The sequence below is a fragment of the Amblyomma mixtum genome, chromosome 1, assembly GCF_055824585.1.
Source record: "Amblyomma mixtum isolate Tamu chromosome 1, ASM5582458v1, whole genome shotgun sequence".
In the NCBI taxonomy this organism is placed as follows: Eukaryota; Metazoa; Arthropoda; class Arachnida; order Ixodida; family Ixodidae; genus Amblyomma; species Amblyomma mixtum.
Window position 1 is genome coordinate 67,304,464 of NC_143012.1, and position 119,075 is coordinate 67,423,538.

A 119,075-nucleotide genomic window follows, 5' to 3' on the forward strand; every position below is an offset into this window, starting at 1 on the left:
TCTCCATTTGGACCCGATGCGGAAAATGAGGGATGCATTTCCTGCTGAGAGCTTATGTGTATAGGCTGAAAGAGAGAGAGAGAGAGAAACTCTTTAATGAAGAGCAGAGAATTTAGCCGGCGTTAAAAAATCGCAGGCATGCTACTCTGCGTAGGGAGGGGAATTTGGGAGATAAAGACAGAAGGAGAGCAGTTTGAAAAAGGTAAAAAAAACGAAGATAAAATGCAGCCATGAAATGGGTATCAAGGATGCAACGGCGAGTATTGATGTAACCTATGGAATAATGCAGTGCATAGCCCGACGAATGGTCTGACGAAGTTCACTGCATGAAGAATGCATGAAGGTAACGTGCAAGCGAATTTAGAGCTTATCGAGATGTCCAATGTCTTTTAAATATGTAAAAAGAAAGTTCATTGCAAGTCTCTGTTGCCTAAGGCAGGCTAAGGGACCTAAAACTTTGTCCATTGTTAGGGGCACTGGGCAGAGCTTCTGCATGCAATGTTCATAGTACGCACGCTCGTTAGCACACGCAGGGCACTCAAACAGGATATGTTCCACAGTTTCTATCGAGGCACAGTTGTCACAGTGCGGACTGTTCATTTGTCCAAAACCATATGCACCAGTCAGACGAAGTCGGTGATAAAGTGTTTCCAGATGGCGAGGAATTCTGGGTGAGAGTCTTGATCTAAGATGTGGGTCGAGTGAGTGAAGAAATTGGTACTGATGTGTCGGCAAACTCCAAAGCCGATACGTGTGTATAGGCTGAAAACGCTCGTTGGTATCGACCAGTGCCTGCATGCTTCAAGCCGCTTTGAACGCCGTTTTTACTCTGGTCATGTGCGTTCTTCTTTTCAGATGGTTTTTAAATGCAAAGGGACCGACAGGACAACCCAGCATTCTAGAAAAGTAGAAATGCTTACAGAATGAATATATTCTTGAAAGAAAGCATTCTGCGGTAATACGGAAAGATGCACGGTTGTCAACCAACTTAGCTGTAAGCGATCAAAATTTTGGTAGGGGCTAGTTGGTGGCTCATCTGTTTGCGTCTTATCTGCTGTCCGTTTCTTGCGCTTTATGTAATTTTCTTGAGATTAGCTGCAAGGGTTGTTCTCGTGCGCAATAGGGTGCGTAGAAAAGCAAACCCAACTGGTCACTGCTGTAGAGGGTAGGCTGTTCTGTCTTTCAAGGAGATAAAGTCGATGGCTGACGCATATCTTGGTACAGTTATCACCCCTGCACGCCTCGTCAACAGCAGCGTCCACAACCCCCTCCCCGACCTCGCCTGTCCCCTCGCATCGGCGGGTTAACGTTCTTTCCTCGACGCTGACGGAAGGCCAAGTTCACTGAAGAGACGAAGGCGCGGTCTTATCGAAGCTCGGCGCGCGGGCGTGTGCGGAGGCACGCCCGCAGCACAGAGATCTTTCTTCTATCTCATCTGGGGTTCCTTTTTTGCTCATACTTGCTGTGTTTTCATCACGTCATTCACTGTGAAAGCGAGCTTTGCATGGCGATAGCAAGACAGGCACGGAGTGAGGGAACGAACGTGTGCGTGTGTAGCGGACCACCGGCATTCAGGAAGTGGCCGCTCGTTTTGCAGACAGCCTGGAATCCGAAGGAGTTACTGCCAAGACGTGCGCAACGACTACTAGACTATAGGATGAAAAAAAAAACAAGCTGTTTGTAAAATTAAGCGCATTTTTTTTTATTGGTGCCAACTGCGAGATTGCCGAGAGGTTGCTTACACACACACACACACACACACACACACACACACACACACACACACACACACACACACACACACACACACACACACACACACACACACACACACACACACACACACACACACACACACACACACACACACACACACACACACACACACACACACACACACACACACACACACACACACACACACACACACACACACACACACACACACACACACACACACACACACACACACACACACACACACACACACACACACACACACACACACACACACACACACACACACACACACACACACACACACACACACACACACACACACACACACACACACACACACACACACACACACACACACACACACACACACACACACACACACACACACACACACACACACACACACACACACACACACACACACACACACACACACACACACACACACACACACACACACACACACACACACACACACACACACACACACACACACACACACACACACACACACACACACACACACACACACACACACACACACACACACACACACACACACACACACACACACACACACACACACACACACACACACACACACACACACACACACACACACACACACACACACACACACACACACACACACACACACACACACACACACACACACACACACACACACACACACACACACACACACACACACACACACACACACACACACACACACACACACACACACACACACACACACACACACACACACACACACACACACACACACACACACACACACACACACACACACACACACACACACGAACATTCAAACATACTCCTCCCGTACAATGGAGGCTTAAGGGTCGTCGCTTAACTTTAAAAGAGAGGAACGAATTATTCAAAAGCCGTGTTTCCATAACACTCGCTAGCTTGGGAGCCGTCCATGCAAGGTCATTTGCTGATAAAAAAGAGCCCTTGCTTGTCTCTGAAAGTGGAAGAGTGCAAGGCCGTACAAAGTTCTGGCAGGCAACGACCAAGGTGGATGGGGACACTCCATGCTGTTACGCTGATTAGTCTTCAAATAATCTAAGAACTATGCCACGCCTCAGCTCTGAAGAAGCACGAACTTAAACCGAAAGCGTGGGTATCTCTTATTTGAGGAACGTGCAACATGTTTTAATTAAGTGTTCAAACAGAAGCGACGTAATAACTATTTTGGTTAGCTGGTAAAAATGTCTCGACACTTCCTGTATTGATTGTTTTGAGCTTAAGTGCGTTGCCTTTACCCGCAGCCATATGCGTAAGGGCAATTCACAAGAGCCAACAGCCGAAGCATAAACACCGTCTGCCATGAAGGAACTGTTGTAGCACTGCGGATGGGAATGAAAATTATTTGAAGAAAGGAAATGTGCAGTAACGGTTTCACTTCACTCTCAATTGCGCCGCGAGGCTAGGAATGAAGGATTAAGTGAAAGAAAGAGGAAGAGCGCCGTAGTGGGGGGCTCCAGAATAATTTAGACCACCTGGATGAGGAGGAGGAGGAACAACTTTATTTTAGGAAAAGAACAAAAGGTCACAAACGGTGCGCTCCTGCTTGTCCAAGAGTCCACGGGCCTAAGCCTAATGGACAGCTCTGTCCGCTAGCCATGTTTGGCCAGCTGGTTGAGCAGTCCACAGAGCGGCCTCCTATGAGGAGGGCGATGGTTTGGGTATCGGGGGAACTGTCATGGGTTGGGGGCTTTCCCCCATGTACTGCATGAGGGTGACCTTGGCCACCTCACATGTTGAGGGGAGTGGGATGGTCAAGTTAGGGTGGTGTCGATGACGGAGGTAAGGTTAGATGTAGCAGTCTGTCTGCAGCTGCTGCCAGCCAAAGTGTGTTTTGAATCTAGTGTATGGTGAGGCGGTAAGAGGGTGACGCGGATGTTTTTGTAATGGAGATTTGATGCTACGCAAGTAGAGCCCGCAAGGTTTCCTGCGTGGGTTTGGGCGTACGATCTTCCGGGGCCCGGAGGGATAGTTTTCGAGGCAGCGCATGAACGCGCTGATTGCCAGGGATCGAGGCATGCCCACGAACCCACGTGAGGGTTATCTCTTGCGCAAGCGTGTGTCCTGATGAGAGAACAGACCACCGGGTGATTCCTCAAACGCCAACTCGAATCCCACTGAATACGGGCACCTTGGATTTCACCGCCATCGAAACACGGCAGCAGCGGTCGGGATTCAACCTGCGTCCTCTGGCTCAGGAGATAAGCGCTGTAACCACTGAGTCACCGCGGCAGGTACTACGTGGGTGGCACCTCACCTCAAAGGCCGGAAGCAACAATACCGAGAGTGAGCATACACTTTAATATGCAGCTTTGTGTCAGCCGTCAGCCGCTAAGTTTGTAGCGGGTTTGCCGCTCGAGGGCCAATTGATGTGCGACTTGTCCGAGGCGAGCCATGCACACTTCATGAACTAGGGGATGGGTAGGGGTAATGTGGTGACTGTATGACATTCAGAGAGAGAGAGAGTGGGGAAGGTTGGCGTGGTATTCCGGGCAGTTGGGAGACGAAGGTGTGACTCGATCACTTTACAGATATGCCCTAGCAGGCGTATAAAGAGTGAATTTTGCGTACGAGACAAATGGATCTCGTACGCAATACCATTCAATACCAATACCCTCGACCGTTTCTTACAAGGTATATGTGCCACGTGCAAGAATTTATATGCGCTTCGAAGTGATATGTGAAGCTCGATCACTCTTGCGTCGGCCGGACTAGGCTACTAAATTTGGTGTGACATTGACTTGCGGTCACACAAAATCGACAGTGTATATTGAGGAACTGTAGGGATAGTAGTAGTAACACATACACTAATACCAGAGCATTATGTGGCTCTGCCGCATCAGTAAAAAGTGTGCGCAGTTTTGTCCCCACGACTGCGTCGTTGTCTGAAGATAAATGTATGAAAGTGCGATTGTGAGAGATAGTGTGTGATGAAATGTTGCCGTGGGAGAAATTTGGTTGGTGAGGTATAAAGAGTTAAAGAAACGCGAAAAAACACAGAAGTCAAAATAGCCATGGTCGTCGATATAGTACACGGACGTCAGAACAGCCACGGACGTCGACATAGTATGCGGACACTTTGCTTTCGCATTGCTCCAATGCGGGTCGCGGCAATGATCTCAGTTTTTTTTTTACATTTTCTCACAGGACAGGCTGGAATGGAGTCCGTACCTAGTTAAACCACACGTGATAGACGGACAGCGTGAATGCACCCCCAGCAATAGCGTTTGGCTAACGCATCGTATCAGCATCAAGTAGGCACGTCTGAAACGCGACAAAGTGGACACCATGGTTTTGCCTCGTAATCAGGCACACACGCAGTCCCGTATACGTCAGACCACTGGAATACGGTTTATTTACAACAATTATAATTTACAGATTCACGTGAAGAAATCGGCGCGCAGTTTGCTCCGCGCAGTAGGAAGCATGGCGGTTCTTTCACTTTACAAAATTAAGCGCAGAAGATAGTCGATCATTTAGAGGCGCAGCGTATGTCCACAAAAACGTTTCGAGTTCTATCGAAATAATTTCTCTTGTATCATCACATCAGCGTGCCACTATAAGCCATGGGCTCGCAAATAGATTGCATAGCGCTGATAAGCAACAACTGCGCTATCATGTTTGAACCAGGCCTGGAAGATTCCATCACCGTGCCGCAAAGATAAGCGTAGTCTCTTCTTGGCCACGAAATGAAGAACAGTCATTGAAGATGACTCTCATTACTCTCCGTTATAGATGAAAATAAAAAGCACGAATTTAGTGTCGCCGTCGCACAGTCAGCGAAGACCTTCAACCGTTCACTCCGCCGGACGACTTGGTGGGCTGCGTGCGGAGAATATAAAGTCTCTTGCTCGCACCATGCGGCACTGCGGTGGCGCTTACGTCGAGATAACACCTTGAAAGAATTGTCAAATAAGGAGGGGATGGGCACACTGACTCTCGGGGGTGACTAGAGCGATTCGTACGTCTCCATGGGTGGACAGCTGCACATCAGGTTGGTGTCGCCGTAGATGTCGTCGATGCGACCAACCGTCGGCCATACCTTCGTCTCGGGCGTGACGAACTTCTGCACGAAACAGACGAAAAAAAAATCGCAGTGACAATCCATTATGAGTTGGCAGTGCGATAGCATCACCAGTTGTGAATGCCTTTACCGGAAGTCACGTTATTTCCGGTCTGGTGACGCCACTTCCTTCCAGTCAATGGGCGAATTTCATGACCGACAAAGCATTTCGGCCCATTGAGGTTTCTAATGCTCGTTAAAAAGACGAGTGGTTCAACTCTGCTGAACCGAGTTTCCACGTAGCGAAAGAAGAACGCATTGCTCCGGTATATATACCCCATACCCTGACGTCACAGCTATAAACTGAATCACGTGACACCACGCAATTACCACGTGGCTTCTTACCGCCGTCTACTGACAACTTGAAGGATCAAAGGTCAAGGTTAAGTGGTGCAGCACCAGGGTGGACCTTACATGGTAAGGCAGATGTACAACCATTACCTACCTCAAGGTCGTTTCAAGGACATTCGGAGGCCCACGGCGAATTAGGTCATTTCAAGGTCGTTCGGAGGCTCACAGCGAAATGTGTATTAGCTGTCCTAGTGTAGCTTTCGCTACAAATTAAATGCAATATACTCTCGAAACACTGGGTGATATTGCTGTAGAAACGACTTCTCACCGAATGCCAAAACAATCCCCTGAATTTTATCAAGAACTTGACCTTCGCGTGCTGCATTTTCCTTTTTATTCATCATCCCCATCTTCCAAATTCAGCTGTAGAGTAAGGAGAGCCGAACAATGTATTCCTTCCAGTTTGGAAAAGGCACGGAAATGCGCTGCAAGGTTTGTAACTGGGTGTTAGAAGATTACTATGAAGAGCTCGGGAATTCGCGACATTATTGGCTGGAAGACTGTCTATCCGGCGCAGAAGCTACAGTCTGAAAATTCTTATGGTCGTATAGATATCGGTAAAAGCATTAATCTAAACCAAACACATCACATATCGGATATGCAAGTCGACATTAAGTAGATGAAGAGTTACAAAGGCCGCATTAATCTTTCAATTACCAATGTCCACAATTGGTACACGTGAAACTAAATGTAATTTTTCTTCAAAACAGGCCTTGCTTCGAAATTTGTTTTTGCATAAAGTACGATGAATGTGGAAGACATGGTAGCAATAATGCTTACTGTAGACTTATTTAAGGACTGCATTATTACTGGTAAAGGGACCTATTTTGGGTCTTGTCACAGCAAGTGTTCGTGGAGTCTTTTCGCATGAAAAAAGAAAATGTTGAAATCAATAAAACAGAAGTAATGACAACTGCTTTGAAGTTCCATGAAATAAAAATAAACAACTAAAGCCTGCATGCATTTGGCAACCAATGCAAATGTTCCTGTCTCTTTCTTTCTTTTTGCAACATTTGCATATTCGCCAGCTGGCATACACGCTATCAAATTCTGTCCATCAAGTTTGTACGTAAAGACCTGCGGATGCTATCGGGCAGCGCTTCCGTAGGCAGTGTCCCAAGCGCACGCCACATATGATAGACCAGCCGCATGTCTTCGTGACGTCTGAGAGACGTTTCGAAACGTTTGGGTCGTCTTCACGATTTCGAACACCAGCCGATGACGTCAAAGATTGCGCGAAGCGAGCAGAAGCGGGGTGCAGTCAGGGGCGCGTGAAATTAAAAAAAATACTACGCATCCTGCATCTTCGTATTGTTACTAGAACAGCGGTCCAAGTGCCGCTACCGTCGAGCCATGAAATGGCACAGAAAACAACTTCGAAGGGCGTGGGAACAGGACAGAAGGAAGATTAGATGTCACTACCGTAGTGTTTTTTTTTCAGGTCTTCATGACGGCATAAAACAATCACAGTTTTGAAACGCCACGGCATTAGAAAGCAGACCGTTTTAGCATAGCCGGACAGCCGTACGGCAAATCGGTAACGCGTTGCCGTTGCTACCGTTGCCAGGGTTGCGTAGCCAAGTTTACCGTACGGTATAACAGTTGTTGCAGTTACCGTGCTTACCGTAAGGTTGGGACAAAACTTCCTATTGTCGCCGTCACTTAACGCTGTCGCACCGAAGGGCGTCTTCGTGTTTTCTTAACTGCTACAACCGGGTAGCTTGAGACGATTTACACAACGACAGGTCATTTAATTTCATTTAAGGGTCACAGAAAGTTAACGCCGAATAATCGAGTTTAGCGGGGATAGTGGTTGATTGCTGTTAGCTTCAATGGTCATTTCCGCTCAGGCAAGCAACCCAAGTGCTCGCGCGAAGGTGAAAATGAAAGAGCTTGCACGTGGGTCCATCACTCACCGCTGGGAACGCCGCCTGTTCCCTCGTGTAGGGAAGGTCCCACTTGGAGCTGATGACAACCTTCTGGGGATGCGGCGCCATCTGGAAACGCCGCGGCGAACGAGGAGAGAGAAAAAAAGCATCGATAAAGCGGTCTTCTGAAACTACGACGGACGCGAGAAGTCACACTCCCTTGCCTTGATTGTCAAAAGGCTGGATATTTTTGCTATGCTTTAGAGGTTGTAACGTTTTACTAATCCATGCGTTTACCTTGAGAGGGTTGGCCTTCATGTCGAATTTGCCGTTCTCGATGTCTTGAATTTCTTGCCGAATCACTGCACAGAAGACAGCCGTTGGTTAGCGTTTCAAATAGTTCGCTGCCGACTGATACGCAGGTTACAATCATTGGCGGAACGGAAGAAAGAACAGTAACTTGACGACAACGGCCAGAGTTGGTAAATTTATGGGGGTGACGTCTGCAACGCTATTCGCACAATGGTAAACCAGACCCGACAGAGAAGCCGACTGTCACAAATGCAGGTTCACCTGTCAGCGGGTCTGCTACGCACTCTGTCACGTTCTCGCTCAGCGCCAACTTCTTTCAGGTTCCAGGTACCGAAGGTGTCACTCGAAATTTATTCGGACGATTAATTCAGCGCGTACGGCAGGAGTTAAAGAAAAAAAAAAGGTTGAGGGGGAGTTCGCATCTTGTGACATCAGTTCCACAGCCAGCTTTAATGGGGTAAGGTGGGGGGGGGGGTCATGCATGCGCAAAGAGTGACCATCATGTGACGCTTTAATTAGATCGCGTGACTAGTTGATATTAATACGTAGCATGGCCCTTTAACTGGCAAATTTAAATGAGTATACTGCGACAGCGAGTCACGTGACGCCGACCATGATATTCGAAGAGGCGGACGCGGGTGGGGACTGGCATTAACAACTAACACTATTAGAAACGAACATTTTCTAGTACTGCAATCCAGCGGTACTCTGCGCTTTTGCCGGGTTCTCAACTTTTACCAGTTAAAACTCCACGAATGTGTGCTGGATCATGCATTAGCAGAGCAAGGAGTTTTAAATCGTGAGCAAAATGCAGTTTGATCACATAACGTCAAGGCCTCCTCTCATTGTCCATCGGCATTTGAAACTAAGTGGCTGAGAGCCATCACAGTTTAATGTACTAATACATAAAAAATTAAGCTACTTGTAGATTGCTACTGCCTGTGATTGCGAGAACGTTATATATAAGCTGCACACTTTAATTATAAGTGCAATGCAGGGAGAGAAACCTAACTTCAGGCAACTAGAGGTTTAGGTTTAGGAGGGTTCAACGTCCCAAAGCGACACAGGCTATGAGAGACGCCGTGGTGAAGGGCTCCGGAAATTTCGACCACCTGGGGTTCTTTAACACGCACTGACATCGCACAGCACACGGGCCTCTAGAATTTCGCCCCCATCAAAATTCGGCCACCGCGGCCGGGATCGAACCCGCGTCTTTCGGGCCAGCAGACGAGCGCCATAACCACTGAGCCACCGCGTCGGGGCTTCAGGCAACTAGACTTAAAACGAGCAGGTTCGCTTCAGGAATTGCAAAGACAAAGTGAGTGAAGCGGGTCAGGCTGTAAATGTGCCAGACTAGGTCGTCAGATTACCACTGGTTATGAAGACTGACATGAACGAAATAAAGTACGAAGAAAAGAGAAGGTATGACAGAATCCCATGTCGTGTATTTCTTCTCTGCAACCTCCGCTCCTCATTCCTGCTGGCTTCTGCACTGTCCCGCTGAATGCAAAGTGAATTACTCACAGATCATGGCGTCGCAGAACCGGTCGAGCTCCTGCTTATCCTCGGACTCCGTGGGTTCCACCATCAGGCAGCCGCTGACGGGGAAGGACACCGTAGGGGCGTGGAAGCCTTCGGAGAAAGAAAGACGGATAAATTAAGTTAACGTCCAGAATAAACGCTTTCAGATGTTGGCAGCATCCCACACATATCGTATACGTGCTGCCAGCCTAAACCGGTATACACCTAAGGCCACTAAACGACATTCCTGAAACACGTACACTGGGACTGCCTTTTAGCGTCGGAGTAATACAAAAAATAATATTGTTACATGTGAACTTCATCGCGTGCAAGCAATAATGACTCGAGTCGCCCCGATCTTGTGTAACGAATGATAGCAATAGAATGTGTAGCATGAGTCGCTTTGGGACGTTAAACCCAACAACCATAAACGAGAATTTTAAGATTGCGTGATGCATGCTATTTGACAGCACCGAATAGCAAAAGTTTTCCCCGTGTTTCTTCCTAACAGGATGGTTAACTGTTGAACAGTTCGAAGTTCTTTATTAATCCTTAAGCCATGCCTTTTCTTAAGCGCTTTCGTTCTACGAAAGCGCTTCTGGCAAAACAAACCAACAAGCTTGATACCAACAAGCTTGCTAACCTTCTCGATATACCTGGGCCTGTGCCATCATCACAGTGTTTTCCTTCATCACTAATCCACTTTGCGACGCTAGCAGGCCACTGGTTATCCCCTTGGTACGTTCGTACCACCTGTGAAGTTCACTTCCTGCTAGAAATTCCATCTAAGATATTACCAACTGACGTTTTCGTCGTGTATAGGTCGATTCTGCGAGACCAAGCGGCACTTCGCATACCGTAGTCCTGTAGCCTCTTGGCGATGTCCATGGCTTCCACGCCGGTGGTCTTCTTAAAGTCCCGCATATCCAGGATGAACTCGTGGGCGACGAAGCCTTCGGCAGCGAGAGGCATGGAAAAGAAAGGATCTATTAGGAATGACGCTTCTCTAATCAGCCCTGGGAAATTCAGTCCTGCTCCTAGAAAAGCTATCATTTAGTTTGAAAACCTGCGGCACATTGTCTTTGCAGCCATGAAAGATTTCCGCAATGAAAAGGCAACCTGCGTCGAGCCAAATCAACCAGCGAGCGAATCTTGCGGAAATGTAACGCGGCTGATGACCAGGCCTGTTCAAAACAACGTTAGCCTCAACCATTCGCCATAAGTTAAGAGCAAGATATCAGAACACTGAACAGAACAGCACCCCCCCCCCCCCAAAAAAAAAAAAATACGAGATTGGACATGCTAGCGAGAGTGTTATAGCTGCTCTAAGTTCTTAGCGGGTGACTGTGCCACGATTCATGTAGACAGCCTCCGTGATATGCGGTCCATGGTTCGCAGGCATCACAGCGGAGGGTAGCACATGAAGCAGCTCTGTAGTACAGCGTCAATTTTTTCCGATTTTTGTGCAATTAGCAGTATGCAACTAAGGGCCGAGTCTACTGCGTAGAAGAAACATGCAAAAAAAATTCTTAGGCTTTTGCTATCCTCAAGAACCAAGCGACAGCGGTAGCACACCACATCGCCTAGGCAAGCCTCCAGTCTTAAGCCCATTGAGACCGCATGAGGACAGATGGCAGGTGCTGTACGCCTCATCCTTGCCCCTTGTGTTCTGTCCATTTGTTTCTTACAGCACTTCGGCCAGCTCCTTACGATGTCTACTTGCTTGTCTCGTCTCTAAGCGCGGTTTCGTGTTCTTGAGGAAACATGGACAAAGCGGGCGAGACAGCCACCACCTTGAACCACAACAAAGATTGTGCTGCCAAGTCCATGAGGTACAGGCTTTGGGGCAAAGAGCGTACCGTTCTTTCCGAGGTAGAGCACCTTGTAGTGGTCCTCGAGTCGCTTGCGCATGTAGTTTGCGTTGAGCATGGCCACCTCGGTGGCCCTGCGCAGCCCCTCGGCGCCCATCATCTTGATGTAGGCCCACGAGATGGGCAGGATGGCCGACGAGCCCCACGGGGCGGCGCACACGGCGCCGAACGAGTTCTGGCCGGCTCCCCCTAAGGACCACGGGTCCACCACGGGGTGCGACGGAAGGAACGGAGCCAAGTGGGCCTTCCTGCGGGGGAACAAGTACGGCGCCGTGCATCAGAGGTCTCGAGTTCGTGGAACATCACGAGCAACACTGCCAATGACGTACACAGCTCCACGCCCGATCCCGCTACTTCGAACTGAAAGCTCAGGCACACAGAGGACCATAAGAGGGAAACAAGGAAAAATCAAATGCCATGGAACAACGCCTTGTGCCTTTTCTTCAGTTTTATTGTCCGTTGTGTTCATCTGCAGTGTCTTTGACGAGCAACCATGTAAGACAAAGACCATTTCACCATGTTTTATTAAGAAACAAGATGCTGCAGCTATGAGACTACTGAAAGCATTAAAAGCTTACAGGTGGCATTGCGCTCATTTATGACGAACGGAAGTGAACCTAAGGGTAACTAACGGCCTTTTTGTTGCAAGAGTGGTCACCCTGCGGTGAAGAAAACGTTCATAGAAGTAGAGCCTGACAGTGGCGGCCAGCGGGGCAGGATCTTTCAGGCGTGAAATGGTTTATCTAGAAAAGAGCGCAGAGAAGTCCTTAAATGATCATGGCGATGACGTCAAACATGATGCGGCCGAGCGCCTTTGTGCCTACCTAAATGCAAACGTATCATCCCCGCGGACAGATGAGTCAACGAAAAAAACCGGCAGTTTTACCGTTAAGTCCTTCTGTATAGAGTCCGGAGCCTTCGAGAAATGAAGCCCAGGTCTTTAGTAAGACGTTCTGTGGTCAGTTGTTGCGTAACTGAACAGCAGGTAACTACTTAACATGAAACCTTTTCAAATCGTTAAACGTGGCTCGGTCCGAAAATCATGCCACCTCAGTTCGTACCTGGTTTAAGGGTACGGCTTCTGGACAAAAATGGTTCCGTAACAACAGCCAGCTCACTCACACTCCGATGGGCCCCATACCAGGCCCTCCGCCTCCGTGCGGTATGCAGAAGGTCTTGTGCAGGTTCAGGTGAGAGACGTCCGAGCCGTAGTCTCCCGGCCGGCAGACGCCTACCTGAGCGTTCATGTTGGCGCCGTCCAGGTACACCTGGGCACCCGCGCTGTGCACCAGGTCACAGACGTCGCTGCGATATGCACAACACACATGAAACGATTTCCTGCTGATTCATACTTCCTTTTTAAGCGAGAGCGTATACAGCTCGTTCGGTCGAAAAGCCGTGAATTGGTGAATTGGTTTTTGAGGAAAGGAAATGACACAGTATCTGTCTCATATATATCGGCGGACACCTTAACAGCGCCGTAAGGGAAGGGAGGAAGGTAGGAGTGAAAGAAGAAAGAGAGAAAGGTGCCATATAGTGGAGGTCTCCGGAATAGTTTCGACCACCTGGGGATCTTGAACGTGCACTGACAACGCACAGCACACGGGCGCCTCTTGCGTTTCACATCCATCGAGACGCGGCCGCCGCGGTCGGGTTCGAACCCGGGTACTCCGGCTCGGTAGACGAGCGCCTTACCACTGAGCCACCGCGGCGGGTAAAAGTCGTCGGCGACGTAGTTCTAGTTGTCGACACCGCTCGTCCGAAAAAATCGTACCATGCCAACCGTTTGCCGGAGAATGTTCCGGATGGTGCCATACGATTCAGCGTTTCGTGCAGAATAAAATTACTGCATTAAGTTAGAGCCTATCGCACGGCAGAGATTCGAACCAGCGACCTATAATCGTGGGAACGGGCGACTATTACTGCGTCATTTCCTTTGCTCAAAAAACAAACAATTTTCCATTTCTCCAACGGGCAAGGCGTAGAACCGAACGGGCGATGGCGTTCTATGGACTCCCTGGCAGCGCTGCAAGACGCTGTCGCGCTCCACTCTTACAGGCGAAGCTTAACAGCAACACTGAATAGAACACCATTCCTCTTAGTATGCTGTACCGCGACTTTGGCAAAGAAAGCTGCTTTGCGGTTCGTGCGACCCCGCTGAGAAACGGCAGCGAAAGAAGTTAGGTGCAGGGAAGGAACTGTGGGTCTGCTGTGTTAAAGGTGCACTGAAGAGGAATCTGAACTCGTCTTTTTGCCGCGGGAACTCGATCTACACGTTCCCAGCATTCTTAGAAACTTCGATTTATTGCCTTGTGTGGCTAATTTTCCTAATTAAATAGAATTAAAGGGACTATGAAACAAATTAATTGAGATTACGTAAAGATAGGCAATTCATCACTCGTCACCCCAGCGAAAGAATTTTCGAGCTAGCATGAATAACAACGAAGTTATAGACGATTAAAAATCACGCTCCTCCTCTCCCCCCTCAACTCATACGCGCGGAGCACCAAGAAAAAATAAAGAAAACAGCTCCGGGACTGGGCTCCGCCCATGAATACGTCATTCGCTGACGTTCGGTTTACGGCTTCCGGTTGTCGCACTCCCGAGGAGCAGCGTGCGTCGGCAGCGTCTCTCCGGTCTCGGCGCTTTCTTTGCTCCCGAACTACCGGCAGAAAGAGGCGGCAGAGGTAAATTGGAAACATATGCGTGAAGGCAATGCCCTGGCCCGCGCTTGCCCGAGGGGGTCGCGCGGCGCCTCGAGCAGACGATTTTCACCGCTACCGGAAGTGTGCCCGTGACGTCGTAGCTGCCGCGGCTCGAGCGAATGACAGCGTGTGGTGGCCTACCGACGTCATGGGACTAGTGACGTCTGTTTTCCCGGTTTTGGTTTCAAAATCGCTCCCTACGAAGACACCAATCGGCCCGCGAATTTTAAAAAACGCGATTTTTAAAAAGCCATAATAAATTGCCGGCTCAGTTCCGAAGACTCATACTTGGTGTCAGTGCTTCTGAGCATAACTTCTAACATTTACAAGCGTCTTTTAATTCTTTTCATGGTCCCTTTAACGTCCGGCTCCCGCCTTTTTTTTTTTGAATTCTCCCTCGTACGGTGGGCGGAGTCGACCAACGCGTGGAGTGCCTTGCAGCCAGCTCTGTGGAGGCTTTGCTTTCGCTTTATTTTGTTTTTTAGGTTTCCGTGAATAAATAGTTTCATTAGCAGATAATATAGCCGCAAAATAAGCCCGCAGAAATAAAAATACGCGCGGACTATTTACTTCTACGGACTACTACGTATTACTCCTCCGATGGCAGAGCGGCAAGCCGCCGCGGGACTGGCTGAAAGGCACCCCACGCGTTGGTCGACTCCGCCCACCGTACGGGGGAGAATTAAAAAAAAAGGCGGGAGCCGGACGTTAATTCGATTTAATTAGGGAAATCAACCACACAGGGCAATGAATCGAAGTTTCTAAAAATGCTCGGAACGTGCAGATTGAGTTCCCGCGGCAAAAAAGACGAGTTCAGATTCCTCTTCAGTGCACCTTTAAGGTTTTCGTCACGTATAAATAGAGCAGCAAATGAGATAAGCGTATGTACTTTAGATTTTGTTTACCCGGCGCAGCCATCCCTACTGAATGTTTCCATATACGAGTCCCATATGCTTCCACAAGGATTATATAGAGTCCAGTATGGATCATATAGAGTCGATATGGACTATATAGAAAGCATATACGGAATCTTGGGGATTTCATATGACGTCGTGCGCACTGTATGGATATTTTATGGAATTATGTGAAATGCTTCTGGCCTCCGCACGAAAGACAGTGATTTCTATATATTTGCCCATATTTTATGGACTCCATATTCCCGTAATTGCATACGAGCGGCTAATATGGAACGTATCCTTAGGGATGGTAGCGCGACATGGATATTTTGTATTTGAGCAGTTTCACCTTTAAGCCGCGCTTACCGAGCACAGGATAACAAAATCGCCGGAGCTTTGTTCACCTCAAGTGGTTGTGAATGCGCTAGCCATACTGGCAATACTAAAGTGTTTCGAAGCGATTCGGGAAGAAGCAGGTAGGACTAACGGTCATTGTTTCCTAGCCAGCTGCAGAGCAAAATTATGAGATAGGAATAAACTCTTTAGTATTCCGACCACAATGAAGAATTACCAGAACAACGAATTATCATCGCTAAGGCGTGAATTCGGGCTATTGGTTCTTCAAGAAAACAGCTAGCGCAAGAAACGGGAGTGTCCTTCTCTCGTCCCGTTTTCTTTTTGTTGTGTTGGTGTGTGGGGTTTAATGGCACATAATAAACTAAGGCCATCATGCGCCAACCACAAGGTGTAGAAAAGTTTTCAACAGATTTTTATCAAAAGATTCCTTTTTTGTGCTAGTTGTTCTAATGGACTTATCCTTTGTGTCAGCTGCTGTAATACGTAATTTCGTGTTACAGTACCATGGTACTGAACAAGATGCCAATGAAAGGGCGCACAGACCGCACAATGATCTCTATTCCACTGTCCTCGTTTTACAGTGACAGCGTTAAGTGCGCAAACTTAAATTAACGCACAAAACTTTACATCATGTTTTGTCAGTCAAATTAGACCTTTTAAAATACACTACAACCTAACATAGGATCTACAACGGAGCGAAACGTGCCGGCGATGAGTTTGCTGGCGATTTCATTAAGTCGCTCAGAGGTAGTTCCGATGAAAATAATTAAGAAGGAAAAAGGAAATGGATCCAATCCTATAGCTTCAACTATATTATGCAGCATGGCGTATGGCTAGTGGCAGCAGAGAGATGTAATTTTGAAAGTTCGCACCAGATGGTCTCCTCGTAGATTCCATTCGTGGACGGGTAAGTGATCATGATGCAGGCAACCTTGTCTCCATGCTGGTCCAACTGAAAAACATGGAAAAAGATTCAATTTGAAGAGCTGCTAAACGCGTTTCCTTCGCGCCATATTTTCTACGAAGGTCGGTAATACCACCATAAACGAACAATTGTGATCTGATGAGAGGCAAGAGGTACACGAATATTTTTATGCATGCTTTTGGTACCGCTGCAGTAATCGCTATCATGATCAGAGGTACGCCAAAGGGAGCCGCAGAGGTGCAGCCGCGAACTTGCTATGTTTGGTTAGATAAAAACATGGGTCAACTCTTATCCTGATGCACGGGTGTTTTGTTTCAATGTCTTGGTGAAGTCAGTTTTGCTTTCTTGTCACGTGTCTTCCTTTAAAGAAATGTTCACAAAATCTCGCCGTTATCGATGCGGTTTGATTACCTTGGAACTGCAATCTATACAGGTCGGTGAGGAAACGATGCTTACACATACGTCAATCCAAACATACAATGTCGTTCACATGTGGGGAAACAGTCGCTAATCCGATGTTGACATTCCCGTAACATTTGCAATGTGGATGAAATAGTAATGCGAAGTAATGAAGCTGACAGTATTCCTTTTCTGTATCAAACTAACCCTGGTTTATATTCTATACATTATGAAAACGGCTACCGTGACATAAATTCAGTGAGCTATTACGGTTCAAGTAAGTTTCTTTTGAATGCATGTGTCTCGCAACTTATTGTCGTTTGTAAATTGGTTGTAGTGTTCGTCGGTTGTTACACGTACCATTTATATTTTATCAATCTGTTATGTAACTGATACCCTGCGGTCATGCCACACCTTGTTTTATTTAAGTACAGGAGGTTCCATCGCAGTCCTGTACTTCAGAACCTCTTGTTAAAATACTCCCTTTGTACTTCATTTTGTATCATTTTCGTGAGTAAATAAAAAATTAACCCGAAACCCATTTCGCAGTGAACGTCTTCCTAAAGCCTCCTGAAACCACTTTTTGATGATGATGTTGTTTTAATGGCGCAACGACTGCCTGGCAAAACAGTGCCATGACTAACATAGAAAACGTAGTTTGCGTGTGGTCAAAGGTCCATTTTTACAAGCAGTTCATTGCAGTGAAGTCCAACACGAGGCCAGAGGAAAGTTCATGCCCATCGGAAGGTCGGTGTACACTCGACAGCATTGGGGATCCGACTACACCTCCCGTATGCGAGGCAGATGTTCCAACCAGTGAGGGCAGTAAGACCTATTATCGGCTGAGCTGAAGAAACCAGCTGATAAGCATGAAGTAGCACACGCCTGTGCTACTGCTCGCAGTGATCTCTAAAGCCATGATGTGATGTCGAAGACGGTTATGGACAGTCCATCATGCGCGTGCTCATACCTTTGCCTTGAGGTGGGCGACGTCCACGCTGCCGTCCTTCTTAATGTTCACCGGGTCCACGGCCATGCCGGCCATGTGAGCGCTCGCCGGGTTGGTGCCGTGCGCAGACATGGGAATCAGGCACACCTGAGCACCAGGGTAGACGGGGGAAGGGACGACAACTGAATCTTGACGCCAGAGTGCGCGCCCAGTTGGGAACCACAGAAGAGCAAGGAAGAGTTCATACAATTTACAGTCCCCCCACCACCGATACAGTTATTGACCCAGGAACGAAATGCGCATGCGTGTGGCGTTTCGCAGCTTCTCACATTGAAGTGGAAGCTTCGAGCGCGAGGCGACGGGTTCGCAAGCATGCTGTTCTCACGCGCTCGCGAGCCAACCGCACAGGCCTATCGGAGATGTCGCCTTGTGCTCCTAGGTTTCGCTGTAGGCTACTGGCGCTCTGTATCCGCTCACAGCGCCAACATAACAAATCGGATTACCCGTCAGCTGGGGTGACTTGGAGTTATTAATGCGATAGCATTAAAAGTCTCATCAGGAAAGAAACGCGTCGTCTGAAGCTAAATTAGCTGATTGGCTGGAATTGTAAGTGACGTCACCAGAACAGAGCATTCCCATTAGATGCTTGGCTAGAGGGAAGTTACGTCACGAGACCGGAGGATTCTCACTGGCTGGGAGAAAGTGACGTCACAAGAAGGGAGCATTCCCATTGGCTGGTTGGGTAGAGGGAAGTTACGTCACTAGACCAGAGCATTCTCACTGGCTGAAAGGAAGTGATGTCACAAGGGAGCATTCCCATTGGCTGGTTGGCTAGAGGGAAGTTACGTCACTAGACCAGAGCATTCTCACTGGCTGAAAGGAAGTGATGTCACAAGGGAGCATTCCCATTGGCTGGTTGGCTAGAGGGAAGTTACGTCACTAGACCAGAGCATTCTCTCTGGCTGAAAGGAAGTGATGTCACAAGGGAGCATTCCCATTGGCTGGTTGGCTAGAGGGAAGTTACGTCACTAGACCGGAAGTGATCACTTTCTTTAAGGGAATCAATATCCGCTAATGCTATCCCATTGCCCACACAATGAAATTAGGGGCCCCTGTGAGTTTCCTCTATTTATATTTGGATATTTGGAAGTTGGAGAGTTTGTACGCCCCTCAACGTCGCCAGCGAGCACAGGTTTCGTTGGCAACCGGAGCTTTCTACTTTGCGTGAAAGGCGCGAACAAAACTTGAATGTATTTCTTCTAGTGTAGTTCAGAAGCGTAGCTCCCGCGGTTTCCCCAAGGCCGGATATATGCGTCTTGCTCACCTTCCTCTGCTTCTCTCCTTTAGAGGCAAAGTAAGATGAGATGACTCTGAGGCCTGCGTACTCCCCCTGTGCGCCACTGCAAGCACAGAAAAGCAAAACAAAAGAAAAGTCACGTCCACGGAAGGAACAAAGAGGAATTAACAATTGCAAGCAAGCACGCGCACTAGAAGACTGCAAGCCCGTATTCAATCACGACCTATATTTATAACTCGCAACTATACACCGCTTAACTTCAGCGCTTAACGCGAACGACTGGCGATATAACCTGTTCTTCCGGAAAATTTCAACTCCACTAACAATTACCTTATTCGTAAGTACGGCTTGGCACGCAGTAGGGCTGTTATGGACACACTCCATCAGAGGGCCAGCGTAGATTAAGAGTCGCACAATGCAACCCGAGACATCACCTAAGCGATGATGAGGAAGGGGAAGATTACAAGCAGTGCTTTAATGGCGGCGAACATGGAATGTGAAAAAAGGTTTGCACTGGTGGAATAGTGAAATTGTTTCGACGGCCGAGTGTTGAGCCAAGCGACTTCACCCCTAGAAGGCTCTCAGTCACAGATATTGTTGCCAAAGCGACACCCTGGTGTAAAGACTCGCCTGTTTCTAACTGAAAGAACTGAGAATGACGCTGAAGAATGGAAGATGAGGCATTGTTTTAGCTACCTAATATCAACACTGGCATCTTGAATACGTTCCGCGTTTATAGTGGAACCTTTTACTTCCAGCGCTACGTTCTGTAACGCACTTCGTATTTGTAGCTAGTGCAGAAATCAAACTGAATGCGCAACTAAGTTGCTTGCAAAAATGTATTTTTGGGTCACGGTGAACCACGGCCTACAATAAAGAGCCCATGAACCGAACAGAATACAATATTTAGGCTCCCCCCCCCCCCCCCCCCCTAGCTGTAATACGTAACTAGATTGACTCATCTCCAAGGCAATGGGGCGCGAGACGTATAAACGTCTCTCCTATAAGCGTTTCACGGATATGTGAAATAGTTCTGCCATATTCGACACTGGGCTGCGGAAGAGACCTACAGGCAAGCACTGGAAACAGTTGACGCACGAAGCGCTTCAATACTCTCCCCACAGTCCGAAAAATTAGAAGGGACCCTCAAAGCTCCGCCTTCAGGGTGTGACGCGACAGCGTAACGGGTTAATTCCCATATATGCTGAAGGTCATCCTCTACTTTACATTCACAGATCCCTGGGAGTCCTAATACCCCTCCTGGCGCAGTGGTGCAGCGGTTAAGCGATGCGCCACTGCCCAGCGATGGCAGGTGCTGCCAGCGGTGGGCCTTGTGCGACCCAGGTCCCGAGCGACTGATCATTAGTTTAACTGCCAGCTGCCACGGTGGGCAGGTTGCTCACTTTCCGTTGGGCAGGTAGCGATGACGCCGCAAAGTCACGTGACCTAGGTGGCCACACCACCTGCCTCGTAAGCTTGCTTTCTGGGCAGCACCTGCCAGAGTCATGCTCGTGAATTTTCACTCACAATACCGATGTCAGATTTTCTTGGTAACGGGGCCTTTAACGATATCGCGTGAAAATCTGCTGTACCGAGGGTCGTGAAAAGGGTTACATGATTGAGGATTAACGCACGAGTTTGGTTTATTGGTTTAGTCTATGGGGTTTAGCGTCCCAATGCAACTCAGGCTATGAGGGACGCCGTAGTGGAGGGCTCCGGAAATTTCGACCGCCTGGGGTTCTTTAAGGTGCACTGACATCGCACAGTACACGGGCCTCTGGAATTTCGCCTCCATCGAAATTCGACCGCCGCGGCCGAGATCGAACCCGCGTCTTTCGGGTCAGCAGCGGAGCGCCGTAACTATTTCACTATATACGTAACCACTGAGCCACCGCGGAGGGGCATTAACGCAGGAGTGCTCCCCCTTAAATCCTTCCGGGAAGTTCGCGTTTGCCGGGTTAAGCGAGTTTTGTGTTTCTTAGCAATACGCGGAGCCTGCTCGGAGGCGGCGTGCAGAGGCGCAGACCTGTTGGGTTGCAGCGACACCTTGTCGTAGCCGGTGATCTCGCACAGGTCCCGCTCGAGCTCGTCGAACAGCTGGTGGTAGCCCTTGGCCTGCTCCAGGGGCACGAACGGGTGGATGTTGGCGAACTCCGGCATCGAGCACGGCTGAGTGACGAAATAACCAGAGAGAAAGAGAGAGAGAGAGAGAGAGAGAGAGAGAGAAATAAACTTTTTTCAACGAATAAAAGTTTACAAGCAGTCTTGAATATATATTCATGTGACAAAAAGAAAAAAACTTGATGAACTTAGGTTCAAAATTGTAGCACAAGAATACACAGACGACAGAAAGCACACTCCTTTTCGTCTGCTCACTATTGTCTGTCTGTCTTGGATTCTTACCATGACCCACCAACAACAGTACTTAATCTTTCGAACATTACCACCTCGTTTCTCATTTTCTAGATCGCATCATGTCTTTTTTAAATTTAACACTTCTTGCGTTAGCTCTGTTTCGGTTAACCTTCTTTTTCATCTTGTGCAACCCGGAACGCTTTTTCTAGTAGATAGCTATTTTACGCTGCAATTAAACGGAAATCCGACTCGTTTCAAATATAGCCAAAACTGAACAGCTCAAGAAGAAAAATAAAGGAAGTATTCAGAAAGATTAGGCTCATTTCATCCAAGGGCTTTCGGGCGGACTCCTCGAAGTACTCCTTATTATGACATGTTTACGCAAAAAGCGTACTGGCGCTAAAAGACGAAGACAATACGCACAACAAGACAGGACTGGCGCCAGTCCTGTCTTGTTGTGTGTATTGTCTTCGTCTTTTAGCGGCAGTACGCTTTTTGCGTAAACATGTCATGCTACAACCAACTAGCTCAAATCAAGCTCAAATTGTTTGACAACACAAACGTACCGTGGTCTTTATTTTCAACCAAGCTGATCCTGTTCTTTCTGCCATTTTTATTGTCCCTGGTAGAACAGAGGTGCATGACAAAGTGTTCCAGCGTACTCTATAATGCACCTATGAACTATTTATCGGCCAGTGAATTGGTTAAAATTAACAACACCAGATATTATCAATGGCTTCATAATAAACGTGGTGCAAAGAAGGAACACATTAAGCGGGACATCGCATCAAACGAGAAAGTCTTCGCACAGGCTCCCACCGCTAGGCATCCGTAATGTAGCAATCAAAATGTGCTCACCATCATTTCTACCGTGCTGTTGAGCTTCATGGTGCAAGAGCCCTGTGGAGAGGAAGTAAGGAAGGCAAAGTCAACGTAAGTCATCTCTTATTCCGTGACGTCAGAAATATTCAGTGTTTCGGACAGCAGCGACGATATATACCACACACGATACCTTTCCGCGGCAATGCGCGAACACCCCAGCCCACGGGATTCATTTTTGAAAGAGCGCAACACAGACGGGACGTGGAAACTGAGGGGTAAAGACAAACAGCGCCTGTTTGTCTTTACCCCTCAGTTTCCACGTCCCGTCTTTGTTGGGCTGTTTCAAAAATGAATGCGTACCAACTTGCCCAAATTTCTGCTTTACTCAGCCCACCGGAACCACACAACAGGTGGAAAACTGTCAACGACGCCAATTCCTTCGCTCATGTGGTCCTTATGACAAGGAGCCACAGTTGACTCATTTGATTTTGGTTTATGGGGGTTTAAGGTCCCAAAGCATTCGTGCTATGAGGGACGCCGTAGTGAAGGGCTCCGGAAATTCCGACCACCCGGGGTTCTTTAACGTGCACTGACATCGCACAGTACACGGGCCTCTAGGATTTCGCCTCCATCGAAATGCGACCACTTCGGCCGGGATCGAACCCGCGTATTTCGGGTCAGCAGCCGAACGCCATAACCACTGAGCCATACCGCGGTGGCTTGGAGTCACAGGTGACATTCTTTTCGGTAAGCAGGTGAACGTTGACTGAATTTGGGCGCACGCTCACGGGAAGGCGAACACTTACCGAAATTTGATCAACGCCAACTGAGCGGAAAACGCTGAGCGATTGCTGAACACTGGCCGAGATTGCAGTTTTCTATCATCACTGTCTAATTTGCAGGAAATCCCGCGTACGGCTAGAGTTTTACAAACGTGTCATCTTTTACAAAGCTGGCTCTAATAATTCCGCAGCAGCAAACCAATTTTCAGTGCCACAACACATGCACACGTGTCTTTTAGCTTGAACACCACATTTAGTACCGGACATGCAAAACTGGTGCAATGACGTCGCCAGCATAAAACGCTTGTAAGAATATATAGCATGTTCGGTAGTTTCACGTGAAGTTGCACTTATCTGCAGATAGCTGTTTGCTTATGTAAAGTAAAAAAAAAAGTGTGCAGACTCCTATTCCAGCAGCAGTCTTTCCCCATGAGCAGGACAAGCTACAGAAGCAACAGGAAAACACTTGTCTCAAAGCGCCGGTTCTTCAGTTGAAATTGCAGCAAGCTCGACGTTAAGGCGAAACTAAGTATCGAGATAGGGGTCGTTTTTCCCTACTGCCCGCGCTTTCATTCATCTTCGCACAGCGCAATCAAAACAACCATAGGTTGAATGTTTAGGCGTGCACTTGAATGTTTTAATAAACTTGTTCAGAGCTAGCCATGCACGAAGCAGCAGCACTAGACAAGCGGCCTCACCAGAGGAATCATCGAGTGGACGAGAGAGATGTCTTTGTTCTCGAGCTGCTTCATGAAGCGCACTATCTGCGTCTCGGAGTGGTACCTGCGAAAAGGAAAAAAAGCAAAACAAGACAAGATTATTGCCTCAGCACAGCGATAGACGGTGTTACTTTGTTGCTTTACTTTAATTTGTTTCTTGAAACTTGTAGTCGGCGCTTTAATGGAGAAAAAAAAGTGCAGCGAACTATTTGTTAAATAGACACATTAAGAATAAATTGAAGTTGGCTTGTATTGTTAAAGTGGGTATTCTAATGACGAAAGGGCTTCTCTTGCTGAAAACTGTTCATATTAGCTAGAAAAAGTACAAAAAAAGTGGTTAGAGTTTTAATGTAGTTAAACCGAGTAAACGCTGTTTGAAAGGTACGAAGCAAGCGACGTTGAGGATGTCAAGGTCACCCTCAAGGTCACCCTCCCATTGGCTGCAGCTGGCGTGACGCTCCTCCGAACTAACCCGAACTTACCCGAATTTCTCCGAGGCTTTACACAAGATTTTTGTAGGGGCCGAGTTAAGTAGTGGTCTCGCACTATAATAAATGAACTATAATTTAGAGTAAACAGTAAGAGGGGATCGCCCTCGGAGCTCACGTGTTGAAGATGGGGTGCGTGAGGAAGGGACTGGTTCTCTTGTGCTCGCTGTACAGCAGGCTCTCCTTGGGCTCCTCGGGCACGTCGCTGGCGAGCTGCGCCTACATGGACAGATGCGAGGTGCAGGGAAATTCTGAGAGAATCCTGTTCAGGACAAAAAATGCTGAATAAAGTTGATTGATTGATTGATTGATTGATTAAAGTGTAGCCTATTGGTTTAGCTCCATCCGTTTTATTGGTTTGATTTCTCACAGCAGAGCAATCAGAAGCAAAGAGAAAATAAGATTCACACACACGAATGTACGAAATCCGTGCTCTGCCATAAACAAATGTAAAAATGAACGGGAAAGCTAATTTTCAAAAGATACTGCATTAACACCTCTTTTTGGGCTAGTTCGCGCATAGTTGAATTAGAGAAAAACTAGCGCCAAACCATGCACACCACAAGAGGAGAACGAAGACGAGACACAAGCGCTTGTGTCTCGTCTTCGTTCTCCTCTTGTGGTGTGCATGGTTTGGCGCTAGTTTTTCTCTAATTCTAATTTTCGAAACCTATGCTATGCTGTGAATAAATGTAAAAATGAACGGGGAAGCTCATTATCAAATACAGGAGGACGGAACAATTTAGTTTAAGCTTAATAAGGATGGCGGCTGCCTTTCTATATGATTAAATTCGTTCATGTCTTCCAATCAGCCGCGATATTCCTGTCTGCGTTTGTTTATCCAGTTTATTCCTCTGTAGTTCACTTGACAGCGGCACCACATGCGTCCGGACAATCAGTACGCACATTTCGGACACGTTACATGTGCAGATGCACACTACATGCGACATAAAAAGAATTAATCTGCAAAGAAATGCAGATCCACACTATATGCAGTTGCACTGCAGGGCGCTTTAGCGAAGGAGCTTTGAACCACGCATCATGTAGTCGATGAGCTGCTCAAAAAAGTATGAAAAATTGTTCAAGAGGCGCCGAGTTATATTTACTGTCTATTTACGAGATTTACAAATCTAAATAGGCAGCCAACGAGGCCAGAGTCTTTATTATTTACAAATTTCACTGAGATGCACCCAACAATTTCTGTCTTCGTTTTCAATGCCAGGATGTGTTTCGGTAGAGAAAAATTAATGACAACAAAAACGGCACCTTTTAGTCAAAGCTTAGGGCCCTAGTGTGCCCTAGCAAATAACACTAGCCCTAGCATACACCAGCAGGTTAGTGTCCCAAGTGAAGACAGCACTATGCCCTAGGCTAGCAGTAGCGCTTTACACGAGTAGAAGGCTAGTGGAACTGAGCCGAAGGAGTCAGCTGATTGCACACGTGCTTTACGTAATAACAGGTGGCTCTCAATAGCACATAATGGTTCCGCTTCACAAAGAAGCTACAGCCAAACCTGAATGGCATCGTCAGCCGCAAAACGAACATTTCCGTAGACGAATGCGCGTCTGTTGTGACGGCAGAGAAATGAACAGCGATAATTTTTCACTGACCGCCGTCTTCTTGCTCTCGAATATCCAGAGCAGATCGTCGAGGTCTTTCTCCGTCACGGTCTCGTCGAGGGAGACGCCGACCTGAAACATAAAGAAATCGCAGTGATGTCACAGTTCTAGAAACTTGGTAGCGTACACATATGTCACATTTCTGTAGCCTTGTCCCTTGTAAATAGATCGTTATTCGCGACTGTATCGGTACACTTGAGATCAAAAAATTACCGAGTTCTAGAATGCAGGAAACCTTAGAGCTCTGAACTATTACACTTTTCCATTGTTGCAAAAAAATTCAGCGTCTTGATAATTTACACAGTTCTAGCCCCTTCATCAAGAGGACACATAGAACCTCAACGTGTCGAACCTCAACGTGTCGAACCTCAACGTGTCGAACCTCAACGTGTCGAACCTCAACGTGTCGAACCTCAACGTGTCGAACCTCAACGTGTCGAACCTCAACGCGTCGAACCTCAACGCGTCGAACCTCAACGCGTCGAACCTCAACGCGTCGAACCTCAACGCGTCGAACCTCAACGCGTCGAACCGCAACGCGCCGAACCGCAACGTGCCGAACCGCAACGTGTCGGACCTCAACGTGTCGGACCTCAACGTGTCGGACCTCAACGTGTCGGACCTCAACGTGTCGGACCTCAACGTGTCGGACCTCAACGTGTCGGACCTCAACGTGTCGGACCTCTGCGCATCAAACCTCTGCGCATCAAACCTCTGCGCATCAAACCTCAACACATCAAACCTCAACACATCAAACCTCAACACATCAAACCTCAAGTCAAACGTAACACATGGGCATAGCTGGGCATAGCACATGGGCATAACACCGTCGCATACGATATGCTTGATATTCGTCATAAAACATGCTCACGAAAAAGATTCGCTGCGAATTGAAACGAAGTTCGTCGAAGAATGAGGCCTGCAAGCATTACGCGCTAATAAAAGCGTACCGTGCCGTCAGCGAAGTAGCGTAGGTTGATCTCTTTTTCGGCCGCCCGCTTCTTGACGGCGTCCTGCGAACTGGAAGGCTTTATCTTAAGGGTGTCGAAGAACTTCGGGTGTTGGACGTGATGGCCGCCGGTTATCACTCCTGGAGAACAAGGCATAACTTGAAGTTAACCCTTCGGTTTTATCAGATGATAAGTGGCTACAATAGGCTCGAAACTTTGTACGCAGGAGAAAGTATATTGCAGTTAAAGAAGTATTGACACCGAAATTTGATTACGCATTCTCTTTTTATAATGATGCGCACGACATCTGTAAACAAATCGCGGCGTGGAATTCGGCTAAGGTCGGTAAATATATAATAGCAGAACTTTTCCTCTTATTTTGTTTCTGTACCAGTTTCAGAAACAGAGAAGCGGCAGTGACGTCAAAGATAAGATCGGAAAGCAGTGATATTTTAACTGCTACTTCCTCCGTTGCCACTCCAGCTTTTGCGGGAGGCTCGAGTAAAAGTCGCAGTTAACTTAAACAAACAAGGAGCGATTATATCGCAATTTTTGAAGCCTCCCACCATCTAAGATTAACTCTGATGTCAAAACTGCCATTAACTTCGAAACCGAAACCATGTGGTTAAAAAAGAATAAATTATTTACCTCATACATGCGAGTCCCATGTTGTGATCCATGTATACAAAGACTAATATGCATCATTACATAAGAGACAGCATGTAACGGAAAAATTCGTGTCTACAGTGTTAAGTATAGTCGTCAACATACCTATCTAGAGTAATTTAACGGTGCACCAAGGAGTATTCCTGTCATTTATGAGTGGCCTAACGCTCGAAAGCCCCCCTTATCATGCAGGCACATTCCCATGAATTGTGTTTAACTCCACGTCTTTAAAACTGTATCGGGAACGTCAGGCAGCGGGGATTGTCACAAAATCACAGCAGAGCGCGCCATTAGGGTGCTCTGATGAGTGCATGGACGACTGTACGTTTGCCACGAAAGGCAAAACTACAAGACAAATTTTTTCGTTCTTTTTAATCCTGACTTGAGCATAGAGGAAAGGACCAGTTGCACGATAGCAGCCATTCACCCATTTAGTAACTACTTCGCATTCAAGAAACTCTCCACTCCAGCGTTGCGAAGCTTAACAGCGTCTCTTAGACGTCACGGGCCGACTGTGTATTGGCTACCTACACTCGAGTATTGGGATGAAGTGAACAACAATATCAATGCTATTGGTTCTCGTGGTCAGTTTCTGTGTGATTAAAGCAATCCGCAGTGTCAAGATAATTACTACAGTTGGATGTGAGAAGACGAAAGGGTTCTAGGAAGCACGAAATACGCGCTTCTTTAGGAATCATTTTAGCAACGAGAACATGGCCATTAAGACATTCATTTAGGAACTGCACCCTAAATTATGGCAAACAATGACAGACAATGCACAGGGTGAACAGCTTCCGAATGAACAAAATAAACGCTCCTCATTTATTATTCAAAAATGATGTAGGCATAGAAAGCCCCGGCCACTAACCTATAGGTTTTATACCTATGCACATTCACAAACAATACTTAGCAGATAAATCGAAATCGTCCCAGCATTAAAAGCACCAGCATCGTAATTCTGCGGACTGGACTGCAATGCAAAGATTACACTGAATTTATGTTCCACTTATATAGCAAATGTGCAGTTATTTATCGAAAATATACAGTGCGCCCAATTACGGATCGGCAGAGTTTAAAGTCTCTTAAAGCGAAAGGAACTATCGCCCTCACACCTCCTAAGCTTAGGACTTCCGCCGGTGCTAGAGAGGACCATTACACAGCTTAGAAACTAATTGGGTTCTTTAATTTTGACAAAAGTATAAGTAAAACCAGTGGGAAAATCCGCCGAAAGAGGTGGCAAACAAGCACAGCTCAATGATGCCTCACTGCAAAGAAATCTTGAGCTTGCCCCCGAATAATGACATGTCGTCCAACTTCGTTTCTCTTTACCTTAATAGAAAAACAGCGCTGATTTGCAGTTTTCCCGCCTCTTAACAACGGTTAACCGCTTCTTAAATTAAACTGGCAACAACCAAAGTCTTTCTTAAAAGAAGAGAGAGAGGACGTAGAGAAGGAAAGCCAGGAAGATTAACAAAAATAAGGCACTGGTTTGTTAACCTGCATTGCAGGAAGGGGAATAATAGATAAAAAGAGAAGAAATGAAAGCTAGAAATGAAAGTGTCAAATGAGGAAGTGAGGATATGCCATGGCCTCTATTGCGACCACGACTCCATATCTTAATGGAGGGATGTTAAAAGCGTCCCCTTTAAAATGAATTTGTACCGCAGCCACCAGACTCTGCATTTTCTCTCTAACTCATATTTCTTTAAGCAACCTTTCAAGCTTAAAACGCACTTTCTAGGAACCCACCCGTTTTAAATAGAAATTCTATTGACTGCAGCGTTAAACTAAGTTCTGAATTTGAAACTTTATGTTACTGCCCTGCTTTTTAGCCGCCAATCCTCCAACCGTTTCTAACGTATAACTCGACACTAATTTATACTCCACCCTCAAGAACTGCAACACTGCCTGGTAGGCATTTTACTGCCCGGTAGGCCTTTACTGCCTGGAAGGCCTTCACTGCTTGGAAGGCCTTCAATGCCTAATTTATATTTCTTTAAGCAACCTTTCAAGCTGAAAACGCACTCTCTAGGAACCCACCCATTTTAAATAGAAATTCCATTGACTGCAGCGTTAAACTGAATTTGAAACTTTATGTTACTGCCCTGCTTTTAAGCCGCCAATCCTCCAACCGTTTCTCACTAATGTATAACTCGACACTGTATAATTTATACTCCACCCTCAAGAACTGCAACACTGCCTGGTAGGCCTTTTGCTGCCTGGTAGGCCTTTTACTGCCTGGTAGGCCTTTTACTGCCTGCTAGGCCTTTTACTGCCTGCTAGGCCTTTTACTGCCTGCTAGGCCTTTTACTGCCTGCTAGGCCTTTTACTGCCTGCTAGGCCTTTTACTGCCTGCTAGGCCTTTTACTGCAGATCTCACGCACAGAGGCAGACAGAACGCCCGACTGACATGCCGACTGCGCTGCAGAAATGAAAGGATGGCAAAGAGTAGGCGACCACGCGCACCTCTGGCGAGCAGCACGGTGGCGTTGTGCACCCTGGTGGCGATGTCTCGCAGCCCGTGCGGCCCGTGGTAGATGGCGTAGAGCGCCGACATGTTGGCGAGCAGCGCCTGCGCCGTGCAGATGTTGCTGGTTGCCTTGTCGCGTCGGATGTGCTGCTCGCGGGTCTGCAACGCCAGCCGGTAGGCCCGGCCACCGGTCGCGTCCCTGCGACACGCACACGGGGACACACACCCGGTCTAGCACTCTGTCACCTCGAGTGCACCGAAATCTCAGTAGGCTGTTGAAGTAAAAACAGCAAACTTTGGGGACACTTAACGCAACTTAACCCTTTAACCACCAACCCCGAGCTGTACTCGTCATGGGAGATTGTACTAGTATCGCAATGACGAGTTACACTCGTCCAGCCCGGTGCTGAGTTGCTCCCACTGACATACGAGTTACGGTCGGCAATGGCGCTGGTTACAATTTTCAATATTAGATGACGGTAGTTGTCCATGAAACGCGTTTTGAGCCTTTAGCGCGTGTTTTACGCTTGACAAAACCGCCAAATTGTGAAGTTTTGAAGTATTGTGAAGTTTTTTGTTGCGACAGAACTGGCTCGGTCGTTATGACAGGAGTCTGCTCAATACTACACAAAATCCCGTTGTTACTACAAGAATTCCTGTTGTCAGGTCCCAAAATACTAGAGGAAAATTTGTTGTGACAACAGAACATTGCCTGTTGAATTTTTGATAGAGCTAGCTGTGCCAACGTTTCTTTAATGTGGCTGGATCAGAAGAGTGACTAACTGACTCGTCAGATACAGCACGGAAGTTAGCAGCAGCAGTGGGCGAGAGTTGAAACCTGCAGATCTTACGCGACATTAAAAAGATAAACTGTCGACACAGGATCAACAACGCGGCACAAGCACTTCGGCGCTGACAGCCTGTGCACAGGTCAAAATGCATGACCTGCCTCAAAAGCATGCCGCCGCCCTGCCGCAATTGCGCCCTGCATCTCTTGTGCCAAGTCGAAACAATGAACTGACCAAGTGTTTGCGTTTATAATTGCTTCTCCTGTGTATACATAAGTGTTTGTTGAGGTTGAGCAAGGAATATGGAGCCACAAATTAGGCACAAATCAACACGCGACCACTCCGTTGTTAGTGGGCGGTTGTATTCTGTTTTAATCACCTGGTGACGCCCACCACCCGGCCGGGCATGAGGCGCATGAGAGAGTTGCGCACCGCGAAGAAGCCCGCGTGCGGACCTCCGTAGTTGAGTGGCACTCCCAGCCGCTGGCTGGTGCCGATGGCGATGTCGGCGCCCAGCTCGCCCGGAGGCCTCATCACCGTCAGCGCCAGCAGGTCCGTGGCGCACACCACCAGCGCCTGCGATCAGATAAGTGATTAGTGCAGTCGGATACAAATCAAGTCCGCGGTGAAACTCCGCCGACATTCATGACCGGCACGCATTGTTACTACGCGGCCAGCCACAGTGGCTTAGAGTGGTTATGGCGCTCGGCTGCTGACCCGGAAGACTGACCCAGGTGGTCGAAATTTGTGGAGCCCTTCACTACGGCGCCCCTCAAAGCCTGCGTCGCTTTGGGACGTTAAACACCCATAATCCTACTGTTGCTATGCGGGAAAGAAGCAGACCATTGTTGAACCCTTCAACAGCATCAGCTGCATTACTAGAACGAAAAGTTGATCACAAAATAGAATTATACGACTAAAAATTTTGGCATCTGTTGCTTGATTATTAGAGTGCAACATTAAAATGGTAATACAGCGCACTGCGGGCCGTCGTATGTTGGTACCAACTGTGTTTCGTTAAAATTGCGTCTAGTTTAACAAAGTTCAATGGTCAACGTGACCGTAATTAGAACATGTTGCGCTGTCCCTCGATAATTCGAAATAGAAAGCGACAGAAAATTAGCGGCAGTTACGCGGATTTTGAATTATATGAGAAGAGCTTCTGTAATATGCTTGACGTTGAAGATACCAAATAGCTAATTCAAAAAAACACGGGTCAACTTACAACGTCGAGCACAGACCTGTTCGCAAGCGCCATTCAAGAGAGCATGCTGCCGGGCTAGTTGGTGCTGCATGATTGGATCAATTCAGCGCAAAAACCAGACGAAGGACGCAAGAGAAGACAAGACATTTACGAGGGCTGATGTATGTGTTGTGTGTCTTCTTGCATGCCTCGACTGGTTTTTGCACTCAATGCATCCCATCTCCCAAGCGCCAGTGGCGTGCCCGTGTGCGTTTTGTACTGCCAAAGTTTACTGAGAGAACAGCACTATAGTTTAACAGAGTAGTCTAAAGTGGCCTCCGAAGCTTACTAACATCCTGCAGCCATGATCAGTGGTCACATTATTGTGCCTCTTCCAAGAGTTAAACTTGACAACATTTGAGAGGTGCACTCGCCTGATGAGCAGAAGAAAACACGGGAAAGAATAGACAACGCGGTATTGAGATCATACGTTCGGAACAACAGGGGTCTTGCCTATGTTCGAAACAAAACGAACGTGCTGTCACTATGGGGAGGGTAAAGTGGAATGAAATAGCACTCAATGGAATAGCACTCAACCGGTGGCCTGGTTGCCACCTGCCACGGTGAGCAGGTTGTGATGACGTTGCAAGGTCACGCGATCTCTCTCGCCCAACCAGGATGGCCCATCAGGGCAGGTTGTGACGACGTCACAAGGTTACGTGATATGTCTCGACCAATCAGCGAATTTCGCCGCATTGGGCGACGGATATTGCTACCGATGTGAACTCTAATGCTGTTGCATTAATAAGCATCTGAATGGTCCAGGCGCGGACACGCACAGTGCACCCGTGTGTTAACTTTGCTTCATCATTTCGCGGATGCCTTCCAGAAACTTCAGCAAACTGTCCAACGAACTGTTTCTTCGCGCTGTTGACGTTCCTCTGATGGCGTCTCAAATTCAAATTCAAATTTTATTTTGCCACCATGGTACAGATGATGGCGGGGACCCGTAGTAAAAGCTGCCGTTTGACAGCTTGACAAGGCCACGGGCCCCCACTTTGACAGCAATGCAGTGTTTTTTTTTCTTTTTCACACACACGAAAAAAAAAGAAAATACAGGAAATACAGATAACAAAGGAAAAAAAAATACATATAGCAGAGCTGTTATCAGGTTACAGTAGTCAGCATAAAATCAACAGCATTGTCTTGGCTGGAAAGAAAACTTACAGTGATGGTGAAAGAAAGAAGAATTAGGTAAACAAATCACAGAAAAAAAAGGTTAGGTTTAGTGTAAAAAACACTCGAACAGTTTGTGGCGTGTTGTGTTTTGGAGATCAATATCGTTTTGTGCGAGTTTGTTAAGAAGTCGTGGTAGTTTATTTTCTAATGTTTGATTACCATAGACAGTTCTGTATGTTTTTACGTTCCATTGTACTATATTTCTTGTGTTGTACATTGCATCTCGTTTTTCTAAACCAGCTAATTTGGATAGAAAAGATATATTCTTCAACACCTCGCTTTTCACACACTTGCTCAGACGATAGTCATAAAGCTTAGTAATTGGAAGTAAGTTATACTTTAAGAAAAGTGCGGCCGTATGGTAGGTATGCGAAACATTTTCAACAATTCTTAGAAATTTTTTCTGTAACAAGTGTAGTTTCTGAAGATTGCCTGCTGTTGTTGCACCCCAGGTTAAATTATAGTTAACTGATGGCGACGTCATTTTGTGCACCTGTGCACAACAAGCCTTTAAATGGACATTAAGGACAAATAGAAGTTGGCTTGTATTGATTCTAATCACAGAGACCACTCTCGCCAAAAACAGAGCTTTTATAAGCTAGAAAAAAAAAAACGAAATACGCGTGTCGCCACCACCGGCCGATTTCGCAAGTAAAATCCGTTCACACCAATTTTCGGGTGAGAGTCCCAGAGGCTACGCTACACCGCCATTTACTTCAAAACGGGGATCACGGAGTCCTTTTCGGTGAGGACGTCACGAGTTTGACTCGAGAGGCGAGAAGATTCTTTTATTCCAATTTTGTCGCTGCAAAAACGCGTCTTTTGCTCCCGGACAAACGTCAACAGAACTAGGAAGAGCTAGAGAATGAATTTATACAGAGAAGAATAATTGGATGGAGATGCTCCCAGCGTGCCATTAACATGCTACCTGCTTACCTTGGCGTCGTGACACGCCTTGATGACGTCCTTGAAGTCCTCCACCGAGCCCTCGGTGTCCGGGTACTGGTAAAGGACGCCGCACACGTCGCCCTTGGAGAAGTCCATGCTGGCACAGTCGGACACCACCACGTTGATGTCCAGGGCGCTGGGAAAGGGACGAAAGACTTAGGTTTTCAGACTTAGAGAAAGGGATCCTCATTTCCCAAGTCTCCGCCCGTACAAAAAAAAATTTAGACAGTCAATAGACTGTCCACAGACTTCGGTCCATAAAATCTATAGACAAGTCCTAGAGAACAGTCTGTAGGCAATACAAATGTTATAGATAGTCTATAGACAATCTATAGATTTATGGCCAAACACTTTTAGTAGACTTGTTTATAGACAGTCTATAGACTACAAATAGACACAAAGAAATATTTATAGGAAGTCAATAGAGTCTATAAGAAGTCTACAGACTGTCTACAGACCATTTTTATAAGGCGAAAGTAAGCTGTTCACAAGGCAACAAGGCTGCAGGCACACATGTAGTGCGAATCACACCTACGCCTGACGCCTCAGGCTGCCGCAATGTTCTCCGCAAGCAAACGTCAACAAGGCGGCGAACGTTGAGTGCTTCTTGAAATGCTGTGTAGCTCACAGACGGTCGTATTTATTCTTACGAATTAACAGTGCTTTTACGAAATAGATGCAGCAACACATAGAACCTCACAGGAAGGTTACATTAAGTTCGTGTGTGGTAGCGTCAGTTTTCTCTTCCTGGCCTGTCCGTGCAGGCTACATGCTTGAAAGGTTCCCTTTGTTGACAGCGTGCCTACATAAACACAGCTTACGAGCAAATTCTCTACTTTGCACTGATCCTTTCGTCCCTGAACTTTACGCGCACTCTTCGTATGGTTGGCTGTGGCTTAGTTTAGGCACGTTAGGCGCAGTCTAGTTTAGGCCTGGCCTTATAGGCAGACTTACTCTGCTCGAGTCTGGACCACAGCGAGAGTCTGCGGGTGCACCTTGTCGGAGACGAGCATCGTCTTCTTCTTGGTGAACCTGCACAAGAAGAGAGGGGAGAAGTCGCAGTTCAGAGCTCGTTCATCGTACCGGTTACTTACCGGTTACCCATTGGCCACTTAACGAAGGTTAACCGACTACGGCGCCGCCTATGAGCTACGCTATGCGCTATCCGAGGCGACCGCTGCGACGTATATTTTTCTACTAAGTCTACGTTATGGGCACAGTTCGCCTGAATACCAAAGGTGGAGGAACACTTAATTAACCAACTAGTTTTGGCACAGAGCGCCTGAATTCAATACATGGCCTCTGTAAAGGGTTTCAGAACTGGTTTGACCACAAATCTCTGATCTCAAGGCGGCCATCTTGAGGTTCAACCACCAGCATGGGCGTCCGGAGGGGGGGGGGCAAGGGGGGGCGGTTGCACCCCCCTGGAAAATCACTCACTCGAACCGTGAGTGATGGCCGCACACCAGGGGCGGTGGTGCGCTCAGTCAAAAGGGTAAAAGCAGCCCCGCATGGTCACATCTGCGAAATGCCGCGTCCGGGCGTGCGTCGTTCCGCCGTTTTCAAACCACGCCATCGTTAGCTCTACTGAAGGGCGACCTGTTCCAGACATACAGCGGCACCGGCGAGCATGTGTTTCGAGCCGCCTTGAGATGGGTGTCTGTTTCTTTGATCTCTAGAGAGATAGCGACACGGAGGCAGACAGTGCACGGGGCATCTTGTTTTCGCCTATGTCGTTACGCCGGTCACCGATGAATTCTTAAGGAGGGAAGGACAAATCAGCCGTGTCCACCCCCGCTTTGTCGGGCTGCTCAGGGGCAAGCGGGCGATGAGTTGGCGCCGCCGCCGCTCGCTGTCTCCTCCGATCCACGTGTAGCGCAGTTCGGTAGAAGCGCCGCTTTCAGAATCTCCGGCAAAGGGGATTAGCTGCTTTTGTTCACGGCGACGCAGTCTCCCGAGGCGCCCCCACACCAGCGTTCTTTGCGTCTTCTGTGAAAACCAGCGCCTTTGGTCAACGCAGCCCGATGGCGCCTGCCTGGCTCGCCTGTCACCTCTGGCTGGGCCTCAAATCACAACAGCGCCCATGTACTGTGCGTGTCAGTGCATGGTAAAGAGACCCAGGTGGTCGACATTACCCGGAACTCTGTACTACTCCATCCCTCATAGCCTGAGTCGTTTTGGGGCTCTGAACCCCATAAAAACACAAAAACAAATTTTCCGAGCGGAGTGGCGAGTGTCCCTTCCCCTCGGAATTTGCGCGGCGTTCCTTTCACCCCCAAAGTGCGCATTCGGGGATACTGCGGCAAGTAAGCCCTCGCACGTGTGCGCGCCTCTGTGTTTGTGCTTGGGTGTTTTTAGTGGCCGGTTGTCAGCGAAGCTGAGAACAACCAAGACAGCGGACGAGAAAACGACGAGCGGCGAGCAGTGTGTGTGGGGTTGCTCGACTGTGCGGATGCGCAAGCAAGATGGAGCGAGGTGTATGAAGCTGCGAGCGTGCATTTATCTTGTAAATAAGTTTTCGTTGTATATATAGTCATCTTTTGTTTTCAACGTACGCGTTCAACAGTTTTTCCAATCAATGTGTATGATGAGTGTGCACCGAGAGCGTGTAATGAAGCACAGAAGTGAATTTATCACACGTGTAATTACGCAATTCGCCCAGAAAAATCCGAGGCGCCTACAGTTGCTGTTCAAGGAAGACTGACTGAGTGACTGTAGTTGCGTGTTTGCGAACATATTGTGCTGTGTGCTGGTCATCAATCCGGGTGAGTCGAGAACCCGTATGCAGGAAGACTGAGCACTCTTCTCCACGAAGTGATATAGCATCTTTTTGCATATTTTATTAATTTTAGTTGTTTCTTCGTTGATAAACTCCAATGTACCTCTCCTAGCCGCGCTTTAATTTGCTGTTTGTAATTTTTCTTTCATGTGTGCATTTTGTTTAATTTTTATTTATATATAAATAAATAAATTTACTCCGCAAATAGCGCCTTTTTGCTACGAACATACCCCCCCCCCCCCCCCCCCCCCGGGGCACCAACGGGCCCCCCCCCCCCCTGCAAAAAATTCTGCGGACGCCCTTGACCACCAGGGCGGCGACACTTGTCTGTGGTCCTCAAATAACGTGCCCTGTGGCCATTTGGGGCAGCCCCTTCCAGTCATAAGTTGTTCAAAGAAATTTATGTTCTTTACAGAGGTTTGGTTTGGTTTAGTTTATGGGAGTTTAACGTCCCAAAACGACTCGGGCTATGAGGGACGCCGTAGTGGAGGCCTCCGGAAAATTCGACCGTGCACTGACATCATGCACAGACCTCTGCACAGACCTCTATAATTTCGTCTCCATCGAAATTCGACCGCCGCGGCCGGGATCGAACCCGCGTCTTTCGGGTCAGCAGCCGAGCGGCACGACCACTGAGCCACCGCGGCGGCGTTTTTCACAAAGGGGGCAGGCTTTTAGTCCTTTCCAGTGCAGAAAAGCGATCAGGGGCAACCAGTAATACAGCGTAACTTTTATTGCGGCTGTTGATCTAACAATATGGCATAAATCTTACAAGCGTAATGTTCCTTTTCTCCATCCATCGTAAACATGCAAGGTAAGCTTGTTCTTGCCCTATCACCGAAAGTAGGCAGCATTAGACTTGAGCACTATTTTTAGAGAATATGTGAAGCAACATTACGTATGTTATCCATAGTGTACGTCGCTTTCTGGTGGGCGTTACCACGTAACTCGTGTTTTAGTGAACTTTTTATTTTCAGAACAAGCTTCTAATGCAAAAGGATAGTTTCTTCAGAATAGCAGTGCCAACGGTGGCGGACGTCAGAAAGCAAGCGTTACTACTCTGTGACGAGGTTAAGTGAACTTCTGAGAGCCATCGTCCTGGCTGTTGGTTACGGCTATTAATGCACTTAAATAGTTTTAGCCAACCGTTAGTAATAGTGTTGTACTGCAATTGGCATAACTGTTCAGGCCCAAATGATGCTATATGATATAGAATAAAATGAAGTGGCTTCACGAGCTGAAGCTGCCCTTGTTATCTGGGAGACAAAGTAGCGAAGAGCTCAAGAATAATTTCAACCACGTAAAAAGCCGGGAAAAAAGATGGTATTTGCTCAGCATTCAGAGGGACATTGACGATAAAGTCAAATTGACCTGCACCTATTTATTAACACTACATAATATCATAAAGGCTAAATTCCACGAAAACAAAGCCTCTAATAGTATCGTCGTCATCATTAACGTCGAGAGTTTGCACTGAGTGATAAAATTGGTTTTTGGTAAATAAATATTTGCGGAAAGGAAATGGCGCCGTATCCGTCTCGCATATCTCGGCGGACACCTGAACCGCGCCGTAAGGAAAGGGAGGAAGGTGGGAGTGAAATAAGAAAGAGGAAAAGGGGTGCAGTAGTGGAGGTCTCCGGAATAGCTTCGACCACCTGGGGATCCTTAACGCGGACTGACATCGCACAGCACACGGGCGCCTCTTGAGTTTCGCCTCCATCGAAGCGCGGAAGAAGATACTTATGTTCGGCTTCAAATTTCCCAGCCATTAATACATTTTTTGCCGCCAAACGAAGGGGGGCGGCAGAGAGTCAGGTAGGTGGATAAGATCAATAAGTCTGGGGGGGGGGGCGGTAAGGTGGCCGCAGCTGGAGACACGATAGGGTTAAATGGTGGGGTGTTGGGAGAGGGCTTTGCCCTGAAGTAGGCGTAGTTAGGCTGATGATGATAGTATGCGAATGCACATTTTTCGGAGGTTTCCCATTACTGCGACCGTGCAACCCACCTGGTGCATAGACCCATGGCCTCGGCGGCCGCCGTGCCTTCGTCCAGGAGCGAGGCGTTGGCCAGGTCCAGGCCCGTGAGGTCGGCCACCATGGTCTGGTAGTTGAGCAGGTTCTCGAGGCGGCCCTGGGCGATCTCGGCCTGGTAGGGCGTGTACTGCGTCGTCCAGCCCGGGTTCTCGAACACGTTGCGCACAATGGTGGCCGGCGGCAGGCAGCCGTAGTAGCCCATGCCGATGTACGAGCGCCACAGGGCGTTGCGCGACGCCAGCTCGCGGGCGCGCTCCAGGAGCTCTTCCTCGCCTGCGCGTGGACAACCACAGAACGGCGCTGAGACTCGCCCACGGTTCGCGATGAGAAGCTAACACCCCGTCCAGCGTAGTTGAGAATTTCGGCATACCGTAGAAGCCTTATACACAAGTACAATATAAGCATGCAGTGAAGCTCCGCCTAGATTCATGACCACCGTACCCTGCTCCTTCGCATGCAAGGAAACAGTAGGTTGTTAATTAAGGCTGTTCTTGTTACCTGAGCGAAAAGCCAATCGCAATACGAAATGATAAGCTTTCTAAATTGATTAACAAAGGGAAACGTTAACACGTGCACTGCTGTAGCGATTTTCGAATCCCTAAGCTACAGCGCCGCGTTCATTTTCTCAAAAACCAATACATCTTTCCTTGCACAATGGAGTTAACCTGCGAGCACAGCAGAGGACGCATACAGAGCTGCTGAAAAAAGGGGGTTTTGAGGAAAGGAAAGGCGCAGTTAATTGTCTCACTTCTCGGTGGACACCTGAACTGCGCCACTAAATAAGGAATGAAGGAAGGGGAGAAAGAAGTGAACTAGTACAGCTGCCGAAACCGCTTTATTTCTATTTTTTTTTGCAGTGAGACGGAAACACGGGAATTTGGAAGGTATGACTGTGGTCAATGACACTATTAGTTTCCTTTTAAATTAAAAAAAAGTTCTGTGCGCTGAGAAAACTGTGCGTCTGAAAATAAAGGCACAGAAATCTCCGCGACGTTTCGTTCAAAAAGGCGCAAGTCGAAAGCTAGCTGGTCGCACTGGCGTCGTCGCATCGAATGGCATCTGAAGCAGGAGCACCTCGTGCGCAGTTTTAAAAGCGATAGGTGGTACACTTACGCCGCGTGACGGTGCGGCTCCTGCCCTACTGAGAGTGTGGAGCGCGGTGTCGGAGCGCGTTCATCGTATTTAGTGAGCATGCTTCCCCCCGCGATGCCTGGACATTATGGACCCTTTGAGAGAGAGAGCACAGGACGCCATGCTGCAACTCACACATGACATTTTCGACCCGCTTCTTCCAGGTCACACCAAGGCCGTCTTAGCTTTGGATCTCTCCAAAGCTTTTGATCGCATTGAACATCAGGCGAACATCACTGCTCTATCCCCATTGAATGTGGGTGTGCGCACGTACGCCTACATTCAAGCATTCCTCACTGACCGCACGGCTGAGATACACTTCGGGCCTCTGTCTTCCACCTCCTACACGCTTCAAATTCTCCACGCATGCGAATACACAGGGTTTCCGACCCATCGTACCATCGTGTGGGCTCCGGCTCATGCGGGTCTTGAGGGGAACGAGGCAGCAGACGCTGCCGCCCGCGCGCTTACTCACCGGGCGTCGCCTCATCCGCAGCCTGATCCGGAATTCAATTTCAATCCGGCCATCACCTTTAAAGAGATCACCTCTCTTTATCAAAATTTTCATGGTCTCTATCCCCCTCCCTGTAAAGGCCTCACCAGGGTGGAGGAGCGCTGGCTTCTCCGCCTCTATACCAATACTGTACTGTGCCCGGCAGTACTTAAGCACTTCAATTCTTCTTTCTCGGGCGCGTGCCCACACTGTGAGGAGGAGTTTTCGGACACCTACCACATGGTGTGGGCATGCCCTTCCAATCCTGCCTACCCACCCCACCTCCACCCCACTCGAGAGGACTGGGAAGCTGCCCTGCGCGGCTGCTCCGAACTCCAAGCCCAACAGGCATTGGTAGCTAGAGCCCGGGCCGCTGCGGAAGCTACAGGGATCCCGGACTAGGGATCCCTCCTAGTGTTTGTAAGGGGCGGGCCCTTCCGGCTCGCCCCATCGACCTCTCACTGTAAATACGAATAAAAGTTTTCCTCCTCCTCCTCAGAGTATCGGCACCCCTCAAGGGTCCGTCCTTTCCCCCTTTCTCTTTAACATTACCCTCATCCCCCTTGCCCGAAAATTGGCAACTATTCCCCACCTGAAGCACACTCTCTATACCGACGATATCACCCTGTGGACCACTCACGGCAGTGACGGCGACGTAGAGAGCACCTTACAGGAAGCAGCCACCCTCACCCAAAATTACGCACGGACCATCGGACTGTCTTGCTCCCCAGAGAAGTCCGAACTGCTACTCATCCGTCCTAAGAGCCACCGCTGTCCCCGCTCCCCCATTGCCATTGAACTGAATGGTGACCCGGTACCTGAGGTTGGCACCCTTCGTGTATTGGGCCTGCACATCCAGAACGATGGCAAAAGCACCACTACCCTCAAGAAACTCAAGCAGGTTGCAGGCGCGATATCGCACCTCATCCGCAGGGTTTCGGGACGTCATAGAGGCATGAAGGAGCGCGACCTATGTCGCCTCATTCATGCCTTTGTCCTCAGCCGTGTGCTGTACACTACCCCATACTTACAACTATCCAAACATGACATAAACGCTTTGGATGCTTTGATTCGCAAGGCATTCAAAGTAGCACTTAATCTTCTCCTCAACACACCCACAGAAAGATTACTAGGCCTGGGCCTCCACAACACGATCGGGGAACCGGTGGAGGCCCACCGACAGGTCCAATACATCAGGCTCACACAAACTTCCACAGGTCGGTATATCCTGGACTCCCTCGGCATCAGAATACCGGCCAACGACCCAACCCTCCTCGCCATTCCACGACCCCTTCACCAGGAGCTTCTCATTAGGCCGCTTCCGAGGAATATGCACCCGTCCCACCATGAGCAGCGCCGCAGAGCCCGTGCGAAGGCACTCCATCGAGCGTACGGCCCCGAGCCGGACGCCGTATGGGTGGACGCTGCCTGCACGGGTGATGAAGGGACAGCAGCTGCGGTGGACTCCTCTTTATCCGCCCTCCTCACACTACCTCTCCCTCCAGACACGTCCCCAGAGGCTGGAGAGGAAGCCGCCATTGCACTAGCTATCACTCGCACGGAAGCCCGGTATATATTAAGTGACTCCAAAACTGCGATTGTAAATTTTGCTTGAGGCCGAGTTCATGTCCCTGCTTTTGGCATACTGGACTCGCCCGATGCACCCCCGCCCCGCCATGTGGAGCTGATATGGGTGCCCGCGCACTCCGGGAATCCCGGAAACGAGGCTGCCAACCTTTTAGACCGAGGTTCTTTAAACCGGGCCCAGGTGGCCTCGGATCGGGGATTCACGAAGGAGCGCATGCACACATTCAGTGAGCTGACCCAGGCATACAGAGCCTCATGCCAGCTCTACCCCCCGCCCCACCCCTCCCTAGATAACAAGCACGCAACACTCTGGCGCAGACTACAGACACACACTCTCCCCTCACCCCTTAACCTAGCCCACTATCATCCATCCTTTCCCACTCCCGCATGTGCCCTATGCCCAGAACCCTTCGCCTCTTCCCTCCACATCCTTTCCCTCTGCCCGGCGGACCCTCCCCCGCGGGACCTAGAGAACCTCAAGACCTGGGAAGACTGGGAGACCCTGCTGGGCTCGGAGGACCCGGCCGTGCAGACCATCGCCACCGGCCGTGCTGCCAGTGTTATGGACCTCAGAAACATAAACACTTGAGTGCAGTGGGGTCGTGCGGGGACCCTGGGGCGTGCCCCGAATTCCTGTGTAAATGAAATTTTCTCTCTCTCTCTCTCTCTCTGTACCGAGCGACACTAGTCGCTGCCTTGTTGTTTTTGTCTTTGTGAGGGACTATGGTCCCTTTGTATGAATAATGAGTCCAATAAACTTCTCTTAAAGGCTAATGTATCTTTGTTTTTGCAGAGGGACGGATGTCCCTTTTTGATCGAGAGTCCGAGTAAACTTCTCTTATGTGTGCTAATATGGTCATGCCTATTCATATCTGTAAACAACTGCTGTGTCGTTCTTGGTTTTTAGGTCAAGCTTGCGCAAAGGTGTTTTTTTTTCTTGTGAAAGTAAGACGCCGCTAGACGCCGAGCCATTTCGCGCTCCTCTGGAAAGGTCGAGCTGCGCATGCGCGAGGAGCGGGTGACGTCACAAGGCGCCCAGCTGGCGCGGCCGCCGCCCGCTCTCCATCGCCTCGCCGCCAGTCTCCCCCCCCCCCTCTCTCTTCCTCTCTGATGTGCAGTAGCGATTGCGCATCGCCATCTGCGTGGTTTGTGGCGTATATAAAATTGGCAGTGGTTTAGCTCTGCCAAGCCACCACCGCTGCCATGTGCAGATAGAGGAGAGTTAAAAGATCAGAGGAAAGAGAAAAAGGAAAGAAAAGACGCGCGTCGCAGCAACAACTGCGTCCGCCGGAGCGGACACTGCTAAAAAAACAAATAAGCGGCCGAAGCCGTGCTCGCCGAAGCGAGAACAGATACTCCACTCAACCCAGTAGGGAGGCCCGTGCAATTTCCTTTTCATCCTTCTCTCAGTCACAACAACAACAACAACAAGAACAACAGCTCTGCTATGCCAGGATATACGTAGCGTGAGGTGAGGGCGAGGTGTCCACACCTCGGTGGACACCTGAACCAGAGGGAAGGCGCATAACTTTACTGTGCGATGTCAGTGCAGGTTAAAGAACCCCAGGTGGTCGAAATTTCCGGAGCCCTCCACTACGGCGCCTCTCACAGCCCGAGTAGCTTTGGGACGTTAAGCCCCTATAAACCAAACCAAAATAGGAACTAACGCGCAACATTTGAGGCACACCCGAGGTTACGGAAGTAGGAGATAATTCACAATTATTAACGGAAGCGTAGCGGCTCCGGTTAAATCGAAAACATTCAATCCATTCTAGTAGATGGTCGTCATTATTAAGAGCATAGAGTTTAAATAACAGCAGGCCATGAGACAGTGGCAAACGCCTATTTTGTTCCTAATTTATATTAGGTTGGTTGGTTTCTTTATGGGGTTTAACGTCTCAAAGTGGCTCAGGCTATGAGAGACGCCGTAGTGAAGGGCTCCGGAAATTTCGACCACCTGGGGTTCTTTAACGTGCACTGACATCGCATAGTACACGGACCTCTGGAATTTCGCCTCCATCGAATTCGACCGCCACGTAATTTATATTAGTATTAGTTACCATACAAACAATGAAATGTACCATATAATATTTTCAGCAGATTGCAGCACAGAGTACAGTACATTTACCAATAAATGCGACGAAGCATACTTGAAGATTGACCTTAGCGTAATACTTTAACGCTCCAGCGGCTGGCAGACGAATCTTACCACTGCTGAGAGCAAGCACACACGTATTTCTAACCGCCCTCGTGATAAGATCCCTCGCTGTTTTCCTGACGAGACTCCGCTATCGCCTGCTATGTCGCACAAACATCTGCGCTTTCACACAATATATCTTAGAATGTGCACGCGGGCTGCGACGTATCTAATGAAGGTAACTGCACACCCAAATTCGTATGCCCCCACTTGTCAACTTCAACCACCTCATTTAAGATTCATGCGTATAAAACACTCAAAAGATGGAAACTATACTGTTACGCACCCTCTATTTAGTATCCTAAACCAAAAAATTTTAACGACGCCTGAGAGTTCGTTGCGAACTTTACCGTCTGCTTTATTTTGTCAGATGAATCTTGAACAGCAAGCATATCAAGAATAAAATCAACCTTTGATGTTGTTTCTCAGCGTAGTGAATATTTTAGCATATTCCTTTTGCACAGGGTTTATGTCACTAATCGTAATCTGAAAGATCAGTTATTCCTTTCTCCATCTCATGTATTAACATTAATGATCAAAAATTCAAGGTGGGGATCCACACTGCCGACATAGCTTTCGTATTAAATTCTTCATCCCTTGCACTGTGAATGTCTGGAACCACCTACCTGCGTCATAGCTAGCATCATCCACGCGGATCATTTCAAGAAGTCACCGCAAGAAGCCGCATTTCAAGAAGGTGGTGAAAATTATTTCGCAGTATCCTACTCCTTTCTTTTATACCTACACTACTATAGCTAGGACGTATTTCGGCATGACCCTGCGAACGACCTTGAAACGACCTTGAGATATGTCATGGTTAGTGTTGCTATGAAAATATACCTATGTGCGGTCCACTTAGTGGACTACCTTTGGCCTTGACCTTTGAACCTGAACTTTGATCTTGACCTGTGACCTTGGACTTCGACATTGAATTTTGACATTGCAAGTTGTCGGCAGAGGCAGTAAGAAGGCCACGTGGTAATCACGTTGTGTCACGTTATTCAATTCACAGCTGTGACGTCAGGTATGGGGTACATATAACCAGAGCTGTGCGCTACTGACCACCGTTCTGTCTTTGTCTCCATCCAGCCAATCAATGAAGACGAATAAGCGGCAGTAAAGTGGTCGGGGAATTAAGAAACAGTGAAAGATGTACCACCAATAAACCATGTTCAATCATGCTTATGTAATTTTGGCTACGTGAAACTCGGTTCGGCAGAGTTGAACCGCTGCATAACTTTTTCACCCGCCGCGGTGGCACAGTGGTAAGGCGCCTGTCTACCGCCTATCAAACCTGTGCGACTGCTACCGTGAAGTCAGCAGGATCCTGGAGAACCCGATCACACCCAGGTACGCTGAATTTTCGGCCATTTCGAGCAACCCTCCGCATCACCACGTAGCGGTCGAGCTAAGCCTAACGGCTCCGGCTCCTCCGCCGCTGGCTGCGGAGACGCCTGCCGGCCAACCTCTCAACATGGCTCTACCTGAACAACGCGGATAAGACCCCACGACTCTGTCGTGGTCATCTGTCCCTGTAAGCCAGCCAGAGGACGGCCCATCCACCATTTCGGCGCAGCAAGCTGCCCTTTTCCAAGTTGTCGAGAGCCGGCGCCGCCGCCGGCAGAACGCACGAGGAGCGGCAACACCCAAGACTCCTCTCAACAATTCAACAACGGGAGACGCTCGCGCTCCGTCTTCTGCACCTCCACAGAAGACTTCACCAGTCTCGAAGTGGACTCCCAAGCCAACGGTCAGGATGGACCCTGACGACTACGTGGTCGTGCTGCAGCCACGCAGTACGGTCTCCCTCAAGACGGCCTTCCAGCAAGGTGAGCTCGGCGCTGCCATTTCGCAACTCATCGGTAGGCAGCACATGAACACAATCACCATTTCACCAAATTGGGAACAGAACATCATCGTCTGTGGCACGCAGAACCCAGAAGTGGTTAAAAAGCTCCTCACGGACATTCAACTTAACACCAGCAGAGGATCGCTCGCATTTCACGGCCACCTCAAGCTCACCGGTGATGTGTGTCGCGGTGTGATATCTGTTCACAACTTAGAAACCAGTGAGTCACTAAAAGATAATGTGCAGTGGCGCGGTGGTGAACTAGTTCATGTGCGCAAGCTGGGACAATCAAACGTAGCTGTGCTGACTTTCGAGGGACGCACTGTTCCGCGTTACGTCCACTATAACGCAGAACTGACTCCCGTCAAGGAGTACAAAAAAACAGTGCCAGCGTGCTACCGTTGCGGCACACTGGGGCACCGGGTGGACAACTGTCCCACCCCGGTCAAGGAAAGATGCGGCCTTTGTGGCCAAAACGTGGGGCTTGGTACTGAGGGGATGGCCCCCCACGTCTGCAATCCTATCTGTTTAATCTGCGGGGGCCCGCACCTCACCAGCTCCCGCGAATGCACCGCGAAATTCATCAAGTTGCCGCAGCAAAGGCCCAGGACGCCACCCAAGGGAGCCAATGCCGGCGCTACACGGGGAGGGCGGCAGCGAAACAACCAGAAGACGCCACGGCGTGGCGTGATGCCTCCCCCTGGCAAGACAGCAACAGTAACGCCACCACCCGGAGCAGCGGAGTTCCCAGCTCTCAGCGCTTCATCTGGCGGCGCCGCCTGCAACCAACCCAAGGTAGGCAGCTGGGCGAGGGTCGCCTCCTCTCCTTCCCCTCCTCCCTCCTCCCCCACCAGCACCGCCGAGACACAGGAACTCAAGCGCGAGCTCGCCCTCTTGCGAGCTCAAAACGAAAAACTAGCCAGCGAGCTTAACTCGCTCAAATCCCAATTCCATACTCCGCCCGCGTCGAGCGACGAGGCAGAAAACATAACAGACAGGGAGATCCCTCCTCCTGTGGAGAGTCGCGCCGCGGCCCTGGAGACCCGGGTGACCGCAATTGAAACACAATTGGCTGACCTCCCCAAAATTATCCATGACACCATCGCGCGTCAGGTGGAGAGTGTCATCGCACAGGTGACACAAGCCGTAACGCACATTATCCAAAAATGGATAAAAGATAATCCGCGCGTCCTTAAACGCGTAGGACCCATCAGGGACGCTAACCGCCCCTCAAAATTCAATAGAGCTATTCCCGATGAGTTTGGCTTTTCGGAAGACTCCTGCACGTCTGCGCCGGGCACTAGCGGACTGGGGAGTCTTAACAACGTGACCCCACCCTCCGCCTCCGACCATGGCCCCCAACCCTAAGTCGCTAGCAGGAACAACTCAGCCGCTTACACTAACGCAGTGGAACTGCCGAGGTCTCAAGGACCACAAGAAGCGGACTCATCTCCGCCTCTATCTTGAGAACCTTGAGTTCCTCGTCGCCGTGGTTGCCCTTCAGGAACCCGGCGCCGGTGCCAAACTAACAAACTACACTACATTTCAACACAACCCGCAGACATGTATACTTGTTCACAAGCAATACACTGCGCAGGAGGTCACACTTCCCACAACACCGTCTTTCCCATACACGATGGTTTCAGTGCTGCCCCTAAAGCGGTCTGACCCACCTGTACACATTCTAAATATTTACTGCCCACCGAAACTTAACAACGTCACGTTCAATGAAATTTTCACTCAAGCTATGCAGGTGGCGGGTAGGGATCCCCTCCTAATCGTCGGCGATTTCAACGCCCCGAGCAGGCTATGGGGATACCCCCGGGAGGACAGGCGTGGGAGGAAGCTTGCGGAACTTCTTTCCACACTTGGACTCACCCTGCACACTGACCCCGCCAACCCAACACGTGTCGGCAATTCCATTCAACGAGATACTTGCCCGGACCTCAAATTTACACGCAACATACGACATGCCGACTGGCTGAATACAGAGGACACTCTAGGTAGTGATCACTGTATAATCAACACAACCATTTACATGCGTCCCCTGAAACGCCCACTAAAACAAGCTCGTATCCCTGACTGGACGACTTTCCGCACCTCTCTACCTATTGTAGACCCCCTCCAGTCGGGATACGACGCCTGGTCCAGATCGCTCACTTCTACACTCACACAACACGAACAGCAGATACAGCTTACAGAAACACAAACAGACGTGGACAACCACCTTCTCCACCTTTGGGAGGCCCGTCGCAGCCTCACGAAGCGATGGAAGAAACAGAAACATAACAGACGCCTAAAGAACCGCATCCTCGAACTCACACAACAGGCAGCGGAATATGCTACTCAGCTAGCCGACACTAACTGGGTGGACCGGTGCAACGCGGCTGCTCGCCAGATGTCTGGCCGCAACACGTGGCGCCTGTTCCGCGCTCTCATCGATCCAATACAAACACGCACGGAAACCCAACGCCAATTACATAGGGCCTTGCACAACTTTACAGGAACGACAAAACAACTAGCGCACACGCTCAGGGATCGCTACCTGTGCACCACTAAGGACCCCCGGCAGGCGGCGTACTCGTATGCAGGCGAAGAGAACACGGAGCTGGACAAGCCGTTCCAGCTCCACGACCTCCGGGCGGCCTTGAGCAAAATGAAGCGGGGCACTGCACCCGGGCGCGACAAGGTTACGGTCAAGCTCTTGGCCAACCTTCCCGACGCAGCCTACGCCGCGCTCCTCAAATACATCAATAGCATTTGGGACGGAGAGACTCCTCTCCCTCTCGATTGGAAATCGGCTCTCGTGACCTTTATTCCGAAAGCCGGCAAACCTATTGATGTGGAGAACCTTCGCCCCATCTCCCTCACGTCTTGTGTCGGCAAGCTGATGGAGACGATGGTGCGCGACAGACTCTCCGATTTTCTCGAAACACAGCACACTTTCGCGGACACCATGTTCGGTTTTCGCCCTCACAAGTCTGCACAGGATATACTTCTGCAGCTTCACCACGACATCTTAGATCCTGTCGAATGTCCCCACAACGACAAGGTGGTCCTGGCCTTGGATCTTAAAGGCGCATTCGACAACGTCAAACACGAAGTAATCCTGGACCACCTCAGTAACACCAACTGTGGCCACAAAACATTCAACTACATAAAACAATTTCTTACAGACCGTCAAGCCTACATACGCATACAAGATGCGGAACACGGGCCATACACCATCGGCTCGAGGGGAACACCTCAAGGCGCGGTTCTGTCTCCCCTCCTCTTCAATTTGGCAATGCTTCATCTTCCCTCCAAATTGTCCTCTTTGCCCGGGATACATCACGCTCTTTATGCGGATGACATTACAATCTGGGCCACGCAAGGTAACCTGGGCCACATGGAATCCTGCCTGCAAGCAGCGGCGACCCTAGTCGACGACTACGCGGCCTACTGCGGACTCCAGTGCGCCCCGTCTAAATCAGAATTTGTGCACATACGTCCCTCCCCTCGGGACACAACTCCGCTTTGCATCAGTCTCCCCTCGGGACCGATCCGGGAGTCCAAGGAGATCCGCGTCCTTGGTCTCTTCATACACCACCAACGCAGAGTCGACACCACCCTAGCCAAACTTCGCACGGTGGGAGACCAGGTGGGCCGCATGGTCCGCCGGGTCTCCAACAAGCGGGGCGGATTACGAAGCAAGGATGCACTGCGGCTTGCCCATGCTTTCGTGACGAGTAGAATCCTCTACTCAACCCCCTACTTGCACCTGCGCAAACATGATGATGACCAACTGGAGGTCATCCACCGGAAAGTCATCAAGCGGGCTCTCGACCTCCCGGTCACCACGTCCAACCAGCGACTTCTGGCCTTAGGCGTGGTGAACACATTTCGGGAGCTTCGAGAGGCCCACTTACTCAACCAATACACGCGTCTTGCACAGACCACGTCCGGTCGCCGCCTCTTGGACCGGCTACACATCAAACATGACTACCATATTGAGGAAAGGGAGAGAGTGCCAGCACCCTGGAGACGCGCCCTCCGGGTCCGACCCCTTCCCCGCAACATGTCCAGAGAAGACCATAGCGGTCGTCGCCAGGCGCGCGCGGAAGCGTTGGCGCGATACTATGGTAACCAACAACATGTGTATTACGTGGACGTTGCCGGCCCACACCACGGGGTGTGGTACACGGCCGCAGTCGTACACAACACAAACACAGTCAACGGGCTCACTTTCAAAGCCTACAGCGCAACACACGCGGAGGAGATTGCCATTGCTCTTGCTCTCACTACTCCCAAGTCGAAACACATCATCACCGACTCGCGAGGGGCCTGTCGGAACTACGAGTTGGGCTGGGCTCCCCCGCTTGCCTGGCGCATACTGGAATATAGCTGTCGATCTGAAGATCCAACTCCACGCAACCTGATTTGGGCCCCCGGACACCAGGGACTCCAGGGAAACGAACAGGCCGATCAGGCCGCCCGCGCACTCTCTCCCCGGGCTATCTCCCTGTCCTTGGAAGGGTACTCCCAATCAGACAATCTGGCCATTACATTCAAACAAATCACCGATTACTACAAGGAGGAGCACCGGCGCTACCCGGCCCCTTGTAAGGGTCTGGATCGCGCTGACGAGCGCCTCCTCATCAAAATTCTTACCAACACTGTACTGTGCCCGGCGGTGCTTAAACATTTCAATCCATCCTTTGATGGTGCGTGCCAGTTCTGTGGGGAGGTGGCTGACACCTTCCACATGGTTTGGGCGTGTCAGTCAAACCCATCTATCCCCCCCAACCCCAACCCCACCAGAGAGGACTGGGAGGCGGCCCTGCTCGGCTGTCAGGACCTAAAGACCCAAAAGGCCTTGGTTCACCGGACGCGGGCGGCGTTGCTTGCCAATGGGGCCCCGGAATAGGGGCTCCACCTAGTATTGTTAGGGGAAAGGGCCAATAGGGCCTACCCCAATCACCTCTCTGTAAATATTTATTGCATTATAAATGTTTTTCACCACCACCATGTCAGTGCACGGTAAAGATCCCCAGGTGGTCGAAATTATTCCGGAGCCCTCCACTGCGGCACCTCTTTCTCCCTTCTTTCACTCCCACCTTCCTCCCTTCGCTTACGGCGTGGTTCAGGTGTCCGCCGAGATATATGAGAAAGATACTGCGCCACTTCCTTTCCTCAATAACCAAATTGCCAATTTTGTAACTTTTCACTCCCACCTTCCTCCCTTCCCTCAAAGCGAGGTTGAGGTGTCCACCCAAATGTGAGTTACAGCGCCGCGTTCATTTTCTCAAAAACCAATACATCTTTCCGTTCACAATGGAGAACCTGCTAGCACAGCAGAGGACGCATACAGACCTGCTCGAAAAAGGGGTTTTGAGGAAAGGAAAGGCGCATGTATCACTTCTCGGTGGACACCTGAACTGAGTCAAGAAATAAGGGATTAAGGAGGGGGAGAAAGAAGTGAAGTGGTACAGCTGCCGAAACGCTTTATTTTTAATTTTTTTTTGCAGCAAGACGGACACAGGGGAATTTGGAAGGTATGACTGTTGTCAATGGCACTATTTGTTACCTTTTAGGTTTGGTTTGGTTTATGGGGTTTAACGTCCCAAAGCGACTAAGGCTATGAGAGACGCCGTAGTGGAGGGCTCCGGAAATTTCGACCAACTGGGATTCTTTAACGTGCACTGACATCGCACAGTACACGGGCCTCTAGAATTTCTCCTCCAAAGAAATTCTAGCCGCCGCGGCCGGGATCGAACCCGCGTCTTTTGGGTCAGCAGCCGAGCACCATAACCGCTGAGCCACCGCGGCGGCTTGTTACCTTTTAAATTAGCAAAATTAACAAAAGAGTTCTGTGGGCTGAAAAAGTAGTGCATTTGAAAATAAAGGCACCGGAATCGCCGCGACGTTTCGTTCCAAACCGGCGCAAGACGAAAGGTATCTGGTCACACTGCGGTCGTCAAATCGGATGGCATTGGAAGCAAGAGCGCCTCGAGGGCTGTTTTAAAAGCGATGATTGCTACACTGATATTGTGTCGGGGCCAGATGGCTTAGTCGTGGCCTTTTTACCGAAACTTTTTCGACATCCTTGGCGGAGAGGGAGAGAGAGAGAGAGAAAAATCTTTACACAGGAATTCGGGGCACGCCCCAGGGTCCCCGCACGACCCCACTGCACTCATTTCTGACTGATATGGTGCACTCCTTCTTGGAGGAGGGCGTGAAGCCTCCCTCTTTTAGCAGGGGCCGCATTATCCTCATTCCAAAAGACGGCGCGGCGCCGTCGCGCCCCGATGCGTGGCGGCCGATCACACTGCTGAACAGCGATTACAAGATCCTCGCATCGCTGCTTGTGAAACGCTTGCGACCGTCCTTGGAGAGCCTCGTCAGCCCTTTCCATTCGTGCGCCGTGCCGGGACGGTCCGTCTTTGCGTCACTGACGTTGACGCGCGACGTCTTCGCGTACGCGCATTGGAAGGGACTTGGCGGGGTCTTCGTATCGCTGGACCAGGCAAATGCCTTTGACAGGTTTGAGCACGCCTACCTGTTGTCAGTGTTAGTGTTTCGGTCTTCCCGAAACATTCATCGACCGCATCGCCCTATTCTTAACCAGCGAGCTCTTAGTGAACGGCACGGCTCTGTCGCCTTTTCCAGTGACGCGAGGTGTTCGCCAGGGGTGTCCCCTGTAGCCGGCACTGTTCTTCCTGTCGTTGGACCCGCTCTTGCGAGGTGCTGCCTCACACCCACGCATCCGCGGCTTTCCGATGATGGGACAAGAGGCGGTAGTCGGCTCTGCCTATGCAGACGACATTTCACTTTTCGTTCGAGACAGCGAAAGCTTCCGGCACTTTTTGAACACCTTTGCCGCATACGCGGCGCTTTACGGGGCGAGCTTAACGCCTCTAAGAGCCACGCCCTCTGGTTCGGATCGTTTCGCGACCCACTGCCGATCCCGGTACCTTTTGTGGACGCCATAAGAGTGTTCGGCGTGCTGTTTGAGCAGAGCGGCGTCTCACCACGAACGTGGGATGTCGTCGTGGCCCGAACGACAAGCGCTTTGTCAGGGGCGGCTCAGTTTGAGCTTTCCCTGCAGGCAAAGGTAGCGGTCTCGAGCCTACGCCTTCGCTCTTTGCGTAGCTCTAGTGGCCACGATGCCGCGCCGTACCGCGGGTCGTCTCGCGTCCCTGGTCGGCGCGTTCGTTTGGGACGGTGGCACGGCGCTCGTTACGCGTCACATGCTGCACCCCCATGCAACAGAGGAGGACTCGGGCTGCCGTGTGTTGCCACGGTGGCACGGGCCCTCAGCGCGAAGTGGGTGGGCGCGCTAGTCGCCAATACGTCTTACCCGGGCCGTTCGCTGCTGCTCTATTGGTTGAGCACTGCTCGCCGAGCGTTCGTCCCGGGCCGGCATACGGGCCCGCAGGCCGAGCAACCGCTACCGTTCTACCGCGCCGCCGCGGGCTTCCGAATGGCTCTTGAGGCCGCCCCCCGGTGTTGACGTGGCTGACACGCCAGCCAAGCGCATAAGCGAGCTTATAGCGTGCGCGCGCCTCAGCCCTGAGGAGGTTAGGCGGACCGCGCCGCAGAAATGGAGGGTTTGGGCCGCAAGCTCACTTCCCAGTGAAGTTCGCGACCTCGATTGGAAGCGACGGTGGGGGTGCTGCCAACACGCTGCGACCTTGCGGCGTGGGGCGTTGTACCTAACGACCAGTGCCCCAATTGCAGCGCGCCGGAGACGACCCACCATGTATTTTTCGAGTGTCCGGTCGCTCGTGTTATGTGGCGCCTGGTTTGGCGCAATTTCTCAGTGCGCGATGACCCCGGAGCCCGGCGCCAGCGCGGTCTTTCTGCGCGACTTATCGTCGCTTGTGTGTATTAGGTTTTGTGGCGGCGACGCTGCTTAGCCGAGGCCCGCAGGCAGCCTGCCCGAGCAATGCACCCGGCGCTGCAGAACCTGCGCCTCCTCCTGTGGACATTTATGCCTGACCGGCTGGACCAGGATGCAGAAGCGCTCTTTCGGCAGCGCTGGCACACCCGCTTCTTTGTTGTGCGAGAAGGCATGCTGGGAGTGCCAGCCTTGAAGTATTAGCCCCTTCCCAGTGCCTTTTGAAGTGATTTCACCTTGAAGTGAGTGTAAGGCTGGCTTTGCTGTGCGTTTGAGTGCTGCATTTCGTCTTGCATTTGTGTATTTGCCTTTGAGTGTTCCCTTTGTTCCCTTTAGGCTAGAGTGTTGCCTTTTGTCTAGCGTATCTATGCCCTTTCTTTGAGTATTTTCAGTCCTCTTCGGCGCCTGATGCCTTGTCAGCACGATTGTAACATCCCCTTCCAAGGGTGAGCGCTCTGACTCTTTGCATTTGTACACAATAAACTTCTCTTTCTGTGTATGCCCATTCATTTCCGTAAACAACTGCTGTCCTGCTCTGGTTTTGAGGTCAAGCTTGCACAAAGGTATTCTTTTTTATGTGAAAGCAAGACTACGCTAGTCGCCAAGCCATTTCGCGATCTGCTGGGAAGGCGACGCTGCGCATGTGCGAGGAACGGTGACGTCGCAAGGCGCACAGCTGACGCGCCGGAGCCGCCGCGCGCTCTCCATCGCCTCGCCGACTGTCTCCCTCTCTCTCTCTCTTCCTCTCTGATGCGCAGTAGCGATTGCGCATTGCCATCTGTGCGGTTGTGATACAAAATTGGCATTGGCTTAGCTCTGCTATGCTAAGATATACGTAGCGTGAGGTGGGGTCGAGGTGTCCACATCTCGGTGGACACCTGAACCAGAGGGAAGGCGCGTAACTGTACTGTGCGATGCCAGTGCACGTTAAGGAGCCCCAGGTGGTCGAAATTTCTGGAGCCTTTCACTTCGGCCCCTTCGCTTCTTCCTTCCACATCCTTTCCCTCTGCCCGGCGGACCCTCCCCCGCGGGACCTAGAGAACCTCAAGACCTGGGAGGACTGGGAGACCCTGCTGCGCTCGGAGGACCCGGCCGTGCAGACCATCGCCACCGGCCGTGCTGCCAGTGTTATGGACCTTCGGAACATAAACAGTTGAGTGCAGTGGGGTCGTGCGGGGACCCTGGGGCGTGCCCCGAATTCCTGTGTAAATAAAGTTTTTTCTCTCTCTCTATCTCTCTCTCCGTTCACAATGGAGTTAACCTGCGAGCACAGCAGAGGACGCATAGAGACCTGCTAAAAAAAAAAGAGGTTTTGAGGAAAGGAAAGGCGCAGTTAATAGTATCACTTCTCGGTGGACACCTGAACTGCGCCACGAAATAGGGGATGAAGGAAGGGGAGAAAAGTGAACTAGTACAGCTGCCGAAACGCTTTACTTTTTTATTATTTTTTTTGCGGCGAGACGGACGCAGGGGAATTTGGAAGGTATGACTGAGGTCAATGACACTCTATTCGTTACCTTTTAAATTAGCAAAAGAGTTCAGTGCGCTGAGAAAACTGTGCATCTGAAAATAAAGGCACAGAAATCTCCGCGAAGTTTCGTTCAAAAAGGCGCAAGTCGAAAGCTAGCTGGTCACACTGGCGTCGTCGCATCCGATGGCATCTGAAGCAGGAGCACCTCGTGCGCAGTCTTAAAAGCGATCGATGGTACACTTATGCCGCGTCATGGTGCGGCTCCTGCCGTATTGAGTGTGTGGTGCACGGTGTCGGTCCGCGTTCATCGTACTTAGTGAGCGTGTTTCGCCCCGCGATGCCTGGACATTATGGACCCTTTGAACATTCTGTGCTGTGATTGATTTTGTGTGAACGGCGACAGCAGTCGCCGTCGTGTACTTGTTTCATAGCTTTGTACTTGTTTGTACCGAGCGACACTAGTCGCTGCCTTGTTGTTTTTGTCTTTGTGAGGGACTATGGTCCCTTTGTATACTAATGAGTCCAATAAACTTCTCTTCAAGGCTAATGTATCTTTGTTTTTGCACAGGGACGGATGTCCCTTTTTGATCGAGAGTCCGAGTAAACTTCTCTTATATGTGCTAATATGGTCTTGCCTATTCATATCTGCAAACAACTGCTGTGTCGTTTTGGTTTTTAGGTCAAGCTTGCGCAAAGGTGTTTTTTTTTTGTTGTGAAAGTAAGACGCAGCTAGACGCCGAGCCATTTCGCGCTCTTCTGGAAAGGCCGAGCTGCGCATGCGCGAGGAGCGGGTGACGTCACAAGGCTGACGCGCCGGGGCCACCGCCGCAGCGCCCTCCATCGCCTCGCCGCCAGTCTCCCTCTCTCTCTCTCTTCCTCTCTGATGTGCCGTAGCGATTGCGCATCGCCATCTGCGTGGTTTGTGGTGTATATAAAATTGGCATTGGCTTAGCCCTGCTATGCCAGGATATACGTACCGTGAGGTGAGGGCGAGGTGTCCACATCTCGGTGGACGCCTGAACCAGAGGGAAGGCGCGTAACTGTACTGTGCGCTGTCAGTGCACGTTAAGCAACCCCAGGTGGTCGAAATTTCCGGAGCCCTCCACTACGGCGCCTCTCATAGCCCGAGTAGCTTTGGGACGTTAAACCCAAATAAACCAAACCAATATAGGAACTAACGCGCAACATTTGAGGCACACCCGAGGTTACGGAAGTGGGAGACAATTCACAATTATTAATGGAGGCGTAGCGGTTCCGGTTAAATCGAAAACATTCAATCAATTCTAGTACATGGTCGTCATTATTAAGAGCATACAGTTTAAATAACAGCAGGAAATGAGTCAGGGGCAAACGCCTCTTTTCTTCCTAATTTATATTAGGTTGGTTGGTTGGTTTATGGGGTTTAACGTCTCAAAGTGACTCAGGCTATGAGAGACGCCGTAGTGAAGGGCTCCGGAAATTTCGACCACCTGGGGTTCTTTAACGCGCACTGACATCGCATAGTACACGGACCTCTGGAATTTCGCCCCCATCGAATTCGACCGCCACGTAACTTATATTAGTACTAGTTACGATACAAACAATGAAATGTACCGTATAATATTTTCAGCAGATTGCAGCACAGTGTACGGTACATTTATGAATCCTTGTGACGAAGCATACTTGAAGATTGACCTTAGCGCAATACTTTCGCGCTCCAGCGGCTGGCAGACGAATCACCACTGCTGAGAGCAAGCACACACGTATTTCTAGCCGCCCTCGTGATAAGATCCCTCGCCGTTTTCTTGACACTCCGCTATCGCCTGCTATGTCATACAAACATCTAGACGTTCACATAACAAACAATATGTCTTAGAATGTGCACGCGGGCTGCGACGTATATAACGAAGATAACTGCACACTCAAATTCGTACGCCCCCCCCCCCCCCCCCCTCCCCACTTGTCATCTGCAACCACCCACTTTAAGATTCATATGTATAAAACACTCATAAGGTGGAAACTATAATGTTACGCGTCCTGTATTTTGTATCATAATGCAAAAAATTTTAACGACGCCTGAGAGTTCGTTGCGAACTGTACCGTCTGCTTTATTTTGTCAGATGACTCTTGAACAGCAAGCATACCAGAAATAAAATCAACCTTTGATCTTGTTTCTCAGCGTAGTGAATATTTTAGCATATTCCTTTTGCACAGGATTTATGCCGCTAATCGTAATCTCAAAGATCAGGGCCCGCTTGCACAAAACTCTTTAGACCAGTCTTACTTTGAGCTTCAGGCTCAATTTAATCTCATTGGAGTCTTAATCTTCCCTAGCCGATAAGTCCAGTTATTCCTTTCTCCATCTCATGTATTATCATTATTGATCAAAAATTCAAGGTGGGGATCCACACTGCCGACATAGCTTTCGTATTAATTTCTTCATCCCTGCGTCATAGCTAGCATCATCCACGAAGATCATTTCAAGAAGTCGCCGCAAGAAGCCGCATTTCGAGAAGGTGGTCGAAATTATTTCGGAGCGGGCTACTCTGTTCTTTCCTTTGTAGCGAAAGCTACACTACTATAGCTGGGACGTATTTCGGCGCGAGCCTCCGAACGACCTTGAAACGACCTTGAGATATGTCATGGTTAGTGTTGCTATGCAAATATACCTAACCATGCGTGGTCCATTTAGTGAACCACCCTTGACCTGGACCTTTGAACCTGAACTTTGACCTTGACCTCTGACCTTGAACTTCGACATTCAATTTTGACATTGCAAGTTGTCAGCAGAGGCAGTAAGAAGGCCACTTGGTAATCACGTTGTGCCGCGTGATTCAATTCACAGTTGTGACATCAGGTATGACATATACGAGGGGGTACCCAAAAGAAACCGAACTTATTTTGTTTGAACTTATTTGTTCACATTTTAAGCACAGACCTTCAATCTCCTTCAATGTACTCTCCACTTGCTCTAATGCATTTGAGGAATCTTTGATTCCATTTTTTAAAACACTGTTTAAATTCATCTTTTGTGATGCCTGACAGTGCCTCCGTCGTTTTTCTCTTCACCTCAGCAACATTAGCGAAACGCTTTCCATTCACCTGTCTTTTCATTCTTGGAAACAAAGAAAGTAGCACGGGGCAACGTCGGGTACTCAGAGTATGAGGGTTGAGGAACGGGGGTTATGCCATTTTTGGTCCAAAATTGTCGTAGAGACAGGGTTGTGTGAGCAGGGGCATTGCCATGATGGAAAGACCAGTCACCCGACTGCCACAAATCAGGCCGCTTCCACCGCGCACTGCTGCCCAATCTTTTTAAAGCATCCAAGTAGAAAGCCTGGGTAACTGTCTGACCCTGCGGAACAAATTCTGAATGGACGACTCCTCTCACGTCGAAAAAACAAAGCATTGTTTTGAGGTTTCGTTTCACCTGACGAGCTTTCTTGAGGCGAGGTGAATTTGAAGTTTTCCATTGGCATGATTGTTGCTTTGATTCAAGATATGATTAAGGAACACTTGAGTTGTCCCCGTAGCATTGTCCTTGTAAGTCGTTCTGAATATTTCAAGAGTTTCCGTTCCACTTCTTCCGAGCAAAAATCAAAATTTCACCGGCGCACGCTGTTCACGAAAATCAACCATTGCAAAAACGACATTCACACAAAACAGTCATCACTCTAAAACTCTGCCTAAACTGGCCTAAACTAGTCTGACCTCCTGCAGCGACGGTATACTCGGCTTACTGACTCTGGAATGTTCTTTCTATGCGCTCCTAGTGTCAAAACGCGGTACCGCAGAAGCTCTGCCGACCAAAAAAATTAGTTCGGACTCTTTTGGGTACCCCCTCGTATATGGGATATATATAACAAGAGCTGTGCGCTACTGACCATCCTTCTGTCTTTGTCTCCATCCAGCCAATCAATGAAGACGAATAAGCGGCTGTGAAGTAGTGGGGGGAATTAAGAAACAAAAGATGTACCACAGATAAACCACGTTTAATCATGCTTGTGTAGTTTTCGCTGCGTGAAATTCGGTTCTGCAGTGTTGAATCGCTGCCTAACTTTTCACACCCACCTGCCTCCCTTCCCTTAAAGCGAGGTTGAGGTGTCCACCTAAAGGTGACGCAGCTACTGCGCCGCGTTCATTTGCTCTAAAACCAATACATCTTACCTCTTTCTCTCTTTCTTCTCTCACTCCCAACTTCCCCCCTTCACTTACGGCCGGTTCAAGTGACCACCGAGATATACGAGACAGATACTGCGATTTGCTTTTCTCAAAAACCAATTTACCAATTTACTTTCCGTTGGCAAGAGGCGCCCGTGTGCTGTGCAATGTCAGTGCCCGTCAAAGATCCCCAGGTGGTCGAAATTATTCCGGAGACCTCCACTACGGCACCTCTTTCACTCTTTCATCTTTCACTCCCACCTCCCTCCCTTCCTTACGGCGCGGTTGGATGGATGGATGGAAACAACTTTATTACACACACACACACACACACACACACACACACACACACAAATCTTCCAGGGTGGTCCCCTACTGGTCCAGGAGTCCACGGGCTTGCGCTTCACGTAAAGCCCGATCCACTAGCCATTTCTGGCCGGCGGGCTGAGCGGTCCGTAAAGCAGCCTCCCAGGAAGAATGAGTGGGATTGGGGATGGGGGATACTGCCTTTGGGGAAGGACATTCCCAAAGGTAATGGAAAAGTGTGGATTTGGGCACGCCACAGGTGTTACAATCAGGAGGAAAGGTGGGATGAAAGCATGAGAGACGGTGGGGTGAAATAAAGCAGCCTGTCTGTAATTACCGCCATGTGGCGCTGGATAAGGGCGACAAGGTACTGCGGGGTGGTGGCAGTGTCATGCGGCTGAATTTGTAAAATGTGGTAATTTGGTGATATGTAGAGAGGACCGATGGGGCTTCTTGCGCAGGTTTGGGTGCGGTTCAGGTGGCCGCCGAGATATGTGAGACAGATACTGCTCCAGTTCCTTTCCTCAAAAACCAATTTACCAATTTGACCATGGGGTGAACCTGCGACCACAATGGAGGATGCGTACCGACCTGCTCGAAAAAAAGTAGTTGAGGAAAGGAAAGGCGCAGTTGACTGTCTGACCCCGGTGGACACCTCAAATGCGCCACGAAATAAGGGAAGAAGAAGGGGGAGAAAGAGGGGGAACGAGTACAGCTGCCGCAACGTTTTTTTTTTGCAGCGAGACGGACACGGGATTTGGAAGGTAGAACTGTGGTCAATGACTTTCTATTCGTTGCCTTTTATTTCAACCTGAGCAAACTAGTAAAAGAGTTCTGTGCGCTGCAAAAATAGTGCGCCTGAAAAGAAAGGCCTCGGAATAATACGCGGCATATTTCTTTCAAAACGGCGCGGTACGACAGCTAGCTGGTCGCACTGCCGCCGTCGAATCGGATGGCATTTGAAGCAAGAGCGTTTCGTGGGCAGTTTTAGAAGCAGTTCGACGGATTGACAGTGAGAGCGAAAAAAAAAAAAAGTCGAGCCAGTGTATAGGTATTGAGCGTTAGCAATACCGACCGAATGTTGTGTTAGTGGCTGTCACGCCGCAACTAGCGTGCGTCGTGGTAAAGTGTGAGGAGTGCCGCCGAAGGGAGCAGGGGAATGCGCAGACAAAAAGGGAAGGACTGGAAACGGCGTCGCGTGCAAGTGTCGTGCTTCTCGGCCCCAGCGAGTGGAGAGAGAGAGAGAACTTGGTTTCTTCTCGGAAGTCGGTTCTAAACACGAGACGACGACAGGACGGCTCGGATGGACTGACGCTGTGCTTGTTTTCGCTCTTGCTAGCTAGTCAAAGTGGCTAACAGTGGCGCGTGTGTTTTAAATTGTTTGTTTCTTCTCGTTGCCTTTGTCCTCAGCCGTGTGCTGTACACTACCCCATACTTACAACTATCCAAACATGACAAATGCTTTGGATGCTTTGATTCGCAAGGCATTCAAGATAGCACTTCATCTTCCCCTCAACACACCCACAGACAGATTACTAGGCCTGGGCCTCCACAACACGATCGGGGAACTGATGGAGGCCCATCGAAAGGCCCAATACATCAGGCTCACACAAACCTCCACAGGTCGTTATATCCTGGACTCCCTCGAAATCAGAATACCGGCCAACGACCCAACCCTCCTCGCCATCCCACGACCCCTTCACCAGGAGCTCCTCATCAGGCCGCTCCCGATGAATATTGTCACGGATGGGTCCTTAATCACACAGGCTAGGCGCAAGCCGCCAACAGAGAAGCAGAGTCCCAGCTCCGAGAGCACGCGAGTTCCTCACTTCTTCGTCCTTTCGGCGCCGCCCGGGGACACCTGGCGGCATTATTCCCCCTCCCCAAAAAAGAAAGCAAAAACGTGGGCGCACATTGAGTGAACGGGAGGAAGTAAGCAAGTGAACAAACGGTCACATGCCGCTCAACGGCTGCAGGCACTAATAAAAAGAACACGCGGAAGAGGCTACGTCCCTTACTGTGTACAGTAAGGCTTCATGCGCAGTACGTGCACGACCTCAGGCTGAGGTCGACGGCGCGAACTCGGTAGAGTGCCATCGGGGAGGACTTCATACGTCACATCCGTGATACGGCGCAACACTGTGTACGGTCCAAAGTAGCGGCTTAGGAGCTTCTCCGACAGGCCTGGGCGACGTACTGGGGTCCATACCCACACTTTGTCGTCGGGGTGGTACTCTACGTGTCGATGTCGTTGGTTGTAGCGTTGTGCATCCGTGGCCTGCTGCCGTCGGATGTGCATACGGGCCAGTTGCCGGGCTTCCTCTGCGTGCCGGGTAAACTCCTCAGCGTCCGACGTGAGCTCCTGGTCGTCAGGGGCGCACGGAAGCATGGCGTCGAGCATTGTCTGTACGTCACGCCCGTAGACGAGGCGAAACGGCGTAAAGCGAGTCGTTTCCTGAAGCGCCGTGTTATAGGCAAACGTCACGTATGGGAGGATCTCGTCCCAGGTCTTGTGCTGTACATCGACGTACATGGCGAGCATGTCCGCTAAGGTTTTGTTGAGGCGCTCCGTGAGCCCGTTTGACTGCGGGTGGTATGCAGTAGTCTTGCGGTGGGTCGTGTGACTCAGCTGGAACACCTCGTGCAAGAGCTGTGCAGTAAACGCAGTGCCTCTGTCGGTGATTACGGAAGACGGGGCGCCGTGTCGTAAAACGATGTGGTGTATGAAGAAATGCGCGATTTCCGAGGATGTACTGCGCGGCACCGCCTTGGTTTCCGCATAGCGCGTCAAATAATCAGTCGCAACTATAATCCACTTATTGCCAGATGCTGATACAGGAAATGGGCCCAGAAGATCAATGCCGACTTGGTCAAAAGGTGTGCGAGGTGGTTCAATTGGATGGAGCAAACCTGCTGGCTTTAGCGGTGGCGACTTACGACGCTGGCACTCACGGCAACCTCTGACGTAGCGATGGATGGTCGCTGCAAGTTTAGGCCAATAATAGGCCTGACGCACTCGGGCGAGCGTGCGTGCAAATCCCAAGTGGCCAGATGTGGGCTCATCATGACACGCTGAAAGGATGTCGTCGCGGAGGTCTGATGGCACGACTAGGAGGTAGGTCCGGTCACCGTTACGTGAGTTTTTCTTGTAGAGTACGCCATTGCGAATACAAAAAGAGGACAGGTGGCGGGAAAAGGGTCGAGGTATGTTGGAAGCATGGCCCTCTAGGTGATCCATGACAGACCGCAGGTCAGCGTCAGCACGCTGCCTTGCCACCAAGTCCGAACTGCTGACCACACCTAGGAAACGATGGTCGTCCTCTGCGCTGTCATCAGCTTGCTCAACGGGTGCGCGCGAGAGCGTGTCGGCATCTTCGTGTTTACGTCCGGACTTATAGACAATTGTATAATCAAATTCCTGAAGGCGAAGGCTCCAGCGGGCCAGGCGGCCTGATGGGTCCCGGAGATTGGTCAGCCAGCACAAAGAATGGTGGTCTGTGACGACTTTGAAAGGGCGACCGTAGATATAGGGCCGAAATTTCATCGTGGCCCAGATGACGGCGAGGCACTCCTTTTCTGAGGTGGAATAGTTGATTTCGGTGCGCGAGAGTGTGCGACTCGCATACGCGATCACACGTTCTACGCCTTCTTGATGCTGAACGAGGACGGCACCAAGCCCAATATTGCTAGCGTCGGTGTGTATCTCGGTAGCAGCCTCCTCATCAAAGTGAGCAAGCACAGGGGTAGTGTGCAGCCGTTGTCGCAGCTCTGTGAAAGCAGCCTCTTGCGCGGCAGTCCAGACGAACGGTGTATCTTCACGCGTTAAGCGGGTCAAAGGTTCAGCGATGTTGGAGAAGTCTGCGATAAAACGGCGGTAGTAGGCGCACAAACCCAAGAAGCGCTTGAGCGCTTTCTTTGTAGTAGGACGGGGAAACTCGGCTACGGCGGCAGTTTTCTCGGGGTCGGGTTTTACACCGTCGGCGCTCACAACATGGCCAAGAAACTTGAGCTCTTTGTAGCCAAAGTGGCACTTCTCGGGTTTAAGTGTCAAGTCGGCCAACCGCAGGGCATCCAGCACGGTCCGCAGTCGTTCAAGGTGTTGGTCGAAGGTTTCTGAAAACACCACCACGTCATCTAGATAAACTAAACAGGTTTGCCATTTGAGGCCAGCCAGGACAGTGTCCATCATGCGCTGAAACGTCGCAGGCGCTGAACAAAGGACGAAGGGCAACACCTTAAATTCATATAGGCCGTCGGGTGTGATGAAGGCAGTTTTTTCGCGGTCACGTTCATCAACCTCAATCTGCCAATATCCGCTCTTTAGGTCGATCGATGAAAAATACTTGGCGCGGCGAAGTCTGTCGAGTGAGTCGTCGATGCGAGGCAGCGGGTAGACGTCCTTTTTCGTTATGGCGTTCAGCTTACGGTAATCGACGCAAAAGCGCAAACTCCCATCCTTCTTCTTTACCAGAACAACAGGCGACGACCACGGGCTCTTAGAAGGCTGAATTATGCCGTCTGTAAGCATCTCCTTCACCTGCGTTTGGATGGCGTCGCGTTCCTTCGGGGAAATGCGGTACGGCTGCTGTCGTATGGGGCGAGCATCATCGGAAGTGATGATTCGATGCTTTGTGACCGCCGTTTGCCGCACTTTCGAGGAGGATGCGAAGCAGGTTTGGTATTGAAGCAGTAGGGCGCGTAGGTCGCGCTGTTGAGTCGCTGATAGCCCGGAGCTAATATCGATGCGATCCAGGGACGTCTCCGGTTGTACCATGCCCTCGGACGCAAAACACTCAGTAACACCTGCCAATTGGTCGGCCCACGCTATGGCAGTAGCTCGGAAAAGGCGACGAGGTTCGTTGGTAAAATTAGTAATCAGGAGCTCCGACCGACCGTTATGGAGGTGGACAAGGCTTCGGGCCGAGCAAATGCCGTGTGTCAGTAGCAAGGAAAGGTTGCCCTCGGCGACTGCAGGTCCATCACGTAGCCTATCATCGCATTCAACTCTTGCAAAAACACTGGCGCGCGGCGGGATCAAAACACTCTCAGTGGAAATACGAAGGGCGGAGCTGCGTTGACGAACATCGGAGGTGTCGTCGGCTTTCGCTCTAGAAAACGTAACGGTTCTGTTCCGCAGGTCGATAACGGCACCATTCTCACGGAGAAAATCTACGCCCAAAATCAGGTCACGAGAACAGTCGCGGAGCACCAGGCAGCTCACTACGAACGTCGAATCGATGATCTGGACCCTAGCCGTGCACTGTCCAAGCGGAGTAATGATATGGCCCCCCGCCGTCCGGATCTGCATGCCAGAGCAGGGAGTCGTGACTTTCTTCAGAAGCGCTGCCAATTTGCCACTAATAATTGAAAACTCTGCTCCTGTGTCCACCAACGCGCTAATGCTGTGACCGTCGAGAAGCACGGGTATGTCGAGTGAGAATCGCTCCTTTAGGTCACCTGCTGTCGTCGACGTCGACAAAGCTCTATCATCGAATGTCGGCGTCGTCAGGGGGTCCTTACAGCATCGAATATCCAGCGACCACGCCCCCGGAGGTCGCTGTCTTCAGTTTTCCCGGCGAGGACTGGGCGAGCGGTCCGCTGTCGCTCGCGAAAAGTTCTGCGGATTCTGTGAAAATGACGACCGGCGAGGGGACGGCGATCGGGACTGACGGCGCGCCGTGGACCACAGGGGTTGCTGCGTTACGTACTCTTCAATCGCAGGGGGCCGTTGACCAAACCGGGGTCTTGGCGCATCGGGGGAAAAACCCTGCAGGCCAAGTTCACGATATGGGCACCGCCGGAACAGGTGACCGGGCTCCCCACAATGGAAACACAAACGTCGTCGGTCTGGGCCACGCCAGACGTCCGCTCTGCGCAGGGATCGTCGGTCACTCGGGATGTGCTGCACTGGCTGCACGGAGGGTAGCGGGACGTCGCTATGGGCTTGAACAAACGCCGTTGCATTTGGGGGAGGGCGTCGTAAAGCGTCAGCATACGTCGGGCGGCAGTAGTCCGTCTGGATAGGCTGTGTAAATGCCGCTGGAGTCGGGGCAGGGCGTCGCAGAGCTTCAGCGTACGTCGGGCGGTAGTAATCTGGCTGTACTGGCTGTGGTTCGCCGCGTAGTAACTGTGGCCTGACAGCCTGCTGCACCTCGTCGCGGATAACGCCCATAAAGGAGCTGGCCGTGGTCTGCGACGTACCACAGATCTTCTGCAGCTCCTCACGGACGACAGTGCGGATCATGTCACGGAGGAAGTCGGTATTGGTGTTGAACGCCGGGAGAGGCTCCGTTATAGAAGCAGCAAGGACTGGCCGGTCGTACGCGGTGGAACGCTGCCGGAGGACCTGCTCCATCGTGACAGCCTCTGCTAGAAACTCGGCAACAGTGCTTGGGGGGCTGCGCACGAGGCCGGCGAAAAGCTGTTCTTTCACACCACGCATTAGGTGGCGCAGCTTTTTGGCTTCCGACATGGCTGGGTCAGCCCGCCGGAAGAGACGCGTCATGTCTTCGACGTACATGGTAACCGTTTCATTGGGCATCTGCATGCGGGACTGTAGGGCGCGTTCAGCTCGCTCCCGACGATCAGCGCTGACATACGTGGCGAGCAATTGACGTCGGAACTCATGCCATGACAAAAGAGCGTCCTCACGGTTTTCGTACCACGTCCGAGCACCGTCCTCCAAGCTGAAGAAAACGTTCCTCAGTTTGGCGGCGTCATCCCACTGGTTAAACGCGGCGACCCGTTCAAACTGGAGGAGCCAATCTTCCACGTCCTCCAGCTGAGTCCCGTGAAAGGATTTTGGTAGCCGTGGGTTTTGGAGGGTGTAGTACGCGGCGCCTTGCATGACTGGTTGAGGGGCAGGCGCCGAGGTAGTGCCAAATGGCCTGAGCTCAGGAGGCAGCCGGTCAGGTGCCGAGGTAGTCTCCAACAGCCTATGCTCAGGGGGCAGTCCTAGATTGCCGCGACTGACCCGATGCACTGGCGTGTCGATAGGGAGAGGTCTGGGGTCCTCGGTGTTAGGAGGGGTGTGCGACATATTCCAGGGCGATGTACCCAGCGCACTCCACCAGAAATGTCACGGATGGGTCCTTAATCACACAGGCTAGGCGCAAGCCGCCAACAGAGAAGCAGAGTCCCAGCTCCGAGAGCACGCGAGTTCCTCACTTCTTCGTCCTTTCGGCGCCGCCCGGGGACACCTGGCGGCAATATGCACCCGTCCCACCATGAGCAGCGCCGCAGAGCCCGTGCGAAGGCACTCCATCGAGCGTACGGCCCCGAGCCGGACGCCGTATGGGTGGACGCTGCCTGCGCGGCTGATGAAGCGACAGCAACTGTCGTGGACTCCTCTTTATCCGCCCTCCTCACACTACCTCTCTCTCCAGACACGTCCCCAGAGGCTGGAGAGGAAGCCGCCATTGCACTTGCAATCACTCGCACGGAAGCCCGGTATATTTTAAGTGACTCTAAAACTGCGATACAAAACTGCGATACAAAAAGGCCGAGTTCATGTCCCTGCTTTTGGCATACTAGACTCGCCCGATGCAACCCCGCCCCGCCAAGTGGAGCTGATATGGGTGCCCGCGCACTCCGGGAATCCCGGAAACGAGGCCGCCAACCTTTTAGCCCGAGGTTCTTTAAACCGGGCTCGGGTGCCCTCGGATCGGGGATTCACGAAGGAGCGCATGCACTCATTCAGCGATCTGACGCAGGCCTACAGAGCCTCACGTCAGCTCTACCCCCCGCCCCACCCCTCCCTAGATAACAAACACGCAACGCTCTGGCGCAGACTACAGACACACTCTCTCCCCTCACCCCTTACCCTAGCCCACTATCATCCATCCTTTCCCACTCCCGCATGTGCCCTATGCCCAGAGCCCTTCGCCTCTTCCCTCCACATCCTTTCCCTCTGCCCGGCGGACCCTCCCCCGCGGGACTATAGAGAACCTCAAGACCTGGGAGGACTGGGAGACCCTGCTGCGCTCGGAGGACCCGGCCGTGCAGACCATCGCAACCGGCCGGGCTGCCAGTTTTATGGACCTTAGGAACATAAACACTTGAGTGCAGTGGGGTCGTGCGGGGACCCTGGGGCGTGCCCCGAATTCCTTGTGCAATAAAGTTTTTTTTCTCTCTCTCTCGTTCTGGTATTTAGGTCAAGCGCGTTTTTTTTTGTTGTGAAAGTAAGACGCCGCTAGACGCCGAGCCATTTCGCGCTCCTCTGGAAAGGCCAAGCTGCGCATGCGCGAGGAGCGTGTGACGTCACAAGGCGCACAGCTGACGCGGACGCCCCGCGCTCTATATCGCCTCGCCGACAGTCTCCTCCCCCCTCTCCCTCTCTCCCTATGCGCAGTAGCGATTGCGCATCGCCATCTGCGCAGTTGTGGTGTATATAAAACTGGCATTGGCTTAGCCCTGCTATGCCAGGATATAGGTAGCGTGAGGTGAGGGCGAGGTGTCCACACCTCGGTGGACACCTGAACCAGAGGGAAGCCGTGTAACTGTACTGTGCGATGCCAGTGCACGTTAAAGGGAAGATGGAACGCTTTTTTGAGAATTCGAGGTTATTCAAAACACTTGAGTGCAGTGGGGTCGTGCGGGGACCCTGGGGCGTGGCCCGAACTCCTCTCTAAATAAAGTTTTTTTTCTCTCTCTCTCTCTTTCAAGAATTCGAATCGATCAAGCATCTAGATAAAGTATGAAAAGTATTTTTGCACTAGCATTTAAAATGATGTCATAATCATCGATTAAAACCGCGACAATGTATAGGCTTCTCACTACGTTGGAGGAGTGCGGGGAAACTCGGCAATGACGTCATTGTTGCCGAAATTTCAGATATCCACTGCTTACGCCTGCATGCTGCTGTGCGTCGTCAGATGGCGCCCAACAATGCATTGTGAGCTTTTTTTGTGCGTTAACTTTTAGAGAGATAGCTATTTTTTTCTAAGTGATCGATCGGCATTAGCGGTAGCCAGAATTTTATTTTAATTTTGCACGTGTTTTCAAGTGTTTTTGTCTTGAGCGTGTAGATATCTTGGCATTTGGTGCAAGCAATAATCGAGTGTTGCTACGATGGTTAAGCTACTGAAGGTTAGATGTATGGAGTGTGAGGAATCGGTGAATTTGAAAGAAACGCGGTTCGATTCAGTGGAGGAGGCCGAAGGCGCAGATTTTATGTGCAAATTCTGCGTATTAGGTGCACGCCTGGACAGGGCTGAACAGGCGAACTAGTGCTAAGGATGGATGCTCTAGAAACAGAGTTACAGATAGAGAGGGCAGAGAAGCGTAAGCTTCAAGTACAGCTTTGTCAGATCGAGTCAAAAACGGCTGACACCGCCATTGGAAGCCATAATGGCGGGCATTCCAGCGCCAGCCACGTGGATGGGGCTTGCACTGGCATGGACAGCGAGAGGCCAGTAGGTCAGACATGTTCAGGCAGGAACAGCTACGCACATTTGGCAGCTGGGAATTCGAGAGGCGATACTGAGAAGGGGCACGAGGTATTTCCAGGAAATGAGGTCACAGTCGCTGATAAGAGGCAGCAAGATCCGGAAGTTAGGAGGGAGTGCCAGAGTACCCTAGTGCTTATTGCTGGTTACTCAAACATGGGGCGCTGCAAAAGAGCTATTCTGGACCGGGTGAAGGGTGATAGGCGGGTAGCAGTCGGGGTGTTTCCAGGAAAGACAATGGACGATGTTCTGAGAGCGACTAAAATTGAACTTTCCGAGAAGGCTGCAAGGCGTAACTTGGTAGTGGTAGCGGCGGGGCTAAATGATGTCCTGAATGGTAACGCCGCACAAGTAGGGAAAACATTAACTGAGGGAGTTGACGGTATAAGGGCGATAGCACAGCAAGCGCAGATCGTGGTGTGTACAGTGCCGGAGGTACAAGGAAGGAATGTAGAGGTTGCTAAAGACGTTGTGAATCTTAATCGCGAGATAAGGCAGTTAGGCCTCGAGAAAGGCTTTGAGGTGGTAGACATAAACAAGGAAGTGCATAGAGCAGGTTCGGGCAGAGACTTTGGACGAGATGGCATCCATTTCAGTGGAAGGGTAGGAGAAGAGATAGGCAGGCGCCTGGGAGGCCGAGCGGTAGCTTTTTTAGGGGGTCCACGGTGGCTCAGGGCGTAGGTGTAGGTAGAAGCGATGTAAATGTAACAATGGCGGCTGATCCCAACAAAATGGCCACTAGGAGGCCCAGAAAGAAAACTACGAAAAAGAAATTTAACGCCAGGATCAGTTACATAAACATGCAAGGGGGTAGAAAGAGAGCGAAATGGCTAGAAATAGAACAGCAGTTAAAGGACGAAGCAATAGGTGTGTACGCTCTATGCGAGACACATATGAAGGATCTAGAAGATCCACCTTTCATCGATGGCTATGTCTGGGAAGGGTGCAACAGAACAACAACGGAGAAGAAGGGAGGAGGAGTAGGTATGCTGATACATCAAGGAACAAATTGGCAAAGAATAAAATCAACTTGCAAAGAGCATGTCTGGGTATCAGGTACAATTGCTGGCAAAAGGACATGGCTAGGGGTAGTTTATTTAGGGACCGGGGACAAATGCAGGCAAGAAAACAAGGATCTAGTTAAGTGCCTCAATGACGATATAAAGCAGATTGGAGACGGTGTCGATATTATTTTGCTTGGAGACATGAACGGCCACATCGAGGATCTGGATGGATACACAGATTGTAACGGGAAGTTAATGCTAGACTTGTGTGAGCGGCACAACCTAGTTATTGTCAATAGAGAAACTAAATGTGAGGGACAAGTCACGTGGGAATCCCGTAACACGCAAACAACGATTGACTACTGTCTAATGTCGCAGGGCATCTATAGCAAGCTCGCAATAATGGAAATAGACGAAGAGGGGAAGGACAGCCTAGGAAGTGATCATAAACGTATTAGTCTACAGTTGGGAGCCCTAGTCAAAAGAGAAATGCAACGAAGTCCAAAAGACAACGCAAAATTAAATGATGAACAAATAGCGCTAATATCAGCCGATATAGAAGAAGTAATTGAGAAACGCCACATGGAAAATTGGGATTGTAATCAGTTGGAACTGCTCATCGCTACAAAAATGAAACAAGTGAAAGCAGTTAACCGCTGGAGAGGAAAGAGGAAGCCACGAAGCTGGTGGAATATGGAAATTAAGGAGGCCATCGAACAACGACGGGTGGCTTCAAGGGAACACAGAGAAGCAAAGAGGGCGCAGTTATCTGTAGAGGAAATAGGCAAAAAATGGGAATCTTATCGACAAAAGAAACATCAAGTTCAGGTCCTAGTCCAGGCTAAAATAAAGCAGTCCTCTGATAAATGGCTGGCTGAAGTTCGCGAGGCAAATAAAGGGGGGCCAAGCAAATTCTGGAACCATATAAGCTGGTTGGGAAAAACAAATCAAAGAAAGCAGGAACAGATTATAGATGCTGAGGGAAAATGTTTAGAGGGAGACGATGCTGTGGACTACATTACGTCATTTATAGCTGCGTCTTTTAGCAACGCCAATGGGGTAATCTCCCCAAGTGAGGCGGCAACACAGGACAGCACAAAAGAGAACAGCTTAGAACTGACTAGTCTTAACTGGGAAAAGGCGGAAGCGAATATTCCTAAAACCACATCCGCAGGGAGAGACGAAATTCCAATTAAGCTGATTAATGAACTTGGCCCAAGAAGCAAGGAAGCGCTGATAAAAGCATTGGAGGCAGTCATAACAAATCAGCAAATTCCGCACAGCTGGAGACAGAGTAAAATGAATTTGATTTATAAAGGGAAAGGAGATAAGATGAACATAAAATCCTTCCGTCCGCTTACGATAACATCTGTTATGTACAGGCTGGCAATGCAGGCGGTGAAATTAAAAATGCAGTCATGGGTAGAAGGGAATAGGATACTCGGAGAACTTCAGAATGGGTTCAGAAGGGGTAGGCGGTTAGATGATAGCCTGCTCGTGCTTACCCAATGCATAGAAATAGCTAAGGCGGAAAACAGCCTTTCTGGACATAAGCGGTGCATACGATAACGTGAACAGGGAACTCCTGTGGAGCATATTGAAAGATTTAGGTATTGGTGATGAGGTAATTCATTTTCTACAGGAAATCTACCGAGATAATGAAGTTGAAATTACATGGGAAGGGAAAAAAAGTACCACAACTGTGGGGGTGCACAAATGATTAAGGCAAGGTTGTCCTCTATCACCGCTGCTGTTCATGCTTTACGTGATAAATATATCTGGGTTATAATGTGTCGTACAGATTCGGCGGAAATGTAGTTGAGCAGCGACTCCCGGGTTTAATGTATGCGGACGATATTGTACTGTTAGCAGATAGCCAGGAAGATTTATAAACTTTGGTTAATTGCTGTGGAGACGAAGGAGACGCTCTAGGATTTACTTTTAGCGCAACTAAATCAGGTGTGATGATTTTTAACGATACAACTGATGAGGTGCTTACAATAAAAGGCCACGAAATACCCAAAGTGGCCGAATACAAATACCTCGGGATATGGCTAAACGAAGGGTAGATATACACGGAAAAGCATGAACAGGCTCTTAGGGCAAAAGGACGAAGAGACGCCGGGATAATGAAACATAGGGCATTATGGGGGTACAACAAATATGAAGTACTAAGAGGTATTTGGAAAGGAATAATGGTGCCGGGACTTACTTTCGGCAACGCGGTTCTGTGCTTAAGGGCAGAAGTTCAGTCGAGATTAGACGTAAATCAGAGAGCTGTTGGAAGATTAGCACTAGGTGCGCACGGCAAAACCACAAACGAGGCAGTACAAGGGGATATGGGCTGGGCATCGTTCGAAGCACGGGAAGCTAAGAGTAAAATACTATATGAAGAACGCCTGAGGAAATTGGACGATAACAGATGGGCAGCTAAGGTATTTAAATATTCGTACAGAAAGAACGTTGACTCACAGTGGCGGAAAAGAACTAGAAAACTAACCAGTAAATATGCCGGTCATGAGGACGGAGAAAGAAAGAGCATTAAACGACAGGTTAAAAACGCGGAAGTTAAAAATTGGATGAATTCAATGGAAAAGAAACAGTGTAGAACTATATCGTTTCTGGAAAAGGCAGATCAGGAAAGAATATTTCTATGATAACTCAAGAGGCAGTGCCCTACTTTTTGAGGCTAGATCAGGGTGTCTTAGAACGCGCAGCTACAAAAAGAAATTTAACGAAGAAGATGACACATGTGCAGTGTGTGGTAGATCTGTGGAAACAATTGAACACCTCATAATGAAATGTGATGGTATCCATCCGGATGTCGATGCAGGCACAGTCACTCTTTCTGAGGCCCTAGGGTTTAAAGATAACAATGGTCATGTAAATAAATCCAGTAGAAGTTAGCAAAAAGCGATTGGAGGATTGGTGGCTGAAAAGCAGAGATGTGGCATAAGGTTAGAAGTGTAGGAAACCGTAGGTAAAGAAGATGGCGAATCTTAATGAGAATTGACAACAAAGTAAACAAAAAAATAATAAAGAAAGAAAAGCGGAGCATGGTGGCAATTGCCACCACCCCGTTTCAAAGGGGGCGCTCCTATCCATCCATCCATCCATGAGCTTCACCTTCGATGGCGTCGGTTTTCATCCACGGAATAACCGTTTTTTCGCTGGGGCCGTCATACGTGACGTCATTATCGGGGCCTCAGTCCGTCGCTGTGCGCTTCAGAGAAGCCTGAACTCGAACGACGACTTTATTCGGCAATTACGTCACCATTTAAAATGCTAGAGAAAAACGATTTCGCAGGCTTTACCAGCACATTTCCAGCATTCCGCAACCTTAAACTCATCGAATTCTAAAACCGCTTCAGTAGCCCTTTAAGGAACCCCAGGTGGTCGAAATTTCCGGAGCCTTTCACTTCGGCGCCCCTCACAGGCCGAATAGCTTTGGGACGTTATAAGCCCCAATAAACCAAAACAAAATAGGAACTAACGCGCAACATTTGAGGCACACCCTAGGTTACGGAAGTAGGAGACAATTCACAATTATTAACGGAGGCGTAGCGGCTCCGGTTAAATCGAAAACATTCAATCTATACTAGTACATGGTCGTCATTATTAAGAGCATACAGTTTAAATAACAGCAGGAAATGAGTCAGGGGCAAACGCCTCTTTTCTTCCTAATTTATATTAGGTTGGTTGGTTGGTTTATGGGGTTTAGCGTCTCAAAGTAACTCAGGCTACGAGAGACGCCGTAGTGAAGGGCTCCGGAAATTTCGAACACCTGGGGTTCTTTAACGCGCACTGACATCGCATAGTACACGGACCTCTGGAATTTCGCCTCCATCGAGTTCGACCGCCACGTAATTTATATTAGTATTAGTTACCATACAAACAATAAAATGTACCATATAATATTTTCAGCAGATTGCAGCACAGAGTACAGTACATTTACCAATAAATGCGATGAAGCATACTTGAGGATTGACCTTAGCGTAATGCTTTCACGCTCCAGCGGCTGGCAGACGAATCTTACCACTGCTGAGAGCAAGCACACGCGTATTTATAGCCGCCCTCGTGATAAGGTCCCTCGCTGTTTTCTTGACGAAACTCCGCTATCGTCTGCTATGTCACACAAACATCTGCGCTTTCACACAATTTATCTTAGAATGTGCACGCGGGCTGCGACGTATCTAATGAAGGTAACTGCACACCCAAATTCGTATGCCCCCCACTTGTCAGCTGCAACCACCTCCTTTAAGATTCATGTGTATAGAGCACTCAAAAGGTGGAAACTATAATGTTACGCGTCCTCTATTTAGTATCCTAATACAAAAATTTTTAACGACGCCTGAGAGTTCGTTGACTCTTGAACTGCAAGCATATCAAAAATAAAATTAACCTTTGATCTTGTTTCTCAGCGTAGTGAATATTTTAGCATATTCCTTTCTCACAGGATTTATGCCGCTAATCTTAATCTCAGAGATCAGTTATTCCTAACTCCATCTAATGTATTGTCACTATTGATCATAAATTCAAGGGGGGGGGGATCTACACTGCCGACATAGCTTTCGTATTAATTTCTTCATCCCTCGCACTGTGAATGTCTGGAACCACCTCCCTGCGTCATATAGCTAGCATCATCCCCGCAGATCATTTCGAGTAGTCGCCGCAAGAAGCCGCAACAAACAAGCAACACTCTGGCGCAGACTACAGACACACTCTCTCCTTTACCGAAGCCCACTATCATCCCTCCTCCCGCACTCCGGCATGCGCCCTATGCCCAGAACCCTTCGCTTCTTCCCTCCACATCCTTTCCCTCTGCCCGGCGGACCCTCCTCCGCGGGACCTAGAGAACCTCCAGACCTGGGAGGACTGGGAGACCCTGCTGCGCTCGGAGGACCCGGCCGTGCAGACCATCGCCACCGGCCGGGCTGCCAGTGTTATGGACCTTCGGAACATAAACACTTGAGTGCAGTGGGGTCGTTCGGGGACCCTGGGGCGTGCCCCGAATTCCTCTTGAAACAAAGTTTTTCTCTCTCTCTCGAAATTATTTCGGAGTAGGCTACTCTGTTCTTTTTGTAGCGAAAGATACACTACTATAGCTTGAACGTATTTCGGCATGATCTTCCGAACGACCTTGAAACGACCTTGAGATATGTCATGGTTAGTGTTGCTATGCAAGTATACCTAACCATGTGTGGTCCACTTAGTGAGCCACCTTTGACCTTGACCTTTGAACCTGAACTTTGACATTAACCTGTGACCTTGAACTTCGACATTGAATTTTGACATTGCAAGTTGTCGGCAGAGGCAGCAAGAAGGCCACGTGGTAATCACGTTGTGCCGCGTGATTCAACTCACAGTTGTGACATAAGGTATGGGGTATATATGGAGTATATATAACAAGAGCTGTGCGTTACTGACCATCGTTCTGTCTTTCTCCATCCAGCCAATCAATGAGGACGAATAAGCGGTTGTAAAGTGGTGGAGGGAATTAAGAAACAATAAAAGATGTACTACCGATAAACCGTGTTTAATGATACTTATGTAGTTTCGCTACGTCAAACTCGGTTCGGCAGTGTTGAATCGCTGCCTAACTTTTCGCTCCAACCTTCCTCCCTTCCCTCAAAGCGAGGTTGAGGTGTCCACCTAAAGGTGACACAGCACTGCGCGGCGTTCATTTGCTCAAAAACCAATACATCTTACCTCTTTCTCTCTTTCTTATCTCACTCCCAACTTCCCCCTTCCCTTACGGTTGGTTCAGGTGTCCACCGATATACGAGACAGATACTGCGATTTCCTTTCCTCAAAAACCAATTTACCAATTTACTTTCCGTTGACAATGGGGTGAACCTGCGAGCGCAGATAAGGCCGCATACAGACCTGCTCGAAAAAAAAGCAGTTTAGAGGAAAGGAAAGGAGCACTTAACTGTCTGACCTCGATGGACACCTCAAATGCACCACGAAATAAGGGATGAAGGAGGGGGCAAAAGAGGGAGAATGAGTACAGCTGCCGCAAGGTTTTTTTTGCAGCGAGACGGACACGGGATTTGGAAGGTAGAACTGTGTTCAATGATTTTCTATTCGTTGCCTTTTATTTCAGCCTGAGCGAACTAGTAAAGGAGTTCTGTGCGCTGCGAAAATAGTGCGCCTGAAAAGAAAGGCCTCGGAATCATACGCGATATTTTCTATCAAAACGGCGCAATACGAAAGCTAGCTGGTCACACTGCCGCCGTCGAATCGGATGGCATTTGAAGCAAGGGCGCCTCGTGTGCAGTTTTAGGAGCAATGCGACGGATGTGACGCTACGCTGTCACTGAGGACCGAAGGCCTATCTCTCACTAGAGAGAGAGAGAGAAAAACTTTATTTCAACAGGAATTCGGGGCACGCCCCAGGGTCCCCGATCGACCGCACTGCACTCAAGTGTTTATGTTCCTAAGGTCCATAACACTGGCAGCCCGGCCGGTGGCGATGGCCTGCACGGCCGGGTCCTTCGAGCGCAGCAGGGTCTCCCAGTCCTCCCAGGTCTTCAGGTTCTCTAGGTCCCGCGGGGGAGGGTCCGCCGGGCAGAGGGAAAGGATGTGGAGGGAAGAAGCGAAGGGTTCTGGGCATAGGGCGCAAGCAGGAGTGGGGAAGGAGGGATGATAGTGGGTTAGGGTAAGGGGCTAGGGGAGAGTGTGTGTCTGTAATCTGCGCCAGAGTGTTGCGTGTCTGTTATCCAGGGAGGGGTGGGGCGGGGGGCAGAGCTGGCGTGAGGCTCTGTATGCCTGGGTCAGCTCACTGAATGAGTGCATGCGCTCCTTCGGGAATCCCCGATCCTAGGCCACCCGAGCCCGGTTTAAGGAACCTCGGGCTAAAAGGTTGGCGGCCTCGTTTCCGGGATTCCCGGAGTGCGCAGGCACCCATATCAGCTCCACATGGCGGGGCGGGGGTGCATCAGGGCGAGTCCAGTATGCCAAAAGCAGGGACATGAACTCGGCCTCGAGCAAACTTTTGTATCGTAGTTTTAGAGTCACTTAAAATATACCGGGCTTCCGTGCGAGTGATAGCAAGTGCAATGGCGGCTTCCTCTGCAGCCTCTGGGGACGTGTCTGGAGGGAGAGGTAGTGTGAGGAGGGTGGATGCTTGCAGCTTTCACCTTCTTTCCACGTCACGCGATCATATCTCGCGCGCCTGAGCACAGCGGCAGATTGGCCCCCAACGCGAGTCCACAGTAGGCCATCCACTCATTTACTCCCCTCTGACGGCACAAAAAAAGAGAGCGAAACGTTGAGCCAGTGTATATTTTTTGAGCGTTGCGGATATCGACAGAATGTTGTGTTACTGGCCATCTTCGCTACACAGGATTAATCTTTTAGGTACCCGTTTCCCTTTTCTCCATTTTTTGTTCTATATTTTGTGCCCACTCCATTCTGCAATGCCTGCAAGGCCCTGAGGGTAAAATAAAATAAATAAATAAATAAATAAGGTGGAAATTTTTCGTTGTACACGGTTATGTGTATTTTTGTAACACGACGCTAGGTGTGAGTGATTTCGCGGAGCCCCGGAGAGCCCCAACTGCGCGTGCGCCAGGAGCGAGTGTAAGGCAGTTACTGCGTAATTTCCTTTTCCCAAATACAACTTTCATTTTCTTCACTACGGCCCGTCTTTCTCTTTCTTCTTTCACTCCCACTTCCTCCCTTCCTGTACGGTGCAGTTCAGGTGTCCACCGAGATGACAGAATTACTGCGCCATTTCATTTCCTCAAAAAGCGTTGCGTTCAAAGGGCAAGGCATCGCGCCGAACGGGTGATGGCGTTCCGTGGGCTCCCTGGCAGCGCTACAACACGCTGTCGCGTTCCACTCCTAAAGGCGAAGCTCAAGCGTCATTAATTAGCAGTTAATTAGCATTTAATCATTAATAAGTATTCAGCCATTAATCAGTAATTTGTCATTACTTAGTAATTAGTACTTAATTATGCGTGACGTCATCCAGTTCCACAGAGGCAGTGAAAGTGGTGCGGAAAACGCTTTCGCCTCTACGCACTTTAGACAGTCAAAGTGCCCCCTGAGATGCCGCCGCCGCTGCGACTGCCGCGCCGTTGCTTCCGCAGTTCTACTCGGGATGGCCATTGGTCAAACCACAGCCAATTTGTTTTAAAGCGAAAGCTTTACTACTTGCACTTTCAAGCCTTTGCGTGCGACGGCGGTGCACATGAAATGACCTTTCGCATGACCTCTGTGTGACGTCACGCCGAAGAGCTGGGCGACCATCTCGCGCCGTCGGCGAGTAGTGGCGGTGCCACCACCGGCGGCCTTAGATTGGATTGGATTAGATTACATTACATTAGATTACATTGGATTAGATTGGACTACATTGGATTTGATTGGATTGTATTAGATTAAATTAGATTACATCACATTAGATTATATTAGAATACATTAGATGATATTAAATTACATTACATTAGATTATATTACATTACATTGGATTGTATAACAGATGCATCACCACAAGTCTAACCACAAGCACCACCATCAGCTACACTACCAGCTGAACCATGGCGTAGGTACGGATATTGCTTTCGCAATTACCGGGCTTATTTTATACCAGTGTATACAACGCAAGTAGACAAATCGTCTGACACCACTTTGAATTCCTTTGGTCGTAATGGGTGTTTGAAGTTTCAAGAAGTCACGGTTTGGAGATCAAAAGGTCATCGGTGCGAATGCCTGTGATAAGCTACGCTTTGATTCGACTAGTAATCTTATGCTCCGTAACGCGCTGAATAGTTTGATACCACCACTCCGATTATTGAACGCCAATTAGGCGGTCCGCAATCTGTGTACCAATGGTACCACCCACTGTTCCCACTTGAATGACCTTGTATTTCATAGTAACGCGATCTTGAGTAATGGAGTATTGGAGCTAATGCTCTAAAAATTGCAGACGACACTGTAAGCTCCGCCTTAAGGGTACGACGCGAGAGCGTAGTAGGTTAATTCTGATATACGCAGAAGGTTATTCTCTACTTTACACTCATAGAGCCCTGGCAGTCCTCACAGCCGTCCTGGCGCAGTGGTGCAGCGGTTAAGCGGTGCGCCACGGCCCTGCGATGGCAGGTGCTCCCAGCAGTGGGTATTGTAAGACCCAGGTTGCTCTGGCCTTGGTTCACCGGTCGCGGGCGGCGTTGCTTGCCAATGGGGCCCCGGAATAGGGGCTCCACCTAGTATTGTTAGGGGAAAGGGCCAATAGGGCCTACCCCAATCACCTCTCTGTAAATATTTATTGCATTATAAATGTTTTTCACCACCACCCGAGCGACCAATCAATTTAACTGCCACCTGCCATGGTGGGTAGTTTGCTCACTATCCGGTGGACACGTTGTGATGACGCCGCAAGTTCACGTGACCTGGGTGTCCCACCTGCCTCCCAGGTTGCTCTCTCTGGGGACCTCCTGCCAGAGTCACGCTCGTGATTTTTCGCTCGCAACGCCGACGCCGGATTTTCTGGGCAACGGGGCCTTTAACGCTGTCGTTTTCAAATGGAGGCCGTGGTTCTTCGCAGCTATCTTTCAAGGCGGAAGCCTTTAGTGCCTCATCGTTGTAAGCAGGAGTTGTCGACAGAAATGTCACGCTTTTCAGTTGGTCGAAACGGTCGTGACGTCACAATGCGCGAATTTCAAACGGGGCAATTGTACTTTGGCTAGTAACCATGCAACCAGTCAAAGGGATCGTATAGTGATGCTCCAAGTAAGTGGGGCAGAGTTTAGTTAATTGCGTAATTACCCAATTAGCCTAATTAACCTTTATAGCAAGGCCAGATAAATAAAACCGAGTAGGAAATTGGTCGTGCTCGGGAATCGGACCCTGGTCTCCGGAGTGCGAGACGAGCATGCTAACCACTCTGCCATGCCGGCTCGATGGTTTGGAATGAACAAAGGCGCGTCTATATAGTGAATACGGTGTCTTCGTTCACTCCCATCTTCCTCCCTTCCCGTTACAGCGAGGTTTAGGTGTCCACCCAGATATGAAGACAGATACATTTCCTTTCCGCAAAAGCAAGGTCTAGAACTGGACGGGCGATGGCGTTCTATGGACTCCCTGGCAGCGTTCCAAGACGCTGTCACGTTCCACTCTTAGAGGCGAAGCTTAACATCTTAACCAGACATCAGTGACACAAGCAGCAACACCGCATTTAAGGCTTTCACCTCACCCCACTTTAGGTCAACAAAGTTCCCCTCTGAATTTTTGATAAATTTATCACGCAGCTCCCCACGTAGACCTCGTGGCTTCCGTGTGGCAGTAAAGATAAAGAAGTAAAGGGGCGATGCGGACTTGACTCCACACGTCTCTGAGCTCTGATATGAAGAACACAGGCCTCATGACTCGCCCTTATCTTGCGACGCCTTCAGAGAGAAAGGGGTCAACCGCCTCGAGTGGTCATATGTGGAGGACAAACGGACATGCACGTAAGGGGGGGGGGGGGGCACACACCTACTTCCCTTGTGGCGTGGTGCGGGGCATATCCCGCGCTCAGATTAACTGGAGCCGAGTGCGTCACCAGCATGAGATAAACGCTTTGGCCGCGACTCCTATCAAAAGCGCACTAGGAGGGGACATACGGCTAGTGCTACCCAAGTTTGCTGTAGTTCAGAGTGAAACTGGGGGTACATTAACAGTTACGAAAGTTTGCGTGTCGTTTAACACATAACATTGGTGGCATTTCTTATTCTCTACAGTGGATGAAGGTGAAATTCTAGAGGCCCGTGTTCTCTGCGATGTCAGTGCACGTTAAAGAATCCCAGGTGGTGGAAATTTCCGGAGCCCTTCACTGCGGCGTCCCTCCTAGCCTGAGTCGCTTTGGGACGTTAAACCTCAATAAACCAATAAACCAATTATTCTCTACAGTGGCGCGGAAGACGCCACTATGCAGAAATCACCACGTGGTTCTCGCCTACGACCGCTAAATAACGTATAATCGAAGTTTTCTCTCATGCTGTTTCGGTTTCGATCTCAATAGCCGAATCATGACTGACGTCAACGTGTGCTTACAGGTAACGTGAGGCATGAAAAACTGCAATACAATCACTGCTTCTACATTTGCTGCCATTCTGTCGCTTGAGGCAGGCTAGCTTTAGCACTGTAGTCAATTAAAACGACGAAGCAGCGATTATATATCGCAGTTTTTTCTTGCCTCCAATGCCTCCACTGCTGGTTACGACGGACAACAGCGACGGCGACGGCAGCGCCGCGAAACGCTTTAACGGGCGTCCCTTCCCTTCGGCGGACACCTGAACCGCGCCGTAAGGGAAGGGAGGAAGGTAGGAGTGAAAGACGAAAGAGAGAAAGATGTGCCGTAGTGGAGGTCTCCGGAATAATTTCGACCACCTGGGGATCTTTAACGTGCGATGTCAGTGCACTTTAAAGATCCCCAGCTGGTCGAAATTATTCCGGAGACCTCCACTACAGCCCATCTTTCTCTCTTTCGTCTTTCACTCCTACCTTCCTCCCTTCCCTTACGGCGCGGTTCAGGTGTCCGCCGATAAATGTGAGACAGATACTGCGCCATTTCCATTCCTCAAAAAACCAATTTACAATTTACGGGCGCCAAAGAGCTGCGCTGTAAAAAAATGTGGCTTTGAGGAAAGGAAAGGCGCAGTTAATTTTATCACTTCTCGGTGGACACCTGAACTGCGCCACTGAATAAGGGAGGAATGTGGGGGGGGGGGGGGGAGAAAGAAGGGAACGAGTACAGCTGCCGCAACGCTTTTTTTCCTTACAGCGACACCGACACAGGGGAATTTGGAAGGTATCACAGTTGTTAATGACATTCTATTCGTTGCCTTTTATTTCAGCCTCAGCAGAATAGTAAAAGAGTTCTGTGCGCTGCAAAAATAGCGCATCTGAAAAAAAGGTACTGAATCATCCGCGATCATTCATTTCAAAACGGCGCAGTACGAAAGCTAGTCCGGTCACACTGTCGTCGTGGAATCGGATGGCATTTGAAACAAGAGCGCCTCTTGGGCGGTTTTAGAAGCGATGGGACGGAGTCATGGGCACATTTTAGTAAACAGCGATCGTCTTGTTTTGGTTTTTAAGCCAAACTTCCTTGTGGCGTGGTGTGGGGCATATCCCGCACTCAGATTAGCTGGAAGCCGAGTGTGTCACCAACATAGAGATAAACTCTTTGGCCATGGCCCCTATTACAGGAACACTCACACCATAGTTTGCTTTAGTTGAGGTTGAAACTGAGGGTACCTTAACGGTTATGAAACTTTGCGTGTCAGCTAACACATAACATTGGTGGCATATTAAGGCGAAAGCCTTTAATGCCTCACACTGTCGTTAGCAGCCATGTCGGCAGATGTGTCCGCGTTTCGACGTCACGAAAAGAAAAAAAACTGTCGAATCAGGGCCTTTGGAGTGTAGACGCTACCACTCTGCCACGAAGGCTCAGGGTTTGAGCATGAATAAAGGCGCATCTAGTGAATGCACGGGTTTCATAAACAAAGTAAAAGAAAATAAAAAGGAAGGAAACAAATAAAAAATAAAAATGAAATACGAAAAATAAAAAAAAAGTGCGCCATAAAAGGTTTCGTCTTGCAGCACTTTGGAGAGCCAAAGTGCCCCCTGAATTTTTTTCTTCTCTACAGTGTTGCGTAAGACGCCACTACGCACGAATCACCGCGTGGTTTTCGCCTACGACCGCTAAATAACGTATCATCGAAGTGTTCTTTCATGCAGTTTCGGTTTCGATCTCAACAGCCGAATCAAGACTGACGTCAACGTGTGCTTATAGATCACGTGAGGCATAAAAAACTGCAATATATTCGCAGCTTCTACATTTGCTGCCATTCCGTCGCTTGAGGCAGGCTGGCTTTAGCATCGCAGTCAGTTAAAACGACGAACCAGTGATTATATCGCAGTTTTTTTTATGCCTCCACTGACCTATCAGCACACGTTGACGTCACAGTCATTGTACAGCTGTTTAAACCGAAACAGCACGAGAAAAAAAAATTGCCGACGATTATGTTACTTCCTAATGCGAAACCTGAGCATAGCTCATCCGCTGTTTCAGCTTTTCGATAGACTGAGGCAAAGAATTCGAGCAAGACATGTATGTACAGTTACAGACAACTTGTTATTTTTCACACGTATTCCTTTTTCAAGAAAGACTCAACTAAAAGTTCTTGATTATCATGCGGCGGAGAAACAGATGGATACATGTTAGACTTGCTGCACCAATGCCTGGTTCTCAAACGCGAGGTCTGCGCAAGTATTTCGCGAGGTTGTCGCAGCCGTGGGAGGCGTTACCAGAGAGAGGAACGAGATGTTCGGCGCAGGTGGCACGGCTGTCCACTACTCGGACTGACCAACAGGTCCTCACTGATTTAAACATCAATTGTCTCTGACAGCTAGACGCCAAAGACGACATTCCAGCCTCACGGAGAAGACAATTCAAGGCAGCTCCACTACCCAGGAATATGCACCTCGATTTTCACCAGTCAAGAGGACAAGTACGAGCCGAAGCTATGAAAAGGCACTACGGCGGGCGCGAGGGCGTGTTGTATGTGAATGCTGCGGATCCTCTACGCCGTGCCGTACCTACGCACCAACAAAAAAGACGACGAGCGCATTGACGCCATCATTAGGGAGGCAACAAAACGAGCACTGGACCTCCCGGTGGCTATCTCCAACGCCAAACTGAAGGCGTTGGGAGTGGTAAACTCCTATCAGGAGTTGCGGGAGGCCCACATCGTGAACCAATACACGTCGCTCTCGCAGGCGGAACTGGTGGTGGCCCACCGACAGGCCCAATACATCAGGCTCACACAAACCTCCACAGGTCGGTATATCCTGGATTCCCTCGGAATCAAAATACCGGCCAACGACCCAACCCTCCTCGCCATCCCACGACACCTTCACCGAGAGCTCCTAATCAGGCCGCTCCCGAGGAATATGCACCCGTCCCACCATGAGCAGCGCCGCAGAGCCCGTGCGAAGGCACTCCATCGAGCGTACGGCTCCCAGCCGGACGCCGTATGGGTGGACGCTGCCTGCACGGGTGATGAAGCGACAGCAGCTGTGGTGGGCTCCTCTTTTTCCGCCCTCCTCACACTACCTCTCCCTCCAGACACCTCCCCAGAAGCTGCAGAGCAAGCCGCCATTGCACTTGCTATCACCCGCACAGAAGCCCGGTACATTTTAAGTGATTCTATAACTGCGATTCTAAATTTTGCTCGAGGCCGAGTCCACGTCCCTGCTTTTGGCATACTGGACTCGCCCGATGCACCCCCGCCCCGCCAAGTGGAGCTGATATGGGTGCCCGCGCACTCCGGGAATCCCGGAAACGAGGCCGCCAACCTTTTAGCCCGAGGTTCTTTAAACCGGGCTCAGGTGGCCTCGGATCGGGGATTCACGAAGGAGCGCATGCACTCATTCAGTGAGCTGACCCAGGCGTACAGAGTCTTACGCCAGCTCTACCCCCCGCCCCACCCCTCCCTAGATAACAAACACGCAACACTCTGGCGCAGACTACAGACACACACTCTCCCTTAACCTCTTAACCTAGCCCACTATCATCCCTCCTTCCCCACTCCGGCATGCACTCTATGCCCAGAACCCTTCGCCTCTTCCCTCCACATCATTTCCCTCTGCCCGGCGGACCCTCCCCCGCGGGACCTAGAGAACCCCAAGACCTGGGAGGACTGGGAGCCCCTGCTGCGCTTAGAGGACTCGGCCGTGCAGACCATCGCCACCGGCCGTGCTGCCAGTGTTATGGACCTTAGGAACATAAACACTTGAGTGCAGTGGGGTTGTGCGGGGACCCTGGGGCGTGCCCCGAATTCCTGTGTAAATAAAGTTTTCTCTCTCTCTCTCTCTCTCTCTCTCTCCTGTGTGCCGCCTGCTAAACCGCTTACACGTCCAACACACATGCATACCGGAGGGAACGGCGATCATTCCGGTGCTGTGGCGCCATATGCTCTGGGTCGCTCCGCCCCCGCGAAACATGGACATGACTTCACATGAAGGCAGACGACAAGCGCGGGTTCGCGCGCTTGAGATGCATTATGGACCCGTAGAGGGAGTCTACTACGTGGACATCACAGGGCCGTCGCCCGCGGGATTCTATACGGCTGCCTTAGTCCAGCGGGGATTGAATGTCGATGGGCTATCTTTTCGGGTCCCAAATTCAACGCGAGCGGAGGAAGTCGCAATAGCTCTCGCTGCCGCCGATCCAAAATCGAGAACGATTATCACAGACTCGTGCCGGGCCTGTGAACTCTATCTTGCAAGGGAAATATCACCTTTTGCCTCCCAAATTCTAAGACGAGCTCCCGCCGATCCAACTCGCACAAAGGTAATCTGGGCTCCTGGCCACCAGGGTGTACGAGGCAATGAGGCCGCTGATGCGGCCGCCCGAGCGCTCGCACACCGGGCTCCTCATCCTAGCTCTCCTGGCTCAAAAGCTCATTAACCACTTCTGCCGTTCCGCGAAATCTCAATTGATTACGACAGCCGCCACCTCTACGCAGCACCTGCCAAGGGGCTGAGTAAGGCGGAGGAGCGAACTCTTCTCTGTCCTGCCATCGCCAAACACTTTGATCCGAACACAGATGGGCGCTGCCCGCACTGTGGAGAGATCTGCGACATCTTTCACATGGTGTGGGCATGTACTCAGAATCCTCACCTTCCCCCACCCCCACCCAAGAGGCATGGGAGACTGCCCTCCTCAACTGCTCCAGACAGGAGTCCCAAAGGACTCTAGTAAAGCGGGCGCGAGACGGGGCCTCGAGGTGCGGTGTCCCGGACTGAGGATACCGACCATGTAGCGGGGTCTTCTGATCCCCAAACTCTCTTTGAGTATTAAAAAAAAGTTTTTCACCACCACCAAGCAGGGAATGACGGCCGTCGCAGTAGTGCACCAAAATAAAACCTGGACGGACTAGTACCGGCTAGCCAGGACATACTGGCTGCGGAAGAAGTGGCAATTGCTTTAGCTGCAACACACACTAGCTCGGAATACATTCTTACAGATTCACAGAGAGCGTATCGCAATTACCTCAGGGGCAGGGTCGCACCTCTAGCAGCTAAAATCCTGCAAGATGGCTACACACGTGGCTACCAACCCACACACAAACGCTTAATATGGGTACCAGGTCACCAGGGCATCCCAGGGAACGAGAGCGCACATGCCTCAGCCCGAGCATTTCTCCGCCGGGCACCCAGTACGGATGCCGTGGAACCTCCTACCCCACTATTAACACACCGACATACTTCAGCACTTAAGATTATCTCGTCGGGTCTACCCTCCGCCGGCTAAGACACTGGACAAAGGGGAGGAACTACACCTCCGAAAGCTACAGACCGACACTTACAACAACCCACAAAGACTACACGCAATAGACCCGGAGTCATTTGACTCACAATACAAATTCTGCGGGGAGAAGGCGGACCTGTACCATATGGTGTGGGCCTGCCAACGAAATCAGGCGGTCACTGTCAATAACCATGGCAACGCAGGAGGGGTGGGAGGCAACTCTGACCAACTAGGACGGAACGAGTCAAAAAGAACTCATCGAAAGAGCGCAGACTGCAGCCTGCGCCACTGGGTTTCCGGAATGAGAGCTCCAACCGCCGCTACAACCTCCTAAACAATTTCATCAAAATATGTTCACAGCTGTCACCTCCCGCATAAGTGGTAAGAAATTCCTGTTTATCCACCAACCCTGCGTGGCCGTTAATGGTTGATCGCAAGAGTTCGCGCAACGTTGCCAGCGCTAACGCATGCAGCCCATATCTCTCTCTCACCAGCCCACGTACGTATAAGCGCGATTCAGGCGTCCACTGACCCAGGGAGCCAGTTATGCGCACTTCCTTTCTTTAAAACGATCGCAGTGTAAAACGTCAACGCCAACGCCAATGAACGCAATAAATGCCGACGGCCTAGGTTTCTGGTACAACTTTGTCAATTCCTACAGCCCACATCTGTTGAATTTCTTTGGAGGAGAAATTCTAGAGGCCCGTGTACTGTGCGATGTCAGTGCACGTTAAAGAACCCAAGGTGGTCGAAATTTCCGGAGCCCTCCACTACGGCGTCTCTCATAGCCTTAGTCGCTTTGGGACGTTAAACCCCATAAACCAAACCAAACCAAACATCTCTCACTCTTATCACCCCACGCACCTATAAGCGCGATTCAGGCGTCCACTGACCCAGGGATCCAGTTATGCGCACTTCCTTTCCTTAAAATGGTCCAACGTTGTCAATGGCAAAGCATGCAGCGCACATATGTCACTAAGTAGCTTAAAGCCCGATTGAGGTGTCCACTGTTCCAAGAGGGCAGTTATGCACCTCTCCTTTCCTTTCCAAGTTCCCGCTCCATTGGCTTCGCAGCTTAAAACGCGACTAAGGCGTCCACTGCTGGTTACGACGGACAATAGCGACGTCAACGACGACGGCGACGCCGCGAAACGGATAAACGGGCGCCAAAGAGCTGCGCTCTAAAAAAAAAAAAAACTGGCGGGGGCTTAGCTTTGGTTAAACCTGGTAGGTTGCGAAAGCGAGCGCAGCGAGCGCAGCGCCTCTAACGGAAAGACCGCGGTGCGCCGCGTCTAAACAAGGAACGGAGTGCGCCGCGTCTACAGGTCACGCGTGGCTACCGGCCGCCGGTGCGCGACGGCACGACTTGGTGGCCCCGGCCCCTGCAAAAGGGCTGAGTAAGACGGAGGGGCGAACTTTAAGGCGCCTGCAGACAGGTACTCTACTCTGTCCTGCAATAATAAAACATTACGATCCTAACACCGATGGGCGATGCCCACACTGTGGGGAGACCTGTGATATCTTCCACATGGTGTGGGCATGTACTCAAAATCCCCACCTCCCCCCTTCCCCTACCCCTTCCAGAGAGGCATGGGAGACTGCCCTCCTCAACTGCTCCTCGCTTGAGTCCCAAAGGGCTCTGGTGAAACGGGCGAGAGACGGGGCCTCGTCATGCGGTGTCCCGGACTAGGGACGCAGACCATGTAGCGGGGCCACTCTGTGGCTCCCAAACTCTTTTTCACAAAATAAAAGTTTTCACCACCACCACCATCTCTCACCCTGGTATGACGTCACGCTACGATCTCTCACACTGGTATGACGTCACGCTATGACGTCACTAGACATGGCATGACGTCAGAGGTCATTCTAAATGTCACGCGAAGAGGTCTTGATTCCTCGCGGCTGCTTCCGCCAGGCGGATGGCTTGTTGCTGTGAAGCAGGGGCCTCGCTTCGCAGCAGGGCTTCCCAGGTTTCTCTTCAATTTATGTTTTCGTTAGCCCCTGGGGAGCTAGCGAGGAATCAAGACCTCTTCGCCTGCTTCTAATCGCGGAGGTCCCAGCCCCCGACACCAAGGCCTGCATGCCGTGTACGGGCAGTAGGGGTCTTCCTTATCTGGCGGAAAATAAAGTTGATATCATCATCATCATCATCAAATATCACGCGTGGCTACCGGCCGCCGCTGCGCGACGATTCGACTTGGTAGCCCATCTCTCACCCTTGTATGACGCCACGCTATGACGTCACTAGTCATGCCATGACGTCATAGGTCATTCTAAATGTCACGCGTGGGCTACCGGCCGCCGCTGCGTGACGACTCGACTTGGTAGCCTATTTCTCACCCTGGAATGACGTCAGAGGTCATTCTAGAGGTCAAACGTGGCTACCGGCCGCCGCTACACGAAAGGCCGTTCATGAGCGTAGTATGGCTTTCGCAATAAAAATTGGCAGTGACTTAGTTGTAGTTAAGCCTGGATATACAAGCGAAAAGGTTCATTTGCGCTTGGTTTGACGTCATGGCTGTCGCAGTTCGCGCACAATGCACTGGGAGCAGCACGATAACGGTGGAGGCGTGCGGCCGTCCATACACTGCCTGTACGGAGGCGGAGGAGGAGACGCACGTGTAGTGAATACGGTGCTGTCTTAGAAGGTTGCTTTAGAGACATGTACTGTGGTGTCCATTCCTTTCGGGTGTACACCAAGATATGAGAGACAGGCATTTCCTTTCCTTGAAACCAATTTTCATTTCATTTCATTTTCCTTAAGGCCCTTGCGGCGCGGTTCGGGTATCCACCGATATATGAGAGAGACAGGCGGCGTTTCCTTTCCTTAAAACCAATTTTCTGTTCATTTTCCTTCCCTTACGGCGCGGTTCCAGTGACCACCGAGATATGGGAGTTTCCTGGCGCACTGGATGTATGTATTTTTTTTATTTCTGATATTTTATTTCGTTTCTTTATTCTCGTTTCTGTGCTTATTTTTATTCTTTTTTTTATTATGGACTCAGCGGCCACCTGCGCTGCGCGTGACGTCACTCTCGTTTCGCGCATGTGCAGAAATGGCAAATGTGGCTTCCGGCTCACGTGAAGCGCGGTGTTGACGAGCCTAGTGAAGCTTTTCGCTTCGAACGTGGTTTAGAGGAAAGGAAAGGCGCAGTTAATTTTATCACTTCTCGGTAGACACCTGAACTGCGCCACTAAATAGGGTGGAATGAGGGGGAGAAAGAAGAAAACGAGTATAGCTCCCGCAACGCTTTTTTTTTTTTTTACAGGGAGACCGACACAGGGGAATTTGGAAGGTATCACAGTTGTTAATGGCATTCTATTCGTTGCCTTTTATTTCAGCCTCAGCAAATAAGTAAAAGAGTTCTGTGCGCTGCAAAAATAGCGCACCTGAAAATTAAGGTGCGGGAATCAACCGCGACCATTCATTTCAAAACAGCGCTGTACGACAGCTAGTCTGGTCGCACTGCCCCTGTCGAATCGGATGGCATTTGAAACAAGAGCCCCTCGTGGGCAGTTTTAGAAACGATAGGACGGAGTCATGGGCAAAGAGTGATCGTATTATTTTGGTTTTTAGCCAAACTCCCGCACTCAGATTACCTGGAAGCCAAGTTCGTCACCAACATAGAGATAGATAAACTCTTTGGCCACGGCCCCTATTACAGGCGTGCGAGGAGGGGATACACACCATAGTTTGCTTTAGTTGAGGGTGAAACTGAGGGCACATTATTCGATTATTGAGGTTTAACGTCCCGAAGGAACTCGGGCTATGAAGGACGTCGTAGTGGAGGGCTCCGGAAATTTCGACCACCTGGGGTTCTTTAACGTGCACTGACATCGCACAGCACACGGGCCTCTATACTCCGTTTCATACATAGCTGTCAACGCTGCCAAAGGTACGAAAGTAGTCCGCTGCAAAAAACAAGCAAAATGTATCCGTCCGCCTCGCGTCGTGGCTGAGTGGTACGAAGCGCGCGCCTATGAGTTCATTTTACAAGATGCCAAGGTTCGACTCCCGGCTTGGCTGGTTTTTTTTTTCATTTCTTTTTTTATTTTTATTAAAATCATCATTAGGTAGAAAGTCGAAACTGTCAAACTCTAATGCCTACCTTGAAAAACACAGCGCTCTTTACTTGCTTCGAAGGGAAAAGGCAGTGTAGTCTATTGGCGACGGACGTGATTGCGAAGTGCTTTTCTCGGGCAATGAGCGATTTTTTAGCATGCGGCACACAAGGTGACCTTATTCCAGTAGAGATACCTTCTTTCTTGAACCTCGCAACTGTCCGAGGGCTCACCCCGGTCACCTCGCCCACAGTTTCGAGAACTTCACGCGCAGTCTTCTCCGGGAAGCGCTTCCTTACGCTACAGTAAACGTTGACAATCACCTGCTTGCAGTCTCTCGAAATTTTCGGAGGCTTCAGCTTGGAGAATATGCGAGCAGGAGATGTTTTTAAAGCCGCAGTGGGCGAAGAAAACAAGCGAGTAGGAGATAGCGGTGCCATTTTCGCATACTCGGAAACCGAAAGACGAAAGCAGACGACATCGCCGGCCGGCCTAGCTGCGAAAACCTGATACAGGAGGAGCCGAAAAAAAACCCAGAAAACTAAGGCACTCTGTTTTGAAGAACATTAAAGAAAAAGCAATCTTTTTGCAAAATAATACACCATTATCATTATACTGCAATATTAACCAACAATAACTTTAATATTGAGTTCATTAGTCTTTTCACTTTCGACGCACTACATTACGATGCGGACGAGGAGCGCGAACAGGCGCCGTAGCCTTGGCTGCGTTGACAGCTATGTATGAAACGGAGTATAGAATATCGCCTTCATCGAAATTCAGATGTCAATGCACGTTAAAGAACCCCAGGTGGTCGAAATTTCCGGAGCCCTTCACTACAGCGTCCCTCATAGCCTGAGTTGCTTCGGGATGTTAAACCCCAATAAACCAACCAACCTTTCTTCTCTACAGTGGTGCGGGAGACGCCACTATGCATGAATCACCACATGGTTTTCGCCTACGACCGCTAAATAAAGTATAATCGAAGTTTTACGTCATCCTGTTTCGGTTTCGGTCTCAACAGCCGATGATGACTATTTTCCACCGGATAAGGAGGCCCCCAAGACCCCGTCCCCGGCACGCAGGCCTTCGTAACGGGACCTCCGCGATCCGAAGCAGGCAAAAAGGTCTTGACTCCTCGCGGCTTCTTCCGCCAGGCGGATGGCTTGTTGCTGTGGAGCAGGGGCCTCGCGCCGCAGCAGGGCTTCCCAGGTTTCTCTTCAATTTATATTTCCTTTAGCCCCTGGGGAGCTAGCGCATTCCCAGATTATGTGGTCGAAGATCTTTCTCGACCCACAGTGCTTGCACTTATCGTTTTGTCTCTCATCTCTTTGAACTTGATATGCCCAGACCAGGCTTACGAAGTTCCCAGCTTGGAGGTGCCGCCATGCTATTGCCTCCGTATTGTTTAGATTTTTATCCGGTGATGGCGCCAGTCTCCTCTGTAACCTATAATGTTCGACAATCTCCGTATAATATTGCAGCCGAATGATGACTGTGACGTCAACGTGTGCTTATAGGCCACGTGAGGCATGAAAAACTGCAATACAATCGGTGATTTATATTTGTTGAGATTGCGTCGCTTGAGGCAGGCTGGTTTTAGCATTGTAGTGAATTAAGACGACAAAGTAGCCATTATATCGCAGTTTTTCATGCATCACGTGACCTATTAGCACACGTTGACGTCACAGTCATCGTTAGGCTGTTGGAACAGAAACTGAAGCAGCAGAGCAAAAAATTCGATTATAAATTTTGTAGCGGTCGCAGGAGAATACCAAGTGGTAATTCATGTATAATAATACGTTGAAGAAAACACGCTGCCTAATGTTAGGTGCCTTTGCTCCTTGAAGGAACACTAAGGACAAATCGAAGCTAATAAATATCGATTAATTACTACATTCTTATGACAAACAAGCTACCTGAGCTGAAAAGTAATCTTTCACAAGTTAGAAGGTGTCGAATATTCAATGCCGGTATCGGCGCCACAAGAAATTTTTATACATAAATTGCGATGGCGTAATATTTTTTTTCACATGCCGATCTCGCAGTACAGAGCCCACCGCCATCCATTTCCAATAATGTAACACGGAATACACAACTTTGGAGACGTCGTCATGACGCCAGGAGTTTAAGTTCCTGAATGACGGGAGAAATAATACACTAAGACATACCTTTTACAGGTCAACGAACGTCGAAAAAAATTCAGATTTTACCACGAAGAAAATTTGGATGGGGTTGCATGCAGGGAGTGTCAATATAATTTAGAAGCACGGGCTTGATAGAACTTCAATAAAGGCCTTTAAAGATGCCTCGCCTTCTGCATATGTCCTCCCCCTGTCTTTATTATCTAGCCTGGTTATATCAATTGCCTTGGTTCAGTGGTTATGGCGTTTGATTTGATTTGATTTATTATGGCTTAACTTCCTAAAGCGACTCGGGCTATGAGGGACGCCGTAGTGGAGGGCTCCGAAAATTTCGACCACCTGGGGTTCTTTAACGCGCACTGACATCGCACACTACACGGCCCTCTAAAATTTCGCCTCCATCGAAATTCGGCCGCCGCGGCCGGGGTCGAACGCGCGTCTTTTGTTTCAGCAGCCGAGAGCCGTAACCACTGAGCCACCGCGGCGGGTAGGTTATGGCGTTTGGTTGAGGAGCACCATTATACAGGTAACGAGTACGTTCCACAGGTCACGTGTCTATGAAATTGAAATTCAGAAACGACCACGTATTGAGAATCCACTGACGCATAAAGAACCCGGCTTATTCGAAATTAGCTTCGACACGTTCACTGCGCACACGTCCCCGCTTACAGTGTTCCTCTGGCGCGCGAAAATCCCCCTCCAACCCCGCTATTCCCCCATCCCCAACCCAACCAGGGAGGACTGGGAGGCGACCCTGCTCGGCTGCCACGACTTTCAGGCCCAACAAGCCTTAGTCGGGCGCGCCCGGGCGGCGGCAACCGCCACTGGGGTCCCATACTAGGGACCTCCACCTAGTGTTTGTAAGAATCAGTCCTTTACGGGGTGATCCACACATACCTCCTGTTCATGCTTAATAAATGTTTTCACCACCACCATATCCTTATTTCTCCGTTTCTGCGATTAGGAAACAATTAGTCACTGTGCTTCTACGAGCAGAGCTCCAACCATCAATGGTTAGACCTGCATACAGCTTACGGAATTATTTTCTTCCATGTGCTGTAACTTCAAGTGCTGGTTTATTATCAGCAAATGATTATCAGCAAACTAGGCCGACAACGGCTGTCTTCTCCACGGCAATGGCTCTCCACTACTGCATCACACCCGTCTCCCCTCCCTTTGCGCACGCGCAGTAAGGCGCACCAGCTCTGACGTCACTCGGCTCCTCACACATGCGCACAACTAGCGAGGCGAACGGCGTCTGCTCCGCTGTCACGCGGCTGCGAGGTGCGCAGCGTGGCACACCAGCTGCGTGCTCTGACGTCACTCGGCTCCACGCGCATGCGCACAACTGGCCTTCCAGACGCACGGCGAAATAGCGAGAATGTGGGTAGTGTAGCTCTCGGTGTGAAAAGCTATTAAATGTATTGCATTCGCTTGTCTTCCCTCAGTTACCCGTGACACTAGTGACAATCGTGGGTAAAAGTCTCTGCGCCACGTGCTCCGTAAAAGAACAAGATATTTCTATCATTACATGCCGAATGGAGACGACAGTTGTGGAGGGGAAAGCTAAAATTCTGTTCTCTCGCCTCCACAAGCGTGGTCGCCAGCCGGCGGTTAATAATAAAGTTATCCGGTTCGTTTACGGAGCAGATGTACAAAGACTTTTGTGCCCGAATGTACATTGTGAATCTCAGACACACGTCTGAGTTTAATTCGCTTTACCCTGTCAGCAGGACATGTTTGCATTTTGCCGTTTTTATCTGAGCAACTCTCAACAACGAATCCTCCGTGCCCACCTCTCTTCTCACGCCGTCTTATCACTTCGTCGAACGGGTCCACCGTCAGTAACGTTGTTCGTGTCCATTTACTGCGTAATGAAAACGAGCGCTTAGGGTATACCTCAGGAGTACAAAGTGCATTCCCAAACTGCTTAGCGAGTCATCCTGAACACTTAACATGTTCGTTAACATGTTCGTTAACATGTTCGTTAACATGTTCGTTAACATGTTCGTTAACATGTTCGTTAAAAAGTCCGTTAAAATGTTCCTTAAAAAGTTCGCTAACATGTTCGTTAGCATGTCGTTAGCATGTTCGTTAAATGTTCGTTAACATGTTCGTTAACATGTTCGTTAACATGTTCGTTAACATGTTCGTTAACATGTTCGTTAGGGCGTCAGCGAAAGCTGACGACTTAAGCCAGTGAGCCTAGTACTCATTTTTTTAGTGTTCTTGCTTAACCTGTGTCCAAGAAGCAGAGGGCTAGTTCACTTCATTCAGTCACTCGGTCGGCATCGTGAGCAAATGTGTCGATGATCCCTAGTGCGCGAAAGTGATGGCAAGAGCAGTGATGCATCGCCCAGTACTCACGCAGAGGCGGCTCTATCTTCATCTCTCGGTTGAGGAGGATACCGGAGGGAACCGTCTTGTCGATCAGCTCGCCGATGCTCTGCGATAGAGGACGGAGGGAAAGAGACCTCACTGTAATGCATTCACTATATTACTTTAGACGCGAAATATATCAATATTACAAAGAAAATTAGAAACTAATTAAGACATTTTTATTTCGCATCTGATGGTCTTTCTTCGTCTCTATACTGTACTGTTAATTGCAGTGCGCAGTCGTTAGAACACTCGAAGGTAATCTTTGAGAGGTGGCAACAAATGTTCAGAAACGTGCTCTCGTAAAGATAGCCTGCTTTCGATGCGGCATGAAAAAGGAGAGGAACACAGGAACCGACAATAAAGGAAAACTCAGAATGGTTTTTGGTCAAAGTACAAAATCATCGGTGAAGGAACACAATATGCCGTGTGCATTTTCCCTTAAACTTGATTCTGAAAAAATAAAACAAAAACAGGGGTGTGTGAGCCTTTTGCATAATGTCGTGGCTGGAAAGCATGAGGAACTAAAGTGGGTAATACAGTGATTCACTGAAAACACACTAAAAGTCTTCAGACAACAGGGGGTATACAAAATCCGAAAACTCGCTTTCCCACATAACTATGTTGTCAAAGACAAGATGGCCGACTTCTCAACAAAAAACTGCAAGGGCTACAGGACAGGCGCTAAGGGTGTGGGCAGAATGTAAGAAACGTATTTTGGAATAATCAAACAAAAAACTAGTCCTTGCTTTTTACAACATGAAAGTGCATGGTCAACCGTCTTGTCTTGGGCAACATTGTTATGCGGGAAAGCGCACTTGCGGAATTTTGAATATCCCCTATTGAAGTCGAGATCCTGATAAACAAACGACCACATATAATCACCTTCAACAAAATGATTTGTGAATCTGGTGAGTAAATGGTTGATCTCTATGCATGAAAAAAAAAAATTGATATTTGCAAACTGAGTGTTTTAATGACCGTAAGCGACATATGAAATATGAGGGACGCCGTGATGGAGGGCTCCAGATTAATTTAGACCACCTGGGGTTCCTTGACGTGCGTTGTGTGACCTACGTTGCTGTTCCCTAGCGACCAATCATTAACTGCCACCTGCCGCGTTGGACAGGCTGTTGTGACGTCACAAGGTCACGTGACCTAGGTGGCCCACTTGCCTCCTGGGTTGCTCTCTGGGAACCAAATGCCAGAATCGTGCTCGAGATTTTTCGCTCACAACGCCTACTCCGGATTTTCTTCTTAACGGGGCCTTTATCGCTACGGCGTTAAAGTGTAGAAAGCCCGCTGAAGCGCAGATACAATGTAGAAAGCCCGCTGAAGGGCAGATCGTTTAGGTAAGCGGAACAGAAACTATCGAACATCAAATTACAAATTTCCGTAATTACTATTCAGATATAGTCACTATTGCAAAAAATGGTTGGTTGTTTGGTTTATGCGGTTTAACGTCCCAAAGCCACTAAGGCTATGAGAGACGCCGTAGTGGAGGGCTCCGGAAATTTCGACCACCTGGGGTTCTTCAACGTGCACTGACATCGCACAGCAAACGGGCCTCGAATTTCTCCTCCAAAGAAATTCAGCCGCCGCGGCCGGGATCGAACCCGCGTCTTTCGGGACAGCAGCCGAGCACCATAGCCACTGAGCCACCGCGGCGGCTATTGCAAAAAATGTTACATCTGTGTATCTGTTTAGACAAAGAACACGCGCCCTATTGTGTCATTGATGTACAGAGGGCAAAACACATGTCTAGAACAACCAAACTGTGTGTTCCGAAGCTCCTAAAGTCGCTGCGACCAGGAAGGCAGAAAATGACGATGAAATACTACGAGTTTAGCTGCACATGCTTACATGCAGACCACTTTAAACGAAAGGTTCTAACTAGATATTGCGCATTCATCGCGAAACACGCCCAGAACGTGTTCTAGACATGCGTTTTCCCCTCTGTATTTGTTTGTTTTTATTATTCAATATTGCAATGTTTCTTCATGTCGCCACTAAGCGAAGTGCCATTACATACTATGTATCTTTCATGTAGGATTATTTAATCATCTGATCCCATCGTGATTTGGATGTATGTACTATTCTGATCCCATCGTGATTTGGATGTATGTACTATAAGGTGATAATGTTATATACTACTGCTTCTGCTGCGCCCGCCGAGGCCAAGACGTGGTCGGGAGATCGAGAGTCTCCTTTAGTCTTGCCTCGTGGGCAATACTTGTATTGTCTAAAAAGTGAAATGAAATGAAAAATGGTTTCGGTTTATGGGGTTTTAACGTCCCAAAGCGACTAAGGCTATGAGGGACGCCGTAGTGGAGGGCTCCGGAAATTTCGACTACCTGCGGTTGTTTAACGGGCGAAATGAAAAATGAAATAGCTATTTCGAAATGAAAAATGAAATAGCTACTAGAAACATCACAAGCCGCCTTGTGGTCATAGACGAGTGGTTAGAAGCACCGACTGGCACCTATGAGCTGTGGACTCTAATCCAATTCTAGCCTACACCTATTGCGTGCGTTTCCTAGTGGTGCGTCTGGATAGACGGGCGAAACTGCGGAAAAAGAGGCGACAATTTACCCGTTAAATGCATTCCTGCATCAAAATGTCTACGCCACGCTCGACTGTCTCTCCTTCCACGGAAACACTATCATCACTGCCTGCGTTCCTCAAGGGGACGGCCACAGAGTATGAGTGTGTTTTAGCTCTGAGCACGTCATCTCTTGATAAAACGATGGGCAGCTCGATCACTCGACGACTACCCTTATACAGAGTGTGGACGATAAAGCGCACCGCTCCGAAAGGTGTATATCACACAATGGGGCGGTATACTATATCGCCTGCGGTTCCCTGACGCCGCGGACTCCACTCAAGCGCTTTGCGACGGGCGAATGAGGTATGTCGTCACGACAAACGGCGCCGAAGTCTTTTCGCCGATGCAAACTGATAGGGTGGGAGTAACAGACAGGTTTACTCTAGCTGTAACTCGCAAGGCGGGCATATATGGGATGTAGGAAGCTTCCGGAGTCTTCCTGTAGCGAGATCAGTTAACCGCAGAGGCCTCTCTTCCCTGGTGCTGCTATTATCTATCTAAAAAATCGCAGCTGAATGATTTTTTTTTCAGCTGCGATTTTCAGTGAATTTTGAAATGAAAATTCCAATTTTTTTAAAATGCGAAAGCAATATATGGCTACGTCGCGTCAGTAAAATGTGTCCGCAAAAACACGTCCGCAAATTTTGTCCGCCCGATTACGTCGTTCTCTGAAGATAAATGTGTGAAAGTGTGACTGTGATAGATAGTGTGTGATAAAATGTTGCCGTGGAAAAAATTTCGTTGATGAGGTGTCATTAGTTAATTAAACGCGAAAAATAAACCTAGAGTGAAAACAGCAGTCGATAAGAGTACATGGACGTCGGAACAGCCACGGACGTCGATATAGTATGTGGACGTTTCGCTTTCGCACTGCTCTAATCCTGGTCTAATACGGGTGTACCTTTGGGAAGGAGATAGGCAAGGGCAAATGTGTGCCTATTCTGAGTACGTCCCTTTCACTTTTCGAGCAGAAGACAGTGCCTGCCTCTTGGCGTACAATGAAACAAGCATGACGCGTGAAAATGTCCGAGGACGGGAGAGAATTAAGGGGGGTTATTCATTGATTATCAGTTATTCTTGATTGCTCCTAGACAGCGTAATGCAATAGAGATTCGTGCAACATCTCTTGCAGCTCTAGGTGTTCTAGCACAAACGTTTCTGCTCTTGTTAGGCCATTGCTCTATGTGAACTTTTCCGCAGGCCTCGTTAATGTAGGTGCATGCCCGCAAGTATTTGATGAGGCTATAAGTGCGACTATCAAAAAAAAAAAACGAGCGAAATGGGGGTGTGACTAGATGGTCGACGAATTATGTCCAGTATTAACTTTGTCAGACTGCACACAAGTTTGTAGCATTCAAATTTAACTACAGTATATTTAGCTGGATAACAATGTGGTATCGAGGAACAACAGCTTCAATAAACATTTTCCGCTCAAACTAACCTTTATTACTAGTATCCGGCATCCCGCTGAACATTATAGTCAACTTTTGTTTATTATGACACGCGCGCACGGCTTATTCTGCCCCCTTCTCCCTACTATCGCTAGTCGCATCTGCTTACAATATCCAGTTACCACAAGTAATTGGTTCAATATTCGAAATGAATGGTTTCACTGTGGTCCTTTATATGACCTACGTCTGCCAATACGTTTCCAATATTGTGCCGATTACATGCACTGCTTGGGTCTGGCCTTACTCCTCTGACACCACCGGGAAGTCAACTAGCCTCACTCCTCTGACACCACCGGGAAGTCAAGGATAACATGTATACATTCATCAGTAGCCGTGTTGACTGGTTTTTGCTCGTAATCGCTTCACAGCAGCAAGCGTAGGCTGTGTAGGATGCGCCTGCATATAGGCTTACCATTTTTCGCCACATGTGCACTTGTTCCCAGAGTACTCACGTCGCGGACATGCTCACCGTTAGTACTGATACTAGCACGGCAGTCAATGGGTTTAGCATGTCCAACAAATAACCTGCCTGGTCTTCCACAGGAGATATTAATTCGAATTCGTTAGCGAGCTGCATTTCCCAATCTTATACGGCTATGCATGACGGACCAGCGGTGATTCTGACCTGGACTTAATCGGTTCGCTTCGAATTGGATCAGACTGCACATTGCCCTTTGAAAGCCGCTCACAGTACGGCCAAGAAACATTTTACCCTCACTGGAAGCGCAGCCTACCGTAATACAGAGCAGTATCTCTGAAGCGAAGCCTATCGAGGGGCGCCTCTCATGAGAACTGATAACGCTTATCAACAACGGTCCATTTAATTAAAGTGTGGCTCTGAACAAGAACATGTTCGGACAAGACTTGTCAACTACGCAGCTACGGAGTTCAGCTTCTGAGCTGGAGGTAGCGGGTTTGGTGTCTGCACACTGCAGCCGAAATTCGGAGGAGGGAAAGTGAGAAAGTAGTCGCTAAACAAAATTAACGTGGAAGACAAATAATCTTCGACGCTGAAAATTAGCTAGGAGCTAAGTTAGCCAAAGGAAGAAACAACCGAGCAAAAGCTCATCATTGTGGTTCTATTATTTGGCTGGCTTCAGGGATGTCCTCGAAGATGATTTAGCAATGGATTATAAATGAAACTGAGTGCACTGATGTAGTGCCCTCCTTAATTGTATTAGCTTCCTTATCGGAGACTTTAGTGCTAGCTTATTAGCGACAGTTCAGTTTAGCGAATCAATAACTCGGCATGATATGTTAGGAAATGACAAGCATCTTATTTCGACATGCAGGCATGCCCGGCGCCTGTGGCATACACGTCATCGGCTTCAATTCCATGTTTCGAAATGAGACTCTTAGGGCACTAGCTACACTCGTATGACGCGCACTGATAAGGAGGGAAGTTCCCCTCGCCCTCGATAAATTTATGACGACGGTGATTATCTGTTATGACGCAACGGCACCCGTGGCTAAAGAGCACCTTTATTGTGAAACTCAATATATTTAAAAATCTCAAAAATAAATGTGAGAGGAAGCCCGCCCCGAACAAGAGGTTATCGCAGGCAATATACCGATTGAAAATAGAAAAGGGGTCAACGCCCAAGAGAAAATTTAAGAAAAGCCAGTTAGAAAAAAAAGCTCAAATGACGGCCGGGCAAAGCTGGTTTGTAGGGCCGAGAGACCCCAAAAAGATTAACAATTAAGAAGGAGGAAAAGAAACATGGTTGGGATCCAGCGTGACCAAGAGCTTTAGACGTGCTAGTAGGTGACCAGAAGGAAAGAAGGTGCGGGATTCCGTAGGTTTATTCGTCTGCTCAAGGTGGGGACAAAGACTCATTTCCCAAGCATTTCACCCCATAGAAACCCAGCTACAGGCAAAGGGACAGCTTGTACCCATAGCATCACCGGTGGGTACCCGGCGGCGCTGGGAATCGAACCCCGCACCTCCAACATGCGAGGCGGATGCTCAAACGACTATGCCAGCGTAATAAGGGAGTAATTACTCATTGACGTCCACCCAAGCGCAGCCATACGGCCCCAAAGGAAAGCTATACAGCTTTCACAGAAACTCCGCAGTTAAAGAAAAATTCGTCCTGGTCCGGGGTTCGAACCCGGGACCACCGCTACACCGGAGCAGTCGCTCTACCAATTGAGCTAACCGGGACGGCAAGCTTATGGTAGGGCGAGAGCGAATTCATCAGTAACTCGAAGTGGGAACAGTGTTGTTTTACCAAATATTTAGGGGAATCCCCCAAGGTGGAGTAGATTTGTAATAAGGGAGTAATTACTCGTTGAGTAATTACTCCCTTATTACAAATCTACTCCTCCTTGGGGGATTCCCCTAAATATTTGGTAAAACTATGCCAGCGCTGGCGTCCAAGATTGATCTAAAAAAGCGGTGATACGAGACCAGCCACACTACAACAATTATCGTGGCCTGTATATCTTTCACAGGGGCTGTGTGCTGACGCAAGAGGCAGCGAGGTCTACGTGTCTCAAGCTTGGCCCCATGCCATCGTCAATAATCTGCGTGTCCTTATCGGTACTTTCTCCGCTCCCTTCTCTATGTCTACCGTTTCGCTAATACCGCAGCTCACTTTCTCGATGTGGGCTTCCTGCGCGCGTATGAAATCAAAAACCAGGGACGCACGCAACGACGTGAAAGGTTTAGTTTGGTTTGGTTTATTGGGGTTTAACGTCCCAAAGCAACTCAGGCTACGAGAGACGCCGTAGTGAAGGGCTCCGGAAATTTCGACCACCTGGGGTTCTTTATCCTGCACTGACATCGCACAGTAAGAAATTGTGTTTGTTTGTGTTTGTGGGGGTTTAATGTCCCAATGCGACTCAGGCTATGAAGGACGCCGTAGTGCAGGGCTCCGGAAATTTCGACCAACTGGGGTTCTTTAACGTGCACTCACATCGCACAATACACGGGCCTCTAGAATTTCGCCTCCATCGAAATTCGACGACCGTGGTTGGAATCGAACCCGCATCTTTCGGAACAGCAGCCGAGCGCCATAACCATTGAGCTACCATAGCGGCACTGGGCGCTTTTTGTCTATCGCCTCTAACAAAATACAACTGGTTTGGTTTATTCGGGTTTAACGTCCCAAAGCGACTCGGGCTATGAGGGACGCCGTAGTGAAGGGCTCCGGAAATTTCGACCACCTGGGGTCCTTTAACGTGCACTGACAATGCACAGCACACGGGTCTCTAGAATTTCGCCTCCATCGAAATTCAGCCGCCGTGGCCGGGATCGAACCCGCGTCTTTCGGGTCAGCAGCCGAGCACCGTAACTACTGAGCCACCGCGGCGGGGCACCAAAATAAAACTGCCGCGGCCGGGATCGAACCCGCGCCCTTGGGATCAGCACCGAACACTAAAGCCACTGAGCTAGCGGTGCTGGTATATGGCTGAGTAGAATACTTTTTTTTGCACAATTTATCCCCTTATCTTCTTTTCAAGTTCATTGCAGAAGTGAAAAAGATCTGCTGCTGACTGCCACTCGGGTGCTGCCTACCGTATCAGTTGTAGCTGCACACAGGAGAGTACCGTGTCGATGCTCTTGGGGAAACGCACTTCATGAGCCACGAACCCTCTGCTCAAGTCAACATCCCAGCTTTTATCTCCTGTGTGTGCCCAGCCTGCGGCAACAGCTACGCACCAACAAAGGCTACGACATTCTTCTGAAGTGGATAAATGATCATTTGTGTGAACGCAAGAACTATTTGTGAATCGAAGCTTCGGCTTTCTTCTTGCACCTAACAATAATATCATCAAGCACCCCGTAATCAGTTTTTGTGTCTACTTAGCCATCCCATTCTTCAATGTTTTCCTTATCGAGGATATGAAAAATGAATAAGCAACACGCCAGCATTTTCTCTTTGGATGAGAGTCGGAGATAAATATCAAGTGAATGTATTACAAGCAAAACTGCGGTAAGCTGCAGTATCTGCAGACCTTTTCATGAAGGCTGTTTCTCAACTCTGGATAGATAGTTATATGAAAGTTTACTGGCGCAAAAGCAACTAAGGCTATGATGAGCCAAACACAGGGTTGAAGTGTCTTGTGATCAAGGTGAAGATTTTGATACACATATAGTTTGTTGTTTAAGAAGTTGGCTTCCTTGAGAAATTTAAAAATATATGAAAAATCAACAAGTGCTTGATCCCCTAAAAACAACATTGGTTTGGTTGGTTTGGTTTATGGGGTTTAACGTCCCAAAGCAACTAAGGCTATGAGAGACGCCGTATAGTGGAGGGCTCCGGGAATTTCGACCACCTGGGGTTCTTTAACGTGCACTGACATCGCACAGTACACGGGCCTCTAGAATTTCTCCTCCAAAGAAATTCAACCGCATTGGATGTAATGGCATATATTCATTGTAAAATGTAAAATACATTTTTGTTAGTTGCTCAAGTTTTATACAATAAATTAAAACTTTGTTTACTGTGAGTTCACCATCACACATTTCGCAGAGAGGTTTTTCTTGTTTTGTCAGTAAGAAGTTGTGTGTAAATTGTGTGTGTCTCAACAGAAGAATTCCACGAAGCAGCATTAAGGACGGATGGTTGTCTGAACATCTAAACTTCCCTCTTGCCGCCGCGATGGCTAAGTGGTTATGGCTTTCGGCTGCTCACCCGAAAGGCGCGGATTCGATCTCGGCCACGGCGGTCGAATTTCGATGGAGGCGAAATTCTAGAGGCCCGCGTACTGTGCGATGTCAGTGCAGGTTAAAGAACTCCAGGTGGTCTAAATTTCTGGAGCACTTCACTACGGCGTCCCTCATAGCCTGAGTCGCTTTGGGATGTTCGGCACCCATAAACCAAACCAAACCTAAACTTCCCCTTTTCCCGCAGGGTCTGTCTGCTCCTCGAAGCCGGTCGCTACAGCACTCGGCAAGTCGCGAGCCAGGGCGATGCCCCTTCTCGTGACTCGTTTAGGATTCAACAATCGTTCACGACAGTGCCACCTTATCCACGTGCATATCGGGAGAACGTCAGCGGTTCCACACGCGCTGGACGGCGGGCTCTGCTCGTCAAGTGCCATTCAACTCCGATATAGCATGTTTGCGTCAACGCTTGCCCTTATCGTGTCCAGAGGAAAACCGGCAGTTCATGACTAGATAGCATCAGCAGTTCTTATAAACGCAAAAACATTTCATATAAATATCACCCTGTGTCGTCGTCATGTGTTTTCAGTGTTTTCTCGGAAGAGAGTAAGAGCTCGCGTGAGTGCCGTTGTTTGGCAAAAGCATTAACATAAACGCAAGATAGAAAAGTGCGAAGGCCAGTAGCCGGACTAGGAACAAGTTTTATTCCAAAAGATTTTGTTTCAAAAGATTTTAGTTCGAGGGAATATAGTTCGAGGCGAGGGAATATAGTTCGAGGCGAGGGAATATAGTTCGAGGCGAGGGAATATAGTTCGAGGCGAGGGAATATAGTTCGAGGCGAGGGAATATAGTTCGAGGCGAGGGAATATAGTTCGAGGCGAGGGAATATAGTTCGAGGCGAGGGAATATAGTTCGAGGCGAGGGAATATAGTTCGATGCGACGGAATATAGTTCGATGCGACGGAATATAGTTCGATGCGAGGGAATATAGTTCGATGCGACGGAATATAGTTCGAGGCGAGGGAATATAGTTCGAGGGAATATAGATCGAGGGAACATAGTTCGAGGGAACATAGTTCGAGGTAACATAGCTCGAGGTAACATAGCTCGAGGTAACATAGCTCGAGGTAACATAGCTCGAGGTAACATAGCTCGAGGTAACATAACTCGAGGTAACATAGTCCGGGAAAATAAAGTCCGAGAAAATAAAGTCCGAGAAAATATAGTTTGAGAGATCATAGTCCGAGAGAATATAAAGGTAATAGAGTTTAATGGAGTTTAGTACAAAAGAATCTAGTAGAAAAGAATCCAGTTCAAAACAGTCATGTCTAAACGTATTTAGTCCAAGAGTACCCATTCCAAGAGTACCCATTCCAAGAGTACCCATTCCAAGAGTACCCATTCCAAGAGTACCCATTCCAAGAGTTCTCTTCCCAAAAGTTCTCTTCCCAAAAGTTCTCTTCCCAAAAGTTCTCTTCCCAAAAGTTCTCTTCCCAAAAAAGTTCTCTTCCCAAAAAAGTTCTCTTCCCAAAAAAGTTCTCTTCCCAAAAAAGTTCTCTTCCCAAAAGTTCTCTTCCCAAAAGTTCTCTTCCCAAAAGTTCTCTTCCCAAAAGTTCTCTTCCCAAAAGTTCTCTTCCCAAAAGTTCTCTTCCCAAAAGTTCTCTGCCCAAAAGTTCTCTGCCCAAAAGTTCTCTGCCCAAAAGTTCTCTGCCCAAAAGTTCTCTGCCCAAAAGTTCTCTGCCCAAAAGTTCTCTGCCCAAAAGTTCTCTGCCCAAAAGTTCTCTGCCCAAAAGTTCTCTGCCCAAAAGTTATCAGCAATGACTTCACAATCTGGAGATTTGCACGAATTATTTTTTCTGTGTCGCAAGATCATGCCAATGCAGTGACCAGAAATACGGTAAAACCCTAACTATTGTTCGAAAAAAAAAGTTGATGTGACCCTCTTTTTATTATTGACGGAACATTATAAAACGCACTTGGTAAATGAACTCGGAATCTTTGGTGCAACTGTCGACGCAAAAAGTAAGGTAATATTTTGGGCCACCTGAGGTTTTCGTACTTGCTTCTTCAGACGCCGCCAGAAAAAGACGAACACTCGAGCAAAAAAAAAAGAACTAACCGACCATTGAAGCACCTTCCTTTCCTTATCTTTGTAACCTCCTCTCTGCAGCAGGTATTGCTAACGTACATGAAAACACAAGAACATGCCCAACGTGGCCCATGCTCGTTCAGTCATACGCCAGGAAGCTATGCCTCCTCTTTTTTTTACTTGCCTCTAAGTGCTCGCGAAAGTTCCTGTTCTGTGTGTGTTAAAACGCTGGCGAAGGCAGGTCGCAGGTCGGGCATCGACTCGATGGTCGCATTTCAAGTGAGGCGAAATGCATAATACGCCTTTGCGCTGCGGTATCTCAGTGCACTTTAAAGAGTCCCAGGTGATCGATATTAACCCGGAGGCCTCCACTTCAGCGACACACTCTCTCCACATCCTTTCGCCCCCTCTTCAAACCGCGGTTCGAGTGTCCACCTTGAATGAGTTACTGTGCTTTTCCTTTCCTCATTGTCAATCATTCATATCAGAGCACCGAAATGTGCACCCCGAAACCCGGTCCGGCAGAAGACCACCAAGGACCTGGCTGCCGACGTCATGGACATCAAGAACATGAACTTTTGAGTGTATTGGGGCCTTGCAGGGTCCTAGGACCCTACGTCCCCAAACTCCTCTGCTTAAATAAAAAAAGTTACTACTACTAAACCACCCCGACATTTCGCAACCGCTTACCTTGAGTCCCAGGTAATCGAGCATCGCTTTCTGGTCCTTGGTCCGGGGCCCCAGATGCCGACTGCAGAAGTCGTCGTGGGTCGGTAGAAGGCGATCCAGCGCTGGTGACGACGACTTGGCGCGTCGGAGCAGCAACAGAGAACGGTGAACCACATCGCCCGCGCCTTCGGAGCGCCCGGAAGCCCTCAGGAAGCCTTGAGCGGCGCAAGACGCCGATATCCTGGGGAGCCGCTGCATCTCGACGTCTTTGTGGTGTTATAGGTGTGCCGGAAAAAAAACTGCCGCCCGCAGGACTTCTCCCGGGTGACGGAGGGCTTCTTGGGGATGCCGACGGCGCCGGAGGACTCTTCCTTGCTCGACGCACGCGTCCGCTGCCTGATCGACGGCGGACGTCGCTGCTGCGACAACAAGGGGTCGGCGCGAGACGGCGATAAGATGGGCGACCGCTAATCAGCGGACGACTGCGAAAATGCCCGAGGCGGCCAAGAGCAGACGACGCGAGAGCGGTATAGCAGACGGCGGCCAAGCGGTGAAGACCGTGGAAGACGGAACGACCGCCGCAGAAGACTAGGGTGACGCAGGGACTTCCAGCTCTACAAGACGTCGGGCGCTTCTGAACGGAACGGTGATTAAACGAGTTCGAATGGTTTAAAAACTAATGTTATTACCAAACACTGTAAAAAACGCCAACGAGCTATGAGCTTGACGTGTTTGTCTCTAAGCAGAACCAGAAGGGACGTGTCGTCAGTACCTGCTAAGCAACGGAACTCGGGCACGAAATAGAAGTGTCCAACGAGGAAATGGTAATCTTGAAATATACACGGTAAAACTGATACAGCTGGTGTTTAGACGGTAGGCGATGGCACGCAACACTCTAACCGTTGGGCGTCTGGAAGTGCTAGGAAAATGAAGCAAGCAAGACGTGCGGTCGGAGGTCCCAGTACAGTCGTTGACTACGGCACCTCCTGTATAAATCTGTTCATTTTATATTTTCTATTCAATAAAGTGATTCTGGTTCTGAAGAGAATGTAGATTTTACCCTGTTAATTCCTTGGCAGAAGTACGTGATCGTTATCAGGGGAAGCGCGATAACTGACCTCAAGAGCATGGAGTGAAGCAGGGAATTGAAAAGACAAAACCGCGCATGTGAAACGCAGCGCACAACACCAAGTGCAAGGATTCACCGACTGATAATTTTAGTGGCAAGTACAAGAAAAAACAGCGTTGCTACGAATTACTAAGAACGAAACACGAAACCGTAGGTAGGTGACTAACACAAAGCCTTCAACTTTTGCAGACTGCAAGCTAAATAGTCGTATCTGATACACAGTTATCACGACAGAAATTCCTGGACTTCTTGACTACAGGCGGCCGGACTGAAGTAAAGGTCTGTCAGAACTAAACCACGGATGCAAAACTAGGGCACTTTAAAGCAAAACTCACATTGTCTACGGCTCAGGGATATCGCTGTCCCGAACTTATTTCGCAGGGCACAACGCAAGCTGCAGACGAGTCTTTCAAAACGGCGCGGTAGGACTTGGTGGTAAGCGAAAGCTTGTTACGCCTCGACGAATGGAACTCGCAGGTATACTCGCAGTGTCTTGAAGCGCTGCGATCAAGTCCGCCCAGGAAACGCCCACCAGGGAAGAACAATAACACTCGCAATATTCGCCAGTAACACCGCCGTAGGCCCGGCATGCAGTTCGTCCCATAGCGACGCGTTTCTGAGAACACCGCATCCTATCACCTCGGCAGAACGCCAACAACACCGGTTTAAAAGGCACACATCAAAGTCAGGTTGTCTTCTGCGAAAAACTTGCTCGGGAACAACGTAACGCGAGCACCTCTTGTGAGCATTGCAGAGATAAGCATTTCACGTTTAGCTACGTCTGCTTAACCGAGAACAGTTTGTCCAAGCATGCACAGATGGCGCTACAAATTGTCAAATCAAAATTTAGATTTTGTTGTTGTATTGTTTTTTACATTGGAGCTACCGAAGTTTCGCTACAAACGTATGCTATGAATTATGTTGCTGGGACACTTTTCGCTATCCGCTGACTTTAGTCACTACTGGTGATGTTTTCTTGGGACATACGCGACTGTCACTGATCAAGTCTTCTTCTAACGCTCGACTTAATAAATGCTAACTGCACAATTGCGCAAACTTTGAACGCGATAACGTTAAACGCCCCGTTCACCAGAAAAATACGGTGTCGGCGTTGTTAGGTCACGTGACCTTACGGCGTCATCACAACTTGACCATCAGTGTGATGCAGTGGGAGCACTTGCTGGCCAGCGAGGTCGAGGAAGCGCAACGATTTCTCCTACGCCGAGCCACGATGGCAGCAGTCAAGTGCGGCATCCTGGACCAAAGATCGACCACGGCGCCCAGTGACCAGTAAGGGTCAAGAGCACTTGAAATTTATTAGCAATAAAATTTTTTCCATCCATCCATCGGATTGTGAGCAAATTGTCCACCATGGCAGGTGGCAGTTAAACGAATGATTTGTCGCTCGTGAAGAGCAACCTGGATTGCACAAGGTCCACCGCTGGGAGGAAAGGCAATTGCGGGGCAGTGGCGCGTCGCTTTACCGCTGAACCACTGCGCCAGGTGGGGTATGAGGACTCACAGGGATCTATGAGTGTAAAGTAGAGAGTAACCGTCTGCATATACGGGAGTTAACCCATTGACAGTTTACCAATATCCCTCAAGAGAAAAGTGTACAACAGCTGCATCTTACCGGTACACACCTATGGGGCAGAAACGTGGAGGCTAACAAAGAGGTTGTAAAGTAAAGGCGCCAAAAAACACGCACGCACAAGACAAGAGAACGGGACGCGTATTCGCCAACTGCAGCCTGTACAGCCACAAGGCTTGAAACCACGGTGAATTGATCACGGTGACTGAAGATTGTCACAACGGCTTACCTAAAAGGGATAATAAATCCTCTTAAACGCGTTATATGCCACTATGCATCACGATTTGCGACCTAAAAGGGAAAAAGTTGAAAAAAAAATGAAATTAAAAATATAGAACTACAGTACAGAGAGCGGAGTCGAACGGCCGACCTTCCATACGCAACACGTGCCTCTAATCCACTGCGCCATAGCGGCGATGTCAAGCCGTCGTTCTGAATGAATATTTATAACCAGCCTTAATGTGGCTGCTACCTACCGGTGGGCGGCGCTGTCATCGCTGGCTGTACCGGCTGCAGTTGGCGAACACGCGAACGGGACAGGGCGCTGACAGGGCGCTCTGTCCCGTTCTCTTGTCTTGTGTGTGTGTGTGTGGTTTTGGCGCCTTTACTTTACAATGAATTACCAACTAGCCCAGCAAGAAGTTCTCTTAACCTAACAAAGACGGTTCAGCTAAAGTAAAGGACAGCGCAGCGAGCTATGAAAAGAAAGTGATAGATGTAACGTTAAGAGACAGGAAGATGGTTGGTTGACTTATGGGGTTTAACTTCCCAAAGCGACTCAGGCTATGAGGGACGCCGTAGTGAAGGTCTCCGGATATTTCGACCACCTAGGGTTCTTTAACGTGCACTGATATCGCACAGTACACGGGCCTCTAGAATTTCGCCTCCACAGAAATTCAGCCACCGCGACCGGGATCGAACAGGCGTCTTTCGGGTCAGCAACCGAGCACCATCACCACTGAGCCACCGCGGCGGCCCAGAGACAGGAAGAGGACAGAGTGGGGTAGGGATCAAACACGGACTAATTACATCCTAGCCGAAATCAAGAGGGAAAATGGGCTTCAGCAGGGCATGTAATGCGACGGCAAGATAACCGCTGGTCCTTAAAGGTAACGGAGTGGATTCCAAGAGAAGGCAAGCGTAGCAGGGGGCGGCAGAAAGTTAGGTGAGCGGATGAGATTAAGAAGTTTGCGGGGATACGGTGGCCGCAACTGGCGAAGGACAGGGTTAATTGGAGAGACATGGGAGAGGCCTTTGCCCCGTAGTGGTCGTAGTGAGGCTGATGATGATGATTTTATAGTGTCCATCACTCGCTTTGAGAAAACGCAGACTTCATTTCAGTTGAGAGGCAGGTTACGCAAGCGTTGGAACAGAATCCCGCTCTGGTGCAACCGGAGGGCTCGAGCTTGTTTTGAAACCTAATAGCCGAGCAATCTCGCCACAAACGAGCTTCTGAGGACGCAAAGTCACATGCACCGGGAACTTGGCATGCCGCTCGTGGTAAACATATTGCTAATGTTCCGCCGGCAGTAAAGCCAGACATGCTCGTCCGAAACACAGACACGCTGTCGTTGAAGATGCCGTTGGTTACACGTACGCGTTGCAGCCGAATAAACAAAATTGCGGGAGCCGTGGCAAAAAATTAAAAAGGCGTTATTGGTCAAATGTTTAAGGGAATCCCCCAAGGGGGAGGATGGTTTGGTTTGGTTTGTGGGGTTTAACTTCCCAAAGCGACTCAGGCTATGAGGGACGCCGTAGTGAAGGGCTCCGGAAATTTCGAACACCTGGGGTTCTTCAACGTGCACTGACATCGCACAGCACACGGGCCTCTAGAATTTCTCCTCCAAAGAAATTCAACTGCCGCGGCCGGGATCGAACCCGCGTCTTTCAGGTCAGCAGCCGAGCACCATAACCACTGAGCCACCTCGGCGGCTCCAAGGTGGAGGAAATCTGTAATAAGGGAGCAAATTACTTAGGACAGAAAGCTGGGAAAGTTGGTTACGATCCATAGAAGGAAAGCTATTTAGCTTCCGCAGCTATATGGCTACGAAGGTGTGTAGCTTTGCTTTGTAGCCGTAAGGGCTGGGCTCTGGTGGACGCCAATGAGTAATTTGCTATCCACAGCGTAACACGGCCGAAGTCGAGGAAAAACGAAAAAACCAATCCCGAGCGCTCGTGTCGTCTGGTTTTTCGTTTGTCCTCACCTTCGACGATGTTGCGCTATGGATAGCAAATTACTCATTGGCACCGACCCAAGAGCAGCCTTACGGCTACAAAGGAAGGCTTCACACCTATACAGCTGCGGACACTGTTTAGCTTTCCTTTCTAACCGTAAGGCTGCGCTTGGGTTGACGCCAACGAGTGATTTGTGCCGTTATTATAAAGGCCGTTATCACTAAAAGTGGCCTGATTTTCAGCGCCAGATGTCGCTACTGCATATGTTGTTGTGTGTAATATCCTTGCGATGATGACTACAATTACTACATGTGTGTATCGTATATTTCAGCGCAACTACTATAGCCTTCTGGCCGGGAGATGAGTGGTGAAGTGCGAAATCTCTTCGATTGGTTTCGTTTATGGGGTTTAAAGCCTCAAGGCGACTCTGTGAGAGACTCCGTGGGGAAGGGCTCCGGATAATGTCGACCACGTGGGGTTCTTTAATTAACGTGCACTGACATCGCACAGTACACGGGCCCGTAGCATTTCGCCTCCATCGAAATGGGAGCGCCGTGACCGGGATCGAACCTGCATCTTTCGGGTCAGTAGCCGAACACCATAACCACCGAGGTGGGAAAATAAGAAAGAGGAAATAAAAAAACTCGCAGGGCAATTAGGATACTTGGTAACGAGAATTTTCAGCGTAAATTTTGAAGTATTTTGATTTTGCGTTCTATTGTGGAAAATAATTTGAGTGAAGCATGCATGGTTCACGCATAAAGGCCACTTTTGCCACTCACTCGTTCTTCTACTAGCGCACCTCTCCAGTTCTCCGTTGAGCCTCTCCTCAGGGAGTCGCGCTTCGCAGCAACCGCCGTAGAAGAAGGGCGCCACATTTTTCCGCTCTCACCATAGCCATTCATCAAACCAATGTACACTCTGCCGGTATACGCCGACAACACCGACGCTCAGCCCAAGGAACGGACGCTTAACAGCTGCGCTGTAAAACATACTCATCCATGTTATCAATAGTGGTTTAATTGCCGCATTATTGCCGCAGCTAACAAAACCTTAGGCTTTCTGAAACGTAATCTGCGAAACGCCCCGGAACATGAAAATTACTAGCTTATAAATCACTTGTCAGGCCAAAACTCGAATACGCATAGCCCATTTGGAATCCGCACCAAGCATATTTCGCCGACGCATTAGAATCAGTTCAATATCGCGCTGTTAGATTTATCCTTCATCGTACTCATATAATATCAGCGTTTCATCTCTCAAAGCAGAATCTCGTTTATCACCGCTTTTCTGTCGACGTCGCATTGCCAGCCTTTCACTGTACCACAAGTTCTTTTTTGCGTCCCTTAATCAAGCACCATAGATCACAGCAGCAGCACGCATATCATATCGAACCAACCATCCACTTCAAGTTGCGCGCCCACGTGCCCGGACCACCACCTTCACTGCCTCATTTTTTTTCCGAGCTGCCACAGACTGGAACGGCCTTCCCCACGAAATCGCTTCTACTACCTGCCCATCTTCACTTTTGCAACTTGCATCTGACCTTATTTTCAATAACTGTTTACCATGATCCTTACTCTGTGCATAAAAACCCACCCCTTATGTAATGCCCCTACGGGGGACTTTTAAGGTAATAAACTGAACTGAACTGAACTGAACTGAAAATGTAAGGAAGAAGATGCACACTGATGGCAAAGACGAAGACGGCCCTCCTCTTCAGCCGTATTGCTATCGCCACGTGTGTCCGTGCTCGACCTGGCTGACTTGAGAGAGTCTTATTCGCCGCTGCATCAGTCTTCCCAGTTCCTTTCTCATAAATTCTTTTTCATAAACTTTATTACAGCTCACTCGGCCAAGACCCATACATCTGCGCACCTCCGGCGCACATATCACACCGCACTGGTCGCCCCCTTCAAGTTACTCGTCCACGGGCCCGTACCGTAACCTAATCCACCTCCTTCTTTCCACGAGCCGCGACAGACTAGAACGGCCTCTCCCACTCCGTTGCTGCGGTCACCTGCCCGTAATTCTTCAACGCCAACATTGAACTTCATATGTCATCGTGAAAAAATGTAACAAAATCTTTTATTACCCCACCCCTTATGTAATACCCCGAAAGGGACCCTTAAGATGAATAAATTAAATCAATAAACCCCCGTCTTGAAAAAAAAATAATAAAAGGAAGGAAAAGACTTTTGCTAGCCTCGGCATCTGCCATCTCTTCGGGAAGCACTTGAGCTGCGGCAGCGGAAATAAATGGATAGCAGGCACACTGGAGAAATGAAATGAAAGATGTGAGGGGACAGTCAGAAAGGATAGGGGGAGAGAGGCACTATATGGAAGTAATATATTTACACTATAACATATATACAGTTCGGGCGCGTTTGATGAAATTAGTCAAAGCGGAATAAGAGGAAGCGCGCACGACACAATGTACACTACAGCTGGAGTGGGGCGCCCTGCTGATAGTCGTCCAAGGTAGCACACGCGGAGCTTTCGGTCACTGTGCGTTAATGCGGAAAACAGACAGCATTACGCATTTTTCACTTCCTGTCTATTATACTCTTCTACTTTCGCTAGTAATGATAAACCAGTAAGTCTAAGTTACCTCACTGCGCGAGAAACCGTGGTAAAAGGTTCCCCCGCACTCGGGAGCTGACCCGGCCTTATCACGAACTCGGTTATCTACCGGCTCACTGGCCTTGGCACGAAGGAGGGTCTAGCTCGTACGATCGCACCAGTTGACACTGTTTACTGCAGAGCATCGCCGACACGTAGATAAGGTCAAGAGCTTGGTCGGGAGACAGCGCCGCAGCAGACAGGTCGAGGTTGTCGGAGGAAGCAAATGGAGCAGGTGTACCTCCTGAGCTTCTAAAGTGAGCTTCTACATTGAGCTTCTACACTGCGCTTAGAAACGATCGAAGAGAGTTAAGTCATCCCAAAAGAAAACTGTAGAATGCCAGGAAGGCAGATCCCATTAGGACTGAACAAAACGTCAAGAAATTAATGATAATGGAGTGCATATTGCAACCGCGCAAAACGACGAGGGACGAAGAGAGGAAAGCACAGGACAAGACGCGAAACTTAAACTAAGGTTTACTACAAGGAAAACCAGATTTATACAGGATTCGTAATCACACCTGATAAACAGCCGACACCATCACATTATACAGGCACGTGGGCGCGCGTGGCACAAGTTAGCATCTAGATAGTTAAATTCTTTCTTGGATAACGATACTGAAGTGGAGCTGATGCAACGGTCATTTTCTTTTTTTATGCAGTAGGCTTCGAAAATTTCCCTGCTAAGCTAGGTCGTCAATTTTTTCAAGACAATTGTGTCGCAGAACCTGGGCGTGCAGTTACGACAATGGCGACAATGTTTTGCCAGTCCCCCCCCCCCCCCCCCCCCCCCCCCCAATGATTCAACGGCTGCGCGATGCTCCTGAAGTCTAACATTCAGGCAACGTCCAGTTTGCCCTAGGCAGCAATTCCCACATGTGAGGGGTATTTTGTACACCACCCCAGTTTTGCAGGGAACGAACCTGTCAACCAATTAACCAACTAGCCCGCCTTCACTTGTTACAAGTTAATGATACCCTCGATGAATTCGAGAAGAGAAAACTGGCATGGGTACAGAATGCAATACGAGGGGAAGATAACCGATGGTTCCTTAGTGTAACGATGTGATTTGCTATGGAACGCGAGAGCAGCAGGGGATGGCAGAAAGTCAGGAGGGAGGATGAGATTGGGAAGTTTGCTGGGATAACGAGGCCGAAAGTGGGCTCAGTACTGAGTGACCTGGAGAGATATGGGAGAGGCCTTTATCCTGCAGGGGATGTAGTTAGGCCGGTAAATGTCAAGTGCCTGCGAGGACTACCATGCATTGTTGTTAGAGATAACAGGCGGGTAACACACGTGCCCGATTTAGGGTAGGTCACCTAGTATCGGTGACAGTGGTGTTAGTGAAAGTGGTTGCCGTCAGTTGTCGAGAGCTGCGGTAATAGTTATCTGCAGTTGAATGGTATACCGACGGTGATAGCGCCTTTGTGGATAGAAAGACGGCGCTAAAGATAATGACCACAGTTTTTCTTCTTTCCGTATGTGAACTAAAGCATGTGCAGTCGAGCGCGATTTGAAGGTTATCGCGCGAGCGTCGACCAGCCTAGCACTCCAGGCACCTGGCGGCCGGTTTTGCAACAGGAAAAATCATGATTTCGCACTCTTCTCTCCCTCGTTCGCTGTTCCATACAACAACCATCACCCCCGCGACGAACCCACCGCCCTTCCTCTCTATTCTATGCTTTCAATTTGTTGCGATAAGGTGTGGACTTGGTTACCTCGTATCTTCGCAGGCGATAACAAAATTGGTGGGGAAGATCTGGTAAAGCCAGCGCTTGGCACTTCTTGATTTTGACGACTTTGAAGTTGGAAAAAATATATCAACGCAGCATCGCCTCGTCATATAGCCTTTGTTCACCAGATAATACCGAAGAATACGTCGTGCGCACTACGGTCACTGCATGTGCGCAGAACCAAAAAAGAAACTGATAGCCCAGCAGGGAGTGACGGCTGCTGAAGGAACAGCAAAAAGAGTGAGGGAAGCTGGCCTCATACCTCCCTCGCCTCGGCAGCGAATTCTGGGCTATGGCGCTGTTCATGTTCCCGGTCGACGCTCGCACGATAACCTTCAAATCGCGCTCGACTGTACTTACTTTTTCCTCCGTGGCAAGGAACGAGGAAGTACTTCGTATGAGGAGGGATTTGTAAATTATAAAGTTTAACATACTGAAGCGGCACATAGGCTGTGAGGGACACCGTAATGGGGGGGGGGGGGGGGTCCGAATTTCGACCAATTGGAGTTCTTTAATGTGCGCTGACAAAGCACAGCACACGGACGTTTTACTGTGACAGCAGTAACAGTGGAACTTGGCGAGCATGTCGGCGTTATTGGTGTGAAGCCTAAGTGAGAAAAGCTTCCACACTTCAGAAATACAACTGACCAGCCTCCTGCCCGTCGCAACCCTAAAGCTAGAAATATGCCCACCCATTCACCGACACCCTCGATCCACCTTCGCACCCAACTACTACCTCACCATCTAGAAGCGACTTCCACTGCACACCCGCCCAACTCCATACCCTCCACAGACGTCACCCCACCCCTCCACCCACAAGAAGCCTACCCAGCAGTAAACAATAAAGCGAGGGCGAAAAAAATTCAAAGTCGCAGAGGGAAAGACAGCTACCCACCAGGAGGGTCACCCACCAGCCACTTTCCACCCTACGCCCCTTGCTGGGGGGGGGGGGGGGGGGGGGGGGGGGGGGTGGAAAGTGGCCAGGCCACATCATCTTCAGCCACCTTCAGTGTCCAGAAAAATTTTCGGGTGTGTGAAGCCTTGGCTTAAGTGAAAGCATTAATTACAGTAAAAGCATCAAAGTTATCATCGACGCTAAATCCAACTGCAATTGCAGTTTTCTCGCATCTGGTTTCATGACTGCACTGTAATCTTCTTTTTTTTTAGTTTTCAACCTGCAATTGAAACGGGATTGCACCTGCAATTTTGGGGCCACAGCCGAACGCTAACGACACTGAGCCACCACAGAGGATGAAGGGCGAATTTAAGGGCATTTCATGGATGAGGCGGTTCTGGGGTTGTAAAGAAGGGAGCGCTCTTTCTGGCAAAATTATTTTCCTCAATTTTTTTTATCGTGTCAACAGTACTACGAAGCGTGTAATAATCATCTTCACAAAATCTGTCCATGTGGCTGGCGTTATGCGATGCCGCCTCCATGCACTCTATGGAAGGCCTCCACCGACTGTCGACCCACCTTTGGCCTCCAACAACTTCCAGCGTCCAGAAGCCGCCGGCTACCACCAACCAACCAACTTCCACCCTGCAGAAGCTTCACCTACTACCAGACACCCATCACTACCCTGCTTCAGAAGGCCTTACCCACCATCTATCCACTCACTTCCGCCCTCCACACAACTACACCCGTCATCATCATCATCATCATCAGCCTGACTACTCCCACTGCAGGGCAAATGCCTCTCCCATGCCTCTCCAATTAACCTTGTCCTTTGCTAGCTGCGGCCTCTGCATACCCGCAAACTTCTTAATCTCATCCGCCCACCTAACTTTCTGCTGCCTCCTGCTACGCTTGCCTTCTCTTGGAATCCACTCCGTTACCCTTAAGAAACCAGCGGTTATCTTGCCTTCGCATTACATGCCCTGCCCAAGCCCATTTCTTCCTCTTGATTTCAACTAAGATGTCATATAACCCGCGTTTCTTCCCTCACCCACTCCGCCCTCTTCCGATCTCTTAACGTTACACCTATCATTTTTCTTTCCATAGCTCGCTGCGTTGCCCTTAACTTAAGCTGAACCCTCTTTGTTAGCCTCAACGTTTCTGCCCCATAGGTGAGTACCGGTAGGATACAGCTGTTGTATACTTTTCTCTTGAGGGATATTGGTTAAGTGCCGTTCATGATCTGAGATAACCTGCCATATGCACTCCACCCCCTTCTTATTCTTCTAGTTACTTGCCTCTCATGATCTGGATCAGCTGTCACTACCTGCCCTAAGTAGACATATTCTCTTACTACTTCCAGCACCTCGCTACCAATTGCGAAGTGCTGTTCCCTTGCTAGGCTGTTGAACATTACTTTGGTTTTCTGCATGTTAATTTTTAGCCCAAGCGTTCTGCTCTGGTTGTCTAGTTCATTGATCATGCTTTGCAGTTCATGTCTTGAGTTACTTCCTGAGGTTTTTCGTATAACAGTGTATGAATGCTTGTGCATTTGTCCCGTGTAAAATCAGGGCTAAATGCAGTTTTCCTATTTAAAAAATTACACAAAATTAGAAAAATGACTATCATATATGCAAGAGACGAGTTTGCTAGGATCTGAAAGTCGGGATTAGTGTTTTCTCACAAAAAAATGTTTCGCGAACCCTTCTTCACCATTCGTGGTAACCACGAGATCCCCTGCCTTCCTCCAGGGTACGCCAGTCAGCGCCGCTCTTGATATGGACCGAGAAAACAAAACAAGCAGAATGGTTTTTCATTAACCACTCGCCGAGACAGAACGTCAATGACCGCATTTTCTCACCCCAGTTCCGCCAGCCCCGCTGTGTAACAGCCAAGGGATCCTGACAGAACGTCATCCGCGCTGGTCGAGTTCCCTTTATCAGAAGCAAACACACGACGTG

At 49.4% G+C, this 119,075-nt stretch overlaps 1 protein-coding gene across 1 annotated transcript; it reads right to left on the reverse strand.

Annotated features, from left to right (window-relative positions):
• Positions 1-5,122: 5,122 nt before the first annotated feature.
• On the reverse strand, positions 5,123-107,443 carry LOC149366596 (glycine dehydrogenase (decarboxylating), mitochondrial). Its single transcript, XM_089551392.1, has 23 exons — positions 106,991-107,443; positions 95,532-95,610; positions 39,122-39,422; positions 35,292-35,369; positions 34,326-34,473; positions 31,347-31,543; positions 30,176-30,378; positions 27,044-27,183; positions 26,085-26,165; positions 24,593-24,693; positions 23,966-24,050; positions 22,522-22,563; positions 21,335-21,477; positions 19,336-19,411; positions 18,033-18,158; positions 16,611-16,690; positions 12,903-13,085; positions 11,769-12,028; positions 10,767-10,862; positions 9,913-10,020; positions 8,374-8,438; positions 8,125-8,205; positions 5,123-5,860 (listed from the first exon to the last, which is right to left on the reverse strand). The coding sequence occupies exons 1-23, from the start codon at positions 107,225-107,227 to the stop codon at positions 5,744-5,746; spliced, it is 3,027 nt and encodes a 1,008-aa protein (XP_089407518.1). The 5' UTR covers positions 107,228-107,443; the 3' UTR covers positions 5,123-5,743.
• Positions 107,444-119,075: the final 11,632 nt, after the last annotated feature.

Coding starts and splice junctions, on each gene's coding strand:
- LOC149366596 (XM_089551392.1), bottom strand. CDS start 107,227: ATGCAGCGGCTCCCCAGGATATCGGCGTCTTGCGCCGCTCAAGGCTTC. Junction 26,166..27,043: donor GCTACTTCGCTGACGGCACG/GTACGCTTTTAT, acceptor TTTATGTTTCAG/GTCGGCGTCTCCCTCGACGA. Junction 24,694..26,084: donor TCGAGAGCAAGAAGACGGCG/GTCAGTGAAAAA, acceptor CTGTCCATGTAG/GCGCAGCTCGCCAGCGACGT.